General features: G+C 40.4%; 6 protein-coding genes across 7 annotated transcripts; 4 read left to right on the forward strand and 2 right to left on the reverse strand.

The window, feature by feature from the left end:
* Nucleotides 1–3,995: 3,995 nt before the first annotated feature.
* ndrg1a (N-myc downstream regulated 1a) lies at nucleotides 3,996–17,341 on the forward strand. 2 transcript variants are annotated; one of them, XM_020631665.3, is made up of 16 exons: nucleotides 3,996–4,154; nucleotides 7,795–7,868; nucleotides 8,386–8,421; nucleotides 10,795–10,900; nucleotides 11,674–11,794; nucleotides 12,096–12,158; nucleotides 12,259–12,319; nucleotides 13,053–13,139; nucleotides 13,292–13,348; nucleotides 13,471–13,574; nucleotides 13,737–13,793; nucleotides 13,899–13,950; nucleotides 14,656–14,703; nucleotides 15,136–15,171; nucleotides 15,471–15,522; nucleotides 15,883–17,341. In XM_020631665.3, the coding sequence occupies exons 2-16, from the start codon at nucleotides 7,812–7,814 to the stop codon at nucleotides 16,110–16,112; spliced, it is 1,167 nt and encodes a 388-aa protein (XP_020487321.1). In that variant the 5' UTR covers nucleotides 3,996–4,154; nucleotides 7,795–7,811; the 3' UTR covers nucleotides 16,113–17,341. The 2 variants fall into 2 exon arrangements, with proteins under 2 accessions (XP_020487321.1, XP_065803952.1); XM_065947880.1 differs by lacking the exons at nucleotides 3,996–4,154; nucleotides 7,795–7,868; nucleotides 8,386–8,421 and adding an exon at nucleotides 10,110–10,267.
* On the reverse strand, nucleotides 17,339–24,237 carry ccn4a (cellular communication network factor 4a). The gene is made up of 5 exons (XM_020631666.3): nucleotides 23,929–24,237; nucleotides 21,100–21,388; nucleotides 20,090–20,344; nucleotides 18,189–18,382; nucleotides 17,339–18,090 (listed from the first exon to the last, which is right to left on the reverse strand). Exons 1-5 carry the CDS (start codon nucleotides 23,974–23,976, stop codon nucleotides 17,791–17,793), a joined length of 1,086 nt encoding a protein of 361 aa, XP_020487322.1. The 5' UTR covers nucleotides 23,977–24,237; the 3' UTR covers nucleotides 17,339–17,790.
* Nucleotides 24,238–38,728: 14,491 nt separating this feature from the next.
* sla1a (Src like adaptor 1a) lies at nucleotides 38,729–43,007 on the forward strand. The gene is made up of 8 exons (XM_020631582.3): nucleotides 38,729–38,887; nucleotides 39,338–39,434; nucleotides 39,813–39,912; nucleotides 40,090–40,176; nucleotides 40,447–40,550; nucleotides 41,283–41,414; nucleotides 41,790–41,919; nucleotides 42,205–43,007. Exons 2-8 carry the CDS (start codon nucleotides 39,353–39,355, stop codon nucleotides 42,404–42,406), a joined length of 837 nt encoding a protein of 278 aa, XP_020487238.2. The 5' UTR covers nucleotides 38,729–38,887; nucleotides 39,338–39,352; the 3' UTR covers nucleotides 42,407–43,007.
* A 10,302-nt stretch (nucleotides 43,008–53,309) lies between these two features.
* Nucleotides 53,310–55,158, forward strand: abitram (actin binding transcription modulator). Its single transcript, XM_020631694.3, has 6 exons — nucleotides 53,310–53,500; nucleotides 53,623–53,674; nucleotides 54,037–54,166; nucleotides 54,249–54,325; nucleotides 54,408–54,477; nucleotides 54,692–55,158. Exons 1-6 carry the CDS (start codon nucleotides 53,419–53,421, stop codon nucleotides 54,827–54,829), a joined length of 549 nt encoding a protein of 182 aa, XP_020487350.2. The 5' UTR covers nucleotides 53,310–53,418; the 3' UTR covers nucleotides 54,830–55,158.
* ctnnal1 (catenin (cadherin-associated protein), alpha-like 1) lies at nucleotides 55,146–106,695 on the reverse strand. Its single transcript, XM_020631693.3, has 19 exons — nucleotides 106,288–106,695; nucleotides 75,347–75,536; nucleotides 69,746–69,945; nucleotides 68,816–68,935; nucleotides 67,282–67,371; nucleotides 66,917–67,087; nucleotides 65,865–66,065; nucleotides 64,789–64,875; nucleotides 64,353–64,511; nucleotides 64,145–64,237; nucleotides 62,184–62,334; nucleotides 61,234–61,271; nucleotides 61,096–61,146; nucleotides 60,006–60,160; nucleotides 59,650–59,698; nucleotides 59,035–59,091; nucleotides 57,780–57,899; nucleotides 57,123–57,206; nucleotides 55,146–56,748 (listed from the first exon to the last, which is right to left on the reverse strand). The coding sequence occupies exons 1-19, from the start codon at nucleotides 106,381–106,383 to the stop codon at nucleotides 56,578–56,580; spliced, it is 2,283 nt and encodes a 760-aa protein (XP_020487349.1). The 5' UTR covers nucleotides 106,384–106,695; the 3' UTR covers nucleotides 55,146–56,577.
* Nucleotides 106,696–114,147: 7,452 nt separating this feature from the next.
* Nucleotides 114,148–143,329, forward strand: elp2 (elongator acetyltransferase complex subunit 2). Its single transcript, XM_020631566.3, has 22 exons — nucleotides 114,148–114,305; nucleotides 114,425–114,503; nucleotides 115,774–115,844; nucleotides 115,938–116,082; nucleotides 117,522–117,599; nucleotides 117,930–117,994; nucleotides 118,118–118,184; nucleotides 122,321–122,467; nucleotides 122,815–122,910; nucleotides 123,941–124,041; nucleotides 129,717–129,848; nucleotides 130,296–130,445; nucleotides 131,369–131,560; nucleotides 131,786–131,855; nucleotides 131,999–132,094; nucleotides 133,793–133,850; nucleotides 135,749–135,821; nucleotides 136,727–136,919; nucleotides 140,526–140,647; nucleotides 140,811–140,953; nucleotides 141,661–141,774; nucleotides 142,635–143,329. Exons 1-22 carry the CDS (start codon nucleotides 114,174–114,176, stop codon nucleotides 142,828–142,830), a joined length of 2,520 nt encoding a protein of 839 aa, XP_020487222.2. The 5' UTR covers nucleotides 114,148–114,173; the 3' UTR covers nucleotides 142,831–143,329.
* The last annotated feature ends 850 nt before the right edge of the window (nucleotides 143,330–144,179 follow it).

Consider the following 144,179-nt stretch of genomic DNA (forward strand, 5'->3'; position numbering starts at 1 on the left):
GCTTTTGTAACCTTCAGAAAAAAACAGACTAACAGTTTAAACCCTGTTTTTAGTAGTCTATGTTTGCTAACCAGCTGCTACAGTACAGCTTCATGTTTGACAGACAGAGTCGTATTTAATAACCAACAAAAGTGGGCCAAAATCTTGTAATAATTTATACGATAGCAAACAGGTGACATGGAAAAGTCACTTTTCAACTTTGGGTACTTTTGCCAAAAGTTTTCAAAGAGTTACAGCTGAGGTCAGTATTGAGGTTGTTGTGCTGCTTATTCAAAATGTAATTCAGGCAAACCTTCCTGCATAGGCCACATATTTAAGTCACTGGACATCTCTTGTACTACGTGAGCTCAGACACATTTCATGTCATGTGTGTCTGAATCACGACTTCGTGTTAAAACGTGTTGCATCACTGTGGTTGATGAATCCACCTCAGAGGAATGCCACACACAAACTTAGGGATGGGCATGTGTAATGAATGAAGGTCAAACAGGCAGCCAATAATCATGTTGTATATAATTAAAATACATTTGTTGAACGAGATTGAGAAGCCAGTCAGTAGGACAGATGGGTCAACTTCAGAGCTTCATATTCTGTGTTTTATTAACTGTTGTTTGAGCAGCAGAGCAGCCTGGCCATGAACTTACAGATTAAACACATTTCAACTGGATGACCCCTGACTGGTATACAGCAGAGACATGATAAAGAGGGCAGCAGATCGTTTCACCTCGTGCTATAACTGGATGTACCTGTAGTTAAGGGTACATAGGGTGCATTACACTGTATTGGTGGAACAGGTGGACAGAGAACAAGAGGGACTAAATGAGAGAACGTATTCCTCTGCGATGTTTGTTGGAATTTTCGATAATGAAATGTTATACAGTATGTTTCTTTTTGATCTTTTTGTTTGAGGCCGACTTCACACCTACTCATACTGGACTGTTTAATGATTTAATTCCCTTTTCTTGATCACAAGCTTGCGGAATAACTGCAAATAATACAATAACAAGAACTGAAATGGAAAGGCCAATAGTGTAGTCTTCTAGCAGAATGCAAATCAGTCATGAGCTCTGCTGTGCATTTGTTATCTGTTCTCCTTTATGTAAGGTATTTTGCATAATTGAAATACATTTGTGAGGAGCAGAACATGCTTTTTTTTAAATCTGCCATATGAATATCAAATGCTAAGACGGAAATAATGCTATGACTATGTCAGCCTTTTAATAAAAAAGACTTGTTATCAAAGACTATTATGTGTATAAGAAAGACCTTTTTAGATGTTCATAAATTGCATCTGCAATGTAGTGCTTGTTGCTGAGTCAGATAGTTGTAAAGTCACATATTGGGAGTATAAATGCTACATTTTCTGTGGATTATTGTTCATGCAGTCAACTGAGGCAATCAATCCCTCAGTGCAAGCTATAACACTACTGAGAAAGCTGAAGCCTAATCCAGTTATGTTATCAGAGCATGGTTTAGCAACCTGTCTGCGCACCTAAAAACCAAACTGATCCGATTGATTCAGACTGCATGTAAAATGATGGGAGGTAAACATACAACCCTGAAGACTATTGTTAAACAGGTTACTTTAAGACAAGCCAATAACTGTATGTTCTACATACAGAGCATGAGCGGCTGCCCTCTGGTAAGAGGTTCACAGTTCAAGGCAGGATAGGCACTGGACTATGATTTCTCTTTGTGTTTTTGCACTGGGTTTTAAGAACCTGATGTTGTCTATCTTTTTAGACATTTTCTGACAGTATTTATTAATGTCCATGTTAAATGTGACTGATGCTGAATGTTGTCTTGTTATGGCTGCAGCATGATTGAGGAGCCCACGATAAATCTCTCACATTGTAGGACTACAAAGTACATTTTGATCTTGATCTTGAATGCATCACAAACTTGTACCTGAAAAAAGTGATCTTAAGCAGCCCTGGCTTTTACTTTGCTCTACTGAATTTATATGGACTTATTCTGACTCCTATAAATAACACTGAATGTCTGAGTCAGTTGAAACAATGTTGAGCATATCCCTGTCAATATATTTTGCACTGATTTATTCTCACTGATTTATGATTTTAGAGGTTTGTAGTGTTGTTTCACAGCAAGTTTACAATACAAGGAGACGGTAACCGCAACCTGAAATAGCCAGTTCTTCTTTCAGATTCTGTAAATTTGCTGAGCTGCGCCCAAAAGACACAGAGAGCTGGCAACTACTGCATTTAGGTTCTATAGTTCCCGCATGCTCTGCATTTTGCCAAGTTTCATTTGTTTTTTATGAGCTTGCTGATAGACTCGTGGCAAAACGACACCAACAATCTAACTTCTTTGGCAGAGTGAAAAAAGCTTTATTGGTAGTTGCTATAAAGTTTTAGGTAATGTATTGCTGAAGAGACTTAATTATTAAGAAGTAATCTTCAAAGAGGGCAAAGTGCTTAGGGACCTGAGGATCTCCTGCTCTGAATGCTTTTTAAAAGTCTGCCAGCAACCCTGCAATCAGCCAGGTGAAAGTCCAACCGTTTTATCAAGAATTGAGATATCTATGTCTCACATGTACTGAACTAAATCTTCCACTGTTGGCAGCCTCTCGAATGCAATCTTTGTTTCACAGTGATATCTGGATGTGTATGGATCTCTCACACATGGCTGTACTGCATGCGTTGTCTTTGATAACAGCCAGAGCTGTAAGAATATTTGTTGTAGCCTTCTGTCCATCAGTGTTGCTCCCCATGTGACCGACCTGAAATTAGCATAGTGGTTATATTTTTCTCCTCCAATGCGCCTATTGTCTGATGTGTTCCTATTGAGGGCCTCACATTACAAGCCCACAGTGCGCCTATTGTGTCTTAACAAGGACCTTTCACACACTCATGGCCAATACTAGCACTTATTGGCAGATCCACTGTGTAGCAGTCAGACTCTTGCAGGTGTGGTAGTTTTCCATGGACACTCACGCTGATAAGAGAGTGAAAGAAATACAGTAGATCTGGAATTAAAATGCTTAGAAGATACTGACGCCTTCATTTACACTAACTCGGATTACTCAAAAGTAGAAGAAAAAAAAAGCAGTTTAGAAAGTGTCAAACTAAAAAGAGACCATTCAACAGAGGTAGTGTCCTGATTAGATATCTATTAGAAGTCACTTGTACAGAGGATTTAGACAGATAACATGTCTCACATGCTTTCTTCCAAGGCAACATCTGTACAGCAAACTGCCTTTGCTGTGGTATTGATTATTGCATCTCTGGGACAAGCTGACTGTGATAAGACAATAGAAGTGGGCTATCAAGGAACAGCGGGGTGATCCGAAGAGAGGGAAGGGCTTCCCTTTGTACACACTAATCTCCTCTTGGCCTCAAATCAAGGTTGAGGGCCCGGCTGCATTCCTAGACCATCGGCTGCAAACAGTCACACATCTTTAGAAAGTCAACTGTGTGGGCAGCATGGGACTTTCATGTAAGGTGAATTATAGTTTACAATAGATAGGCCTATGAGTAATGAAAGTCAAACAGCTTATCAAAGATTCCTCTCCACACCCATCACTTCATAATGTAGAGCAGGAGTTCTGTCACACTAAAGTAATTACCACACAAAGGGTCACACTAGAAGCCATGCAAAGGGCTGTTACAAAGTTTGATACGCATTATTTCTAGCTTTATTGTTTAGTCAGCAGACAAAAAAGAGCTACCACAGCCGAAGCACTACGCTGTTCTATAGAAAAGGAAAGTAAAAGGTGATCCTTAAAAGAGCATTGAAGTGCTTTAAAAAAGACATGGAAGTCAAGAAGCAGGTTGGTATATACTTGCTTTAACCCATGAGGAGCTGTCATCAGCTTCCTCAATCCTCATCATGCAACCTCTGGAAAGAGTCGATCTGTGTTATCACTCCGCCACAGCTGCTGTTGCCCAATAGAGAGAGCGGTGGGGAAAGTGGGCCGGGCCGCACCCCCCCCCCCCCCCCCCACACACACACACACCCCTCCGCAGCCTTTATAAAATTCCCTCATACATCCGCCTTGCGTCGCACGTTATAAACAAAGCAACGCTTCTGACACTGCTACAAATAGTGCTGTTTGGAAAGAAAGAGAAAGAGAAAGTTTTGTGGACCTTTTTTGGGGAGTGTTCATATCAAGACAATCAGAAATAAAACAAAAGGTAGGTTTCTGCTTTGACTTCCAACTTTATTGTTTAATAAAACACTGGTTGCGTACTTTTCAGGTTTTAGTCAATTTGTCTGAACACGTTGGTGTTCTGTTTGGCTGTACAACACTTTTTCAATACAGCATGGAGAGACAGGTTTTTTTTTTTTTCAACCACAAATATAAGAAAAGACCCAACTCACAAATCAAAACGTGTCGATTGCAGAATGGTTTTTTTTATTCTATTGTTGTGCATACAAAGTGGCGATAAACCTGCGTTATTACATGTGCAGGTGCTGTTTTGCAGGGCCTGTCATTGTGTTTGAGAGTATTCATTACATTTCATAATAGTAGTAGCATGTAAACAGGTTGAGTTACCTGATCTTATCAACATGCTTTCACACGTGTAACAGGCTGTAAGCACTCACGTACACACACAAGCTCAGGCGAGACAGGAAGCTTTCATGAACGTGTTTTCAACCATTTTAAACAAAACTTTATTGTAAAAAGATTCAAACGTCCTCTATTGCTTGCTTTAAAACTGCAACATGCCCTGTATTCCAGCTTTGTTATCGAATGTTTAATCAAATTAAGTGATACATGAGGATCCTTCATACAATGAGCAGCAGCAGCTGCTTGAACTAGTGATGTTTATCAGTGTTGATCCCCTCAAAACCGCCCTGATGCTCCCATTAGTCACTTTACTGCAGCACCCTCATTTTGATATCTTTTACAATCTCAAAATGTAGGTCTTTGTCAGCTTAGTACAGCAGGCCTGCTGCTGCGCTGATATTTCAGAACCAGGGATTTGACAGATTAAGTGAGTTCCCAAAGATTAGGGAAGCAATCATTGTTTCTGCAGATGGACGCTTGTGGATTTAAAACTATATGAAGGCAATGCAGGAAGGATGTCCAGGCCATGATTCTCCCTTAAAATTAAGACCAACTGCCCAAATCGAATCAGTCCATATGTTTTCTCTCTTTCAGCAGGAAGAGTTTGAGCTCTCAGGATATTTTGTAACTTGTATATTCCGGCTTAAAGTAGCATTTTGTATATCAGGATTTATTTCAGAAAAAAAGTAGACCTGTGTTGTTGTTTTTTCATTAATTGCTCAGACCAAATTATCTGGCTGTGGAGTGGAAACATAAGAATCTGCTGTTTAGGAAGCAACACTAAAACCTAATCATGAGAAACGTGTTTTTGTCTATTCTTAACAGAGTATTGGCAGCGTAATATAGCCATCTTAAGGCTTTGCTTACTGTGTTCGTGCATGCCATATTTTACTACAAAGTATAGAGTTTGTATTCTGATTTCAGAACACACATTTCACATACTCCCTCTGTTTCCTGTCCATGATTGCATAACACATTCTCACTTCTGCCGGGCTTCAGTGAGTTAGATTTATTCTTGACAGCATGACACACACACACGCACAAACACACACAAACACACACACACACAGTTTCAATAGGGAATAAGCACAGGAACTGGTTTGACTTGGTTAAAGACAACATGTGACTGTTGCCAATGACACCCAGCCAGTTTGGAGCACAGCCAGTTTAAAGAAAGCCCCCTGCTGCAGCAGCAACAGAAAATCCCTGTGAGAAAAAGATGGTTTCTATACTGATTAGAGATCTCAAGATCAGCCGTCAATGTTGTGCTTTACCTCTGTGCAATGCCTGTCAGCACCTGTGTGTCCGATCAGACATAACACTGCTCGTTTGCACTTACTGACATTGTTCCCTTTTTTCTAGATCCTTGCTTGTGTTGTTCTTACTCTCTGATGTACGTCGCTTTGGATAAAAGCATCTGCTAAGTGAATTGTAGAATTGTAGAAAAAGACGCACCACAAAAACATCACCTCACCTTTTGTTTACATTTTGAATTTAGCATGTTTTTCCCGTGCTGATCTTACAGGATTCTACATCTGCAGAAATAGTTTAGCAGCAGGTTGCAAGAAAAGTCAATAAAGCAGCTCTCTTCTCTCTTTGCGTGGGATTGTGATCTTCTGGGGTTAAACTATCAAACACCCCCCCCCCCCCCCCCCTTCCTCCCCTCCCCCCCATACTCTTGGCCAGGTGAAACATTAGCTCAGCAGGTCAACCAGTTGGAGGCACACATCGGGTAAACAGCAGGTGACCTAGTTGTCCCGTCCAGGCGCTCCCCCTCTGCTGCCAGCATGCTAACAGGCTAACAGGTGGCAACAGGAACAGTCTGCAGTCTTGTTTATCAGCTAATAAGCTGATAAACTGCTTTTTGTAGCTGTGTTTGCAAAGAGACTGTAAAATAGGCTTAGCGGATTCCCCCACCATGTTGATGCATAAACTAATTTTTCCCACTTCCTTGTCTGAAAAGTTGCTTCATTTTTAAAGAATGTGTGAGCTTCTCTGTCATTTCTCTGGAATCTCGGCGGGGGCTGATGTCTTGCCCTTCTTGACAAAGCTCCCGCAGTGTGATGGCGGCCATGTTTTTGGACGCCTCAGCAGAAAAATGAACCTGTTGTTTGATACTCCTCTTCCTCTGTCCTATTGTGAGGTCCGGCTGGCTCCAGTCCGGCCTCTGTTCTTCCAAGTCAGAGGAAAATGTGTGTACATGTGTGTTTGAGTGTGGGTCCAGGGCGTTTGTTTTTTTTTCTCTCTCTTTTTTTGCAGGAAGATCGTCATGTAGGAGTTTGAAATGTAATGAATCACGTCCTCTTAAAGACCACCTTGCTCCAAAAACCACAGTTCATTCCTGTAGGTCGATGTTGATGTTGCTTTTTTTAAGACAAACAAAAAGACAAATAGTGCACAAACAGATGGATAAAGTCTGGAAGGAGTAAACACAGCGTCTGCAACCAAGCAGAAACCAAGACAAACAGAGCAAAGAGACAGAATACAGAGGGAGAAAACAAGCAGAGGCATGAAAAGAGGCTGGGTTGTATCGATGGGAACCAGAGTGTCTGTTGCTTCCTGTGTCTGGGTCAGTGAAGGCTGGCTCTCAGGAGCCACCGGTGCCAGTGCACAAAGAGCCCTCTAAACTGGCTTATTGAATTTGCATGCAGAGCTGCAGCCTCAAACACAAGATCATGATCGCCTTGCTTGTCTTCTCACCCCCTTCTTTTTAATTCTCCCTGCCTCATTTTACACTCTGTTTCTCTCCCTCTCTTCTTTCTCATGTATCTTCTCAGTCATGTTTGCTTTTCTTAAAATATGTACATTCCCAATCCCAATTCCCCTCCCAGTTACCAGGGAGGGGCTGCTTTTATTTTCGATAATAAACTCGGGTAGTTCGTGAGACTTTCTCTCAGAGTGTCTCTATTGTAGGCGGTTCAGGTGTGGCCCCATTATGTGGTCGCATGTTAGAGCAGGTCCAGTCCCTGTGTGTGCATGTGCCTATACAGTTAGGTGTGTGTACAGGAGTGTGTTCAGGTCTGTAGTTCAGGTCTCTTTTGATGGACTTTGTGTCGATAAGACACTCACCCACCCCAAAGCTCAAACAATCTGTCATTTTATTATCTGTCTGTCTATAGCTCGCCAAACCCTGCCACACCTTAAATGAAATCCTTGTTCACTTCAAATAGCACCATAGCACATTTTCTGTTATATCATTTCAAGCATGATTTATTTTAAAAGTCCTGTCACGCAATAACGTTGCTGTTCTCTCTGACCTCCAGCATCTACAGCTCTTGAAATGGACGACATCCAGGTTATTGAGTCCAAACCCCTGCTGGTCGATAAGGAACTGCCGGTATGTTTCCTGGTCTGATCCAAGTCAAATAGTGTTTGGAAGTAGTTGTAACAGATATGCTTTGACATGCTGAAATATTGTATCGCTCAGCTCTGTGGGATTTATTCCTGACAAGCTGCTTGTGCGGTTATTAAGTTCATTCACAGTTTATTGAGAGTTTTGCACAGAAGAACCATGATGACATATAAACATACACGTGTACTACATGCCAAAAGATTACAAGTGTTTTCCAATCTTTTTAACATTCTCTAACGCTACAAATTGATGGTTTCTGTACAGCACAACCTATAAGGGCAATCTTTGTTGTATTGGCCTCACCCAGTAACACAGAGTTCTGCAAAGAAAGCTGCTAAATCACTGAACATTAGTCCTTATTATCTAGCATTATAGTCCTACTACCGAGGTCATATACATAGGAGAATATGTTCAGTCACTGGATGACATAATCAGGATATTAGATTATTGCATGTTTCATTGTAATTACATTGGTTTGATATTTTCTGTTGTTTCCTTGTAGGGTCTGAGAGAGGCCGTGCAGCAGCTCGTCGTCAAGGTATGTTCACAGACAAAGAAATAAAACAATTAGAAAAATGTCTTAAAGTTGTAAACAAAGCTTTGTTATGAATTAATTGAGTAATGTGACGTGTTAGCCTATTCTTAAGTCTTTTAGTCGTATACCATCTAGTGGTATATAAGAATAAATAACTCAAATGAACACAGTTGTTACGGTTAGCTTTCATTGCTTTGATATTATTAGGACTGAAATCAAATTGGACCTCCTCTACTGTATCTCAGTCCGCTACAGAATGAGTAGATTACGTAGCTAATGTGCACACACTTGTACATAAACAAACACATCCTGGTTGGTATGAGGGTGCTGCTGAGTCTGGGGGCCTGTCAGCACCTTGGACAGCATCCAGTCTCTCGCAGTCCAGTTTTTAAAGGTACACACCATCGTCTTAAAGGTGCAGTGTCAACATGTAGTTCATAATCTCAGCCATTTTTCAGTAAATGCATTGACCTTTTCCTCAAACGTAACACTCTACGTCAAAGTGTGTGACGTCTGTTCAGATCTTTCATCATGTTGACTCAGTCTCATCAAAGAGCTAAAAATGCCCTTAAAGCTCTGCTGACTTAATTTGGTGTCACGCTGCCAAGTAAGATGACCTGAGGGATCCTGGATAAGTGTCAGACATCTCTATTACACTTTAGTTTACAACAAATAGAGCCATAGGATTGCATGAGGGTGATACAATTGAAACAAATCGCTCTTCCACCTTTGAGTTGAATACATGCATAGACAGGCATTGGGAGTAGGACGTGTGCAAGTCAGCACACACACACACACACACACACACACACACAGATACACAACACATGTCTGACTGCAGGATTACGAGGCAGAGGATGGACATAGTGAGAGGAATCCTTGGTTGTTTATGTTTACATAACGTCGAGTCAATAGGTTAGAAGCACTCTTGGACGTTCCCATAGTCCAAACCAGTTGCAGCCAGAACTGGTTTAAAAACTATCTGACATGTAAAATCCCAAATTTTAGGCCACCATTGAGCAGATGTTTGCTTGTTTTGACTCAATCAGAACTCAAACAGTTTTTTCAAAGTGATTTTGAAATGAATGGTTGTATAGAAGCATAGGCACACTATCATAGCAATGATCATACATATTCAGTGTAAATATACATAGAGGGAATATTTTGGAAACATGAAGTGTATGTTAATTCATATTCATTTGACTTGAAATGTACTCTCATCAGGACATATTCCACATAAAAAATACTATACTCGTGAAATTCTGGCCTATAGTTAAATTGTAAACAACCATTATAAAAAATGATTTTCATTATTATCGAGAGTTTATTAGAAATACATATTCTTTCTGTTTCACTTCAGGTTATATAGGTTATAGGTCAAAGAAATCAGTTCATAAAACTTTTCCTGGATTGTATTTTTTTTCAGCTTAATTGACTTTGTTTTGCTCTTTAGCCTTGGACAACACAATATTACTGAATAATAATAGCAGCGCATTTATTCATCCTGTTTTCCTATTGGTGACTACTCAGTTGCCAATGGCCCTCTGTCTGACATTGACTGATCCAATTTAGGGATCGCTTCATCTAGAGTTAGCTTGTTTTGACCAGCCTGCAAGGCACCATGGGAGGCCAGGGGCTTAAGCCAACTGGTAAGCAGTGGGGGTATAAAACTGAGCGTTCCGAGCGGAGCTCAACAATTTCTGAGGCTTACCAACATTTGGATTTATAGCTCAGGGAGCCACTGCCTAAACACTTTTTTGAGTGGCGAGCGGCGTCAAACTCACCTCCTGCAAACATGGTTCTAGAGGATTCTGATGTGGAAATGATTGTTACTGAGATTGAAGTCAGCGTGAGTAGACTGAAGACTTTGTTTGCACATTTGGTCTGAGACATTTTCCGAGGATTTGTTGGTTTGTTCTCCTTGTTAGCCATAAGATTGTCGAACAGGTGAAGACACTGGATAGGCTAAAGCTTCATATTCATAAAGTTTGTTTCTTATTGGAGGAAATTGTGAGCACATGTTAAGAAGTGGACAATCCTTAAAGTGCTTTGGCTTGTTTTAAGTTCTTTTGGAGAAAAAAACATCGAATGAATAAAGGTCAAAATTTGAATGGCATTAAGAGGATTTCTACAATTGGATTAGGGAGTAATGAAACATTTTGGTTAATTCCTCAACTCCTCAACATTGCAATGTTTTTGAATTGCAATGTTAAGTAGATGTATGTAGGTCTTTGGAAACAGTCTTTTGTTATAGCTTCAAAGTGACATACTTACTTTAGTTTAAAAACAGAATTCATCAATATGTTTACTTAGAATTTTGGTTCAAAAAAGTTTCCCACATTTGATACTTAGTTTGGTTTGTTTTTGCTTTGATAGGAGCACGACGTGGAGACTCCTCATGGAAGAATCCATTGTACAATGAAGGGCATGCCCAAGGGTGACAGACCAGTGATCCTCACCTACCACGATGTTGGACTGAACCGTAAGCCTGCCTCATGATTTAGCTCTACATTGGTGAAACATCTACTGATGTCGCTAGAGGGTTAAGTGTTTTGTATTATAGTATCATGCCACTTAACAAATATCCCCAAGAGAACTTTATATAAAGTCCACTAGTTTACTGTATTCATTTAAAAGTAAGTATATTGCATTAAAGAAGTAGTTATGTATTGTTGGTCTTCAAGGAGTTTGATCAGACCTTTTGATAATATATTGAAACAACTTTAGATCAGAATTTAAATAAAACTGAAAAAAACAGTTTCTTCTAAGAAGTCATGCTATTGTCAAAGCCATCAGTTCATTTATCAGAACATTGATTGATTGTTCGAAGATCATTCTTTTTTAGTGTGCTATTCAGCCCAGTTATAAGTTAGAGCTACTGTTAAGAATTGAAAGTCACAGCAAGTGAGATTTAGGAGGGCCAAACGGAATTAAAAGGTGTTCAGAGTTCAAATTGATTTATTAAAACAACAACTTAGATCTCCTCTAGAAGGGAACAGATGCATTTCTGACCTTTGATTACTAGTTTCACAACTCTGATATAGATAATGTGAATGCTCTACTCTTTTCACTTATTCTTTTTTAAATCCTGCTTTTTAAAAATAGTTGATAATTACAGCAGTAGAAGTCTTCTGAGCTAAATGATGACCCACTGCACCTACAAAAACAAAGCCTGTGAGACTCACTCAGGTTACTTTAAGTCAATCCTAAATATCTGCCAAGAATCCCTTATCCACCTCCACCTTCCTTTGCCAGACAAAACCTGCTGGAACACGCTCTTCAACCATGAGGACATGTCCGAGATCATGCAGCATTTTGCCGTGTGTCACGTTGATGCTCCCGGGCAGCATGAGGGAGCCAACACCTTTTCCACTGGGTGAGCCAGACATGCACAAACACCCACACACACAAACACACTTAAATGTATGTCAGGCTGTCTGTGACCATTGACTGGACAGGTAGATCAGTGCGGATGTTCTTAAGGTGACCTAATTGGACAAGTGTGCTGTCTTTATCTCCTTCAGCCTAATCTCTGTGCTTTGATGGCTGAACTCTTTAACTGATCATGATATGGAAACAGATAGTGAATAAGGAGCAATAAATCCAGCTAATAAATATTGCACTTTGTTATTAAATTGTAAAATCAAAGTTTGAACAACGTGTGCTTTGTTTCCTAGATATGAGTACCCGTCCATGGACCAGGTTTCAGAGACCCTCCCATCTGTGTTGAAGCACTTTGGGTAAGTTGAGCTGCAGTTTTTACTCTGACTTTTACACACTTAAATCAAAGATATTTTCTAACCTGTTGTTCTAACAGTCGTTATTTATTTCCGACCACAGGCTGAAGAGTGTTATTGGAATGGGCATTGGAGCCGGGGCCTACATTCTGACCAGATTTGCCGTGAGTCTCCCCTCCTTTCCTCTCACTCAGGATTAATAATTATGAGAGTTTTAATCATTTAAGGATTACCAGAAGTGTTTCTTCTTATTGCTGATTTTGGCAATGAAACGCAGCTTATTGCTCGAGCCTGCTGAGCCACAAAAAGTCTCAGGAATGTTCCAGATCAGCTCAACACTAACACTGTGCGCTGTAGGATGTCTCACACTATTGACACAAGGCTGACAGAGATACAACTTTTAACTCCTCGCTGCAGCTCTCTCTATAGTTTAACGAATAAAAAACATTTGACAAGGAAAACTATGTGAATTAAGACATGTTTCCTAGAGCCTTTGTAAGCATAAATAACAATATGTTACATACAGGTAACACAGAATATGACAGAAAATCAGATTCCTACAGGACTTGAATGGGAAAAAAATCATCTTCATTAACATTAAAACTACAGTGAGTAGTTTTTAGCTGACTAATAATAATAATAATAAATAATTCCCGAAAATGTTGCCGCGGGGAAGGTGTCAGATGTAGAGATCACATCTGAATGCTGCTAAAACAGCCTTTTTAAAAAAAAAAAATCTCCACTGAAACGATTTTCTATAAGTGATACATCTGGCTGTTTAAAGAAAGTTTTTTGTTTCATTAATTTAACATAAACAGGACAAAATCAGTAAAGATATTTGCTTATTATTCTAAAAGTGGCATTGTGCTTTAAAATGTTCTTGATTTGTGTGTTTAGCTGGACTACCCGAACATGGTTGAGGGACTCTTGCTCATCAACATCAACCCGTGTGCTGAGGGATGGATGGACTGGGCTGCACACAAGGTAACACACACATTAATGGTTTGAAAATACACAGTTTCACAAATGTACCCTTTAAACATAGGCAGTCACTTGACCAGAAGCAAACTTAGAACTGTGGCAGATCTAACTAACAGACTAAAGTTAAACATTTTTTTTTGTACATCTCTTTCCAGATCAGCGGATGGACTCATGCCATGCCGGACATGCTCATCAGCCACCTCTTTGGAAAGGTGCAGATTCAAATTATCTTTCTTTTCTCACTGGTAGTGCACGTTTAGCATGTTGCTAAACTAGCTTTTATTGGTGTTTAGTGCTCAATGAGTTACACAGATTTTGTTTTTGGTTACCACAGGAGGAGATCCACAACAATCCAGACCTGATCGGAACATTCCGCCATCACATCCTCAACGACATGAACCAATTTAACCTGCATCTCTTCGTCAAGGCCTACGAAAGGTAAACATTTGGTCAACATTTTCTTTTACATGTAAGAGTCTTTAGGGCTAAATTCACTACTTAATGTACAACCAAACATGCCACTGGTTTTACAATCTTTACAATGTAATAAAAAAAATCTGAATCTGTTTAAAATTGTTCATAACATTTCTCTTTCTGCAGTCGAAGGGATCTGGAAATTGAGAGGCCGGTCCCTGGAAGTAATGTCAGAACCCTCAAGTAAGTTGTCATTAGCAACAATGAAATATCAACAAAACTCTTAATATAAAATGTGATATACTTATATGTCAGGCTGCTTTGTAATTTAGTGTTTCTCTTATCCAGGTGCCCATCTCTGCTGGTGGTTGGCGACAATTCTCCTGCTGTGGAGGCTGTGGTGAGTTCAGACGCAGTATTCACACACAGACATAGTAAACAAGCCTTTAATGCTAATCATAACACTTCCCTTCTCTACCGGGCTAACATGTACTTAACATGTTTCCCATTAACTACAGTCAACCATTTAAGCCAAAAAGAGACGCAAGATTTAAGCGCTTAAGGACAACTGTTGAACATGACTGACGCAAGAACAAGTGATGTAGAAAAGGTTTAATATGCGACTGCCATTAGATCAGAGAGGTGCTGCAAATCCCCCAGCAAATCTGTTACAGTGTGTTAGCCTTATAAGCCATAGCCAGGATTGATAAGCTATTCAGTAAACAATATATATTTTTGAATTCAATTTGATAATACGGTTAGATATTTGAAATACATTTTAGTTATAGCTAACTTACAATTCAGCCTCCAAAAAATGAACATCAAAAACAGAAACAAAGAGAATAATGTTTAATAAAAAAATGTACAATGAATAATCTATTTTAAGAAATAATGGCATTAAGAGGATGTCCAGCAAAAAGGACAAATAACCTCCCATCCCCTATCTATCCCTTCTTACAATTAGTTTTCTTTAGATCTGAAACTCTTGGAAAGTTAGTGTTTGAAGTTGCATAAGGCTGAAAAATAAATGTGAGTCCAGTTTGAATCAATAATATAAGTTTCAATGTACAATTTCTTTGCTGAAAATTCTCATGTGTACCCACAGGTTGAGTGCAACACCAAGCTGGACCCAACAAAGACCACCCTCCTGAAGGTAAAGGCCTGTTGCTCTCCACCGCTGCCCAATATCCTCATACTGATTATAATAGCCTTCATGGAAAGATATCTGCTGATAAGATTCCAGTGAGTCAGCAATTACCTGGTGACATATTAACCAGCTGTTTGAAAAGCTGAATGTGTCCGTGCGTACGCATGCTACCTCTGCAATCTGCTGCAGCTGACCTACTTTCTTATTTTACCTGTGGCAACCGTTTATGATCCACAACTGAAAACAAGTCGCTTTTAGTGCTAAAAAGGGCGTCATTCATTGGGGGCTAAATGTTCAAGATCCGGAGGAACACTAATTGAAGGTTGCAGGGACCAGGTGTTCAAATGGGATGTGTTAAGTTTAATGGCGCGTCTCCAGTAAATGTATAAGCACTACCATGCTAAACACTAATGGTGTTTTTTCTTCTGCTCTTTCCAGATGGCTGACTGTGGAGGCATGCCCCAGATTGACCAGGTGTGTACATCTGTGTTTGTGTGACAGAAACAGAAAAATCTCGACACCTGGGTAATCGGGTGGATGCCATAAGACGGTTGCACTTAAGAGCATTAGCAAATAGCAGACATGAACCGTAGTTGTCAGGTTGTAATCCTCTGCCTCGTGCAGCACCTGCTCACAGCAGCTGTCATACCTCAGAGCCTGAGCAATAATCTGCAGGATGACCAATCGAGTCTGTCAGTGTTATGTAAACAAGTGTGATAATTAGTGACAGGAGGACTGATTATCACCTTCTTTTTTGTCTTTCTTCTCTGCAGCCTGCAAAACTGACAGAAGCTTTCAAGTACTTCATCCAGGGCATGGGATACAGTAAGTACTCAAGACATGCAGCATTTCACATTGAAAGCACGCACTTAACAGGAACGTTGTGGTGACATATTGAAAATATGGCAATTTTTAGAAATAATTGTCCTTAAAAAATTCTAGTTTGATGAGTGTTTATTGTTTTAAAAAAAAGAGTTTTCTGCCACCTTGTGGTGAAATAAAGAAGTTTGGCCTCAAGTTCCTTTCAGTAGTCGTTGATAAATGACTCGTGCGCACTACATACTCACAGGACGAGAGCAGCTAACATCATCACACAAAGTTTCACACAGGAACTTGAAGGTGTTATAACATTACTAATTCATCTCCGTGTGTTTTAACTAAATCCTCTTCCTCCTCTCCCCTCAGTGCCCTCAGCCAGCATGACCCGCCTGGTCCGCTCCCGCACCGCCTCAGGCTCCAGCGTCACCTCCTTCGATGGCAACCGCTCGCGCTCACACACCAACGAGGGCAGGCGCAGCCGCAGCCACACAGCCGACAACCAGCGCGCTCGCTCCCACACAGAAGGCTCCATGGATGGCTCGGGCAATAGCAACGTGGACCAAGCCGTGCCCAAGTCCACCGAAGTGTCCTGCTAAGTGAAACCTCAAATCTCCAGACGTCCCGAAAAAAACCCCTGTCCAGGTCCCTTTCGGTTTGTGCTGCGCTGCCTCTAACTGACACACAGACACACACGTTCCTATGCACACACACTCACCGATGTAGAGGGGGCACTAAAAATAGCAAACCTGGGATTGTAAAAATGCATGTGGACACTCACCTGCAGACTTTGTAGTGCAGCTGAAACGCCCCATTTGTCTTTCTAAGGGACTCAAACACATCTCTGATAGGAAATGTTGCCACTGAGCTCCTTGGTCAGACGAGTATGTAGTTAGGGGCAACGCAGCGTCTGGGAACACAGAAGCAGAGAATGTCAGAGAAAGCTGTGGCTATCTCTCATAATCTCATATACCGTACTTCAAAAAAAAAAAAAAAAAAAAAATTAATTTCCATTTCTGTGTTCCCTCATCCTGTTTTCATCCATTTTGACCACATTGACACAGCTTTCTCAAAACGTACCTGACTGTAAATGACTGTTTTCTGTTCTTACTGTAATTTTTTTTGATCATTTACTCTTCCCTTTTCCATGTTTGAGGTTTTGTTGTTTGTGCTTAGGAGCAGATTTGTAGATGTGGAGAGGATGGGGAGGCACTTAGATAAATAAAACTGGCAGTTTGCCTTGTAACTTTGAAAATGAAGGGACAGACTTCATGTGTGTCATTCATACACAGCAAATAAACTTGTATTTTTTACAAATGTCTGTTATCCAAAACATTCCCTGTAATTTTAACAGTTTCCTGTCTGCGGTCTTTTCAGGAATCTGGTGTTAACTTTTTTATTACATTCCAATGAGACTGTGTGCTTTGTTTGTAAATCAAAACGCAGCCTGGATCACAAATTCAAAATCTTTTATATCTTATGCTTTATTAATGGATCATGGCTTCAGACAAAACTTTTTTTATGAGGATTTCTATGCAATCAAGCTCATAGGAACAAAGATGTGCCATGGATTTGTTCACTGTAGATGTGGTTGTGGGTCTTTGGGTGAGCGATGTGATGGCTCCACATGTTAACATGAGGCTAGCTGTAGAACTTACCTTACACCTTCTGCTCCTGTATTGTACTTGCACTACAGCAACGCTTTACTTTAAAGAACAGCTGCTTTGTAAAGATGCTATTCAAAACAGTGTAATGCTGTAGAAAAGCATTACAATGACATAACAGTTTGTATTTATTATAAAAATAATAAAAAAAAACTTGTAACTGATCTTCCCTCATCGTGTCTTTATTGCATATTTAAACACGTGGGCATAAAATAAGCCTTTGTCTTTTGCATTTTGGTCCATTTCTTCCTTTGAAAACATACAAATAAGAACAAATGATGGCATTTAAAGTAAAATATATACAGAAAGAATAAGCATCTACCTGTATGTTAAAGACAGACAATGTTTGGCAGAAATATTATTACAAATCAAAAAGCTCCATAAATAAGTTAAGCCTTCAATATTTCACACTCTTACATTTTTTGTGCAAAACAGTTCTTAAAATATTTAGCAATTTAGTATATTTACACATTTTCCAATAGGAAAAAAAAAAGACAATAAGAAAATCCCTTATACTTCAACACACACAACACAAATACAAAACACTGCAAAGCACAAATAGGTCAGGTTTGGTGTGGATGCTCCCGAAGGCAGAGAGCATGACTGACACCTGTTAGTTCATGACTTCTGGGTAACCATAGTAACTCTCCAGCTCTGCAAAGATGTCGTTGGGGTTTTTGCAGCTGAGGTTGCAGAAGCAGGCCTGGACCCACAACATCTTCCAGGTGAACCCAGACCCGTTAGGACACTCAAAGTCTACGTCGATGGTTTTGGACTTGTAGGGGATGCAACAGCGCTCATCGGTGCAGACGCCGCAGTATTTGGGCCGGTACTGCTTCTTGCTGGTGCAGCCAGAGATGGTGAGGTTTGAGGGCTGGTCTTCCCTGTAGATGTTTAGACATTTTTTCCCCGGCTGATGGAGGAAAGTAGAAAGAAGAATGTAAATCCTGTGAATATTTTTAATTTAAGAGGTAGTATGTTTTTTTTTTGATGATTAAATGGAATGCTTACCTTAATGTGTTTGGTGATGTCAACCTCACAGGGCCGTAGGTTGCAGAGGCGAGACTCTTTGATGAGCTCACATTGGTCATTGGCGTTAGAGATCCTCATGGACAGACCACGGCCACACGTCTTTGAACAGGGGCTCCATGAGGTAGTCTGGGTAATGCAGTTCTTGTGCCAGCTCCTGGTTTCAGCTGGGGGAGCTGGATCAACACAGAGGTGGGAGGTCAATAGATAACGTTAATCCAACTGATACAATATAGATTTAATTCAAAAATAGAACTAATGCAGAAAGTTAACTGACAATTAAAAATAGAAACCTTATAAGGCTTATATCTACACAACCACTCCTTATGCTATAACTCCTTTTAGTAAAGGAAGAAAGTGTACCCTTAACCGACACTGTTTTATAACATTTCCTTTTAGGACAAGGTAAATTAATCCAATTAATGATAATAATGCGATCAATGTCCTCTATGCCCTTTTTAACATTTTAATTGGGGACCAGCTGGGGACATTTCCTACAAACGTATACATGCAAAGTCTCTGTGTGTAATCTTAATCTTTAAATTGTGTTTGAGCTGTAATCTGGAACTGATTAGCACCATTACACAACACAGAGAGATCTTCTTTCCCACTTTTCCCTTTTCAACACTGCTGCACTAAAGGAACGGAAACTGGACATAAACCAGAAACAGTGTGAGGAATTCCACAAGAAAAGGATCGGTCTGTCCCTGCACACACACACACACACACACACACACACACACACACACACACACACACACACACACACACACACACACACACACACACACACACACACACACACACACACACACACACACACACACACACACACACACACACACACACACCCCAAACCTCATGATCCTCCAGAACTACAAGCTGTCCTCTCACATCTCCAGACTTCTGATTGCCAAATCCACACACAGTTGCAACAGCAGCAGTCTACTTAGGTCAAATCCTAACCAACCACATTTGAAAACTATTCATGAGTTCTTTCTACTACAAAATACAGAATTGTAAACTCGCCCTTTTTTCTGATAGGATATAAATAAAGTAAAACTTGACCTTGGAGGGTATTAATGTAAAGACTTTTCATTCACTGGACTCTTAAAACATTTCTTTACATGTACAATGTGGTCAACTGTTCAAAATAATTTGTTCATCTGAATTTATTCATGAAGACAACTAAAGAATACCATACAAGAGGGAGTGCTGCTATACTGAATATTAGCACATCTGTGATTCTGACAGAGGGAATAGTAAGAAGATAAATGCAGCTGCTAATATTAAGTATAACAGCACTACATCAAGTGTGACAGTTTGAAAAGCTGTATATATTGGTAAACAGTAATTAGCAGTAACTAATATATTTATTTTCAATTTGATCCTTGTCTTAGCCCCAACATCACAACTTGTTTGACAACTTAACTGGATCTGGATGTTTTCCAAGCAAAGCATGTTCTTACAGTTTTTGAACTTTGTGTGACTTCATGAACAGCTGCTTTGTATTTCATACATTTAAGGTTAGGTTTCCATTTATTGCAAAACAAGTGAAATAAGAGCTTGCTGATAGTTGCTGTGTGATTGATCAATCTAGACAAACGCCATTTGCTGTAATATTAATTTCAACGGTATTTGGAAAAACTGGCTAAAGACTAGGCTTTCTCAGAAATATGTCCTAGTTTATTAAAAACTAACATGTTTTGCTCTTTCAATACTTCATGCATTCCCTTTGATTTGGCTTTCCTGATGTTCTCAGACTTAACCAGGGTTGGGAGGAAATAAGGGGATTTGTTAGTGCTATTGGGAAATTGAAAAAATGCATCCTCTAAAAGCAAAATAATATATAATGTATATACATTACATGCAAAACATCTTACCCTCTACTGCGTGCCGCGGCGCTGTCTTACGCCCTCTTTTGGATTCATCACAGATCCATTGCTCACAACACTGCCCTCGGACTTTGACCCTGCGCGGGTTTTGGCACCACACCCGCGGAGGCTGGGACTCTGTGCACAGAGGGACACAGCCGATGGCACCGTTCACACACACACATTGATATTTACAGCTGGGACTGAAGCTCTGCCCATTACGATAAATCACCCCATCATGCTCGCAGCCGGTTCCCACCATATCTGACAGAGGGGAACGACAAGAGGGCACATGTTATAGAGATCTGCAAGGAAAACTGCAAACACTTAGAAATGATAGTAATGGGTTTCCTAGGGATCAACTTGACTGAACCAGAAAACAAGAAGAACGCTGTGAATGACAAAAACAGGTTTAACACAGTGCATTGTACAGTATAAGTTTTGTCCCCGAACTTGTACTTTTTCACATTTTAAAGAATTTTAAACAAACCAGAATTTGTAATACTTATTCTGGCTTTTGACTTTATAACTACCAAAAAGGAGAAGTCTCAACTGCATATATCAGTTGGATAAACAAGTGCAGAAGCTTGCACCAAATCTAATAATGCAATAAATCAAACCTTTTTACATTTGTATTTGTAAATACATTTTGAATTTTAAAACAAATACTGTCTGTTGTGTAACATGTGTGATTTTTGAAACTGCATGAAGGGACAATGTTGTGCTAAAATGTCCCCTGTATCTATGGTATGTAAGACTTTATCAGAATATAACTTATTATCTGTCCACTAGAAGTTTGATATTATTACCCACAAATAAGTTGAATTCAGGCTTTTTATGTCAAAAAATGTGTTAATTAGGAAGCACTGTACACTGTTCTGTTCTGGTCCATGTCACTGTGGTGTGTTGCTTTAACTGAACAGTGGTGCAATGATGCCGACTATGAAGATAAAGAAACAAATAAAAACATGTCCCTGATGTATGAAAGCTGTTGTTTGTTTCAGTAGAGTGACACTTACATGCACACACTCCTTTTTCGTACCTAGGCTTGTCCGAGCTGTAGTCACAGTACAGTCCCTTGTGGTAGTCACAGGTGTCAGCCTCGTTGCACACCTCCCCCACCTGCCGGGCGCAGGCCTTACAACAGTCGCAGCCGTCCATGAGGAGGCTGATGCCCGGCGGACAGGCTGGGGTGACCTCAGGACACTCGCAGGGCCACTTGCAGTACTGCGTCCGGTTGAAGAGGTCGGCAACTTGGGTAGTGACTGCTGTGGTGGGTGGCATGGCAGTGGAATTCTGGGAGTAGGCCTGAGGAAAGGAAGAAATGCAGGACAAATTAAAGCTAAATAAAACCCCTAAGCTGTTTAGTGCATCACATTTGTAGCTTTTTTTTTTTTTACTCAACTTTTGGAACCTTTACTACATTGACAATACAACACAAGTCACAAATTCAGAGGCTTTAGGCTTTAGCCAACTTTTATGAAATGAAAGATATTTGAGCCCCTGAAGTGAGGCAATGTTGCTGTTGTTCTTCTTTTTACCCTAATCCTGAATTATTTCATATCCAGCATTCTTTGCAAACCTGGTGTGACAAACCTCTTCTATGCTTGCCTGGGTAAAATACACGGCAGGAGCAAACATCCAGTCCTGCTGTGCAATAAATTAAACACAGAGTATAAAAGAATGAAACACCCGGTGAGTTAATCCTATTAAATCAATAACATCTTGTATGTGTTGAACACTCTGAAAGTGTTCCATCATCATGTTTATAATCTGAACATAACTGACTGTGCTGAACAGTTACAAAATCCTGCCAATGAAAGTTAATCATCACCTCCCTCCCTCTCTCTGTGTTTGACTCTCACAAGCTGCTCTGTAAAAAAACTCGACACTTTGTCAAAGCAGATGTTCTCACTGAAACAGGCCACATGAGCCACATTAACAGCCGAGCACTCGGAAGTTAGTTTTGGACAGAAGATGCACGAGTCCCAACAGAGGACATTTTTCTGACAACAAATACCCCTTTTTATATTTGGAATTAATTTTTGCTTGTTTTGAGAGCGGAATGTTCCTGAGACATTTCCAGAAGATGATTGTTGTTATTCAATGTGGGAGGCATTAAAATTAGATGTTTTTTTTGTCTGCAACAAATCCTATTGGAAAGCTACGTATCCCAAATAGTTTTAAACAAAATGTACATTTCTATTTATCTCAAATTAAATAAAGATGAAATCATGAAGGCTCATGAAAAAGACAAAATAAAGCTGTATAAAGACTTAATGTCCCTCATAAATACCAGACTGTTAAAAGGAAGGCATTATTAAATGTTCACATCTGTCTGTAAACTCAGAAATCAAAACACTATGTTACAAACAACAGAGGGCTACACGTAAAACACATACACACTTCATCTGTATTTAATTGAGAGGAAACATGCTTAATCATCTTATTCAAGCCGTATGTACCCTTGAGTTATTTCTCTGCACTTCAGTGGCTTTAAGGCTGTATTAATAGCTACCGCAGTGTTTAGAGATAAAGTAGATGAACTGAGCCATTCTCCAGTTAGTTTAGCACACAGCTATATCGGGCTAATTTACAGAGAAGAACATAATGCTGGTCAAATTCAGCAGGATTTTATTTTGAAAGGATTTCATCATCGTGAGGGAATAGCAGAGCACTCAATGGATTACAGAAACAGAGGGGACCTACCTTGAGCAAGACTACAAGAAGAGCAGGACCCTCAGATATTTTGTGACACATCGGTGCAATAACTTCATTTCCTGCATTACCTGCAGCTACATGTCATTTTTTGGTGAGGGTTAATAAAAATAAAATACAATAACACACTTTCTCAGAAATGTCCCTCCAAAAGCAAGTGTTGTTTAACTAATGCAGCTATAAATAAGTATATAACATGTTCAAACAATTAAGGCTATGTTTGTGATATGGTGCATAGCATTACATTGTGTTTTAAAAATGATTATAATATCAATATCACATATCGACACCATTCAGAGGCATTGTTTTAGTATGTTTTAACATTTATAACATTAATTACCTTACAACTTGTTAAATAACTTAAGAGGGGGGAATGTAGGCTATAACTGTTTATTTACTTATTTTGTAATAAACTATACAATCAATTTTACCATAACCATTTTTTTCCCCACACAGGCATCAAATTTCCAAAAGCTAATCCACACACCGATAGACAGGGCAAGGAAACATTGGAAATAGATGATACTCTGTTGAAAAACATTATTGAAGCTGTTCATAAAAGCTATGTCTTAGAGGGCCGCTAGGTGGCACTAAAATGCAACAAAAGGTTGAAAGTGATGCTGAAGTGATGCGGCTGCCAGCATCTCACGCTGAGGGATGATTAATGACAAAAAAGACTTCTGTCTGAGACTTTAAGAGAGGATGATGGGGTTCAGGCCAGTTTCTCTAACCGTACAGTAACAATGGAAATCGTATAATACGACAACAGGAAGAAAAAGACTATTGAATCAGGGAATCATAATCTGGGGGCCATTACAAAGTATATCTAGGAGAAAAAAAAAAGTTATTAAAGCAAGAGTTGGGGCAAAGTAAAATCCTAGGTCTAGGCCTACTGTATAATAACAATTATATATCCTATAGCCTAGTCAAAGGGAAAATACAAATAATCCAAAAGCATTCTGGAAAGTTCTTCTAATCCCCATATGACGTTTATAGCAACTTTAGCCATTTACAAATAACAGGACACATAAATACTTTCACTGTCACTGTTGCTCTCCTTCCTGAAAGTGAGCTACAGCTTGCGCTTTGATTTTTGCTGCATTCAAAGTCAAATCAATCCTCCGTCCCACCTGTTGAATCCCGGCGGCAGTGAGAATCCACAACAGGAGCCAACTCATCACTGGTGTGAAAGTGCAAATGCATTGAATCCGGAATGAGTCCCGCGTTAAACGCTCGCCACGCAGCTCCCCGCAGGTGTGTTACATCCTCCTCGTGCCCTTTCTGTCATCTTGATCTCCTCCACCACCTCTGTCTGGGTCCGGACCGCGGCTGACAGCCTGTTAAAGAGTCCCGACTGACGTAAGGTCTGTAAGGACGAGCCCCGCATACTTCTGAGTGTGCGAGGGGACGGTTCTTTCTCTTTCCTTTTGCTCCACTTTCACCCGATCCTCCTCCTTCTCCTCCCCGGAGAGCCCCGGTGGCTGGGGCGTGTCTGCAAACCCGGAGACATTCAAGGCCACGAAGAGGTCCCTGTGACACGTGACTGACTGTCGTTTAAGTCAAGATTATATTGTATTTTGTATCTTAAAACAGTAAGCACATGCACTCATATGCATTTGAGTGAAAGTGATACAGTCCACACATGTAAAAATGTAAGAAAAAGGCAAAAATCAGGCGTCCAAGGAGTGGATTATTGTAGGCTAATCACTACATCTTGATTTAAACAGATACAGTTGGTATGGAACATAGTGGCAGATATGGTGAGACATCAAGACAGCATTTCAGGCAGATGATGACACATGAAAATGATCCCCATATCCCAAGACTCAAATCCAAGACAGGATGTAAACGTGGAATTGTTAAATTCAAGTGGCTTTTTTCTATAATATTTCTTGATGTCAAATTTGCCATAAAATAATTTTTCATGCAGTTAAAGAAACATGAGCGTTTGAGTGTTCATGCAGGTAAATATGAGCAAAAACTGTATTCGTTTTACACTGTTTGAAAATGTGCACATATTTAGATAATTGCGGACAGATGCATTCAGTTGTCTGTCAGTTGAGTTATTCCTCACTAATGCCTGATCTAAAACTAGACCACTTTATGTATAAACTCTTAATCTTTCTGCAGCTCATTTCTTGCATATTGCTTAATGGTTCATTTGGGAGTTTTAAACTCCAGTCAAGCCCCAAAGAGTCTCTAATGCGTCATTTTACTGTCATCTCATCGCATCACACCACATCTGATCCTATAGTTTTCTTTGCACACTTTAAGGCCATATGATTCCTACAAAATGACCAAAACTTCAGCTGCTCCAAGAATGATCTCAACCGCACTCAAATTCTTGAAACGAACATTTGCTTTTTAAAGGAGTGAACCGATATAGAGTGCAGGTTGTCTACCTCCTACCTACAGAATCTATTTGACACTGGAGCTGTGTCTGGCACACAGATGTTAAGTTTAAATCAATGATGTCATCTATCTCACAGTCTGCTACTTTGCTTTCCTTTCATTTTTCCTGGAAATCTGATTGTTTGTCCTTGAGATGACACAGGCAGCGGCCAGGAGAATTCCACTGTATGCTGCTACTCAACCATACGGAAAATGTCTTTTAGTGCAGATATATGGGACTTCTCCTGTCACTGATGAAAATATCACTGGAAATAACTCTGTGAGGATTAGACGCTGCAGGCGACTGAAAGAGAGAGAGAGGGGGGAGTGATAGATGAGAAATGAGCACTCTGTAAAGGAACAAGGTGCCCCAGGTCTGAACCCCTATTATTTACAGGCTGAGCTCTTATCCCTGTCAAAGAGCTGTCAGCCGCAGAGCTGATCTGAGATCTGAGCAGAGCTTCTCTCACTGTGTGACCGGGATGACCCCTACGCTGCACAATGTAGCTTCTCTCTCTGCTCCTGTTGCTTTCTTCCTATCGCTAATCTCTGTCAATTCCATATTTATCAACCTGAGTTCAGGTCAGATCATTGGTGTATTCATTACCTTTTCAATCCATGTTAATTAATATGTGCTGTCTGGAGTGGAGTATCTTTTCTTTGGTTCTTTGTCATGTTGTATTCCCAGTTATTCCTTAAATCTTCAAGTGTTCTTAGTGTAATGGTTTTACAATTTCCCCATCTGGAAACATAAAGCATATTTTCCTGTTTTTTTGTTTTTTGTTTTCTTTAGTGATTTTGCATTTAAAATTGTATTTAAAGCTCATGTGAGGAGTTTTGAGCTGGTTATGAAACAAGCTATTATGAAGGTGTTTTATTGAAGCAGTTTTAACTTTCATCATGGTGACCTGACGGGTCACTCAGCATTAAGAATCGCAACAAAATGCAGAGCATCATTAAATTGTGTGGCAAAATGACAGGTTTGTCCCTGTCTGACCTTACTTATTTGTATAAAGTAAAAAGTTTGAAGAAGGCCCAGATCATTGTCATCCTTTGTCCAAGAAGTTTAAGTTGCTGCTGTCAGGCTACAGATTCAGTCTGCTAGCATGTAGGACAAAGAGACTGAGGAACTCATTTGTCCCTGCTGCCGCCGCCTTTTTAAATGACTAATCGTGTTGCTTTTTTTCACCTGGTTTTTATCTATTGTATTTATTTATTTGTTCTTATGTTCTATGTTGATTGCTGGCTGTATGAGTGTATTTTTTTAGTCTCTTTCTTTCTCTCCTTAATCATTTACAGCATATTTACTTGTCACACCAAAGGCCTTGCCATCTTCTGAAACAACACAGAGACAGGAAAGAGAAGTTTTAAACCACACATGGTATCATTAATGCTCAAGTCAGCATCTGTCCTCCATTTTCTGGTCTGCTACCAGCAGGTCTGTTAACTGCAGAGCTTTACATCGACCAACAATACGCATCATTAGGTGACGTCAATCAAAGCGGAGCTGTGGCCAGCTCGCCTGCGTTCCTCATGTGTCTGTTGTGGTTCATTTGGCAGAAATATGTCGTCATGAAAGCCAGGTCTGAGGCGGATATTGCTTTGTTCTCAAATGCAGAGGATGTGTAATTCTTCAGCTGTCCTGCATTCAGGAGTTTTGATTTAGTTTTGTCTTATAGTCATTTCACATACTGGAGAATACGTTGATCTTTTTCTTACCAAAGGTTAGATGAGAGGATACTCGTCTAAGATCTGGTGCAAAATATGATGCTAAAGCTATAGGCAATGACTTTAGCTTAGCATAAAGACAAGACTCAACAACCTGAAAGTTCACAACTGTACAATGTAGTTAATAACACAGAATGTTTTGTTGTTTAAGCTGTAGTTAGGAATTAGGTTTATATAGTTGCTGCTCATGTTCTATACATGTGTAAGTTGTGTTTTCCGACTAAAGTGAATCTCAAAATTACAACCTAGAAGTTATCCCAGCATGAACTGGGTTGAGAGCTGGACTTATTTCACCCACCATTTCTATAAATGATGAGCTAAAGGAGAATGAAGGAGCCCTGAATGCACTCCAGGTATAACATTATGATAGATGGCCTGATTACTGGGGCCGACCATTTATGACTCGTGTCTTGCATCGCTGGTCAAACTGAAAATCCCCTCATTAAAATCCCCTCAACTCACACAGAAGCCTTGAAGTCAAAGCGTGTTTTGGAAATCTTTGAGCTTCAAAGTCAAGTGGAGTCGGTAATCCTCCTCAGAATGGGAGAATACATTTACAACACCTTGAGGCAACCAAAAACTGCTGAGGTGATACATTAAAAAAGAGAGATCCTTGACAGCACACTGTAAGTGTGGGAAAATCTTCTGAACATCACACATCACCGCTTTACAGTCCTTTAATAGACGGCGCTAAACAGCAGTGTGTGTTTTCTCTGCAGCTTGAAATAGCTCAACGATCATTCTTCCAGCAGAAACATACTGACTGCACAGTTAGAGAGTAGTTTGAAAGTTAAGTGCAGTAATTAGCTAAAATGACTACAATGTGTATTTGAATAGCAAGAATAATTAAAACAGACACGCACATCTCTAAGTGGCTGCTGGATACAAAAAAACAAATCGGTAAAAAGAAGCTAAAAGAACCCTCAGACTGGGAAAGAGCACGGTTACTCAATACGTTACTTGTTAATACATCCTTTTAACGGGAGCTCCTTCGTGTGCAGATCTTTTTAAGTTCTATTTACTGACATCTGATTGGAATAGCTTTACATTTTTGAAAAGTTCTATTTTTGTTTTCCTGCAAACAGTAAAATGACCAGACTATTACCATACTCGTGTCTGTATGGTTAACATGAACAGTTAGCCTAGCTTAGCATACACTGAAAACAAAGTGACAGTTACAAGACTACAGATTTTCCAAATTTCAGTCCGTATGCTAAGCTAAGCTAACGGCTGGCCTTTACTATAGGTTAAAAACCTTCTCATCTTATTTTTTAACAAGGAAGTATATTATCATGTTTCCCTAAATGTTAAACGATTCCCTTGAACTTCATTGAATTTGAAGCCATACAGTAAGTCTCGTTTGTTTTGCATATCTGTGTGTGCGACAGAGGATGGGCATGGCAGGCTGTGCTCAGACCAGTCCAGTAATTATACTGTCTTTATATAGCTGTGGTTTAAGACTCATGGACTGAGCAAAACATCTGCTGGGCTCCATAGATAGAATAATCTTACATGAACTCAAAGAACTTTAAGAGACTCGTCATGTTGATTGTTGTGTTGTAGACATTACACTGTACACTTCTGAATACTGTATCAGTGAAGGATTAAAAACCTATAGCCTAACACTGAAGACCTGAAAAGGCCAACAGTTTATATAAACAGCTAAAACAAGGCCACACTCAGCTTGAAAGATAATTATAATGGATCATTTATTATTCCTTTAATAGATTGCATCACTTTATAAATAGTTCCACTCTTTTAGATACTCAGAGTTCTTGAGATGTTTATATAAAAACCAAGTCTCCATGTTTGCTAAGTGAAGAATCCCAACACAGCATGCAAACATTAAGAAAGCCAAGGCCCAGCCAAATAAAACTTTTATTTCAGTTTCAGGTCCAATGCTGTTGGCATTACCTTGGATAATAGCTTGAAAAGAGTTGCATTTTACAAATACCCACTGAATTAGTGAATGTGCAGTTGCATGCAGAAGTTTGCACAAGCATGTTCAAATTCCAGAGCTAAAAGCTACGTAGTAATTTACTTTTGATTAAAATGATTGTAACCAGGGGCTGTTAAGTACGATCGTTATTCTTTCTGAACTGTTTATTTAAACTGGCTGGCCCAGCAGGCCTATTATTAACTTTAGTTGTTTTCCTATCACAGACCTTCTTAATATTTTAACCATTTTGACAACCCAACCCAATGGCGGCAGATTTATCAAAATAATACAGTTTAATTAAAAGTACACTATACGGAAACAATACCTAATAATATTAACCTGCTAACACAACAATGTAGGCAAAAGGTAATTGCAGCCCGAGCCAAGCAGAATTTTGTCTGTACCTCGCGCTAAATTCCTCAGTGCAAATTTTTCTTTCAATCATTCTCCAGTAAAACCAATAGTAAAGACAATGACCCAAGAGGACAAAGGGCTTACAGAAGGTATAGGTTTTCCAACAGGATGTATTTTTAAGAAATATTTCATGGTCACGCTTGGTTTCACTTCAAAATTTCAACACCTGTTCAGATTTTGCTTTGAGTTAGGTAACTAAAGCTGAAATCCTCAGCGCACATCAGCCATGACCTGGGTTTTGAGTCCAGGCTCAAGCACGCCTCATGAAGGGTTTTCACATTCTGGTAGTGTAGTGCCTGAAGATATACACAAAGAATTATGTTTCCCACTACACACATGAAGGTAATGGTGGAGCATTAAGGGGCAGCTGTAACAGAGCCTCAAACACACTGTGCATGCATTGAGCTGCTTTGTTCATTTGTTTGGCTTTTGGCTGATGAGAGGTGACATGAAGACAAAGCCGGGGTTTTAAGATGCTGTGAGATCCCACACTGCTCTCCAGATCAAAACTTCCAACAAAAGCTGTCATTTGGAGCGTCCAAGTGTGGGTCAACAATAAGCAGCTCTGTGAGGTGTATACATTACAGCTCAGTATGGCTTTGGCTTTATTTCAACCCAAACACTGGCTCAAGTTCCTTTTAGCTTGTGTAGACAATGAATTGTGCGTTTCAAAAACACAAATGTTGTGCTGTTTTTGGATGTCTTGGTTATATTCTTGCTGATTTGTTAAGGTCCTTTCTTCACTGCATGAGCCCAGCCCAGTTTAGGAATTCCTCATCTTAGTATGTTTATCCAGGCTGATCCACTATCTCTTAAGGCCTGGCCTCAGGATATCAGATTTTTAAAAAGCCGACATTTACAGCAAAGAATTGCTCCAAGGTGAAATCTGACATCTCTCACACACCATAGAGATCAAGACTCTGCTAAAGCTTTTCAACATCTGTTTATCAAAATCTTTCTGGATCCTGGGCGCATCAAATGACTGAAAGGGGCTGAAGGACTCTGATGCACTCTCAGTTATGAACGCAGCAAGATCCGCTTATCTCCTTAGTATTTAAGGACTCTGTCATTGTTATCCTCTGATACCATCAAGTCAGTGATTGGACATTTCCCAAATATCCAAGTTTATGGCTAAGCAAATATGGATTTAAGAAGCACAAGTCTAATTTTGACAAGCTTTAACGGTGGAAAGAACCAGATGCACATGTAAAAATAAGAGGTTAAAGATTGTGATCAGTGTGATGGGTCCAGGTTGCTTCATCTGCTTCATCTGTCAAGAAGTTCAGGAGGTTTGGGAGAATGTTGGAACCGCTATAGCTGTACAGATTTCCTTTAAGTGATTTGAAGCCGTAAATAGGATTTAGAGCTGAGCACATCCCTGGAGAACCCACCACAGAAGAAAACCGCACTTAAACCGTCTGTCTGGTTTATGCAATCACAACTTCAAACCTGCAGAGACGGGTTGAAAGTGAGAGGGCATGACAGAGCTGCCTGAAATGCCTTACACGATCTCCATAGAAGACTGAAAAGCTGTCAGCAATCATGCCTGATAGCTGCAGTTTTTTTTCCTTTGACCTTTGCTGCACTGTGAAGTCTGTAATGGGAGTAAATGAGGGCCAATTACACAGTGGGATGAAACACAGCCTGCACAGTGGATGTCTCTTCAGTAGCATCTGCACTTAACCATGAAATGTTTTCCTGCACAGATAGCAGTTAATAGCAGGACACCAAGTCAGCTCAGTGCACGTGGCTGCTGACAGGTAAAATAGGGCCTCAAGTGCTTCCTGTTTTATCTGCACAGATTGTTCCAGTAAGGGAGAAAGTCTCTGCTACTTAAAACTCTTAATGGTTTGTTTAAGATCAACCTTAAAAACAAGGATTAAATGAGTTTTCGAGGCATCCCCTTGGAGATTCATTTGGCTTCTTGGGAGATAAGGATGAGAGTACACCACTTTTCAAAAATCAGCTTCTCATGGACTGTAATGAAGGAACGTGAGCGATGCCTTGAATTCAAATGGTGAATTCCAAAGTTAAAAACATCAGACAGGAATGTAAAGAACGATAGAAATGGCAGGAATCACGTTACACTGACTGTGATGGCTCTATTTGAGGAGGGGGCAGCAGGAAGCATTTGCTCCCTTGTAGAAACAGAAAGTGAGTATTGTTTTGCTTTATAATCTTTTGTTTAATGAGTTGGACAACAGACAAAGCTTCAGTGATTTTGGTAAAAAGATGAAAAGCAAGATAACTAAGTTTTTAGTTTTCTAATGAAGTTATGGAAAGCATTAGCTTGGTGTTAGCATCAGCAGAAAGTCAAAAAGTCACCTTGACGTCAACTTAAAGGCTCATAGTTCAAGCTAGGCTAATCATAAGAAAAAAGTCAAAATTAGAGCATAAAAGAAAGTGTACCACTACCAACTGCAGAATTAGACATGAAACATATAGTCTACAAACTAACTAGGGTATGCGCAAAGGTTCCCTTACATTAGCCAACTTAAGCTAACAGTCATAAACTTGACCAAGTAAGACTGTAGCAGCAAACCATCTCAGTATGTTGAACTGAATGACGTGGTTTCTTTATTATCACCCCTGCTTTTTATTTGTAAGATAAATATTGTGCTATTCTTCCTTTCAAAAGTTTAAAAGCCTCTTTTTTTCAAATCCATAAAATATGATTTTTTTTGACTGTTCAGTTGTGCTCACAAAGGCTTAAATGTACCCAAACTAAGAACGATATTTGGCAAATTAAGCACCTTTTGAATCCTGCCAGCTATATGCCTGGAATCATTTCATTGCATTTTAATGTGTTCTGTCTCACTTCAAACACACCAGTGTGCGTAATATTGAGCAGTTTTATCCACAGACATCCTGCAGAAATGACAGGGACTATATATCATCTTGAGCCGGAAAGCTCAGACAGCCACGGTTTCACAGCAAATGGACCGTAAATTTAAGACCTGTTGGCAATTTATTTTCACAGTTCCGTTGTGGATTGTTTCTCAGAAAAGTAATAAAACAAATGATCTGCCTGGAGTGCAAGAAAGAGCTGAATGATTTAGACAACAAGCTAGTGTTTCCTTCATTATGTAACCTTCACTTGCATTTACTTTCCCCACATCAAAAGCAAGTCATGTCCCGGTTAAATTCTGTAAAATGGTTCGGCCCCATACTCACTTTTACTGAGTAAGATATCTGTGGATGTCAAACATTTTTGTTAAGCTAAAAAATAACATATGGCTGTGGCACTTATTATTTTCTTTCCCCAAAAAATACAATCTTCTGTCAAGTGAAGTTGGCTTAAATGCATTCTACAGGACATTATCTGCTCATGCTGGTGAGTTATTACTTTCCACACAGTAATACATCACTCATTACATGTTTCTAGTGAGCGAACCCATGCTTACACTGAAGCTGACACCAGCATTTAAGTCTTTATGTGATCTGGTTTTTGGGGCTTTCTTTTTGGGATTAACATGTCTTAAAACAGCAGTTTGCCTGCATGTTTGCATGCTGGGGGTGGATGTACTTTCACAGGTGCACAGTGAAAACACAAATCATAAAAATAGCTCTCTGGTCTGTAATGACGGGGTAATAGATGATGACGCAGCGATAAAGGGTTAACTCCCATCTGGACTGCTGAAGAGAGCGAGTGCGTCCACTATGCAGACTCTCATTATGGGCTTGGCAGGGCTGGCTGGCAGGGTAACTGATAGTTACCCTGCTCTGGAAGTGAAGGCTTGCATTTTCCCCCATGCGTGCATGTGGAAGCATGCATGCAAATATAGAGGTGGAGGGCGGGGCTGCTAGAATACAAAGGTGGGCCTCATGGAATCACTGATAACAGTTCTAGTTGATTTGGGGACAATAAATGACCACAGTAAACACTCCCATAGAAATTGCTTTGTCAGAAATACAACTGACGAGTAAATGGTGCATGTGAGCAGCACAAACATATTGTTTTAATATAAATGATTGTTATTAGCTTTAGCATTGATCACTGTAGCAAATTTAAAACAAATATAATGCCAGTATGAGCATTAAATGTGTCACAGCAAAAGTGGGAATACGAGGTTTGCATTAGCATACTACTAGCTACTTTTAGAAAGTTAATTAAGGACTGAAAATTAATTAAAGGACTACTTCTGAGAAGTTTTTTTTTGTGTGCAATTACATTAATTGTAGGCCAGAACATGAAATAAGAAGGAAGAGTGGCGTCACGGTCTCTGTGTTAGCTTTTCTTCATGCGAGTTATTTGGCCAAGAGGCTGCAGCCACAGATCTTTTAAATACCTCCACACTACCAAGTGCCATCATCACATGGCTCTCTGCTGGCTTTCTTAATGATGATCGCGGTTCACTGTAATGTTAGTGAAGTCATTCTTGTGAGTAATATTTTCCTATACAAAGCTGAGGAAAAAATGCAACAAGTTCAGGTCTTATTATTGTTGCAGCCTGGAATAATGCTGCGGGTCTGGAAAAAGGTTTTCGGGTCGGAAAAGTTACTGTTTTTGTTGATCCGCTGAGGAACTTTACTTGCCACACAAACTTAACTATAATGATGCAGTGGTTTGCAATCACATGCTAACATTTCTTCATCCATTTTGATCTAATTATGCTCTAAATTGCCAAAATGATGCTGCTGAGGTGTGCTTGGGGGAAAAGAACGTGATGTCATGACATATTTCTAATAACAAAATAAGCACAGAAATAAAACACTGCTGTAGACATTCATGTGAGGATTATTCAGAGGGACATTTGCAAAAGCTCAGAGGATAGCATTAGTGGATGTAAAAAGCAGTGAGGCCTGATGATTTGTGCAGATAGTTCCATGGATAAGACGCTCCAGATGCCTGAATGTCCCACAAACAGTGACCAAGATACATTAATGATTATAGGCCAACTGCTGCAGGATTCAAGGTCCTTTTATTTAAGGCTTTTTTGGCTCAGAGTCTGTGGACAGATCTGTGGCTAAAAATGCTGCAGATGCATACATGTGCACGCCCCGTTCCTTTCAATCCTGTGTTTTCGGGTCCAGTTGGTCAGCCTTGCATCTACATTTAGATGGACGCTCAAGAGAACATAAAGACCACATAAGGACTAACTACGGTGTCCGAGTATGCAGAATGTGTATTGTTTTTAGGAAAAGAGGAATAAAGCTTTAATCTCACATCAGCTTTCACTCCCTGCCTGGAAGCCTTAAAGCCACATGAGAATGTCTTGATTTAGACATGTAGACAAAATAAATTATGATGGGGATTCCTAACAGTCAGTCATTTTGTAATTTTAGTCACTTCTCCTTGAAATGTTCAAACCCATGCAGCCTCCTACACACCAGCCACTGACAGCTGGTAAGCAACCGCAGGCAGAGAGCAACTATCTTTGCCAGAGGCAGAGAAAGCGTGTGTTGCCCAGAAAAAAGTGCTTACAAATCATCGAAAATCTTCAAAGGTGGGGCTTAACTTCCCCAACATGTTACAAACCTCAAAGTGACATCAATCATGGAGCTTTCTTCAGCAGGTATCCATGTGAGGAAAGTTTCTGACAGCTAAATTCCAGCTTTGCCGGAGAAACACCTGCAGCACGTCTTTTTTTTTTTTTTTTTTTTTTTAGCCTTTTGTGTCCTGACTGTTTGTTGAAATGGACTCATATCTTTAAAGTAGGTGGTTGAATTCATAGTTTTACAAGTAGTGATAATGGTGTGGCAGCTTTACACCCACTTCCTTCTCTTCCCTAAACTATACCCTTTAAGATATTATGCATGCAATTTGCCAAATAAACACCTGTCTGATCCAATTTTAGGCCAACCTTAAAGACTTGCCATCCTGATGTAACAAAGAGACCATTGAGCTGGGAGGCCAGCAGAGACAGCCACACTGTTTGACTTTCACCTGTTTTCTGTTATGATAGTGACTCATTCAAAGACACACGTGGCCCGGGCACTGTCAGTGACAAGAGCCAGGGACCAAAAAGAAAGAAAATGGAAAGAAAAAAGCTGAACAGTCGAGGAAGAAAGTGTTCCAAAGGCGAAGTAACCACCCTGTACAACTAAATACCGGATAGTCATAACCTATTGTGTCATATAATGGTGAATCCAGAACTGTAAACTTTGTATTTTGTTTACATGTTCTTTGCCTCTTTTTAATCCTTGTTTCTGTTTGATTTTTTTAATGCAGCGGTAAACCCTTATACATGACATTATAGGGAATAACTGTTTTAAGGTGGGAGTCCAATCCCCCCCCCCCAAACCCCCCCCCCCCCCAAAAAAAACAAAAAAACAAACAAACCGCAGTGTAACTTTTTCTTACTGCTGCCATGACCACCCTCAAATTAAAAATACCACCAAACAGTTTAAAAGACCACAAAAGGCTTTTCTGCTGTACTGAAAAAAGGTTTGGGCTGTGACCTTTTCTTCAAAGAATTAAAGTATAAAATCTACATTTCAACCTTCTAAAATATGAAGGTAAAACTGGCTGTGAGGACATTGCAAAATCTATTTGTGCAAGTGCTTGTTTCACCGTCACCACAAAAGCTATGTGTGTGACCATAACTTGCCATATTTATTTTCATCTAAAGCTGCTGAAGACTTCCTTCCTTCTCAGCAGCCACAACAGTTTTAGAGTCCTGGCATCTGACACCACCAGCCTCCACCCACAGCACCATAGCAGCAGAAAAACTGTTCAGTGTAAGCCTGCAACTAAACTTCACATTGGTTCAGCCGTAATGTGACAATGGTCCCTGTGCGCTTCCTTAAAGGACTATTTATCTCTAAGAAGTGACGTCTTCTCTCCTCACACAGAGCAGCACGCAGGCTAAATGTTTTCTGACTCCAACTAATGCTAAGATTTCAAAAGCAGATGTTCAAAGGTTTCAAAATGAAACACATATTAATCTACTGTAGTTTTAAAACTCTCGAAGGTAAGTTTACAAAGAGGCTGACGTTTTGCTCGTTTGGTTTATTGAACCACAGTTCTGTGTTCAGAAGGACAGGTGAAAGGGGTCAGGAGCAGCCTCATGTAGAATTTAATGTGGAATAAAATGAGCCTCAAGTTGTCTTGAGAAAAAATAAATTCAGGCAGAAGTGAGGGCAATATTCTTATGTATCCAAGGAACTGAGGCTTTAGGTATACCCAAATCTATCATTATACAAGTGTTGCACTTGATCAGTGGTAAATCTCTGTGTTAGTTTTGTAAATAAAAAATGTGTGTTTAAATAAACAATGATTTACAGGGCACAGGACGGTGACAAATATTTTAAAAGGTAAATACATCTCCAGTGTAACCCAAAATATATCAGCACAAAACACTTGTTTTAAATAGGCAGCAGTTTGTAACAAATCTACTACCATTGGTGGCTCTATGAAATGCTTTTTATAATTAAAATGGAACAGATTTGCTTTAAATCTGAGCTCAGTTATTCCCTAAAGGTTGGGACACCAATTTTGACATCGCTGGATTAGCATTACATACAGTCTGGTTGTGACTGTATAATAAAATGGACAGTGCTTCTCTCTCCTTGTGCTGTACTTAATTGAAGGTATCTGTGTAGGTTCTCGGTTGCAGGTAATGGTTATTTGGTCAAACTTGGTTCACCCTAAAGACAAAAAACCCAGGCATAAACAAAGCAATTTAGATTATTCAAAATGCAAAGGACATCCCTTTAATGACAGAAAAGTTCATGTTAGTACGAATTTTCATGAAATTCATTCATCTTGGTAACTTCGTGAAATGTATTATTCAAGTCTGCCTACCACCTGTTAACACTCCTACCTTTAGGTGTCTGAAGCTGTAACCTTATATGGGCGAAGCACCTAAGTAGTAGCAGATCTATATATGGAGAGGAGCCAACTATATGTTGTCAGCAACTGTTTGCTAGACAGAGAGTCTACATCTGATACGTATACAAATCAGTGTCATGTCATCTTTATTGTTTTATGGTGATGCACCCAAATAGAAAGGAATTTGTGGGTTGCACCTTTTTGACAGAATATAAGCAGCACTGTGAACACTGTTCCTTTGTCAGCACTTTGTCAGTCAAGTGATTTGGAAGCATGCTTGTTTGATGAAGTTGTCTGACCTCGGCCGATTAAATGGTGTTATAATCTCCAGTCTGTTTCACGATTTCTTCATTGGATTTATACATTAGAAACAAACCCCACCTAACAGTTCACATCCTGTTCAGAGGTGTTACTGAAGCCATCTATGTTAATGTTGAACAACCCTCCCTTAAAAGAGATGGTGGCATGAGACACCATCTTTCACCCAATGCTGTTTTTGAATTCTCTGTCAAACCATGTGAACATAATGACTCTTGGATGACTAAGATGGTTAAACGACTACAGGTGGAACTAGGTTGACAGCTTAGCTAATGACTCCCATTTGACCATCTTGATCATCAGCATGCTAGTGATCCACAGAGACTTAATATATGTCTGCTGTCAGTTTCGAACTGAAGAAGTTTTGTGAAGGAGAGGTGAAATGTCTTCAAAACATTGAACCAAGTCCAGTCACCTTTTGGTTCAAGCATTTAATAACTTAGTTTAAAATAGATTATATTACCCTCGACGGCTGCAGAAGTATTGCACTAGTCTGGTGTTGTAATTTGTAGCCAAGAAATGCACAGAAGTGTTGAACCGCAGAACTGATCTGATCTATCATGTCTGTTTGTTTTAATGTCAGGAAGAGTTACGAATGAAATAATTAAAACAAATCTATGACCATAACACAAAATGTTTAAAAACGGTCAAAGAACTGAAACTGCATGTTTGAGTGTTAAAAACATCACCAGTCTCAATCTGGAGTAGATAACACTCATACATATAAATATAACCATCCAACTATAAATGCATACAGTTCATAGGAAATGTGAAGTCTTTTTCCACATTTCTACATCTTCATGCTATTCAATGAGCTTCTATTTTCTATTTTCTATTCTGCTTAGACAGAAATATCACTTAAATTCTGTCCTCAAACCACAGCAGTCACAGTCTCTGTGCCCCACTAAACATGAAAGCTGGCAAAGTGCACACTTCCTCCTGTGCACCAAAAACAACTTTGCAGGATATGTAACACAAGTCAAAACAGTTCCAATAAATCAGGGGTTTTTGTCACTTCTTATTTTTATTGTCTTCGTCGAACTAACCAATTCTGTTGTGCACAACTACTTTAAACGAGAGTTTGAATTTGAGTCTTATTACTTGAACAACAATGATGTATTTTGTTGCTGAATATTTGAGTCAAGTTACTGACAACTAGGGGCCATTTTTATTGAAATCCTTCCCATACCTTCCAGAGCAACAAACATTGGTAATACTTAAGTCATGAGCAACCAGTTAGACAAAACATATACACATAGACTAATGAGCACTGGTCTTTCATGATGTGCTGTATGTTTGTCTCTCACAGCACTAACTCTGGCCCTCTTCCTCATTTCATCACAGGAAGTGAGTGTGAAGTCAGAAGCAGCCACACTTAGTGACAGGTCATTGTGCTGTAAAGTCTTGTCAACATGGTACTTCTCTAGTATACCATTCTCCGCTGACGCTGCCATGCCCTGTTGGGATCATCGTCTGTCTCTCAACATCTGATTCCATCCCAGCAGGAGAGCTACGAGCCCTACAGGTTGGTGTCTGTATTTAATCAACAGCTTCTACTACCATGCTAATAGTTTCTGTTCTTTCTCTATCCACTGGATACTGTTATGCAACTTAGAAATATACACAACTACACAGGATGTGTTGAAATACATGTCTTTTTAAAATCAATCATAAAGTACATGTTGTAACCTGACATTGCAATTTTGGACAACTATTTTGCAATTCTAATCATCAGAGTCATTGTTAGCTGCCAGTAAACAGGGAAATGGAAAATTGAGGTTGATAGCATCTTGTCTCAGCTTACCATATAGCAGAGGGCTGATGACATTCAATGATCATTAGCTTCTAGGAAGTTACAGATGTAGATGCGAAGGAGCAGTTAAGTGCTGTATAAAAAAAAGTTGAGATTTTAAGATGGAAATTGTGGATGGTGGAAATTGGAAGACTTGAGGATTACATTCACCTGTGACTTTAGGCTGGAGTCCGATCCATGTGGAGGATGGGGAATCTGATGCGAGGTGCGAGGATCAGTGAGAAGGCTGATACAGGAACCACTGAACGCTCTCTAAAAGGTAAGATCGCCCTACGATTTTACTTTGACATGATATGTTTACATTTGAAGTTGGAAATTCAAATTGATCCCTATTGCTTTAAGAGTAACAGCAGCCAGGCATATTGAAAACTTCACAATTTTCTACCGATAACAATTTGCATCATCCCTGCACACGACACTGAGGCACGAAGTGTTTGCCAGAAATGATATGTTAAAATATGCAGCTTTCTTAAAAGCCCCAGGGTATCAGAGGTATCAGATTATACCAAAGTAAACTCAAAGAGTTCATTAGCAAATGTCTGAGGTTTGGTCCTTTGTTGTTTTCTTTTTAAATTATTGATGTATGTTTAACTGTTAAGCGATGTTAAACTAATCCTGAAAATAATCCTCTCGGCAGAGTCTGACGGAGACATAGTGGTGGTGCTCCAGGACTACCCGACTCCTGAAATCAGCGAGCCAATCTACAGGATCGGGGAGAAGCTCAAAGTCGTCGCTCAGTATGTCTACTTTGTTTTTCATTCTTGATTTCAAAACATTGGAGGGATCTAAGTTGACTGTGACTGTGAGGAAGTGAATTGTCTCTTTGTAACTTCACACTCTTAATGTGCAGTTTAGAGAAGTGGTCACACAAAAGGTCAGTTGTTGATTCCTCTTTGCCTCTGTTTGGTGATCAGGGATGTGTACTGGTGGAGAGTGTGCTCTCTGCAAACAGGAAAGGAGAACTACATACCAAACAGCCATGTGGCAAAAGTGTTCCATGGGTATGTAAAACAACACTCATTATCTTATCTAGGATCGGTCTACTTTCTCTGAATGGAGCAATAACAGCCAAAATGATCCATTTCCACGACCAAACCATGATCTCTCTCTGTCTTGAAAGCTGTAACTTGAGATGTCAGTAACACAAGATGTTAGCTTTTTGTGTTGATTTTTGTATTTTTTAGATTTAACAGAATATAATTCTGAATATGAATGCTACGCTTTAAGATGCAGTTGATATCTAATATTATTGGATGTTTTTGTCATATCAGGTGGCTGTTTGAAGGCATAGAGAGGCAGAAGGCTGAAGAGCTGCTTTGTCTCCCTGGGAACAGAGTTGGCTCGTTCCTGTTGCGGGAGAGCACCAAGGAGAGAGGTGAGGACATTTCATTACTGCAGTGTCTGCAATTATCTCTAGAAGCTTGGCTGGAGTCCGTCTTTCTTTAAAGCATGCTTTTTTTTAAATGTTCTTTAAAGTATGTAAATTTGTGCCAAGATGAGATCAGGATCACACAACGGGGTTCAAGAAGAGTGAAAGAGAAAGTTAAAAGAAAGATTTGCCCTTAAATCAAGCCTAACCAAAATACATGTTATAGTAAAGGATTCTAAAAGAAAACAAGACGAAAGGAATTCAGGATTTTGAATATTTTTGCATCAAAAGCACTTGAATTATCACATTGGACACAATCAATTGATTAACGTCTTCCTACATTGTTATTTCTGGTAGCAGTCTTCAAATTCATGTTATTCGCATTTTGTCACACTACATGTTTTCTGACAAAAAAAGAGAGAAAAAAAAAAATCCCCACAAACAACAACCACAAAACAGGCTGAAGCAATTCTTAGAGATTCCTCCAACGCAGATAAAGAAGGTGATTGGAGTTTTTTCAAAATATTAAAATTTTTTCTTTCTTCATGACACATAAATTACCAAGTATGAAAAAGAAGGACATCATGTTTCAGGGTAAACATGAATGTGTCTTCTACTTTTCCTTTGCACCAACATTTCCACTTTGAGTGGATCAACACTAATTAATTTATTTTTTAGGTTTACTGTATGATTCAAATCGTGTTAATTTCATAGCAAACATGTGTGTAATATCCTCAGGTCTGTATTCGCTGGCAGTAAAGCACAGGACCGTAAAGCACTATCGTATCTTCAGACTGGACAACAGCTGGTACTACATCTCCCCTCGCCTCACTTTCCAGTGCCTGGAAGACCTGGTCAACCACTACTCTGGTAATTGAACGCATAAAACACTTGAACACAAACTTGAAAGAAAAACTAAATACTGTCATTGTCTTATTATAGACATTTTTCTTATCACTCTTCGGCTATTTCAATATTTCCTGCTCTGACAGAACACTTTTAGAACAGAACAGGAAATGAGATAAAAACATGCAAGCTTGATAATGACCACTGGTGCATGCACAGTCAGAAAAAAATACATCGTTATTCACCCGACTCTACTAGTGTGGTTTGTGTGTGTACCTGAGAAAATGAGAGCAAACATGATTAATGCAAATTATGCAACAAAACATCTGTTCTGTTTGTTGGCCATTTGTGATCAGTAATTGACTTTCCGATCTTTTTTTTATTTATTTTATTTTGCAGATTTTGCAGATGGTCTGTGTTGTGCATTAACCTCCCCATGTCTGTCAGCCACCATCCCTTCATTGGATACATCTAATGGAGCACCACCTGTTGTCATGAGACGCAACTTTGACTGGAAGAAAGTAGATAGGTATGACAGAGGTGCAAGCACCACAGTGTGTAACTGGATTTATGTGAAAGCAAAGAATCCAACTCAGACATTTGAAAAATAAGATAAAAGAAAGTAATAATTTTAATCTAATGGCAAAATGTTGCCCTTTATTTCAAGTGGCTAGTTCATCAATTAATTCCTATTTTTTAAATACAGACACTGAAGCCGTGTCTGTATTTAATCAGTGGTGGAAGCGAAAAAAGATAATTTATAATATTAAGATGCTAAAATCTAATTATTTTTCTGGGTTTCCTCCTCTAACAGGAGTCAGCTGGTCAGCACGGAAAGCTGCAGTGACAACATAGTGAGCTACGGAGTCAGGAACAGCATCGCTGCGTACCTGTCCTTCTCTGAGAGTCAGAATCCTTCACGGACGAAAGCAAACAGCAGGAAGAAAAAGAGCAAATCTGTTTATGCACTCCCTGACAGTGGCCTCGGGAACATTGACTATGATGATGACTTCTAGAGGTGACAGTGGGCGTTTAAAGACTGGAATATCTTTAAGTGAAGAGCAGCATCAACAGAGTCCCTTGTGTTGGCAATGGGCTGCACCAAACAGACTTTTGTTTTCAGCATCCCAATCACCTAATCATGTTTTAGCTTACATGAGCACTTTGATGTACTTTAGCAAAAATGCAAATTGTATTATCACTTACACAATGACTCAGCAGATAAGATTATATGGAGCTGAAGTGTACAATGTTGCAGTTGTGTCATGATGTGTTTTCTGCACCAGAGACAGATTTTTTGATAGCATGACATTCAAATTAAACTTCAATGTTATGGGTATTTTGGGTAATATTATTGTGCATAAGAGTATTAAGAGCTTTCAAACTATTGTCCTGTGTTCTTAATAAATATTATATGATAAATGGTTATATTTTGACCCCCACTTAGATATGCTTTAACTTGTGTTTTTTGTGGGGCCTCCTTGACTGTTTTTTAACCATATTAGCTTCATATGCTAAAAATGTTAGCAATGTTCAAAACTCTCTCTTCTTTGAGCTCTTACTAGCTCTGTTGGGATTCCTGAAGAAAAAATAAATGCTACACTATTTTACTAGCTAGTCGCTGGTTATCAGTTTGATGCTTGGGTTTTCTTTTCAAACTGCTGTGTCTAGACATTACATATTGCTGGAAGTGAACTAAAACCCTGAAAGTTAATAGTTAAAAAAATGCCTAAACACCCCAAAGAGCTCATGGGAAATGCAAAGTATAGGGTGATTGGTTTGATGGGGTTAGGGTTATTATCCATTTTACAATACACTTATTGGACCCACTGTTTATCTGATAACACCTGAAAATTTTCAGCCGGGAAAGGTAAAATTTTGAAAAGAAAAAGATAATTCACAAAAATCTTGGAAAAGCAAATAAAATAGCCTTCGTTATACCATTATCTATTTTCCTTTATGTTCAATAAAAAAATAGAATAAAATAAATAACACTTGTGCAGGACGTTTGTCCAAGTATTTCTGATTCAATAGTCATGATCTGTCTTTGTGATTTGTCTTGCACAAATGCCAGAAATTCTAAGCATTTGGGAACCTTGTGTGATTGCTGACATTAATCCAGGATTTAAAGCATTCGTGACTTCAATGCTCCAATGCCAAAGTTCTGATGGTTCCTTGATACAAAATTTCCTCGCAAACCTCCGGCCAAACTGTTGTTATTTGTTGAACTTCCTTTGCTGAGCTGAGGCTAGACCTGCCAGTTTATCTGTCTCTCTAATCTCACATGTTTACCATACGACAGGCAGACCGTCGACAATAAAAAACAGCACATCTTGAATAAAGGCATGCAAACAAACAGTTATTTAGTCTGTGACGGAAAAACTTCACACCAAACTTTCCTCTCACATTTTTATGTTTTTGCTTGAGCAATTTCCCTTCTGTGCACAAGACATTGCCTCAACAATATCAACCACTAAGCCCAGAGACTGTCTGTGTGAAAATATAGACTAAATAAAGAGAGCAGCATGTGTTGTTATCTATAGCTTCCTGCTACCTCTTGTGTATCTGAGTCAGAGAGTAATGGGAGAAATATAGCATATGTCCAAGATAGAAGGAGTGACGCGCAGAGTCAGTCAGTGAAGGAAAGGTGGAACTAAATACATGCATTCATTTTAAACGTTTGAAGTTTTAAACTGTGGTTGTCAACATGCAGGTTTTGGCCACATACAAGTAGTTGATTCTAAGTGGTCCCTGAAGGTTGTCTGTGAAGGCATTTTAACAAACATCTTGAACATGCTACACAAATATAAGTTCTTTTTTCAATTCTAACTCTAATATTTGCTTTTTAGTTTGATATGCTCGGCAGTTTTATTATTTCAGGCTACTAAGAATATTCAAATTTAAACAGTCTAAGAAGGGGAAACCACCAAGTTCACATGACTTTAGACAATCACAAGTTATCATCATCGGTGGATGTGAAAACTAAAAGGTTCTCTGTTCACTTCATGGAAAAAGTACAGAAAAGTGGAAGTTAAAGTGCATCTTCAAAGTTTGCAACTCTGCAGATCTTATTTAGTCGTACTCATTAAATCTATGAGCAAATCGTGTGGGCCTGTGTGTGTGTGTTTGTGTGTGTGTGTATGTGTGCCTTGTTAAGACGAGGTCAGCACTTTGTTCTCAAACACAGGATCAAATGCTTGTGTGTGTGTCCTGTTTTTAAAGTCTAATAAAACACATGAAAGTCACTTTTTTTTTTTTAGGGAAATAGGCAAACAGTGTGTGTACGTGTGTGGTGTTGGTCGGAACAATCAGTAATGCAGGCTCACACACATCTGGTGGCCCCATGCTGCACCATGTTGAGACTGCTGTCCAGTCAGCATTAGTCACTCTCACATCAGGCTGCCTCTCCAGACTTTGTGGAACAGTCTACTAAATAGACCAATGGAGGATCGTGCTCAGAGAGACTTTTTATGTTGATTCATGAGCTTTACTCAGATGTGAGTTTTTATCTAGGGTGAAGCCCAGTGTGCAGTTTAAAAGTTCAATGGAAAATGAGATTTCAAATCACAAATAGTCATAAGACATGACAGCTTTTGACATTCCCACCCTCACGATGATGATGGAGGAAAATGGCTGTCATGTTAATATGGTCAACTGTGATTTTAATAAATCGATTTCACTGAAACAATGTGATGAATCAATATAATGTCACTGCTTCCTCAACCTGAACAGCGAACAGGATGGATATTTGGCCATATGTTAAGGTAAACCAACATATCTGACAACCTATTAGCCAACTTCCAACAGCTAGTGTTAGCATTCAACCACATACTAGCTAACATAACAATTTGATAGTGTCACGTGATATGAAAGGTGTAAAAGTTCTCAGTATGTTAGTAAAACTTACAACTGGTTGTTAGAAATATATACAAGCTAACAGTTGTTAATACAACTTGTAGTTATATCAACTTTTAGCTAGAATAGCTAACAACTGTTAGCTTGTATAAAGCTGATACCTAACACCCTATTTTTGTTGGAAGCCTGTACTGTTGAATATGAATCTAAGCTTGGAGGTGGCTGAATAGGTCAGCAGTTTTCAGTAGCTGATGATTTAAGTATGTTGATGTCATACAACATATATTTGTTATTATGCATGCCCTGTTTTCTACTACTCATTGTCTCTTCAGATGCTGATCATTCGAGAAGAGGTCAAATGCTAATAATGCTCTGTGGTTAATTAATCTGCAATCTGGAACACAGCAGTATGACATTTTATAAGCCTCTGAACTTCCCACTCCCCGCTCTGATAAGACGTGAGGGGAAACTGATCGCTGAGATAATGGTAAATGGCAACATTATGGAAGATCTCTAATATATATTCAAAGAAATAGACGTTACTCTCCCTCTGATCAGTTCATCTGTTTTACATCACAGAACTTTCAACGTAGAACAACTGAAGTTCTCTGAAGTTGTGTAAGCCTTTACCGTAATACCAGTGCAGAAGGGAAAGACAATACTGTGTTGCCCTGCCAATCATCACACATCTGTGTGTGTCCATGTTGGAAACAAAGGCCCTTAGAAGGATGAATAGTGGAAGAACTACAGCTCAAGCTTAAAGGAAAAACAGTCACTTCTGTGCAGAGCATGTTGTCTTATGAGACCCCCGGGTTTGATATGACTTTATGAACAGACAGAAGGGATCCTAGGTTTAGTCCCTTGTTCTCCATTTGAATTATGTTTGATGTTTCAGTCGATGTACGCACCAAGCAAAACACTTTAACAAAGCACTTTGTTTTTTTTTCCCCCATGAATGAAAACAAAAAGACGAAGAGGAGTCTCTATCTGTAGAAATGGGATCAAGGCACGAGAGAAAAGGGGGATAAGTGAGGGAAATGAATAGATGGAGAGAGATTCCTCTTCCTCCAGCCTGTTTTCTGTTAATCAGGTTCTTCTAATCTCACCACATCCTCCACTCTCCCCCTGAGCCCCAGCTGTCCAAACCTCTGACTTCACCAGTTCTGCACTCATGAGCAGCAAAAACAAAATCCAGTTAAATATTTGCTTTGCTCACTAACAAAACGCATTCTGCACTCTCCTCTCTTTTTAACTAAAGAGGGTCATTTTCTTTTCAATGACTATGTCTTTTAAATATGAAACTTTACTTTTTTTTAAGGGTTTTTGGACAAGATGTTATGTCTGAATTGTTCTGCTTTCAGGAAATATTTAGTTCCAGTTCATTTCCTGTAGCAAACGTCTCACAGTTAGCTGTTGTCATCCATCCTTTATCTATTTTGCTTTTCTGGCTAAGGGTTGCGGGGGCTGGAGCTGATCCCGGCTGTCAGTGGGTGAGAGGCGTTGTACACCCAGGACTGTTCCCCAGTCAATCACAGGGCTGACATATAGAGACAGACAAACCAGACACACTCACATTTACACCTACAGAGAATTTCAGAGTCACCCATTTACCTAATGGGCATGTCTTTGGACGGTGGGAGGAAGCCAGAGTACTCGGAGAGAACACACGCATGCACGAGGAGAACATGTAAACTTCAGACAAAAAGGCCCTGTCCAATAAGGAGTCAAAACAGGAACCTTCTTGCTATGAGGCAACAGCGCTAACCACTGCATCACCGCGCAGCACTAGTTTTTGTCGTTCTGGGCTGCATTTGAAACACAAAGTGTCGTTTCCATTCTAATTTTAGCTGAAACCACTTCCATACAGAAAATAATGTAAGTTACAGTGGATTTCTACAGTATATTTCTCTTGCCCCTAGAAGGATATATATATGGTCGCTGCAGGGTGAAAGATCATTGCGAAAGCATTTGACGGAGAAAAAAAGCAACTGTCCACAATATGGTGATGGTAAAATGACCCTGGGAAAATCAACAAAGGGAGAGCAACCTCCTCTGATGAACACAGCCTCAGAAAAAGCACATGAGAACATGTCAGTTAGTGTTGTTGAACCAAGAGGCTCAGCCAAAGCATACAACCATGTCCAAGGCTGTGCAGGGAACTACAGGAAAACAAACAAAAACCAAAACTCTACAAAAAAAAAAAAAAAAAGGCTCCAAATCCAACTGTGTGCATCTTTGCCAGAGAATGGAGTCTTCTGATGTGACCGGCCAGGAATCTGCGCTCTCATTCCTTAAAACACTTCTCTCTTGTTGTCCCTTTAAATGTTGTTTTTCTTGTTCTGTGGTGAATAAATGAGCAAGTATGGAGAATGGACCTTCTGTATTTTCACTCATGTAACACTGGATTGGAAAGTGCATGCAATAACTTTTACTCTGCTTGTAACCACTTTTTTTTATAAGCTGCTTTTAAGTGAACTTTTTGAGCCGTTCTGGGTTTATTCCACAGAAAGTGAACTAACAATGTAATACATCCAGAAACATTTTAACACCATCATGACATACAGAGAAGCCTGTTTGAACGGGCATAAACACAAGAGAACTGTTTAGTTTTTTTAAGAAACAGGCGGTCAGACAGAGGCATAAATGAGGCTTTCAAGGAAGGTATTTGAAGAAAAGCAGGAACAAGTTGGCTCCCCTGTCAGCAGCCCTGTTAGCCCTCAAAGCATCCTGCTGTTACAAGTAAACCCAAAGAGGAGGAGAGTTCCTCTTTGAGAACACTTTGTTTTCAATGAGGAGACTTCCAAGCACTTTGCCACGTGGCCTCTCACAAATAATTAACACGAGCAACGTGCAGGCCCTTTCTCATTAGAAATTAAAATGTTGGTAAACCTAAATAAGCCCAGTTGGTGACTTAACATGTAGACATATATCCCTTTTAAAGTCTCGTAAAAAAAGGTCTTGTTAAACTTTATTGCTTTGGCAGGCGAAAGCATGTGGTAAGAATGCAGAGCCTTTTAATTCCTGTAAATAGTTCCTCGTGTGTGCATGTGGATTCAGTGTCGTACCTGGCAGCGTGCACACTCTTTCCATCCCCTCCAGCCCCCGTGGGACTCTCTCTCTCGCTCTCTCTCTCTCTCTCTCTCTCTCTCTCGGTAGGATGACGAGTTGGAGGATGAATGAGGAACAGGTCAAACTGTAGGAAAATAAATGGATGTGTCACCTAGATGGAGAATCATAGCATATTGATTGATGTAACCTGCTGAAAATATTTGAAACATTCTTTGTAAGAAAGGACTTTGAATTGATTTTAAAGAAGATACAGGTTGCATTTAGGAAGTACAAAATGAAAGCAGTGATCTTAAATGGCCGATGCATTTGTAACAAACAGTCTAAGACCACTTCCTCTTGAGTTCACACTTCAGAGCTCAAAGTTTAAAAAAAAAAACATACGTGTCCTACTTCAAACCATGTGATGTTTACATACCAACTTTAAGGAACTAACACTGAACTACATTTTAATACACAGTAACTGTATCATTAAAGGTATAGTTTGACATTTTGACAGACAAATAAAGCAAAAAGTTCAAGTGGAAAAAAATTATCTTTAGGTTTAAATACATCTGTCTTGTTGCCATGCAAACACTAGATCCATCAGAAACAGGAGCAGAGCAAAGTGAAACGTAATATATTATATTTTCTATTATTTAAAGCACAACTTTAGGTTTCTGTCCATTTTACAACCCTCTGTGGATAAAGAAGGTCCATTTATAGTTTCATTATAACTATATTTTTGCTGTTGTTTTCTCTCTCTTTGTAAATCTTTTCTGTGGTACATGTGTAAGTAGTATTTTCTGAAAAAAATCATAATTTTTATATTCATATCATGTATTTTAAATGACTATTGTTCAACTGTGAAAAAGCTATATCTGCAGGATGCTTTTTGTCGTGAGGTGTCAACCTCCCCTGCAGCAGATTATGAAAGCCTTATAAAATAACTATATGGAAATAACCCGTCTTCTCTCTGAGGGGCTTGATTACTTCTGAAGGTCATATAGAGGCATCAATATTCATTTCAGTGTGTTCCATTATCAGATAAGAACTCTTCACAGGAACTTTAGGAAGTTACTTCTTTATGTATTGCTACCACTGTAGAGGGTGTGTGCACCACTTGTAGAAAACAGTCTTGTGCTGAAGTGTGTTTCAAATAAAGTTACAGATCATAAATTTGAATGATCGAGTAGCACATCTCAGAGTGTCAGACCTCGCTGTCTTTGGAGAGCAGCCAGATAAAACAGAGCAGCTCTGACATGACTGACTGCAGCTTTGGCCGCTGATCACCGCAGATAAAGCTAATAACAACTTGATGTGGGGCCAGTTTATTTGAGTGATGCCGCCACTCTGAAGACATGAAACTTTTGCCGCAGATTCAGAGCAACAGTCAGGAACTGAAACTCCCAGATTTTCCATCTTAACCTTTTCAATGGAAAGTGAAATTATGCAACCTGTGACATAAGTTTCAATCAGTCCACTGTGACATTTTGAATGCTTTCACTTAAACCAAATCATTTTTCTGTGAGAACATTATACACCCCCCACCCTGATCTTCACCCTGAAATACCTAGGTCCACTTTCTTTTAATCTCACTGCACATACCATTGAATCAGGAAGGTTTAAATGTGCATTTTGGCAGCATATGACTCAATCTGATTCGGTTGAATGGCAAAAGCAGGTGTGTCTTTTCCTCTATGCTTTCCAGGAAAAGACAGGCAGGATCTCTAGCTGCAGCCAATTCTCTCGATATTTTCCTCAACATTTTTTTGAATGATGAGACTCTGAGGGCGAGCCTGGCCACAATGCAATTCCCCTCCTAATAAAGTGCTGAAAGCGTTACTGATAGCTCGTCTGCATGAAGCACTTAGCAAAAGAAATGCTCCCTTGAAATAATTCACTCCACATGCATCAAAAACAGATACCACTCAGACAAGTATGTGTCACAAAGGAGGAAATCTGTTACTTTCTGCCCTAACATGTAAGCCACGCAGGCATCATAGAGCTATTCACTTCCCTTATCAGGCTCTTTTCTGGCAACAGAGAGACGTCGAGAACATACTTCCATGAGGAGGAAAAGACTGCTGGAGCCAAACAGCAGACAAGAGAAGAAGAAGAGCTGCTCGCTGTAGTAGTAGCTGACGTGGAGCTACTGCCACACACACACACACACACACACACACACACACACACACACACACACACACACACACACACACACACACACACACACACACACACACACACACACACACACACACACACACACACACACACACACACACACACACACACACAGGTCTGTGCAGCTGGAGACACTCGAGATGCCTCAGCAAACGGACCTTTTTCAATCCGACAATATCAGTAAAGAGACAGGAATGTACACAGATTGACGGATACAAATAAGTCTACGAGCAGACTGATAAACACAGATGCACACACATTATAAACACTTGTGCAAATACCAACATCTAGGGGGGGTCACCTGATGTGATGTCAAACAGGAACCTTTCAATGAGAGATTGCCAATTCAATGGCCTTTTCCCAATGTGACAAAGGCTGCAAGGATTAATTGATCAAAAGAAAATGAAGGTCGACTATTATCTACTGATTCTCAATTAAGATCAAATGGTCAGTTTAGAGTTTTTCAAACGTGCTGATTCTAGGTTCTTAAATGTTAGGAGCTCTGTGAGGTCTGACAAAAAAAACCCAACAATTCACAAACTCAAAAATGTAACTTTAAGCTTTTTTTCCCACTATTTTGTTCATAGTTATGCGTTAAGGTAATCCGTTTATTGTGTATATAACCAACAGTTTAAGCTGCAATGAAAATAATAAGTAGTTACAGCCGTATATGTGACCTTCTTAATGAAAGAAATCCTGACTTTTGGAATTAAGCATCTTCACTCCAGTTGAACAGCAACAGATTTTGGTTTGGGGGGGGGGGGGAAATCCCAGGTAAAGCTGCTGAATCATATGATTTGAGTCGTGTCCACCTGCCCTGATGAAAGCCTGTATGGCTGAAACATGCATGTTTTTATGAGTGTGTAGCCCTGGTGAAATGAAGGCTTTTTATCTACTATCCCTCAGACCTCTTCAACAACTTCTAATTTGGATCTCCACACTGAAGAGCACCAGAGGGACACATTGTTTTCAACGTTTTAAAAACATTTTTCCACACCCATGCAGCACTCTTATGCATCTGCTCTTTGACAGAATTGTTTGTTGCAAAGTGCCTGATCCTTTGTGTCCACTGTTTCCACAATGGTTTTATGTTTCATCTCTGAATTAATTGCAGACCGCGGCCTACCACAGACAGAGGAGTAATGGAAACTCAGTGAGCGGGATCTTGACAGCAAAACTTTCCAAGTCCTGGTGGTGGTGAATAAATTCATGGAAGACTCCTTGTGCCCCCAAAAGTCAGCAGAGCCGCTCTCTCTCACTCCCTTTTTTTTTTCTCTGCTATGTAACCAAGATGAAGTCATTATTAGTTAATCTTCCTCGTGTGGATACCAATCCCTTTAAACGCTCCCTCTGCATTGTCCACATTGTTGAAGTAGCACATGGAGCCAGACATGTTCGGTATGTGGTCGGTCTGGGTCAGAAGGGGGCAACATGCCAGATCTTGGGAGGGGACAAATCTTTCATTCTTGCATCATCCACCCCCCCCCCCCCCGACAGACATCTTCATTACCTAATCCTGCGGGATGCAGACTCTTCACACTGATATCTATCTGCCATCTGTGAGAGTCATTAGAGCCAACAAGGGGAAATAATGATACAGCGGTCAATGTGTGGAAATTTAAACAGATGATCACATGCTACTACTCCACTAGCTGTATCTTGGAGGCAGAGATTGTATTTTAAAGTTATATAAAGTGCTAATCATAGACACTGAGACCTACGACGATGTAGTGAACTCTAGTTGTTAGCAGTAGCCTGACATCTAGTGGGAGATGTGTCAAATGATTCTTACATACGTGCAGGACGTAACACTGAACTAATTACAGTTGAAGTAATACATCAACATGATCCTGCAAGGGAGCCTAAAGCAGTGGTTCTCAACTGGTGGGTCAGGACCCAAAAGTGGGACACAGAGCCATTTCTAGTGGGTCGTGAATGCATGCCAGAACAAAAAGTGTCAGGAAGTTTATGAAGCACGTTCGTTTCATTCCATTCATTTGTTCTGTCCATATTTTCATTAAATTTATCTGATTGGTTGAAAAATATCAGAAAACTGGGTCGCTATTTACACATGTATTAAATGAGTTAGCTGTCCTTGTAAAGCTTTATTTGTTCAATGTGTGTGAGTTTCATCAAAGTTATTTGGACAAGAATTATAACATGGGCCACAATATTGTGTGTTACTTGGCAAAAACTATTTTTTTTAAATGCATTAAATGTCATTATGGGACAATATGACATGTGGTGAAATAAATGAACAGGGTCTTTAAGGCCCCTGAGGGGTATTTATCTGCCCTGCTCTGCTGTCAATGCAGGAGAAGCCGGGGGGGAAATAGTTGAGACAGAGACTATGATTTATTTATCATAACAAATATACACACAGCCCTTTCATTTTTTAAAAGCACAGGAAGCATTGTTTTGGAAATAAACAATGCTGACATTAAGCCTACTCAAAGTCAACCTTGCTTTGATAGACTTGTACAGTCTTCCATTGTCCACACGGCTACTGTATTTAAATCATAGACTGATTTAAATACAACTGAGGAGGTTTGCGCGGAAGATTATTAATTAATAAACTATGGTGGTCGAGATCAGCTGTAAGGTTAGTTAAATTAGTTTTCCAACTTCTTTTGGACAGAAGTCTGCTTCTTCTCCTTTGCATATCCTGCAATAATCGAAAAACAATGACACATTTTGTTGTTCTTCTGTTAAAAACAATACTTTGATGTACTTTAGTCATCTGAAGTGTCAAACTCACCTTTTCAACCCCAAAAGAAGCCAAAGGGACACGGAACCAAGTCGCTCTTGAAACTTTCGGACTCGTTAGTTGGACGGACCGCCCTGTGTCACGTCATTTACTGTCCGTCAAATAAAGTAGCGAACAGGCGTCAATGCTGCTCTGATTAAGTCCCTTTTCTAACCTTTATTTGAAGTGCTTTTGATGGAGGACGCGGAGGAGAAAGACACGGAAGTAAAGGCGCCTTCAGTTGTTGACCGATATTACACACGATGGTACAGAGCAGGTAAACGTCTGAAACATGAGACCTCGGAATAGAAATCTCTAAATGTGTTTATTATATAACAACACAGCGCATGAAAGATCACGGTTATTAAAATACTTTTATTAATATTTTTTTTAATTTAGATTTGAAGGGGAAATCGTGTGAGGACCACTGCATCTTACAGCATTCAAACAGGTAAGGTTCATAGTACAGATTGAACACCAGGTGGGGATAATAATGAACATTAGGACGGAGGCGACCACGAGTACAGACTCTGATTTAAAAAAACAAAATAAAAATGAATTGCAGACTTTTTTGTGAAGTTTTATGCTGCTTGTTGTTGAAAGATATTTCAGAAAAAATGGACCAAAAATAAATGTATAACTAAGCTGCACAGAAATATGACTTCAGTGGCCTGATGAACATATAACTTCATTTTTGTTTTTCTATTTTGGTCACTCAGAATAATTCTCTTTATGTGAAGTACTAGACTTCCTGTTAGAATCAGCTTTTACCTGTAATCCACATTCAGTGTGTGTGACATTTGTTTTCTGTAGATTATGTGTTGTCACATTAGCAGACACTCATCCGATCCTTCAGGATGGCCGGACAATCAAAAGCATCAACTACCAGATCAGTAATGGCTGCAGTCGATTAAAAAATAAAGTGTCTGGAAAATCCAAGCGGGTAAATAAATCTCCATCTTTCTATGTGCACTTTTCCCCTTTCTTACATCATACATTCATAACTAGTTTTTTTTCCATTATAGGGGGGGCAGTTTCTCACGGATTTTGCACCTCTGTGCAGGATAACATGCACAGATGAAACTGAATATACAATCTACAGGTGAGAGAAAAGCTGATTTTCTTGGTGGATATTCAACATGTTGTGTTTCAATCAGTCGCATTAATCTTTTACCTTTTTATAGCTGCATCCGAGGCCGTCTTCTAGAGGTCAATGAGAATATTTTAGAAACACCGTCTCTCCTGCTGGAAAAGGTTAATAATGTTTTTTTTTTATTTTTTTTTTATCAATACCATGTTGTTTTTATTCCCACCTTGAATTCTCTTTCATACGTCTATTCATGTAAGATATCAGGTTGTTTATGACTACAAGATGTTTACACTGTTCTGTATGTACCACATGATGCAGCAGCGTGTCGTATCAAAATCATTCTATTGATCTAAAAGTAATCTTGTTTTATCTGAACAGCCATCCACTGATGGATACATCGCCGTCATCCTGCCAAAGTTTGAGGAGAGCAAGAGCATCACAGAAAACCTCCTGAGCAGGGAGCAGTTCGAGAGCCTCGTCTCCAAACGTACTGTTGCCCAATCCCAGCCCTCTTGACTGAGTTCTTACCCTGTCGACGTTTCCTGAGAGGATATCTCATCCTTCCCCTCTGACCGGGTTGGACGAAGAAAGGATTTTCTCCAGTTAAGTGACAGTGAGGTAACTTCAGAGACTGTTGCATTAAATGCACCTCAAGCCTATTACATTGTTTTTTTTAATCATTATCAAAACTTTTGGGAGTTCTTAATTTATTGTTTGGTTTTCCCAGTTTGAAAAGAGGAAAGCATGAAAAAACTACTTTAATGTCCGTTGATCCACTCATCTCATTGTCAGTAATTATTTTTCTACAATGTCAATAAACACAAACAACGACTTAAGAAAAAATATTGTTTATTTTTTACGTCTCAGTTTTACTAACCTTTTTCAATTGTCAAAAGAATAGATGGTCCAAAACTATATCTGACTATATCTATCTTCACATCTGAGCTCCCCCTACAATTCCCAGCATCCTTAGCTGCTCTCACACTGTACAAAGCTTAATGCATCTTATTCATTTCAGTCATTATCACAACCTCCCCTAGTACCAAAGTCATAACCTTAAGATACAATAGTTGTATATATTTATATATCTCTGCTTCAAGTACCATATTATACATGTATAGCATTTAACACAACGAGGCAGCTTCATCATGATAGTCTTCATAACAAGTACACTTCAAGGCTCTGTTCGACTCCGGTGCCACTTCAGTATCTTATCTCATTTCTTTTATGGGAGAAAAACATACTACACAGAATATGATTAAATAATACCCAGGACTGTATAAACTAAGATACTGACATCCCAAAATCTAAATCATAATCTGACTTTTAGGAGAAAGCAGGCCCAAATAAAAACAAGTCTCCAGTTATTTACACTGGAGGTTTAAGAGCTTTTTATGTCAAAGTAGTAGCAAGCTGAAGATCAGAGCGTCTTCATGAGAACAATCATATTTGGCATTAAACTGGGATTTTTGCACTTTGTTACAAACATGGCACTATGGACAATGGACATTATTCACGTGATGTGTTTGACTTTTGAAATACTTATTTATCCAAGTAAGATGCTGACTACAATGCCAGAGATCAACACACAGAATGCACTATTATGACTAATAATACGGAACACGTTAACATTACAAAACTATGACACATCGATCATAAGAGACTCAAACACCAGGGACTGGTGATAGCATCATGCAGGGTGGGTTCTCAGCATATTCACTGTTTGTTTTTTTTCCCCCGTTTGGCTTACATGTGCGACACGTTTACAGTACACCACGAAGCATAGAGGCACATAGTGAACACAGATGTATGGCTGAGCATCAAGAAGAGCTTTCCTGATTTCTGATAAGTTTCTCGAATCAAAGTCCAGGGAAAAGATAAAAGTGACTCTAAAATCAGGTTTACCCCAGGCCCCCCCCCCTCACACTCTTCAGAGAGGCTCAATGCAAATGGTGACGCCATAGTGTTGGCTGATTGTCTCCATCTGGTGGATTGGAGTGGAACTGATACTACAGTTAAAAATCTACCCCAGGGACAAACTGCTCCTGAGCACAGAAAGCTTGGATCTGTAAACTTTAAGATCCATACTTAACAGTAAATACTAACTCTTACTGACCCTGGAAACTATCCCACGTCAGGTGGGTGCATGAGGATGAGGGGAATAATAAAAGTATATTCTGGGTTACACGTCCAGAAAGGTGAGATTGGCTATGTGCTGCTCCAAGGGGAGGCCAGACGACAAAAGAGGAGACCATTCCCCTGGATTATTTGCTCTCCAGGATGTTGAGGCCGGCCATGTGCTGCTCCAGGGATTTGACACCGAAACCATTGCTGTTCTTGTTATTGAGAGCTCCGTCTTCTTTGACGGGCGTGGAAGCATCCTGCCTCTCTCTCCAGTCCTGAGGGGAACCCAGGCTGCTCCTCTCTGACTTGTACTGTAGACGGACAAAAGCAATCTAGGATTAATGGACAGAAAAAAAAGTGTTCCTCTTTTGACATCATTGAACTCCACTGTCACTTATTTAAAGATGTAAGTTAGAAGGTGGAAGATGAAACAACATTTCAAGTTGCCATGATGAACATTTTTTTTATCAACACTGAAACATATGATTACCAAGATTAACTCTGCATCTCCCATCAACTCTAAAGAGGTGTTTTTGCATCTTTTCACTGTAACATATCTATGTATTAGTTTCTGCTGCACCTGCTTTCAGTCTTAAAAAAGACCATGTTGAGCATCAACCACCAGACAAACAAAGTTAGCGATTAGCTTGTGAAAATATAAAAGAGCAAGACCCTGTTCAATCACCTTTCTGTTGAGCTTGTTACAAACCGGGAGGAGGGCGAGGACGACCGTCAAGATACTCCTGGTCGTCTGAATGGATGAGTCCACCTTGACGCATAGAAAGGAAATGACAAAAAAAAAAGGAGATTAAAGAGGGTAGGATGAGTAAAGCTTTGAGTAAGAATGCACAAACATGCAAACACATCGAGCTAGCAGCCTTCCAATATCACACTCTCATCATCCCCATCTACACAGCATTTAATATATAACAACATTTCTTGATCTGCTGTAGCATCCCCCCTACAGGCACATTTTCATGAGATTTAAGACAAAGGGATGGGAGCGAACTAATATCAGAGGAAATGTTTTTCTGTCACGTCTGTCTTTAGATTCAAGGTGAGCTAATCCCTGCTCTAATGTTCATGTATCCTCACACAGTCATTTATCTGACATCCTGTGTTCCATAATGGTGTTACTCGCAGATCAAAGATCACATCTTAGGCAGCTAGGGAATTATGTTCGGTGTTAGATATGTAGTTTTGATGTGGCTCAAGCCAACCTTTCAAAATGTACAAAAAAGGATCTTCTGTACATTCAATGTGAAGCGGTTCCAACAAACAAGGAAAGAAAAGTGTAAATACAAACATAACACACAAAGAGACACGAGCGTAGTGTGGGTACCTTCTGGAAGGTGGCAGTCTTGCCCTGCACAGGGGTCTTTGCCCCCATCTGCAGCTGTTGGCACAAAGCCACCAGTTTGTCTATCTCTGTCACCACCGCAGACTTCTCCTCGTCAACCAGCTGGAACAGAAAGACGAAAAGTGGATAAGCTTTCACAACAGCAGAGACACTTAAAGGAGTATTAAAGAGGGAGACAAATACTGACATGATTGATATCCTGGAGTTACAACAGTTTTTTGTTTTTTTTTAAAACAAATCAAGCATCAAAAGGAGAAAAAACAAGAGGATGAAATAAATCAAATTTAAGGGTTATTTGATATAATCCTTAAACAACAGCCAGGTCATGATCTACAGTTTAAGTCTGTTACCAAGCTGAGCTAATCCCTAAATCTCAGTCACGGGGGCTGTCAATCTACTTCAGCAACATGCCACCAGTGACCCAAAAAACAAAGAGGGACTCCATTAGCAGCTTTTTTTGTTGAATGTAATTAATCAGAAAGTGTGCGGCCAGTTGAGGAGCTGGGTTATGAATGACTCCCCAACCCTCCTCCTCCACACACTCACAACATACACACCTACCAGACACACCTACACACCTACACACGCAGCGCTGACAAATGGTGGTCGTTAATGGCTGTCAAAGAGAGCCTTTTAATTAAACTTTGAAAAACCTGAGGACGAAGTTAGTGGAGGGCAAGAAGAGTAGGGCATGGAGGTTTGTTTTTGTTTTGTTTCTATGTTTGGATCACAGCTCAGAGAGGACAAATAAGAAGATGGTGAAAGTGTTTGACAGGATTAATTTCCTGCTCTCGCTTCATGATTTATAAGGCCGGCCTGGCAGCGTGGGGGCATGTCAGGATGGGTGATATGGGTGTGTGTGTATGACAGGCGTATCATAGGTTGGGGCACAGGTGTCACTATGTGTGTGTATGAATACAAAAGGGGAGCAGCTCAACCTGTGCAAAAACAATGAAGAGGGTTTTTTATTTCTGTTCGCGTTTCTTCATCTTACTTTAATCTGTATCGAATGAAGATATTTCTTGATTTTTAATCTCTACAAAGTTTCAATCTTCAATCCGGTGGGTGTAATAAATGTCTTTCTCTTAGTGCTTCATGTGCAAAAACATTTAAAATGGCAAAGTAGGAACATTGTGATTTATGATTCATCCTTAAACTCTGTGTGTGTGTGTGTGTGTGTGTGTGTGCATGCGCATGTGTGTGTTTTCAAGAGAGATTTATTGCTCTTAGTATTCACCTGAGTGGAGAAAGTGCGGAGAGAAGAGCACAGCTGGAGCCCCTCCTCAGAGAGAACCTGAAGAGTGAGTCAGAAAAAAAAGACACATTTTTACACAAACAAAAGCAAAATCACAATTCCTCTACCTTCCACCAGGAAGAGGTTCCATAGCAAGGTCAAAGCAGGATCAGTAAATAAAGTTCTAAACCTTATTTTGTCTTGGCTCTCCTTTTCTTTATGCTTCCCCTCTCCTTCCACTATCATTCCTCTTCCTCTCTTATCTTCCTCAGCTGAATACTAACCCAGCTGCAATAAATCCCGGCTGACATTTTGGACCCTGATTCTACAAATACTGTGCATCACCGGCAATGATCCTAATTCAATAAGATACACTTCTGCCACGCAACCTCGTTTGTAAGCACTTAATGTCCAAAGTGGCAGCACTGTCCTATCAGAGCTGTGAGGTGTGAAAGTCAATAAAGGATCACTGGCATTTTCCCATTGATCCACCATGCCCAGTGTTGTATTCAGCTGAATGGAACAACAGATGTATTCATTTGCATCTTCGATAAATCAGGAAGAAGACCGAACAGGAGGTGGAGAAAAGGAGAGATTAGTGGATTTGAACGCACGTACCTCAGCTTGATGAAAAAGATCCAGTGTTGTTTTCAGCAGCCCCTCCCCTCTGGGGAATCAATATGGGAACACAGAAAACGAGGACAATGAGAGATGGATGAGCACCAAGACACATCCACAGTCATTTACAATCAGTGTTACTTAGAAGAACCGCAACGATTTTACTGTCAGTATGAGTCATGTACTCTTCAAGGGCCTCAAAATATGTTTGGTAAGTACCAATAGGGCCTCTAAGGAGATGCATGTGCAAGTTTAAGAGGCTTTAAAGTGCTGAGCTCTGGAATGCATGTGACAGGCTGCAGATATGTGATCGAAGCACGAGTGTGTTTTTGCAGTGTGCGCTGCTGTTGGGTTACCTGGTGAACAGGTGCATGTTGTAAGCCATGCTGGCCAGGCTCTGGCTCTGTCGGACGATCTCGTGCTCCTGCTCCTCCCACTTCTCCACCTCTGTGTCCACATCAGACGACAGAAGACGCAGCTCCAGGCCCAGCTTGGCCATGCTCGTCTGCTCCTGCACAAACACACATGCAAAAAAAAGTTGATCTACGAGAAAAAGGTTGAATGTTATGGTGTCAAGATGACATGTACGCAGTAAAATGAAAACTATGTTGCATCGACTAAACTGAGTTATCGATATACAATAGAGGATCGGACAGGTTTTGTTCATTAGCTTTACTTTAGGTCCATCCCTTTTTTATTTGAAGTATACCTCCTGGTCATATGACTGATAGATATGTTGTTTCTTTATTTCGAGTTCTGTTGGAAATAAAAAAGGATAACAGCAACCTGACTGAAGTAACAGCTGCTTAAAATGATCTAAAGGAAAGACAGGATAAAGACAGAGGATAAAGTATATCATGCAATTAAAAAGGTAGTCATTGTGTTGAGAGTTGTTTTCAATCTAAATGCATTTGATTTGTTTGCTACAAATTAAAAACAAAAAAAACAAACCCAAAGGGGCTCGCAAGCGGAAAAGTTAAGCGCTTGGAATTTTTTCAATACAGCCTACATTTACCCCAACTTTGTTATTTCTTAAAATGAGCTAATTCACATGCAGCAAACATACCCGTCTGCTACGATGTACGGCCTAGCTTCATTCCCTGAACTCCTTTCAGTTCCTCATTAGAGGAGCTGAGTCGACAAACATCTCAGACGGCTTATATACTTACTACAGACAATTACCTCATACAACCCCACTTCAAAAATATCGAACTATCCCTTTAACACTCTGAGAAGTTCCTTATCAGCATAATTCTGCTTCCTGTCGCGGTGGAGCTGTGACTCCAGCAGAATTGCTGCCTTTTTACCATTCAAAAACCATCAATTCTTCAGACGAGGTGACACAGAAATCTCCAAAAGATGAATGCACTGCTGTCAGAACAGCTGGCACCAGATGTGGCATGATGCATTGTTCTGAAAGGCACAGGGGTTTATGGCGTGTACTACCTCTGCATCCAACTTGACAGCCTTGGCAGTCTTCAGGTTAGCCGACAGTTTCTGTGGGAAAAGAGAGCGGCATTCATCAGATTAATCCGATCATTTAGTCACAGTAATATTCATGAGGACGGATGCTGTGATACTCACCCCAGGTCTGGGAAGTGACAAATATGGTCGTTTGTCTCCTAAAGGGAGAGAGGGATTGTGATGACATGAACACAAGGTCACAAGGATAAAAGCACAACATGACACTTTGTTTTTTTTCTATTCAAACTGCTGCACCAATATCAACAATGTATCAAGAAAATGAGGGTGGCAGCCATGTTGATTGAGTAATTATGGTAATGACATCGTTTTGCTTTTATCACCGTGCACCCTTGACACATTTTCATCATTTTCAAAAACACAAACAGCTTGATTCCCTTTAGTCTCCTACAAGAAATAAACTCTACGGCCATGTTCATAGACGGATATAATAACAGCAAATCTCAATCTTAGATCTCAATCTTTGTTTTTACATTTTATCACAGCACTTTTTCCTTCATGGGAATATAAATGTGTGACGGACGGGATTCTTTCACCTCACTGGGCTGCACTTCAAAAATATTTACTGCATTTTATTTGCAAGTCACAAAGTTGAGGGCAAACCCATCTCAGCAATCTGCAAAAACACATTTCGCCTGTCTCTGAGATTGCTCAGACTGACAGTCTGTGAGAGGACTTGCAGCCCATGTTCCCTGATCAAAAAATAAAAATGTTGACTAGATGCAAATCATTACTGTCTGTTCATGATATTTACTGCACACTTCAGGTGAATGGTGCAATGTGAAAAAGAGAGAGGGAGGCAAACGCATAGTTCCCTTTTCAAAACACTCCCTCCATCTGCATGCCTAACTGTAAAAAGCCATGTGCATGCTGCTTCTTTTTCCTTGACTTTTGTTAACTGTACTGAAGTTTATGTTTTTTTTTAAGAGAGAGAATTCAATTCTTTCAGGCTGAAATACCTTTAACAGCATTTTTACACCTGCAGTCACTTCTGCTTCTGTTCCTCCTGTACTAATGCACACAGGTATCTGTTCACTGAGCTAAAAACACACCTCGTCTGCCTTCAAACACATCATTGATCTCCCTCAGCAGCAGGGCCATGTCACAGAGCTGCGACTCCCAGGCCTCGCAGAACACCTCCAGGTTCTCCTTAGCGATCTTACTGGACGGGTGCAGAGCCAGAGTCTGGGCCGCAGAGATGATCTGAGCAAGAGTGAGGAAAACATGGCACTTAAGGAAAGTCATGTTTTTTAAAAAGTTGATCTGTAACTACTGAAATGCTTTGAAAGAACAACATGATGTGGAATAATAGTCCAGAACTCAGAGGGTACACTTCCTAACACTTAATTTAAGTACAAGACTGAAAGCTGTCACCCATTTCAAACTGACTTTATACAGACAATAACACTAGCAGTAAGAAACCCTAAGTTATTCATTCATCTTCTGTTAATGTTTCCACATGGTTCAAGCTTGGTAAGCCTGTTTCATTTCTGAAAGCATTCTACCATTTCTCTAGGCTTTAATAACACTTGAGACTTTAATCAACATTAGCACAGCCAGACAGTAAAACAGCTTTCAGCTCTCTGAAGGGTCCAAATCACTTGATCTACAGTTACACTCATTACATCTGCAAGTGTTGTAATCGTTACTGTCCCCTACATAAACTATTCTGAACAAATCCACAGTTGTACAAAGGAGATTTCTAGAGAGGATTTTAAATTCCCTCTCAGGCTTAACGTGCTTAGTGTCCCATCAATAGTGAACCAAGGAAGTGATACAGCCAGCGATAACTGTGGGTAGACAGACTTTACTCCCATGGGGACTGGGTCATAGAACTTGTTAGGACGGCCTCATGTGAGTAACTTTTCTGTGGTGGGACAACGGCCTGTGAAAATGATAAAAATACCAGATCCTTGTTTCTAAAGATACATACTAATGGTAAATGGACTAGAGCTTGTATATAGCTTTTCTACTCTTACGACTAATCAAAGTGATTACTGCACATCCTGATCAACATTCAGTATCAATATCTCTGTCGAACTACTGTAGTCATGGTTACAGCTTGTTAAAATCTGTGAACATGTTCAGACACAGTCATAAGAAATGCATTTTCAATCAGGATGACTCGACACATAAAGCACTCAGCCTTCAAGACGTTAAGATAAAAATGACATCATAACGACATTCAGGGTAATAAGAACAGTTCAGCGTCACTGGAGCATGGTTCACTATATTAGTCTGAAACACATGTAACAGTCAAGTTTAGTTTCCTTTTTAGATTTCTAACCGCTTAAAAAAATCACACTAACATACGTGTAGCCATACTTACACAAACACACACCACAACAAACACACACTCCTCCTCTCCAGTGTACTATTTAATAGCCAATTACCCTCCGGGCCACCCCACTATTCGTTTGTGCAGACTCAGAGACATATCCCCAGCACCAACCCCCACGCCGCAGCGTTATTGATTGGCTGATCTTTGACCTTAGGAGCGGAGTCATTACTGCAGAGTCATGCGGGGACTGACATTAGCGCCGCAGGATCAGGACGCTCTACATCGCTGGGTAATTATTGGCATGGGCGATTTCCAAGCGCAAACATAATTAGACGTGGGAGACGAGGCGGAAATCATGCCTTCGGCCTTCCTGGATGGACGGCAGGTGTAGGAGGTGGACAGAGGACACATGAGCTAATTTGTCTTTTCTCTCAGCTATTCTGTATGCAGTGGTGGTTTTAGCTAACTTTGGAGGCCCCAGGTTAAGAAGACAAGAGGCCCTTCCAAGAGGTAAGGAAGGAGAGGCCAAGTAACCCGGAATGGGCGGAGGACAGAGAAAGGAACGGGGAAGTTGACAATCTGAGAGAGACCTGTGTGACTTTTCTCCATGCATTGAATGGAATGAATTGCATTTCAGGTTGAATTAAAGCAAAACTGTGGCCTGTTTTCAGCCATTTACACATACAGTACATTCAATGGGGTATGACATTTAAGTAAGAAGGTTAAAGTTACCTGTGGACCAATAACATGGAAGGTCTCCTCAGCGTGTATGCAGGTGATCTCCAGAGGCTCAGACCCTGACACATGGCACAGCAGCCGACACGTCTGGAATCAGGAAGGAAGAATGATTAACTCTGGCTGCTCCTGAGTTTTCAACATGAGGAAATTAATACATTAAATTCTTTATTAAATATATAAAACGTGAACCAGACCAGCTTACCTCCACCAGCTGCTCCTTCTGCTCGGTGAGCTTGCGTGAATACTCCGCCACCGTCTCAAGGTTCCCCTCAGCGCCTGCAGCTTTGAGAGCCCGGAGAGGCAACTGCTCCCCGTGTACTTTCAGCAAGTCTGTTGCACGACCCACCGCAACCTTATGGAGCTGGAGGAGGAAACAAAGATTAGATTGGAGAATAAAAAAGAGGAGGGATTGAAGGAGGCTAGAGAAAACACAAGTGAAGGAAGGATGAGTGAGAGGCATGAAAGAGTGAGGGTTTTGAGGAAGAAGAGCAAGAGGTGACATTGTTGAGGTGACAGAGACAGCAGGTAAGCTGAGGAGTGATGTGTCAAAGAGACCCAGAATTCCAGGAAGACTTTCATGTCTCTCTGTAACTGAGAAAAATCTTTCAGGCTCAGAGCTCAGACAGACTGCACCTCACCTCACGTCTGAGGTCATTGACGCTCTGGCAGGTCTTCAGGATGGACACCTCCATGTCCTCTGTGGCCTCTTTGGCGTGGACAGACTGCTGCTCCAGAGAGACAGAGGAAGGAAGAGAAGAATAAAACATGAGGCCAGACCCAGTGTGCAACAGGACCCACACACCAACCTGCAGTGTCACATAGAGGAGTAGGACAATTCATCTGAAAAAAGAAATGAAGTCAGGGTCTAGGGTTTTGTAAAATGAGACTTCAAACTTGTGATTTCATGAAGAAATATATTTCATACTTCTTGAGTTCATTCAGGGGAAAAAATACAAATTCAGCTTCACCTGACACATTACAGATATAAAAAAAAAAGACAAATTGGATGTGGGCAGAACACCCAAAATGAAATACATTTAAAAACAAGTTTATTTTCTGTTCTTTTTTCTCAAGTGACCTTGAATTGCAAAGACAAGATGAAGCACAACCATACAACGGCATTCCAAACACACTGAAAAACATATTTACAATGAAAACTGCAATTCAATAACGGCTTGTGTTTTTATAAATTTGTTTGTTACAGAGGCAGGAGTTATGGAAACTCTGCTGAAAGGCTACAAGACGGTTAAAGAGATGGTTATTCAGGCAGGCCATTAAGCGCTGCTGCTCCAGTGAGGAGCAGAAAGTGTGAATAGAAAGAGAGCAGACAATGTGAACGACTGGGAGAGCTGGAGAGAGAGTCTTAATAGAAATGAGTGCGTCTCTGAGCTTCTTTCAGCCAGGCAGGTGTTACTTTTAATTTGAACATTTGGAAAATTTTGTTAATAACTTTGCCAACTGAAGACCTAAAAGCCTCCCGTGGACAGATGTTGCAAATTAGCATTTTGCTGTAAAGACTAAGATCTTGGACTTGTGCATGGTTAAATGTTACAGCACTAATGTTACTGAATAACCATGTCAAAAAAAAAAAGTTCACACACATTTATTCCTCTTCCTTTGTTTTGCATCTTATTTTTATACGCCTCTTACCACTCTCATATGCTACCACATGGTTTTATGAATATTCCTGTAGGTGTGTGTTCAGCCAACATACCGCCTCGACCCAGACGTGCACCAACTGCTGGGTGTCCTGGCGCGTCAGCTGGCACAGACCGAGGATGGCCTGCCGCTGCTCGTGGCTGGTGTAAGCCGAGTCAGTGAAGTCTTCCGTCCGCTCCACCAGCGCCTCCAGCTGGCTGCCCATGCTCTGGGGCGGAAAGGAGTACAAGTTCTCCCGCAGACACTCCACGCTGGACTGCAGGAGGAGAAGGAGATGTCAGTTGAAGGAGCATTTGAAGGATTGATGAAGAGAGAAGGGAGAAGATTAAACACACTTTAAAGTTTTACTAGCCAACGCTCTGAGGGGAAAAGTACATAATTTACAACCTCATTAACACTGGGCCCTTGACTTCATCATTAAATAACAAGAATTATGGGATACGGGTTTAGCCTGACAGTCACCTCAGGCCATCAAAAGGTGCACGATTCATTCTGAGTACACAAACATAAAAAGCTGAAAAAACATAAAAATTAATGCTTCATTCCTCTTTTATCATTCTCTTTACTCTTATTGACAAAATTCTGCTTCAAAGAAAAAAACCCTAATGGTCTTAGCTTTTGTGTCCTCACATTGCAGGTTTACTTTAACTTACCGTCTAAGCCATTCAAACTTACCAAGCCATTTATCAAAAGCAATAACCCTCTCTGCGCCCTTTCATTAAGACACTTTCTTCTTCTTTTCTCTCAACGTAAAGACCTTTTCCATTTATTTCATTTCATTTCTCTCTATTGACAGGACATGAGGAGAGAGGATTAGTCATAGTGGTGTAGGTCTTGTGGAGATTCACATAACTGTGTGACATAAATTACAAAGTAGAAAGGTCTCGTCTCCTGTGTTGATTCTCTGATCTCAATTTGAGGTTGTATACAAAGCCACAAATGGATCGGGATTTGAAGATTTGAGCTTTAAACCCTTGGTCTTTAAAAAAAAGAAAAAGATGATGGATGCTTAACTTTATAGGCAAACACGTGTCAGATAAGCATCTTTAACCTTAAGCCTTTCATTTGATTATAGATACTGAGTCTGTCTCTGATTTGTGACCCTACCTTGAAGTCCTTGATGCCGTTGTAGATGCTGGCAGGAAGGATTTTGTTCTCCCCGCAGCTCCGTGCCTCGGTGACGATCTCAATGACCTGCTCCAGGGCGCAGCGCATTCGGTGGAACACGGCGTCTTTGTTGATCCGCGCCGACTCGCAATCCGGGTGCCTCAGGCAAGTCTGTGGAAGTAATTTAATGTGAAATGTCAAAGCTTGTGGCCTCCTCAACCTGTATCCTTCAGCATGTTTTAGACCTCAATGATTCGCCCTACTTTGTTTGCCTTTTCTTGTCACGTGTTACTTTGACTTTGGAGACGCCTTGAAAAGGTTCTCCCCTTGCCCAGAGGTCCTGTATTTGTGTGCCAGTAGTTTACCTTAGAGGCTGTGAGGAGCATCATGGTGCATTTCTCCAGCACTGCTCTGGCTGCTGCCATCCGCGCTTTCTTCTTCTCATCCTTTAAGTCCTGCAACACAAACACACACACACACACACACACACAGCAGATGGGCAATGGGTGGCTTTACTCCAGTTCCAACTTCTAAGAACTTTTTAGCTGTCCAAGGGACACGAGGAAAACTAAAATATGCAACAAATCTCTTTCATGCTGCTATGAAAGGACACACAAATGTAACACAGATTCCTCTCTAAGGTTACATACACATGATTCTCCCTGGGTTAACGGTCATGTAACAAAAAAAAAGTGCCAATAGAATAGCAAAGATTATAAAATATATATGATCTGCTGCCTCCCCCTTCAATTCTTCCCGATTTAAATAGATGAACTGGAATTAGGTATATGCAGGATTTAGAGAAAGCAGCTGAATCAACTCTTCTCAGACGTAGATTGCAAAGCCGACGTGATTATCTGTCATTATTTTTTGTCTCTCCGCTCATCTGGCTTCAATAGATGCAGATGATCTCCTGAAAGGGCTGTGCGCTTGTGCATGTGTGTGCATAGGAGTACATGAGTGGGAGCTGATATGAACAAAAAAACAAAAAAACAAAAAAAACAAAAATAGGCTGGTAAATGAGGAGGTAGAGAATTAGCAGCAATGACCAAAATATGAGAGACATGATGTGTGTCAAAACACGAGCCCTGAGGAAACCAAAAAAAAAGGAAGAAAGAAGGCTGGTCGATCCGCTCGCCCTGTCAAGATATCGCAGCCGTTTGCATTTTACTGTACATCAGCTTCTGCAGGGAAAGCGCTTTAGTTGCCGAGGCTGAATGTTCGCATCAGAGTGGGATTAGCAGCCGTTGACAGAACAAAGTTAGAATCCCTAAGCTGGACTGTTTTTTTTTCCTTTCTGAAGCTTTGAGCTAAAGTTTTGTTTTGCAAATTTGCAAGAGTAAAGCTGATATGCTGCAGAGAGCTGCACTATAAGCACAGGTCAGTCAATATTAAGGCTGAATTATGATGTTAAGAGATGAGCAGAATGAGTCATGACTCGTTTGTACACCTCTTTTTTTAAGCTAAGACGTGGGTTAGAAAAGTTTACCAGATACAGAAAGCAATGAGAACGGTGCAAAAACAGGAGAAGCCTGAAGTTTTACTTCGTTGTCTGATTTTTTTTTGAGGGGGGGGGAAGTGTAAATATTTGATGCTTGCATTATTGATTTGTTCTCAACGTGTCTTCACATACACAGTGTAAATACTGTAAGTTTCACAGTCTAATTCCAACACCTGTCTGCTCATCCAGAAAAATCACAGCTTGTTCTGTGATTATATCAACAGGAGTGAACACAATGTGCTCAGAGTTGCAAAACTGAAAGACAAATGACTTCCCTCTTATAACAACCTGCAGAGTTTATACAAAGTTAAACCACATTTACATCTTACTTATTGACAGGGGATTTACAGTGTGCTAATGCTTTTGAGTAAAGCAGAGTTTCTTCCCATGCTACTCACGTTCTGTCTGTCTCCGGTGAGGTGGGCAAACTCCACCATCTCGTTGCCAAACTGACTGAAAATCTGCACAAATTCCTGGAAGGTGCTGACTCTTTCCAGATGGTCGAGTGTAACCAGAACCTGAGGAGAGAAAAGATCAGAGAAGTGTGTGAACTACGACATATGGTTCATGTTCTTCAAGCTCTACTATTTCTTATCCGGCAGGACATCATCAAGAAGTGCAAAAAAACCAAAAAAAACATGTTCATATCCGGAACAGAAAATCCTTACATTACGACAGAACCAAGAAAAAAGGTGATTGGACTTGTGATGTGTGATATGATATACAATATTTCAGAGCGACTATCTTACATTGCTGCCAAAATCTCCCTTTTGTACTTACAAGAGCTCAATGTGGTGTCATTATGTCAGTGATGTGCTCAAATTAAAACAGCAGTTTGAGTATATTTCTAACATACACTAGTTCAAAGCAGTCTATGTATCTCCTTATTTAGCAGACTGCTAGCTGGCAGCACGAACACAGCAGCTTTTATCCACAGAGACAAAGAGCAGGAAGAGATGTAATTGTGTTTGCCAGTAATAGAGAACAGTGGGCTGTCCACTGTCGGTCCAAGAGAGGCTAAGCAGTCGTGATTAGCCTCCCTGTTTCCATTCTTGGCTTGGTCTACATCCATATCACGCTTCCTGGTTGAGAGCATAGCAAGGTACGACACACAGAGACAGCCTCCTACTCTGGTTTTTTATGTGCTTGCTAAATATACTGCTTCCCTTCAATTACCTCAAGAGAACCCTTTCAGAGAGCCAGGGCCTTATCTATTAGGGAATAAAGACTCAGGATGGATTTTTGTGTGTGTGAATGAAAAAGAGAACAGGTAAAAAGAAGCGTGTTCATATCCTTATAGGCTGGTGTCTTACATTCTCGCGTCTCACCTTGTTGCGTGACGTGATAATCTGTTTAATGACGATGCGGTCAGCTAACACCAGGACTTTAGTGACCGAGGAGAGCAGCAGGCGGGCAGCCTTCACCATGCCTGTCCTATCACTGAACACCGTGACACGTGCGTCTGACGGCGATGGTGACTGCGATGGCAGGGCTGAGCTGACATCTGTCAGCTGGGCTATGGCATCACCTGGAAGAGGAGAGAGGAGGGTCATTCTTACTGGCTGATTTTGAAGATAAATGATGTGAGGGATGTAAAGTGAAGAACAGCGATGCAACAATACCACTTTTTTTTCCCCCTCCTGTTTCAGATTACGGAACCCATATAAGTGCTCTCATTTCACAAAATGTTAAATCGGCTTGAGGCTTCCACGCTGTGTGGAACTCACCGAGATCAAACCCAAACTTCAAACGGGACAATTACAAAATCATTTATTGGAGACACTCACACATGGCACTTTCTAGGCTTGAGCATATTTGAATTTAATTGATCCAGACAGTTTATAAAATGGTGACATTATAATAAATCAACCTCAGTTCAATTGTAACCATTTATTAGGCTATGTTGGATGTATGCCTGGCCAAGTCTTTAAGCAGACAATGATGGATTACCTTTATGATTTTTTTAAAATAGAACAGAAATTTAAGAAGTCTAATTTTAATAATATTGTACACCTCGGCCATAGAAGAAAGCAGAAAGCACAACACATGTTGGTCTCACTTTATCAAGACGGAAAAGAGACTTTAGAAGTCTGACAGTTATCTACAGTTTTGGATAAGTGCCAGACAGGCAACCTGCGGGTGTTGAGAAGTGAAGCTGATGTGGAAGTTCTAAAAATCTGCAGTTGCTCGAGTGTGTGCTTCAGGCTTGCTGCAGAAACACTGGAAGTCTCACACACACACACACACACACACACACACACACACACACACACACACACACACACACACACACACACACACACACACACACACACACACACACACACACACACACACACACACACACACACACACACACACAGAGAGAGAGAGAGAGAGAAAAAAAGACTTTGGAAGCCCCCTGCAGTTACCAATGGGTGATGTCACTCAGGCTTCATCCTTTTACATTTTTTCAGTCTATGTTTTTTTTTCCCTATTGAGTAACAAACCCAGAACATGAATGAGAGTTTCAGTATCACATCATGGCTAGGAGGACCCTGTGAAGAGCAGGAGGATATGATTGAGCAGACATTTAATCAACCAGGCAAACAATTTTTCTTCTAAAAAGGGCCTGATCACATTATAAGACCTAAAGGTTATTTTTTGCCTTCTGACACTTGTATCTGAACACAGATGAAAATATTGAAAAAGACAGAGTGGATGATGGATGATCCATTGATGATTTTCTGAATGCCCTCTAACTTAGAGGGCATTCAATTCATCAGTTCAGTGTTTTTTTTTTTTATTACTTAGAGGCTCTATGTAAGAAAAAAAACTCAATTGCATGTGTTCCCCACCTCTTAGAAAACATCTTGTGCCTGACAGGATGCAACACAACAGTACTATATTCAGCACAGTTGTACGTCAGCTGTGGCATCCTAACCCAAATACTGCTGGCATACTTCCTGGATGATTTCAACCATTTTAAGGGGTAGAGAACTGAACCCATCAGGAAATACAGAGTCCAATTTCCTCTTTTCAGACCTGCTGATAGTAGCCCCAAAATGTGAAGAATACAGGGTTTAAAGCTGACAACTTGTCACCAAAATTGGAACCATTGGAGAGCAAACTGTCTAGGGTTTAGAGTATGTGGATCTAGGAGAGAGATCTCAGAGAAAAAAAAAAGAAACTCAGAGTGGAGGGAGAAGGGGTAGATAGCTCACTCTCTATCTGGCCCTGCAGCTTGGCTTTCTATTTGGTTTGGCTGGTCCTTTAAAAGAAGCAGCACTGACAAACTGATTGCATCCGACAGGCTGCTTTTCAGAGCCAGTCCTGCTCACCAGTTCAAACATCTAGGCCTGGCTCAAAAAAAACCCAAAAAAACACTGCTCCAACTCCTCAATGCAACAAGGGTAAAAATACAGAAGGAGTCAACACTAGCTGCTGAATTTAAGGAAACAGATTTTGTGTGGACTGCATTATTGAGCAAACTAGTCATATATACTTAAAAATCTTTGTATTTTCCATTTCATGCAGAAAGCACTTTTGTTCCATCATAGATAATCATATGTCAGATACAGTGGATCCAGCTTGTCAGGGTATTATTAATTTATTATTCATAAGTTAAGACTTGAAGGATCCTTGATGTGTTGATGCAGCGCTTGCAGGCAGTCAGTCAATCTTGTCATGACTCAGTCGTTGGCAATGTCTGTCTTTCTCTCTTAAGGATTGGCATCAAATCTGGTATAGACTCCATCTTCCTTTCAGGGAAGACATTTCTTTGTGATTACACATTCAAAACTGTTTTACAATCCGCTTCAGCTTTACCTTTTAAGTGCTAATTAACGTTCTCACAATGCAAAACCATGAGGATTGCTAAGCATCATCCTTACTACACATTCGCGTGATAGCATTTAGCTCAAAGCACTGAGAAGAACAGTAACACTAACAGTAAAGCACACGTGTTTCTATATCACATATAAACCATTCATGACTACCACCAGTATGTTTTATTGTTGAGTTTGTCTTCTGCTTCTTTTTTAAAGGTTTTATTTTGGGGCTTTATGTCTTATTTAGAGATAGGACAGTGGATAGAGTTGGAAATTGGGGAGACAGAGTTGGTTACGACATGCGGGAAAGGAGCCACAGGTCGGATTTGAAACTTGAAGGACTATAGCCTCTGTACACGGGGCGCACTAGCCAAAAGGCTACCGGTGCCCCGTCTTGTGCTTCTTCAATTTAGTCGTCGTATGTCACTGAAAACACCTAGCACATGCCAATGAGCATTAGATGGCATCACTCGGATGTGCTTATCAGCTGAGCTTGGCAAAGAAAACATGTGTCCAACAACTTCTCCAGCTGTTTTTAAATACCCTCTCTGGATGTGAAAGTAGAGATGGTTGAAGACATTACCGAAGCATACACACTTTTAATGCTATGCGTGCATATGAAGCAGTAGAGGACCCTGACTGCAAATGTGTATTTAAAGTGCTCACGCCTCATAACAATGCCCAATCTTGTGCCAGTCCGTGGTTCTTTACTGGCGTGAACGAGCAATGATTGAGCATGAATCTTCTGTTCACTGACATCAGTTGGATGGACCTCCTGTGTCACTTAAAGCTATGTAACTGCAAACCTACTGAATCATTAATATGAAACAATGGCTTCTAAATGCACCCATTTTAATTTGTCTCACATTTTTGCTTTTAATTTTCCTTTATTTCAAATTTACAAACAGAACCGTGACCCCAAGGCAGAGGTACAAACCAAACCCTGACCACTGTGAACTGTTTTGCCCCTAGTGTCGGATCCAAGTTGGAGCCGTTTGTTGGATTACTGAAGTTGTTTCCTCCGGTCTAGATCCTTGCTTGTGTTGTACTCAACCCCCAGATGTATGTAAAAAAATTCTGTGCTGCACTTTGGGGTTATTTTAACCCTAACTTCCACATGATCTTGGATTCTTCTCCGGGAGAAAGAGGAGGTGAGATGGCAGCACAGAAACGTGAGAATGGGATTAATTCAAAGTGACAGAGACAGAGATCCAGCACAAATTGCCTTCACTGACCTGCCTCATTGGATCTCTCAAATGTTCCGATGATGGGTAGCATCTAATTAAACTAGTGCTTTCAGCCTGCCTTTATTTCATTCATTAAAGCACACAAGGCTGAAGTCTGCCTGATTAAAACTCTCCCTGCAGCTTTGAGTTACACAGAAATGTCAATTCTTCACTAACTAGCCCCTCTTTCTCCTGGAGACGTGAGATTCCAAAAAGTCTCTTTCTCATCCTGGAATAGGACTTCATCAGATCTTATTAAATATTCTGGGACAAAAAAAAAACCATTATTCTTTTTTAATCAGGGAACAGTTGTAAAGTGTCTGTCAAGAGAAGTGCAATAGAAAACTGTTAAAACACCTGCCTGAGAGCAAAGAGAGAAACTGAATAAATTAGTGACAGTGGGCAACACACATCCAGACATTCGCACGCAAACACACACACACACACACACACACACACACACACACACTGAGTGGCCCTACCTTAGCACAAACACATTTTGTCATCAGTTGTTATCCTCCACCCACCAGCACTCTTTGTCTGAGTTTTAGCCATCTTTACAAATCAGCGCTTCATGCAGATTAAACGCTTTGCTTCACACGCAGGTTCCCTCCAAACATAAACCTTTTATCAAGCCGTTGTGTCTAAATTCTTATCCAGTGAGATATTGCTTCCTGTATGCTCTGTAGAAGGCTAAATGAGGTGCTTGCTTTGCCTGATAACTAAGTTTGCAGGTATAAAAAGGAGTGTTTCACCCAGGAAAGTGACGACAAATATCCGAAGAAAGGCTGGTAAGATACTTCAGATGTACAGGAAGATCGAGGTTGACATGTTGACTTCTGACAGCATTTAAACTTCAAAATGTTACAAGAAATCACAGAGGGGGGAAAAATAAAACGTCTGACAAAACTGTCACCTTGGCTTTTCTCACTTTCAATAAAAGCTGACAGTCCCTGCAAGAGTGATGCACACATTCTTGTTTCCTCACTCTGCTTGTCACAATTTCTAACCCTCCTACAACCCTCTGTGCTGCCGTCTCTCACTGTCGTCTACTGTGTTACACTTGATATATCCACTATCCACACATCCATCCGAACAGATTCTTTTTTTTCAGACTCGCGAGCCTCTTTCAGCACACATTGGGTGAGCTTCAAACAACACCATGGCATTGACTGTCTATCTCCACACCTGAATGTTTTAAAGATGGAGGAAACCTTCAGAAATTCAGTCATGGAGATAAAAAAAACAAACTAAAAAAACAGCCAGTAGATTCAATAGTTGAACAAAAAAAAAAAAAAAGTGGAGGTCCTGACCTCAAGCTGAGAAATATTTCTCAATGGAACACAGAAGCAATTTATGTGGCAGTGAATATATCAGCAGAACTACGGCTTAAATCTCTCCAGCAGCCCGATGCAGAAAGTCTCCAGCAGCCTCCTATCACAATCTATTATGCTGGGCTTTCCAAGCGAGCACGGACACATTCATTCTTTCCTTCTACACAGCACCCTTGGGTGATGAAGCACTTTTTTTTAAAGCCTTACCTTCCAGCCTAATAACAACAATGTCTTTAGAAAACTCTGGAGGTCCTCTGCTTTAATATCTTCTGACAGCCTGAGTGTTCAGACAAAATCGAAATCTGCTCAAATTTTCTAACACTGTGAAGCCTGAAGGTGAGGTTTGAGGTTTTATTAAAGTGTCACAGTTTGACATAAATAAACACAACCTTTTTAATTTTATTGAAGTAAGATCATGTATCAGCTATAACGCCTTGGGAAGGAACAAACTTCAATAACTTTACAACATCAGTCTCCACCTATCAGATAGCAGAAGACGCACAGTGTTGCATCTACGTGCAGCAGTTCCATGAAAAGAAAAATACATGAGAAGGACTGACCTGCTCGACGGGCCTCAAAGCAGGCTTGACCCATCTCATCCTTCAACTCCTGGTTCTCAGTGGCGATGGCCTCCCCGACGGTGACAAAGCGTCCCACAGCTACACTCACAGCCTGGCCCACTCGGTGAATAGCTGCCAGTGTGCGCTCGGACTTCTTTGGCTTGTCTTTATGGTTGATCAGAGTGGTGATCTGAAGGAATGAATGGAGAGGAGGAAAAAATCATTAGGAGGAAGCAGCAACACATTTCTTCCAAAACTGTCAAAACCTGTTTCATGTCTGAACGTGTTTCATGTTTTACTGCACGCCAGTGTTACGATGCAAGTCTGCAAACAATCCTGAAACTAAAAAGTTGATATAGTGGTCTTCACTACAGTAATTACCTAATACAGGACCTCAACTTTTGGTTCTTTTAGTTTTGGGTTACTCTCGGTTACAACGATTAAAAATAAAGAAATAAATAAAAGCAACAGATTTACATTTAATCAGCAGTCATCAGAGAATGTTTTCTTTTGTTTTTACGACCTGAGAGATGTTTGAAGAGGTCAAAAAGCTCCAGCAACACTTAAAGTATTAATCAATCTTTATGTGTATAACGCTAATTCGTAACAAATGTTATCTCGAGACACTTTACAAAAAGCAGATTAAAGACCTTACTCATTGTTATATTACAAAGACCCAACGTTAATCCATCATGAGCTCAGCACTCAGCAACATTTAGACTGACGCGATACGGCTTGTGGGCTTTATCAGGGTCATCAAGAAACACATTGCAAACAACAAGATAAACAATCATATACATCCACGTATATATACTGTATATCAGCCAATGATGCACCTGTACACACCCACATCATATACACTGCTATAGCTAGTTATTAAAAGCTACTTTGAGGCACATTCATTTTTTGTCGATCTCGGTAAACGCTGTGGAAAGAGTAAAATTTAATCTCTTTGATAGATTTCATTCTGATGTCTTTTGACAGTCAAATGTATCACTCAGCGTGAATCACAACTGTGAAAATAAAAGAGGCTTTTCCAGCAGCAAGGCGTAAATCCCATTAAAATGTCTGTATAGAAATAGTTAACCAGGCTGTTGATGGTTCTGTTTTTTCTGTTGTTTTTCAGTCATATAAAATGTACAAGTGTTGAATTTGATGATCTGTTTTAAAACGAGATCCAAAAAATGAAGCAAAATGACTTGTACATCAGTAACGGCATGCAGTGCATGTTCTACAACACCTTTGATAAGGGAGCATGTTGAGTCTGCAGCACACACTCCCTTTGCTTATCAGGAGAGTAGCTACAATTGGAGATAACATTTTGGAAAACAGCATGTGGGAGCCTGCTATGTGTGTCAGGAGGAGAGAATGCAAGGCACGCACGCACACGCACAAAGCAACACACACACGCGCACGCATGCACACTCACAAACCAACACACACACACACACAAACTTGGAGAATGGGCCCACAAATGTACCCAAGAATCTCCCAAATCCCCAGCTCAGTGTTTAATAAAGGAACACCTACAAGCCAAGCAGATGGTCCAGTAGATGCACATGTGTCTTCTGTGACATATACAAGACCCCAGGGTGCACCCAAACACTCACACACAGAACTCAGGTGGGGGCACTCAGTGGTAATTGAGGATATCAATTATGAATAGGTAAAGCCAATTATCATCAATTATTAATTTATTATTGATACTTTCTCCAGCTGTTATCATTGTATATGCATATGTGTGTGCGTGTGTGTGTGTGTGTGTATCTGTCAGGCATTTGGGTCAGAGGGTGGTGGGTGGCGATTTTAATTGGTCCACAGCTGCAGGTGGTCTGAGCGGGGAAACTTTGACAGTGAAGTCTTTGTGGGCTGCAGAGCTCATGCTGCTTTCTGCTGAGCTCAGACGGCTGTTTGAACGAGCAGAATCGTGACAGAGGAATGTATCACTGCACAACTTTGTCAGCATATCCCTAAATCATCCCTCAGGTGGCATGGGAAAAATGTGTGCCCAAACATGATATCGATGTTTTTGTCATCTAAGGCCTTGGCTTGATTTGTAATTAAAACAAAAATAAAAGTTGGCTTGGGTGATTATCTGCCAAGTGACTGTTTGATTTATTAATACCTTTTGTTCTAAATTCAGCCCAACAGTGGATGTGACCACCAAAGAAAGCCTTCTGTGATTCTTCTTCTGAAGACATTTTCTTGATAAGTTGTTTGCTGCATCAGTAAACAGTAAAAAGTTGTGCTCAAAACTTTGGGAAAAAGGGGATTCTTTAAATATCTGTTTTTATAGCCAACAGTCCTACCCTCTAAATTGAAGTCCAACCATAAAAACACCACAGATTTTCTGATTGCACTAAAACCCTCAATTATTGTCATTTAAGAAAATGTCAGTTAAGTCCCTTACAATGCTGAATGGGCAATGACAGTGGGAATGGTGTTTATGGTACAATAACTAAATACCATATATACGTATATGCAGTACAGCCTTTATAATAGTGATATCTTTTAGGGTAAACTCACGAGTGATTCATATTTAAGGACGTGCATCGGGGTGCTGGTGGCACAGTGGATAGTGCGTGCGCCTCATGTATGGAGGCTTTAGTCGTCCAAGCGGGCGGCTCAGGTGTGAATCTCCTTTCCCATATGTCATTCCCTACTCTCTCTCCCTGATTTCTATCCACTATCCATCTCTCCATTAAAGGCACAAAAAGCCCAAAATAAATCTTTAAGAGGACGTGCATCAATCAGATGCAACATTTCATCTCACTTGTATCTGAAATATCAAACCGTTATTCCGAGGTCTCTGCTGGCATTATGAGTCCAAAAACACAGTTGTAGTTACCGCTGGTGACCACAGGAGACCATGATGACAACAAAATAAAGATCTTCTATGATTAAGTAGTCAGTGATTACTTGACTTTTATAATGGGTTCTGCTTTAAACTTGCCAATTATTCTTATTATCAATTAATTTGATTAAATTTGCTGATTTAACATTAATAATCACCCATGTCAGAAAACAGTGAAGTGCTGTAAAAGTACGAAATAAAAATGAAATAACTCAAACTTGACTTGACAAAAGGGGAACTATAATGCTACAACAAATGGTTCAGGACTCTGAATTCCACAATAACAAATGTGTCTGAGTCAAAAAAAAACCTCTTGAGCTGCTGCCCTGTATCACGTATGACGTGACCCATATCAACTCTTCACATCGTACTTCAAATACAGCCATTTGACAGTTTCATCATCGAGTCTCATAGTTTTGACCAAATGACTGAAACAGGTATCACTATGCACAGCAGACTTGTTTCTTGGTGAATGCTGTCTTGTAGTCTGGTCATTTTGAAGAAATGACAAAAAGATGAGCAATCTGCAAACGTAAAAAAGCATCGTCCTGACCGTCTCAGATTCTCCCTTTCTTTTTCTTTTTTTTTTTTTTTAAAGATGCCCTTCTTTGCTGTTCATCTGTTGTTTTTTTCTTTTTCACCATTATTCTGTAGCAGGATCCTGGCCCACAGAGGGCTGTAACAGCATTTCTTTTGTTCAGTCACTATATGCATCATCTTTTATCTCAGTATTAAAGCTTCCTCTCCTGGGAGCTCTGTGTTTTTCAATGACTCATCCACACAAAGCAGGCTACTCCGTGGAGAGCACAAAACTGGCTGGACGTTACGCAGCCTAACAGAGGGAATTAGGACAACGTGACACATGATTCAGGCCTACGTCACAAAATAGACTTGTTGTCCAATGTCTGGTGCCATTCATGTTACACAACAGACCTGATAAACACTTCTGGGACTTAAAGTTAAGGTCCTTGGGCTCTGCAGTTTTTTCCCAGGATTTTCTAAAAGGGCTTTTTGTTTGTGATGTACAAGCTGAAACGTTTTTAAAGCATGCATGCAGGGAAAGACCTGATTGTTTTCCCAGCGCGCCTGCAGCAAATGGTGACACTCGTCAACTCTGGCACTCATCCAGAAACCAGTGTTTAAGGAGGTGGGTGAGGGCAAGAGGAACTCGGCCTCTGAGTGTGTGCATGTGTGCAGGTAAACAAACACAAGCGCCTTTCAAGAAGAACTGTGAGGCTCACCGAGAAAGAGAGCAGAGAGGAACAGAAAGTGACAGAAAAAGAGATTGAGGGGCAGACAGAGCCAAACCAAAACAAGGTCAACAAATCTTCCTGTGTGAAAAAGCCTTCTCCACACTGCGGCAGATGAAGTAAGTTTAACAAGTTTAACACAGTGTGTGTGAAAGACAAACACAAAGTGAAAAAGTCTCTATGTGAATAACAACAGAGGGACTGGAGAGAGAGAAAGAGAGAGAGAGAGAGAGAGAGAGAGAGAGAGAGAGAGAGAGAGAGAGAGAGAGAGAGAGATTGAGAGAGGAGAGAGTACACTCTGCCTGGGATTTCCTCCATTAGGGATTTCTAGGTGGGGACATTACTGGGCCGTGCAAACAGGAACAGAACAGGGAGGAGAGAATAATATTGATACAGTGCCATCGCAGAAGAGAGGCCACGGTGTTTGTGAGTGTAGAAGAGGAACTTCACAGTTTCATGGACAGAATTTAGAACTTGTTTCTTGTTGGGCTGAAACTTGTGATGATTTTCCTTTGTTGAAAATTGTGCGGATACATTTTAAGTCTATAGAGTTTTAAACAGCTTGTCAAAATCTCTCTGAACTTAAAGTTGTGTCTTTAATTTGCCCCTTTTGCAAACTGTTCTAAACAAAAGACTCATGTAATATCCAAGAGCAGGACAGAAGCTGGATAAAGACACTTTTTAACATTTTGCCTGAAAAAATCACAAAACTATCAACATATTGGCCTGTTAAAATGCTTTTGATTGATTCATTGATTATTAACATAAGTTCTGGTTCTAGGTATCAAGTGATGTTTACATTGTTATCTATAAAATCTGTGTCAATTAAGAACATGAGTTAAACTGATCCAGAGTTTTCCAAAACCAGGCAAAAATCATTAGATATTATCGGCTTGCCGATGATATTAGCATTTCAAGTGATTATCGGTATCGGCTACTTTTATGATAGATATGCGCCAATATTACTGGACTTATTCACCAGTCAAAAAGCATTTAATTTGAGCTTCATTGTTTTACATTAGCAGTTCTCTTTCACCAGCAGAGTGTGCTATATGGATTACAACAAGTATCATCACTCTACAGATCATCAAGCAAGACTACAAATGAACTGACATGAAATGCCAGCTTTCAAACATGTTGATGATCTGTTCATTGAAAACATTTCCACAGAAACATCTACAGTATTGAGGTCCAGGATGCAGCTTCTTTCCCTACAGACAGCTGCTTAGTCATTAAAGCCGCCATCAGTCCTGAAGGTTAGGAGTGCACTGCATGTTTCACTCATTGGTTATCTCTCTTCTCATTGCATTCTTCATCTGTTTCACACACGCCCTCCTCTCCGCTCTATGCCGCTGTGCTCTGCTGCACTCCATCAGTGTCTGAATGCCAATGAGCCCTGCCAACAGAGCCGCATCCGGCCCAGAGCCTCCAAACCCCACCAATGGATTTACACGATAAGAAATCTGTGAAATAAGCACTAATGTTGTTTTAGCAGCAAAGTTAGACCTCCAACTGATTTGTGTATCGACTGGGTTAGCTGAACTCTTCCATGACCCATACAAAAACTTAACTCCTTCCTGGTTAGTTTGTCTCTGCTGTTGTTCCAGCCTGTATACAAAAGAGTTTTTTGATCCATTTTATTCTTTTGAAAAACAGAGATTTTTTTTTTTAAACTCTCTGACATCGCTGATTTGGGGGAAAAAAAAAAAAAAAAGATATCTGATTTACTGTATTACTCAGAGGTCATCCCCCTTGCATACAAAAGTGTAAATGGGCAGGGGCCATGATATTTTGCGAACACCTTTCTTCACTAATTGCAGTCAAGGAATGCTTTGTTCTGCTGTTATTCTTCAAAAAATGTTTTTTAAACCTTCTTCTGTTGCCCTGATTTCTAATTGTATCACTTTTATTTGTTGGTTTTCCATACTGTACTGAATACACGATTCAATCCACGCGTTTTATTCTGTTTATTTATGTAAGCTTATCAAAATGTCCATTCATTGTTAACGTTGTCATCTATAGTTCCCTTAGCACTCTGAGCAACTGTTCTTGTATGAGAACATGTACATTGTATGAGGCACTATAGAAATCAAGGTTTTTCAGGGCTTGAATGACTCATGGTTACTACCCACACAGTTGTGTGTATGCTCTCTCTGCCTCACTCTAACATTAACACAGCAGCCGTCTGTCCATCCCCTCCTTGTTACTCACCCCTGCTACAAAACCAGTCAAATCCCTGCCATCCTCCTCTCATCTTTTTTTTTTGTAGTAATAATTAGGAAGACGATTACAGGGCCATAAAAACGACACCAAAAGCTCACCCGCAGCAACACAATACACAAAAAACAGAGCCCACCCATTGGTTAACAGGAAATCTACACCAACACCTCAAGGACACAGTGACTGAGAATAAATCAGAGCGTAACAAAAGCTGGAAACATTTGTGGCTGCTTCCCATGGATACTCACTGGGCTTCAAAGATTGACTGTGCTTGGAGAGAGTTTGGAGTTATGGAGTCATCCCTTTTCCCTGCTTAGTTGTTTTACTGTCCTCTGTCCTGAGTATCGGATTGTGCAGTTGTAAAGTTGTGTGGATAAATGGTTGTGTTAGACAAAGAAAAGGCCAGTTTGGTCTAAAAGAGATAAATTCGAAGCCTCTTTTCAGATGGTGTATTGGAGTGCATGAAATCCTACCCAAAACAGCAGAGAGATAATAGTGATTTTGAGCAGCCCATCCTGGTGCACAGCAAGGTTTTCATTGAACCCACATTGTAGCCATTCATCACAACTAGTGTCTGTTGTTAGGTGTTATATAGGGCTGCTTGTGTTATATATTTCTGTTTCTTTAAAGTCTTATTCAGACTTCTGGCGATAGGAACGACTCAAAAAAAATAACTTTTTTTTTCTTCGCCTAAAGCCAAAAGAATTGCTGTAAAGCTGAGATTAGAAACAGAATCCATGCAAAGCAATAAAATCTCTTTCAGACATAAGATGTGAAGGATTTCAAGATGTCTAAATGAGGGGGTGAAAAGCAAAGAAAAAAACACTATCAGTCTATCTTTAGTGACAGCACAGCGGGAAGTAATTGGACGGTAGTTTTTGCAAAGTTTTAAACGAGGAGGAGAGAAACAAAACAAGAAATTCATCGACTTGTTTTCTTTCTATCAGAAGAAACTAGCTGCTTTTTTTTGCCTGTTAATATGAAAGAGAAAATTGTGTTATTTTTGGTAGCCTCCTATTTCTGTACACCTCGGATTGGCACTCTCATTACAATAAGACGTCTACAGCATATGGACCACTTATTTTAAATAAACAGGAAAAATAATACTTCCAGGTCTCATTTCAGCCCATTACAGCACAAAGGGATCATTGTTGCGGGGACAACAGCACCCAAAGGAACACTGAATGTTTGTCTTCTCTTGGAGGTGTACACACAGGAATCTGAACTGTGAGTTTCTGTTCTCTGTGCTCTTTATTGATGCAAGGAGAGACTGGCTGTATGTTCACTGGGGACATCAAGTAAAGAAAAAAAAAAAAACATAAGAGGAATGGGATGAAAGTCGGAGGGAACATGCACTTTAATGGGGGAGCAGGTTCCTTCCAAATTGGCTACAAGCAGACGGGGGTTTCGATGCTACGCTGATCCAAAGCCAGTCTGTAGAGGCAATGCGAGGAAATAAAAAAGAGATGAGGGAGAGAGGATACAGACGGACAAGGAGAGGTGAAGGTAGTAAGAGAATGAAGAGTAGGATGTGTCACATCTATAACACATTTCTTCTTTCCTCACTATAGCATCATTCTTTTCTTTCAAAAATCCCTGTCTTCACCTTCATCCATCTCTCCTCTAGCAGTCTTTTCTGTGTCGTGATTCAAGTCTGTCCCCTGAGCAACACTGCAGTGGTGGAGTACAGTGTGTTACAACACTAGCAGCTTGTGATTTTTAAGCCTATACCCCTTTGGGGTATACTGTAAAAAGCATGTGCATAGAAGAAAAGCAGAAAGCAGAATAATAGAGCTGCTGCACTGTCTCAGTCTTTCACTAATACTCATAAATCAAAAAACATATGACCTTTCATGAAATCATTTATCTTTAGGGGCAAATTTGAAGTTGACAAAGCACAGGTTCTTGACAAATTGGTGCACACGAATATGGATAGTTTTCTGGACACAGAGTTGTGCTCCAGTCTGCCATTACTGAACAAAAACATCAGTAAAACTTACTGGGCTTGTTTCCAATTTACATCCATATCAAGCAATGATGAGAGATACTGTCATCAAGTATATGCAGAGCTGCCAAAAGCCAAAACTCCAAAGAGTAAGAGAGGAAGGTGATGGGAGCACAATGCAATGTTTCAGGTAGACTTTTGTTTCACTAGAACCACAAGGCAGAAGTTTTATTTAGCAGAAGGGCTGAACAGTACTACATCCATATGTAGTCGTGACTGGTCAGCCATTCTTTAGGAATGTAAGACATAATGTACCTGCAAAGACATTTCCCACACAAACACACACACACACACACACACACACTAGTGTTAGAGCTACCACGAAGAGAACCCATGTCATCCCAATGATTGTTGTCATGAATAAGTAGACATCACACAAAAGGTTTCAGCATGCTAAATCTTTTCCTAAGACATCTGAAGTTGGTCCCAAACTAGCGATAGCAGCCACTAGGCAGCCACATTTCAATATGAACAGGTGCAATAAACATTGCAAATGATAGCCTGGATTACAATAAATAGAGAAAATATTTAATCAAATTTCCCCATGTATTCACACGTAGCTTGTCAGATGAAGACCTAGCTAGCATAAAGGGAGAAAGTGTGGTTGAATAGGACCTTGTGGTGCAAATAAACAGCACCTCTGCTATTTGGAGTTATTTTGGATTCAGGAGAATCAACTTGATATACACACGTGTAATGTTTGAAATATGAACAGAAGAAAGAAAGACACTGCATGTTTTAGCATATCAACACTTAAATCCACATGGCAATACTGAAGAAAGCTATTGCACATTTAAGGTTTTTCTCACATCACACAGACCTACTTTAAACCTCACTTTTGAGTGAAGCCAACTTCACTAACAATCTCTTTCTACACAGAGATATCGAGCTGAAACTTCCCTGAGTTAAAGATAGAGAGTGCAGTGATTTGGCAGAGGTATCTGTAGTCCTTTAGGGTGATTGAACACAGATGGTTTTATCCAGCATGAAAGATAATTCCAGGAAAAAGATCAGTGTGTGCCTATACCAGCACAAGATGACAGGGATAACACCAGCTGATTGCCTAAGACAGAAGCGGAGGGTGGAGAAGAAGGGCACAAAGGAGGTGATGGAGGACGGAAGACACACAGGCCAGCAGTGTAGCCAACAAATTGATTAGCCTTCTTGTTGTTGTGCTCAAAGGAAAAATGACTCTGTGATTATGAGTCTGCAAGAGTTTCTTTATTACACTTTATCTGAAGCTTGATGAGAATGAAGGTTTAATATTTCAGATATCTTGACAATCATATTTATCACATCAATAGTTTAACAATCATACTTTGCAATGGATTCTAAAAAGATTATCTTAACAACAAAGTGGAGCATGTAGCCGATAAAGAGCTAGAAAATAAACTATCCAGATGTAGGATCTTAGTTAATATTGGCCTTCAGGGACGCCGCCACCAGCTAGCCCATTGGTTATGTTGTGCATGCCATGTAGGGAGGCTATAGTCCTCGCCACAGCGCCCGTGGGTTCGAATCAGACCTCTGCCCCTTTGCAGCTCCACCCGGTAAATTTAAGTTGGACTTCAATTTACCAGGTGCCAGATGAAATATTACTGAATGCCAAAGTTGCTCTGCATATCTGGCAGATGTTTGTAGTCATTTTAAAAGATGGTCAAATTACAATAACATGGACACAATCTAAAAAGATACCGAGTTATCCTACTATTAGAAAATCCTGCTAATTTATTTAGTATACCTCAAGACTGTGTAGGCATGACTGATCTAGTTTTGTTCATGTAGTGTAACAATCAGTGTGGTCAGTATAAGTCCGGGTGAGAAGAGGATACCGAAGCCCTGCAATTTAAAATAATCATTTCAATTGGTACATTTTTGGGGCATTAAAAACCCTTTGGGGACTATATGATAGTAAGTGATTAACTGACACATTAGCTTAAATCTCTGTCTGTATTTTCAAAGACTTAAATGCAATGCTAAATGACATTGTCTATCTCCTTAGATCGTTAGTTATGACGTTGCTACCAAAATAAATATCATCAATGGCCCAAACATAATTCCCATTGCAGGAAATAAAGGATAGCCCTGTGACTCTGAGGACTAGTTCATGGAATTGATTGCTTTGTTTTTGTGACTAATAAACAAGCATAACCATCCCCAATTCACAACATACGGTAAACATAAAGGGTGAGAAAGAAAGCTGGTAGCATGTGACAAAGTTTACAGATCTGAAAACGAGCACATGACGCAAACCTCAGCCCATTCTCATGTGTTCCAACAGTCGTACGCAGCCAGCGAGACAGACAGGCAGGCGGACACTGATGGAGGTCGACACCGAGAGTCGGTCGAGGTTTACGGAGGCTCGCAGACACAGAGACAAAGGCTGACAGTTAGAAAGGACGACCTGAACTGCACAGAGGCAAGCAGCTGAATGAGTATGGAGTTTTTATCAGATGGTATTCCATCTGAGTTGTGTGAGAAAAGGGCACAGTTTGGCCTTCAAGCTTTGGCTCAGCAATCACAGCTGACATTTGAATATGTGGACAGGCAGACTGAAACCACAGCAAACATCGGGTAGAAGGTACGAGCAGAGGAATATTAACTAGTTGTACAACTCCTCAGGAAGGAAAATGACCAATACTACAGTATTTAACGGCATACAAATGGTGTGTTAACGATGAAGCGTAGAGGCCTTTTACTACAGTCCTGCATAAACTACAACATCAACTGCTCATGCTGATTTAGTCTGTCAACTTATTCTTTAGCAAATAAACTTCTGCTCAGGTTATAATCACAAGTATTTGACGCGGGTCATATAGGCAGAGAAATATTTTCAAAAAGACAAACTTTGCTCCATTTCCTTCTTTTCCAAAGGTAATAGTTCTTACTTTGGATTTTCTCAAGTAAGTGGCATGATGAAATATGTAACCACTCTCACTGTTACAATAACAATTGTGCCTCCACTTGCATGCTGCACAGAAAAATGGCCACATACACACATTGCTGTCAGCAGATACAGTGCTGGGGCCCTGGGCTCAAATCCAAAAACATCATGCCAAGCCAGTGCTGCGAGGCAATACATTATGTACAGTGAGTGCAATTTCACTGTCAACATTATTAAGTGAATAGTTTCTGTTAATATATTGTTACAGAACCTCTTACTCCAGACTTTTTTTTAGGAAGGAGATTGTTCTATGTATATGTTGTAGCAGTATAATCTGTGGGTGTCTGCCTTCATATATGGAAAATATGGTCATATGACTCAAACCATGCTCCTCATTTCTTTGGCCAAGACAGCATGTATCAGTTCTTTAGTGCAAGAGTAGAGAAAAGACATCCACGGAAACAAGCATGCACGCACGCTCACACAACTTGAAGTCAACAGAGCACAATACAGCTTTTCATTCCTTTTTGCTCACGTAATTCTCCGGATAGTAGGCTGAAGGGAGGGGGGGAGACTCAGACACAGACAAAGGGAAAGTCAGGGGGAGGGGGTCAGCCAAGGAGAGGAGTGATGTGCCCTGAACACAACATGACCGTTGGGTCGAACTCCCTCTGGCAGTCTGAACAGTTCACATGCCCCTTCTCCAGTATACCTGGGGAAGCATCTAGGAATATAACTGTGCCGGTCAGCATCAGATGCAGAGTTTCCTGAGGCGCTGGCACACCTGGGCCCGCATTCAGAGAATTTCACATTTTTTTCACTCTTTGCCTTAACATCCACTTTTTAAAGTGAGTTGTCTTCTTTGACACAAGCACACTGACTGACACATCTCCTTTATGGTTTGTCTCAGATACACTGCCAGGATATGAATTATGTCTAAACCTGAAGGCGTTACAACTCTTTCTTTTTCTTATATCATATTCCTATGGTTTCCATTGAAGATGTGTCTCTGAAACAATATCTTATTGAAACGTGCGTACAGCAAGCGGCTCTTAAAGTGCAAAAAACACTATATGGATGGTGTTGACCAATTCTTCCATTTTTCAAACAGCTTATTTTTCTGTTTAAGAAAGTCTCTGCTTTTCGATGACTTGCATGGATTATTATTCAATTCAATTCAATTCAAGAAACTTTATTTGTCCCCGGGGGGCAATTCAAAGGCACACAGAACAGTAAATTAACAACAAGTGCAAGTAAACGAAACATTTTAACCTAAATATAAAGTGTCAATTTAAATACAACTTAAAGCTTAAACTTTACTTAAAAATACAAAATATAAAAGAGTAGATATAAGTGGACAGTGATCGGACTAACAGATGTAAACAGATGTAACCAGAACTATGTGCAATAAACGAGAAATAAATATATATACAGAGCTATGTGCAAGTTAATAAGGTGCATGGTGAATAATGGAACAACAGAACTAATATATACAATATAACTGTAAAGGTAAAAAGTGATATCCTAATATTGGTGTATATTTATAGAGAGGGAGGGAGATAGATTGTAGTTGGGCGAGCTAACAGAGAGAGAGAGAGAGACTCACTGCATGCTCTATTGATGAGCCTGTCTTAACAGAAACAGTCTGTGCTTTTAATAAAATATATGGCCGATCAGAGTAGGCTGGAACTTTCAGCACGATCTTGCACTTTTTCTGTGTTTTTTAAAGAATTTATCAGTCACAATAGGAGAAGTTTTTACAGCTGTGAAATCAGACGTGACTCTCAGCGAAAGCAGCGTCAGTCACTGTGGATGAGATCGATGAAGGAAAGATTTTAATCCTTGGGAAGTTGCCTGACTTTTACTTGATTAAAGTCGAGCCCCTGTCCTGCACTTGTCACACCCATGGTCCGTTAACAGATCCCTCTGTCCTCCTGCTTCTGGACAAAGTAATATGACGTGCTTGGTAGCGTGTTAGTTCAACAAGCAGAGCTGAATCCAGAATCCTGAGTTATGCAGGGTGGCATGAAGTAAAACATGTTTCATTAACAGTCACGATTTTTGCCGAGAACTGAAATTTTAGCTTCTTTCTCTTTTTTTCATGTTCAATGGAAAAAAACTCAATTTTCATCTCAACTGTCATATGTGTTCTTTGTACAGTTAATCTCTGCAGGTGAACGTGACTTATCCCATTAGAGCTGAGGTGGCATCTAACCCCATGAGTAGTCAACGGAAATGTTTGCTCCAGGCTCTTCGTATGACTCACAGCACGACAACTTGTCAAAAACTATACTCATTCTCTGCTTTCCCGGCTTTTGTCGCACCACAGCGAGTCCTGCTGCAGTGTGCATCATCACTTTTTTTTGTGATTGTAGGAATTCATGCTTGGCCAGATTAGCTGACTCACCAAGGAGCCCATTGAATAACAAGAAAAAAATGCAGGTATTTTTACTGAGCAAAGCATTTAAACCCAATTTAATTATGAGTATCACAATCACATTATATTTAGCTCTGAGAGTCAGCTATGACTTCTTCCAAAGCAGGCACCTATATAGGATTTATTCAAATAGAATGGGATGGATGGATGGATGGATGGATGCTTTGTTGATCCTGAGGGAAATTCAGGCATCCGATAGCAGATGACAAGACATGTGCTTAGTGACTGTTTGCAGAGTGTTTTTTGCCTTTAATTTAAAATCACTTTTAACATAACTGGGAAAATAGTCCAATATGTTAAAGCTAGGAACTTCCCTTATATTTACCCTTTGAAAAAGCCTACTAAAGTACAACTTTAAGATAGGGAATATATTTCATAACGCTAAGGAAAAACAAAAGTTGCATGTCTTGCTTACAAATATTTTGAATCTGTTTTGTCTACTTAGCGGGTTCAATGTTACTGCAATCTGATGGGCAATTGGCTCAGCCTGCTTACGAGTATGCACAGTTGCAAAGACAAAACAGAAGAGATTGCACGGTTGGCACAGAGCAGACAAAACAATCAACTCGGCTCATATTTTCCAAGGGACCATTCGCTGTCAAATAAACGACAGATATAAACCCACTTATTGCCTGCTTTTACAGCTTGGCATCGATCCTTGGTGCTCTGCCACGGTTCAAGTGTATGTAGCCTCTCTGAAAACCTCTCAAACGAGATGGATGGAAACGGGGCCCAGGGTTTTCCAGATAACATATTTGTGATTGTTTCACATGAAGAGAAGTCATCTCCATGACTTTGGCAGCAGAACAGATCACCATTCATGTGCCATCGCCGCGTTAGTGTTTCCAGTCAGGAAGTCAAAGCTGAAAGGACAGCAGAACAGGTTTGTGGGTTACCTGGTACTCCATCATGGCTCTCTGAAAATGATGGGAAATCTATCAAGTCTCAAGCGTGCCTGGGGAGGGTGCTGAGCAGAGAGATCTCAGGAGTTACTTTGAGCTGTTTGTGGTTTAGCATATGACAAGCTTAATTAAATCAGTCTGTATTTTTACAGTACTTCTCATTATTCACTAATCCACTGCTTTATTCCCCTGTAAATCAAAGCTAGAATAGATGTATCATTCATTGGAGAGAAAAACCCATTATGGGCCCCCGGTGACTGTGTTGTTGTTGTTGTTGTTGTTGTTGTTGTTTGTTGCACTGCCAGAAACACATAATCTACAATGTAATCAGTCAGGCTGATATGAGGTGCAGGAAGCCCAGAGGAACCAGAAGCAGCTGATAAGAGTGGATGATAAACCTGGGGAGAAAAACAGACGGACAGCTGTGGTGGAGAGATAGGAGGGAGGATGGCAGAGAGGGTGGACAGCTAAGACCTGGCCAAGATACACAGGAAACAAAGCAAAAAGGAGTCTTTGCCAGCTCACTACAGTATGTACCTTTTTGAAGAAACTGCTTTCTTTCATTGAGGTTTGAACCTGTGAAAGACGAGACAGTGATGAGGCAGCATGAGTTAGAGTGACCCCTGATTTAATGGGCCTTGCTGAGGGGGCTAGACAAACACAACATGGCCATGGATCAATTTTTTGCTCTCTTAACCACCATTCAAGGTTAACTAAGGTGGGAAAGGGAGCAGAGGCAATCGATCTCCAGCCTTTGCAGAGAAACAGACCATGATGCAAACTAGTGCTGTGGTTCACAAACCTTGTACGCCTCTAAAAGCCTTTACAGTCACTGCTTGTAGAAAAGTAAATAAACAAATCTGATTATATACTAATTTAATGTCTATATTAGATTACACACTACAAAAAGGGGACTTCATGGGGGGGGGGGGGGGGGGGGGGTTGAAAGGCTACGTCTTATCAGAAGACCCGGACTATCTCTTGCAGCTGTGCCCGCAGAAATCAGACGTGACAGTTGAAGTACCCCATCTATATATGAAACCATCTCCAACCATGATTGAGTTACTTAAATGATAGCTCCACATCTTTGGTAAATACATGCTGCTACTTTTTTGTCTAGTCAGAAAAGAAGCAGAAACTTCACTAGCAGTAGTTTAGCATAAGGACTGCAAACAAGGGAACATAGCTACCCTAGCTCTGTCCAAAATAGGGATGGTCATTACAGTAATTTCCATGTTGGACTACTCTCATTACCTTGAGCTCAGTAGTATGAACGAGACCCCCAAACTTCATTTGGCCACTGCAGTCAACTTCTCAACTGAACAAAAGCACAGCGCTCCCATTTTCACCCTTCAATATAAAATTTCCGCTGACGCCATATTTCAGTTTTCAGTGAAACTGAAATTCAAAAAGCTTTCTGCTACCATATGACAAATAAAAAACTTGCAATAACTTGTGACTCTGTGGAGGGAGCCATCCACTGGTCTTCAGTAACAGACACTATGTTCTCTTTGAGCTGTATGCATATGTGGTTAAGCATCCCTTAATGTGCACAGTCTGGTAGAAATCAAAACTTTCTATAAATCAAACCGATTAGAAATAATGTTGACATGAGAAATGTGCTGTTGGTTGGCCGTTTTTAAAACTTTGGACGAAGCAGACTTTTCGTTTAGTTACAGACTTTGTGCTAGGCTAACCCTAATATTCTGAAAGTGGTTCAAAAACTGAAATAGCTACCTTTCACATCTTTGAAATTAGCATGGCACATTTGAGATTTTGGTGAAGCATTGTGGTAAAGCTCAAAAGCTCTTGCTCAACGTTGACATTTGTGGGTGAAAGGGATCTTTTCTGCTCTTGTTTTGCGTAACAAAAGCCTAACAGAGATTTTGCTGTCTGTTAAATTGAAAAATAATTCCAGAAATCGAACATGCTTCCCTTGGCGTTTCATTAGTGTAACCCAAGCCTTCACGCTTAGGATGGGCTCAGCTTTTTCCTCCCAGTGTGTGTAGCTGCTGATATTAATGATGCACCTAGAATGGTGCTCTGAATGGTAGTGCAAACTTTTCCATTAAAGGGTGTTACTAATTAATCAGTGTTAGTGAATATCCTGAACATGCATCTTCTTGCCTGTCTCAAACAGATGTTGATACTGTGTTAAGATTTAAAACCAAAATCCTTACAAACAGGCAGACAGCAAATCTAGTCAAGGGGAAATGACATTGATCCAAGAGGGTGTAGAAAAAGATGAGCAAAGAAAAGACTGAAAGCATACTCTTTTTTTTCAACCTGGACCTCACCATCTTTACATGGATCTATTAGTCATCAAACAGAAACCAAGACAACCAGCCTGGCAGCATACACATCTTTGAACCAATTTTTTATTTTATTTTTTCAAAGAAAATTGAAGATGTAATATCAAAGCCACCTCTAGCCCAAGCAGCAGGGCAATGCAAATGAGTTCCCACCCATTTGGAAATGTTCCCCATATGCAGTTCCACATTTCTTCAGGAAACACTTGGCTCTTTGTTCTCGGGAAAAACCAGGTTACTTCATAGAGACATCCCTTCATACTTTTGCCAAGGCATCAATCTTTAACAAGGAAACGGCAGTTGTTTAATTTGGCAAGGTAAAGTAACAAAGAAGCAAACCACAGGAGAAAAACATTGAGACATTACATATTACATCTCAATGTGAGGTCTCAATTCTTCACATCAGATTCATCTGCTGGCAACATTCAGGGGAAAGTTGTATAACTTCCAAACAGGGCGCCTCATCAGAAAGTCTTTGCCTGGATTGTGAAGCAATATTTCATATTCCTCTTTTGAACTAAGTGATATAATATTCATATATTTGTATTTATGCAAGCGGTCAAGGAGAAAAGTGGAAAAGAAAAGAAAAACATTTCAGGCAAGGTTTTATCTGCAGACTGAGGCTGTTCTTGATGCACATAAACAGACCAAAATTTGCAGTTAATGAATAATTTCACCCCAACACTGGATCAAAGGTGGATGGTTTTCTGTTCTGCTTAAAGGTCCAAAAAGTCAACCATGAAAACAAGTACATCCTAAGAGTTTGAAAAGTTTATCTCACCATGTGAAACTTCACACCATTAAATTAAACAAGTAAAAAATTATCTGCTGGGCAGCCAGGAGAGATGAATGAGTATCTTTGTAAAAATCAAAAGAGGTTGTTTATTTCTGTTTTGCCTGTTTTTGTTTATTTTCCATTGCTTTAATTGTCATGTCTATGTGCACATTTTTGTTTTGTACTTGTTCACCTTATCACAATAAAATAAAAAATACAAAAAAAAAATACAAAAATTAAAAACCAAAGAGGTGAAATTGCAAATCGATGCAATCGGAGAGCTTTCACCACATCCGTCCTCACCAAACACGAATCTGAACATCATTTATATACCTTTACTGCCTCGCCTAAGCAGGTTTACTTCTGACATTAAAGTATTCTAAATATTTCATGTTGAATTTTTTAACCTCATAAAGTAAAACAAAGCCACCCCCCCCCCCCCCCCCCAGAAGACACCCAAGGAGAAACATAGCTCTTGCAAAGCTCTGTGTCAAATAAAAAATCTAAAGCTTGACTGGGAACACGGCACATGATTTAGGTCCTTTCAACTGACAATTTAAATCATCAGCACCAACAGCTTAGTTTGTTAAACAGGCCGTACAAAGTATTATCCTGAGAGTTCAATATTAAAAGTTAGCTTAGTCCCAGTGTCGTCAGACCAGACTGCCGGGATGCAGCAGCCATTGCTCACACAGCTCTTATCCCAGTGTCACTCTCTTTGATACAGCATAGCACGAAGACGACAGCCTGCTTCCACAACCCTGAGGGTACGAACGCAACAACCGAGACACTGGCGAGTCGCCCCCCTCAGGTCGTCATCACACTGAGCCGTGTTTAATGACCGGCTAATTACACAAAGTCCTCAACAGGATAATCCCAACTGCTCGCCAAGTCAGCCTGGAAAACATTCCATCAGTCATCATGATGGGTAATTACAAGAAATGGACAAATAATAGTGTGCAGTGAACAGTGTGTGAAAGTGGCTTAACCAGGCTCTGCGACAGCCTCCCACAGGCAGCGATAGCATGTTCTGTAGAACTGAACAGAAGGACTGCAGTGGCTGCTGGGAGGATGCTGACCTAACACACCTGACACACAGGGGCAGGCTTGTCTAAAAAAGAAATTATAATAATGTTTTTCTTGAGGAAAAAAGCCAAGTGACTAAGAAAATTGGGTTTTTTTTGTCTAGCTTTCCCTTTGAGGCACAAATCAAATAAAAACACAAGCGTCCAATATGAGAACAATAATTCTAGTAATCGTCCTCCATGATTCTTGCCCTCACAGGTTCAGAATATTTGATTTATTTTAAGATAAAAGGAAGGAGATGGGAAGATAAGATGTCAGGTGGGGGAGAAAGTCAACAGCAAACCAACCTCAGAGAGAGAGAGAGAGAGAGAGAGAGATGAATCCTCACCCAGAAGAAGAAAAAAAAAATATATTTCCAAGAATGTGGTTTTGAAGGTTGACATCTGAGAAGAAAAGGACTTTAAAAAGTGAATGACTCCATTAATAAATCAATAAGGTGTGTCAAACCAAACATCAACACTTTCAATGCAGACAGATACTGGCTGAGCAGGATGATTCATTGATGAGGAAGCGAGACACAGTTCAAGCCCTTGAAAGGAACTAACTCGTACATACCAGTCAGTATACAGTGCGGGAAGGTCTCAACCTCAGAGGCACTGACCTCAGACCTTAGCGTGATGCTCGCTCAAAGAATTACGTGGGACACAATGTCAGGCTGCCCTCACACCATACACATTGTAGGTGCTCGAAATCTGAAACCAGTAAAGGAATGCAGCCCCCCTTACTTCAGACGGATAATGGCCTGTGTTGTGACATACAGACTCTCTCACACACGCTTTCACTACGTCACATATTTGTCGTTCAAGTAGAACTCTGTTTGAACCCTAAAAACCATCAACTTGAACCAATACCAGGAACCTTTAAACACAGGCAGGGATCCAGACCAAACGGGAAAATAAAGAAACACCCAAACAAAATACTTGTCTAACCTCAATCAGGAAGTCTCACATTGGAACACGGGTGAAGTTTTCAATTTCATTAGAGACTCAAAGAGTCCTTCAAATAACAGACACGCTTGAATGTCCAGAACAACCGCAACCGTATTTATAGAAGGTTAGTGACTTTTACTTATTTATAGAGATGTGTGCGTGTGTGTACACGTGTGTGTTAGAACAACCACACTGGGATGTGTTTTACCGGCTTGCTGGCCCCCAAGCCGTCACCCACAGGCTCCAGTCACCCCAGAGCAGAGAGACAAATTGAGAAAAGCCACCCTGTACTGATAGGGCTTGATACCCCGTGTTTTCAGGATATCGACCAGAGACAGGAATCACACAGTTTGAAAGATGGCCTGAAAAGATTAAAAACAAACTTTGTCAAAGTCTGTTTTTTCTAATTCTTCAAAAGCCAATATGAATAAATGTCCACATATTATTTGGGGCAGGTGTATTTTTTATTTTTTTTAGGCCAACTCAGAATTTAGTTGACTTCAAAAAACATTCCTCCTAAAGATATGTGACAATCCAACAAAGGATAGTGCAGTTCCCATCATCTGGATCACTCTCAGGTATTCCATGTGAAAGAAAAGGACAGCTAAATCTGGCTCAGCGGGTTACATGCTGTTCCCGTTACTGTTCTTTAGAATAGATGCAAGGCCGACGATTACTTCTCAGTTTACAGCACGGAGAAAAAAGAAAAAACAGGTAAAAGGTCCCTTGAGAAATGCTAAGACTGGACTTCTCAGCTCTTAGCACTACCTTTGCCCATAGGCTTGGTTTTCAGCAGACTGCCAAATTAATGAGGTGATACAGGGACACAGTTTTCTCAGGGGAGATTGGGATAAAACGTGTAAAAACAGGGGGCTAAGTGGAGAGAGAGATTGCGAGAACAAGGCTCAAGTCAGGGTGTGAAAGAGCACGAGAGTTACGTGTGTGACAGGAAAACCGAATCAAGAAATTGGGCAGAGCAACACAGGTAGGTCGGAAGGCATACAAACAAGGTGCTATAGCATCTCACATACTGATATTTCCTCACACTAACAAGCTGAACCCTGCTTTCGTGGACTTTATGGCCTCAAACTTGAAGTGATTCTGACGTACAAGGTTTAAAATTTAAACCTAAAAGTGCATTTTCCAGCAAAATATATCTGTCAATGGTTTTTTTTAATATTATAGAAAGATTTAATTTACATATGTTATTCAATTGGAAGAAGGTTGGGGTGACATAGGAACTTCAAATATTTGAAATTTCGGACTATTTGGAATTAGAAATAGATAAGAAAACGTTTGGTATTCTGTGTTCCTGGTGTCCTTCACACTCTCTTTGTTCTGTCATGTCAAACTTCATCTTTTTAAAAGAACTCATTATCGAGAGGGGAGAAGTTCAAAGACTGTTGAAGAAAGCAATTAACACATACAAGCTACAGACTGAAGGATTCCTCTGAGGTACAGTCAGCGGCGTTGCTGCTGGAGAGGCCGAGAAGAATAAACATGATGAATCTGGAAGTCAGATATTTTAGTTTTGCAAGACCTAAAGATAGAAATCATTACACACAAAAACTTAAGAGCCTATAGAACACTTCCATTTAAAGCAACAAAAAAAAAAAGGTATAAACTAGGGATCGGCCATGATTTTGCAAATATTCCAATAGTCATTAATTGTAAAGTGTGTGCCTACCAAGACATGCGGTAATCAGACCAATTTAGTTTTTTTTAACCAGGCTGTAAACATGTTACTTTCTGCAGTAAAAACAGGCGTTTTGAATGGGTGTGTATGTGACTTCTGGTGCTTCTGCAGCCAGACTTCCACATTGGTTTTATTTTTTAACCCCGGTGGTTTCCCCTTGATATTAAAAAGTAAAACAGATTATTTCTCAGGTTAAATGAGCATGATTAGCCGATTCATGGCAATTTCCATTATGTGTTAGCATCAAGCTAATAGGCAAAGATATACATCACGGTCCATCTGTCACTGGCGATCAAGGTTTTCAAAATGTTCAATACTTTGATACTCTTCAATACTATATGCTTTAAAAGATATATAGAAACAAATTCAACCAAAAGCTGCTGCGAGTGAGAGAGAGAGAGAGAGAGAGAGAGAGAGAGAGAGGAGGTGAGCAAATACCATTTTTGCCAAATTGGTGCGCAGAAGTACACCAGAATACAAGTATTATTGGGTTTGATGCTCTTTAGGGGTCCTATGTTATCCCAGAAAACGTTTTTTTTCTCTTGTTAATGTTACTTTTTTCATTTATGAATCAGGGATGCCATGACAGTCCAGTTGGAGTTAAGAAGTTATGCTCATGAAACTGATTTATAAAGTATCACATAGCGCAGAGATTCTCAAAGTGTTAAGTGCATCTCCCTCGGGGGGTGAGGGGGAGTTGAAGGGGGGGAACAGAGGGAGAAACATGAGGAGAAGATACTGCCTGACCTGAAATGCAACTGAGGTCCTTTAAAGGTTTAAAACCCCCTGGAGCCAGAATGTCACAATTTAGAAGAAAATTCATACTTCTTTGAGTTATACTGAGTGAAAGAAGACTACAGAGACATGATACTATTCATTTTTCTACTATTTTTAGATTCTGTGTTCCCCTGCGAATATCTTTATCTCTGAAGTATGTCGCAAATAAATGTCTATAAATACACTCAAAAAAAAAAAATCCATCTCAATTTAGAACTAGCCTGAGAAGCTTCATGTTTGAAGTTATCTTCACAGAAATATGCAAACATGTGGCTCATAGCTTATCTGGTATCCTTGTAATGAAGCCAATTTGCCCAATGTGAACAGTGACAGGCAAAAGAACAGGACTCAACCTGTTTATGTAGCTCAGAGTCACTGCTAGCAACATTATACCTGCTTCCTCTTATAGTTACAGCATCATCTCATACTCATACGATTATTAATAGGCTTGGCTATTCTTTTTGTAGTAGAGTAAAATTGGGTAGTAAGGGGGTCAGAGTCGTCTGAGAAGGTGCTCATGGTGTTAAGACTTATAAAACAATCTCTGAACCAATCAGCTACTGTTTGGTGAAGATATAGGCGGGGCAACTGTCAACTTTTTGGATGTGATCAGCTGCTTACCCACATGTCATTCCTAACTGTTTCATCCCTGTTTCTGACTCTGCCCACTGTCCTATCAATAAAGGCATAAAAGCCCAAAGAAATAATAAAAAAAAAAAAAACACTTCCACTGTAGCCAAAGAACAGTGATGAATAATTTCCAGCCAAGAGTTCCGGTTCCCTACCCTGCTCATTGTTTTACAGTTCGACTAGCAGCTAGACAAGCAAGAACTGGACTGGAGGTTAGTGGAAAAGTAAATTGATAGCTGCACTGTCAAGCAGAGTTTTGTGTGTGTGTGTGTGTGTGTGTGTGTGTGTGTGTGTGTGTGTGTGTGTGTGTGTGTGTGTGTGTGTGTGTATATATATATATATATATATATCTCAATAGACGCAATAGACAAGTAACAGGATTTCATTAGTCAATTGCTTTCCGTCTGTTTCTTTTCACAGTTTGTTTTCCCTGCATACGACCAGTGCTGGCTAAAAACAGAATCTGTTTATAGAGATAAGAAATAGAGTGAATAAGTTCTAGTGGGGTTTTTTTTCAGTGAGGAGAATACAGTATATTGAGAATGATATCATGGTAACATGTTACTACAGTCATTATATCTTTTAAAACTCTCTCTTAACTCTCAATGTTTCCTGCCTTCACCAGTACTCCTAGAGCTTCAAGCCCAATACTTGATATTGTCAACAACTGTCCTAAGTCAATGTTGTGTTCCAAGGGCTGGAATAATCAGTCCTCGGAGCCAAGAAACCGCCAACAGACAGGGATACAAACAGTTGCCTGCCAAATGCTGATCTGTTTACCTCTGGTTGTCCGGGCAGCAGACAATATAGATACGTTGTCTGATATCACTGGTAATACATGACAGGACGTGTGGGAGGGTACATGTCTGCAACATTACAGAAAGCAGGCTATCTTTCAACGCTGTTTCGTCCTGACACCTCATGTTACTGTCCATCTTTACATCTCTGTTAGAAGGACGCCAGATAGAAAAGTAATACTCTCAATCTCTTGTAAATCCAGCTTTATTTGTTGTTTATCTTATCATGTCAATATGCCATTTATGATGGCATGTCTATTCAAATCTGACCCATCTTCCCAAGCAGTGGGTGGGAAGTTGTTGTTCACAGATGGCCTCTGTGTGACTGCAGAGTAATTCATGTCAATAACTATGTCCTTGCCTGTGCGTCTAGGCGTGAGTTCATGCATCTGTTTCGATCTGCAGGGTGCTTCCAGTGAGGCCGGACAACTGAAAACACCATGCTACATTAGGCACCACATCCCCGCTGATAGAGATCTCTTCTTGAGTGCTCACACTTATGAGACATCTCATTACTAACCATCATAAACTAAGAATAAACTGTAAACACAGGCTGGTATTTGGCTGGACAGTAACTTGATACTGAACAAAAATGATAAGCCCCTAATAGCATTTCCAGGCCTGAGGGGAGCCTTTGCATTTATATACTGAGCATAGTTAAAACCCATTTAAACACTTGCTTGAACTCCCTGACGTTAATTGTTTTCTTAACTATTTCTTTAGAAGAAATCACAGCGAACCCTGGACAATTTAAAACCTTGCAAACCAAAAACCACAAGAGGACAGTTCTTCCTGGAGAAGAGATGCCTAAAATTGCTTTCAATTTTCAGTGGCCACACAATAATGCCACTTTGAGGCTGCCTTGATAATGGGGAGGATGTTTAATCAATAAATTATCAACCTCGCAGCTTCAGTTATAGATCTATGTCGAAGGCAGAGGCTTTCTCCTCGAGTAATTAAAATTGGCTATCGCTATTAGCTGTTCAGATAGCTTTAACAGGAGAGGGTGAGATAGCTTTTTTCACCATTAAGTTAACAGCGCTGTTCTTTCTTATCCCTTTGGGCTGGGTTATTTGGAGGTTTCAGGGACAGTCCCACACATAAAACAAGAAATACACAGCTTTCTTATCTGGAAGCATATCAGTAGGGAAGATGTCATTGACCCACAGCATGCGAGACAGATCCCTTTATCGGCACTTAAAGAGAACAGCGAATTGCAAGGACTCCCTTGATAGCGATAGTGAGGGGAGTGTAGGAGGGAGGACAAGGGGGGAAACACCGGTCATATAGCCTGGCATATGTGTGTTTATATTTATATGTGAGTGCTAGAGAAATATGGATGGAAGGCTTTGGTGAGAGGGTAATCACGAAAAACTGACAGAGATAGCTGCCCAATGCAAAAACTGTTCTAGAAAACACAGCATTTAGAGGAATTACATCTCATTTCAGTTTGATGACACAGGGTTGCCGACTGTCTGTGTGTATACTACCACCAGGCAGGAATATAGCCGCAGATCCTAATTTACACAACGATAATGTGAGTCAGGCTCACTGTGATTCATATCTTTGATGCGTGAACCTGAAGGGATCTGCTGAACAAAACACTTAACCACACGCTCTAACAGTCTCAACCTCTAGCGCCCGTTACACACATGCACTGCGCTCCTGAAAACGACCTGACATTTCCCAAGGGGCTAAAGCAAATGCACAATTTGGTTGGCCCAGACTTAGAACACACTTCCAACCTGCCAGCCCCCACAGTACTTAGTGAAGTGTGACTATGCATCGTTATCCACTGGTGCATTCGTATTGAGGATACATCCTTATTTATTATTGACCTCAATACAAAACCAGCTAACAAGCTAGTTTTTAGGTAAGGATTGCTTGCTTTATTTTTCATCATTTTCGAAGGCAGTGATGTTGATAACATTTCAAGGGAGTGAGAACTCTGGACCAATGGGTGGTGATTTGAATGGGTCCCTTATTCAAACTATTGGTCCTTGACAAAACAATAACTATCTAAAAACAGTGCAAGTCTCATGTTTTGCCTATATTGTTGAAAAAAATGATTGTGCACTTTATAGAATGATAAAATAATGCAGATTTTAACATAATAAGGGCATTCCATTTTTGACTTGAAGGCCATTTAGATTTATATGCGAAATGTGTAACGAGCAAAACACTGCTAAGGTTTCCATCCCTTTCGAAACAAACTGACTAGCTGGCTAAAAAGAAATTCACAAATGCTGTTTCACTTTGAAGCTCTGTGAAAGGCCCATAAAATGCAATCCTTGACAAATCCCTCTTTACTTGCTGGTTAAAATCTTTCACCTGGTTGTATGATTTAGTTAAAAATCACACACAGTGACAAGGAACTACAAGAAAGTATTGGTTGTCATCGGGAAATTATTTGATGTCCAGTCTTCCAACAACACGGCATAGAAATCTCTGATAAACATGCGTCTTCTGGATCAAATATGAGAGTCCTATAGGCTGATATAGGAGTTAAAAAGTAACTAATATTTTAAGCTTTCTATTGTTCAGCCAAATCGAAATCAACTGCCTGCATACTGAGTTGCGTAAAACATGATAATATTTATACTGGCCAGTTTTGAAAATCTTCTACTGATGATGGTAAAATTGCAGCCTCCTGGGTTTGGTCAGACCTGCAGTGGAAATGTGTTATCAGACTCATTGTTTTGTCAAGGCCTCAAAAAGGGTGAAGGCTGATAACGTGACAAGTCATGGTGGCAACACACAGAGAACAGAAAAATGCAGGCGATGACGTGTGAAACCTCAAACCCCATAACACAGATTCATTATGGTTCTGTCTTCCATGGGCAAACATTTACGCATACCAAAGTACACAAAGACAAACAAACCACAGTGGAGCCCCCCTCCCTTTCATTAATACACAGTAAAGGATATTTTGGCTCAATCCCAGGAGAATGGTATATATTTTTCTGAGTGTGTATATGTGGATACAAAAGCTTGTGTGGCACTGTAATCCTCATGTGGGTTCACCTTCATGCCAAGGGCTCATTCGTCTTGATTATCATCACACAGCTGAAGGAGGCAGATCTGTTAGGGCTGCCTCTCTGTTTGGGTATAAAAAAAAATCAACTTCACATCCTGTACGTTTGTCTTGTCAAGCCATTACAGGAGCATGAACATTGAGAGGTAAATATAGTACATTCATTGAACTCCATTTCTAATATTTCCAGAAAGAGGGATGAATGTTTGACTTGTGGCAGTCGTGCTTACAGAGCTGTTTAGCGGGGAGAGTGTTTATGGTGTGTATTTGTCAGCATTTTGTTTAATGGAGAATTTATGTGACAAATGCTAATGGTCTGAGCAAATCACGTCCTCAAAGCTGCCACTGTGCTTTTGTTTGAGTAATAAATATGCCAATTCAATCCAGTTCGTCTGCAAATCGAACATTGTAGAGATTTTTTTTACCCACATTTCTTTTTTTTAACACATCAGAGAGCAAAAACTGCAAGCACCACAGAACCTCTGGAAGCATAACAAAGTTGACGCTTACAAACTTGGACAGAAAACGGATTTTCCAGGCCCAATTATAGTTGAAAATCTTTTAAGAAAGTGCAGGCTTAGCCCTGCAGAAGAAATGATGAAGCCCACATAGCTTTGTAATCACAAGGCCAGCGTGTCACAAGTGCTTAAATGTTCACGTATCTGATCAAAGTCTTGGTTATTACTCCCTCGCCCTTGTTCGCTCCCACACATCTTTACCTCAAAACAACACCCCTACGTTTTGTCAGCAAGAGGACCACCATGTCCGGGCTGGTGTGTTTTTATAGGAGCACACCCCAATTTAAAAAAAAACAAGGAACTAAACTGTTATTTCTCTAATCACCACTTCAAAACAAGAATCAAATCTCAAGGAAAAAGCAGCTGGATTATCACTAATTGCTTTCCAGCTGGCTACATAACACATCACAGGTAGGAAAACAGGCAACAGCAAGGGTGCCCATTCATTTAGTTTCCCTCCTCTCTGTGTGACGCCCATTACATTTTTGACCACCGCCAGAGCAATTCATTACCCTCACTATGCTCAAGTCCATTGGTATGGAGATGGCTGTAGAAGAAAAAGCTGGAGACACGGGACGTGGTGAATTCGTAGCAGAGGTGAGTGATTCAGTTAAATTTCCTCAGAGCTCCCTCATGTTTAGTGAATGGTGGAAATTATCGGAGAGATACGGCGTAAAAAACCATCCAGGTGGGCCCCATTATGAAACACATTCAGATGTAATCTAAATTGCTAAATCTCTGATTTAGTGCATACTGCATATACAAGAACTCAAGTAGACAGGTGAACATACAATCATGAAAGGAAAAGAGGTGGGTGGGAATGTGTAAATGTGGTGTGTGTGTGTGTGTACGTAGTGCAAAGCTGGGAGACTCCCAGGCCTATAATTAAACTCTGGTGGGAGTGACGCTGATAACAGAGGCCTGAGGAAATCAACCTCATAGTGAAGAGAGGAGAGGAGAGGTAAAAGAAGAGGATACTGGTGCACCACATGATTCGTTATTACCTCATCAAACCAAGCTTTCCGTACTAACACTGCTTTTTCATTTCCTCCTTGATAGTTATCTAATGACCCCACCATGTCACATGCGCATGCATTCACATAAACACACACACTGAGGCACAAAGCTCCTTTCAAAGTAAAGCCGCACAGCACAGGCCACACAGTCCGTGCACTCACTCTGGTTTAATAATAATAATAATTCAATTATAACCCATGTTACTCAATACTGATTCTGGGAACTGTGGCATAAGCCCCTTAACTGAGTTATCTTGCTCACATTAAGGCGATAATTGGAGTGCCAGAGCCTGCTGGAACATCAGTCTTGACCACTGAATGAAGACAGATTTCTTATGGATATTTGATGCTGTCCTCATGCCCCAGGTACGCTTACACAGCAGGTGAAGGTAACAGCATTCCCTAGTTAAATCCCATTTCCACCACTAAACCACCTCCAGGCTAAATACTTATGGTATCAGCTTTTATGTTATCCAATGTGTGCACCCTTTTTTTTTAACCAAGTGTACGGGGTCTAATGAAAACAACAACAATGTACCTTATAGTTTGTATACAGGCACGCACACACACACACACACACACACACTAACATTTAAATCGTTTTGCCTCCGTTACTACTCTGTAATTTAACTACCACCAATGCAACAAGAACGACCATGCTCCCTTATTACGCCTCAGTGACACACACATACTCGAGGTGTAATGGAGGCGTAACAGTAACCTGTCTTGAACAGGCAATGTTAAAGGGAATGAAGATAATCCTGTATTGATCCACTAGAGAGAAAATTCAGGTTGAATGGTGTTTTCTTTTTGTGTAACGGACCAACTATCCCAAATATATTGACTGTGCTATCATGCGAGTTGAAGAACACCAGCAAATATTCTGATTTAAAAAAGCTAAATCCACAACATTTTGCACATTTGCTTAGTTTTTGTTTGAAACAAACGAAATGATAAATGCTGATCCTGAAACATGTTGTCCGCATACTTGCAGTATTAAGTGATGATTCTTCACATGTGTAACCATCGTGCACAAAAAAAAAATAGTCGCCTCAAACTATAGAGGTAAGCACTGACCGAGTTGATGCCCTTCCCCAATCGATGACATCACAACAGCACTGACAAACAAAAAGACATTGAAAATAGAGATAGCCCGGCTTGCAAATGTTGTTTCTTTCAGCAATGCAGTGCTCTGTTGCTATGGGGACATGCCTCACACTGAGAAAAAAAAAAGAAAAAGAAAGTTAGAAGAGATTGTCCTTGAGGCCCACTATTCAAACTGTGGACGTCAATATGCTGAAAGCTGTTTCAGTGTACAGCACACTCTTCTATACTATAGACTGGAGCTCAGCCAGTGTTTTCTCAACAGACAAGAGTGCACCATAAGTTTGCTGCAGCGTGAATACTATTAAGATAACGCAGCAGAGTGCAGCAGATTGACTCAATGCTTTTTTTAATCACAATATCACAGCAGTGCTTATTACAGTAACGGCTGTTTGCGTCGCAGGTATAACCTTGAGTGGATTTACCCCTTCATTCTCAACCAAACTTTCTTTCCACGCTTTCCAGAATGTCTGAAAATTCACAACAACCACACACAAAAAAGCAGCCTTCATTGAAAGCACATCCCCTGAAAGATGTACTTCTCTAATGGCAACCCAATAGCCATTCAGAGCATGGTGACCTTATATCTTTCAAATGAGCTGGGACAATGGGAGGGAGGAGGCTGCCTTTCAGAGCACACGGGGAGAAGAACTGTCTCTTTCACATCCTCTATCTCTTTTTTGGAAACACCACAGCATTTACAAGTCCCATTATCCCCTGCAAAGAAAGGGGACGTTCGCATTTATAAGACTGGTGGTGACCATCCATTCTCCTTTTCCCGGAGATGCAGCCCACCTCCTATACTGACATGCTTAGAACTTCAGTGGGGGGAAGAAAAAAAAATGTCAGGTAAAAAGCAGGACCTTCTTGAACTGAATCATCTGTGTTTGTTTTTCCAATGAATCAGCCTAAAACGACATTATTGTTGAGAGAGAGAAAAACAGCTTTTGTGGATACAATAGGATGATTAATTAACTCAATGACCTAAACTCCATGCTTGTAAAGCTACTGTTTCTAGTACTCCAGAGAGGAGTTGTCGAAGGAGTGCAGTGGCCTTAAGTGGGTCTTTCATCTTCTGTTTATTGAAAAACAAAACACGTGCCTGGAAGTGGCCCGATTAGAGAAGTGGAAGTCACACACACACTCACAACTTCTGGGAAACTTTGCTGTCCCTCTTCAGCAGCATTTTCTCACAGTGGAGTGTGTGAGGACTTTCGGGAGGATTTCCAGCAAAAAAATAGGGATTAAAAAAATAAAAAATAATAATATGTTTTTTGGATGGCTGGTCATTGGTTTGATTGCTCCATTTCCTTGGCAACTTCCCCATTTGCGGTCTGACCTGTTATATAATTCTGTATCCTGCAGCTTCTGCCTAACAACAACTAAATATCTGCTTTTTTGTGTCACTTTTGTGCTTGTCTCAGGAGATACAAGTATATTTAATAATCTGAGAAGTTGGGTGCAACTTGTAAAAAAGTCCCCTTGGTGGCATGCTGCAGCCTAAAAACCACGTTTAATTTCAACGACGGCAGTAGTTTCAATGAATAACTTGGATTAAACACAGCACGCAGAGGAAACATGCAGTCTCAGGTGAACGGGAGAAAGTTAGCCCCCTGCTTCCGAACACGCCTGTTGTGAGGCGAAACTACGTATTTAAAGTACAATGTGGACAGAAATAACAATGAAACGCATTGTTTTGCGTGAAATAAAGTACTCACCTGCGATACTAAAGGAATAAGCGTCTGCTCCACCGAGCGAGTCTTGATTTCCAGCCCGGAATCAAAGTTACTGTTGCCGCACGGAGATGAAGCCATTCCCGCCGAGCTCTCTCTCTCTCTCCCTCTCTCTCTCTCTCTCTTTCTCCCTGCCTGGCCGAAAACACAATACACGGAGTTCACCACGAGCCCCCTTTTCTTTGGCTGTCTCCCGGCTGCAAACTGGGTGTCAGCAGACTTGCAGTTTCACACCGGGGGTTTTTCACTTGGTCGTTATCGGGTGGCTCTCCACACACAGCACGCTGTTTCAGTCCACTCCGGCTCGGTGGTGGTGCCGCTGCGCCCGCTAATGTCCATGTAGTTTACTCAACAGCGGCTGGGAGCGGACTGCAGCACACCACTGTGGGCAACCACACTCACACGCGCACCACAGCACGCACACACCTTTAGTAGACTACCTTCTGGTTTATGCAGCTCAAGGCGTCCCAGAGTGCTACTCGGTATTTTTTTTGTACCACAGATTAGACTTTATTATTCAGACAAGGCCTACTTTGATTTTAATCCTGCACTCAGTAAGAACAGTTACACTATTTAAAGCATTTCAATCCAAAGTGTCCCACCTGGATTTCTTCTGGCCATAGCATGCAAAAGAAGGGAGACTTACATTTTTAAATGAATCATCAATTCATGCACATTTCAGAGGGTCTCATTTGTCAGACTTTAACATTTGAAACATTCACAATGTAGCCTTCCACTTTTTTTCCACAGATTCTAGAGGTTTTTATATAGTCCTAACAGAGTTTCACGATATAAAACATTTATAATCCATCCAGACTTTAGAGTGATGCTTTCCTCGCTGCACAGCTCTGGTTTGATCCCTGAGACAAAGAATCCCACATTATCCCCTGGAGTCTGAGAATCCCTTATCATCCTCTCCAAATACACACCAGACATGCCAATCAAATGCTGCTGCACTGACTCAGCCACATGGGACAGCTGCTCTGACTGGAATACAGCTCTGTTGGAAACTTTAGCTTTTGTCTGTCTGGAGAAAGCTTTGAATCTTATGTAACCAGGAGTCTGCAGGTTTAACCTAAGGACCCTTTTAAGGTTGCTTCTGGGTTCCTAAGTGTTTCTTAAAGATTTCCTGTGAGCTGGTTTTGGTTGGAATATATGTGAGCTGTGAGTGGTGGACAAAGGTGTGTTTGTTTACTTTTTCATTCTGTGCATGCAGAAGGAGGTGATGCATAAGTCACACATGGACACAATTCTCCACTTTTCATTAACCAGGCTGACATTAAGCATCCCTCATAAATCCCAAAGCTCATTTCTCAAAAGAGATAACAAGATGAGAATCAAAATTAAAAAGAAAAAACGTTTCAATTCTGAAACCAAAACATCAGCAGTAAAGCCCTTTGAGACTACATTCAGATTTGCAAACAGGTTTATTTTTCTCAAGATGATACGAGAAGTGACTTAATGGATGAGTTGATGAGTAGACTACTCTGATTGGACGACACATTCCATGAGTGCTGATAAAGAGTAACAACAGCACCGGGACTTTTCGCTATACGAGAATCACTCTGCCATATGTTCTGAATATAGTTGATAAACAATACAGCTCCAGCTCCAGAAATATACTTGTGTTGGCAAAGCAAAAATGAAAGATGAAATAAACTAAAATAACAATCTGTTGTTGCTTTTTACTGTAGAACTAAAATGCATGCTGCGTGTTAAACTGGATAAACGCTTAAGGTTATTTTGTCATCCTGAATATCTGCATGGCTGCGACCTGCGACTCACAGTCATGCTGATATTCAATATACCACTCCTTCTTGTGTGAGATTGTTTCACTGACTCAGATTTATTCATTTAGATTATTTTTTCTAGATATAATGATTCTGGTGTAGGATTTATAGTCCACCATCCCCTGTCCTGTGAGGTCAGTAAGTGTATCATCAGTGATATACATGTCGTACATAGCAGAGGATCTTTAAGTCTCTTGATTACCTCAAAAAATGGGTGAAAAAGTGTTTTCCAAGCATTACATCGCTCCTCTTCTTATTTTGTGACCCAGTGGCTGCATTAGGCTTCAAAATACTTAACAGCCATCTGGATCTGAGCCTGACCAAACTATTGCCAAATACTTTGTATCCTCAAGTGGCTCCGGTAGCTATTTCTAACTTTTCATGTGCAGCGGCTGGATGACAAGTGGTGAGCGACTCTTGATATTACAAACACAGCAGATGGCTGAGAGCAGATAGGCAGATAGACTTTTAAGCACTGCATGTGGCACTGTTAGCGAGGGCTTTCTCTACAGCTGCTTTATCATCAACTATGGTGGCTGGCTAGCTACTCCGTCAGCAGTGAAGACAATGGCCTGTGTGTGTGTGTGTGTGTGTGCGTGTGTGTGTGTGTGTGTGTGTGTGTGTGTGTGTGTGTGTGTGTGTGTGTGTGTGTGTGTGTGTGTTGTGTGTGTGTAAATCTGTCAACCATTCCTATTCCCTGCCAGTATTTATTTAAAACCCCAGAGCTACGCTTTAGTTTAACCCTCCCTGTTTACATACACACACACACACACACACACACACACACTCACACACACACACACACACACACACACACACACACACACACACACACACACACACACGCACACACACACACACACACACACACACACATAGACACACTGCTTCATTATGAAGGCATGCAAGCAGTTTGGCTGGTATGTGCGAACAGGATTGTGTTCCTCTTTGATGAATAGCTCTATACTATAACTAGATAATATCTGCCTGTTTTTGTTAAGCTGCCCTGAAGCTTTCTTTTAGCGATAAGACGATGATAACACGCAAACACTCTGGCTACTTGCACCGTGCTATATCAACTTATGTGGGCTTCAAGGATTCTGGTCATAGACGATAACTTTAAGAGGAAAATGAGATATATGTAACAATTTGTAACATTTCAGTGGAAATAGTTTAGTTATCATCCAGACGAATAGCATCAAATTCATAGGCCCAAAGAATCCCCATGGCTTGAATATTCTAATTTAGTTTGTCAGTACTCTTAGCTGCTTGTTTTCCAAAACAGCATCTAATTTGTGCTGAAATATGCTATGTTTACTCCTCTGCCTCTAATCTCTTTCAGGCACATTGCATTTTGAAAAGTTGCCTGAAAACCAATGCATGCAGTGAGTCCCTGTTCTGTATTCTCATCTACAAAGTCCAAGGGTATTACTCATTAAAGAAAAAGATGCTTATGCGTGGCGTGATTGTGTTGCTAGCAGCTGCTTCTGTCTCTTTCCATGCTTTAGAAGTGCTGACTTCTCTCCTCTCTCTCTCTCTCTCTCTCTCTCTCTCTCACGATCATTCTTTCTGTCCGTGCAGCTCCCGGGACAGGAACTGCTGAGCCTAAAAAGATAGTGATTTTGCACACTGCAAAATGTAAAATGAATGCACTCAGTCATATTCCCCAGTTGGTTATGTAGATTGAAATTTTAAGATTCATAGACGGGGGTTGTGGTGGAATATTAAATAACTTTTTTTCTCTGATTGTTAAAGGAACATGTCTATCTTTAATAAAAACGTCAAATATACTTTCTTGATTTTTGCTCTCCTCATCCATAGCTTTATGTCTTTATTTACTTTTAACACAACCATTCGATGTCCTTGACTGACTTAAACTTGTACATCAAACTGAGAGGCCTCTGTTTCTTAGAAGAGGTCAACTGCAGGTTAGCTGTCCTGGTTGAATATTTTCTGGACTGTTTTTACTGGCTGACCCTGAATAGTTTTACAGTAAAACCTTGAAGAGTTGTTTGAAAGGTTAAATCAGTTTAATCCTGACTGGCTTTACAGGTGTTTATGTTAATATGGGCTCGAGTCAGGAGAAATGAAGCAGCTGCAGTGCAAAAAAAATGATACAAGAATGAGAAAAAAACCCCATTCATTTCAATATGTTCAAATAAAAGGAAAACACAACAGCAGTGCTAACAAGGAGCAGGTCATCTGTCACTTACCGCTCTCCTTCTGCCAAACAGACACCCTCAGGGACCAGGCTAATTTAATTACCTGTAAACAAAACCAGGCAGCAGCAAAGTGCCATGTGGACACTCATCCCAGTAATCTTGGCATTTTTTCACATCTCTGTTTCTGTTGTTACATAATCACAGACACCTTTGCATATGCTCATTATCATTCAGTTTCCATCCAGCGCTGCTTTGTCCGAACGCTGCCTCATCTGTCAGAGAAGCAGGCTCTGCAGTTTGAAATAAAAGCAAATGCAAAAAAAAACAAACAAAAAAAAAAGAATATGTGGAGATATGAAGCATGAATGGACACAGTATGCATGAGCTGGACATGCTTTACGTGTTTACTCCCAAATATTGTAATGCATGCAAAAGAAATGAATGCATATAGACAACATATAAAAAGCGTATTTAATTAAAATTGAAGTTTTAAAATGGTACATGGAGTTGAGCTTCTATAACACTTTTCTTGACTTCTCACTACTCATAAAGCTTTAACACTGCAGATCACACCTACCCATTCACACACCGATGGCAGAGGCGGCTTTGTAAAGTGACCATCACAGGTAAGTAACCCCATTCACAAGAAGCAGCGGGAGCAACTTGGGGTTAAGTGTCTTGCCCATGACACAACGGACATGTGGCTGCAGGAGCTGGGATCGAACCCCGGACATTCCAGTTGAGATAAGACCGACTCTACCACAGCGGTCCCCTGCTATAAAAAAGTTTGATATTTGATGTCTAAGGATGACTGTTCTTATCCAATCTAAGATGAAGTCCCACAAAGAAATGTTCAAAAAGTCAGTGTGGAAATCCACTATTTGTAATCACCTAAGGAGTAGATATGATTTGAATCAACTAAAAGACAATAGTCATTTTAATTGATATGATGTGATGTAATTGCTCAGACAAAGATTTTAAAAAGGAAATTAAAGGATCATGTCGATACATTTATGTCTATGGATACAGAACCTTCAAACCTTTAAACCACATAATGTTGGAGAATTATTTTCTGTACTTATGTTTGTATACCTGCGTGCAATACCATTCAGCAAGATGAATCAAGGTCATTGTAGTCTTTTAGTCATTTACTGGATGATCAGTACACACAGTGAACTTTTGCAAAAATACAGTTTTACCTGAGATCCTGAAGTCATTACATGCACTCAACTCCAGTGTTAACTGAGGCCTGTTTATCAGACGGTGTGAGAAGGAATTATGTGAGGAAGACACTTTTTGCATCTTAAGATTGTGTTTAGTAATAAGAGATAAACAGAAGAACATTTTTCTATCATCACTCTGAAATATAAAGTCCATTCTAGTCCTTTAGGTCCTGGGACACATTGTTGAGGTATTCCATGGTTCATATTGATGAATACAATTATTAACACTAACATATTGAAGGGTATTTTTGCTACTATCAAGCCTACCACCTTCTGCATTCATAAATGTTTGGAACTTTCAGTTGTTAGATTATGATCCATTTATAGATGAAGTATTAGATTTACAGATTTGATGTTCAGGATGTTACTTTTTGTTCACTTTCTTATAAACAGAAACAAATGAATATATATGTTATTATGATGTTATAATGTCACACTTTATGAACTAACAATGTGAGCTTCATGTCATGATTTTGTGTGAATAATGTGATACAATCTATTCATATGAGCATTTCTTTTAATGACTAAATGAGTCAGACATTTATAAGGAAAAGCAGCTTTATGTGGGCTTAATTTCCTCAAAACAGATACAAAAATAGTTTCCAAGTATTTAAACTATGTAGACATGTAAATAATTTGACTTCCCCGCCATAAATTCATAAATTAATGAGCAGGAACCTGATATTCCATCTGTTGAGGACTGTAGCTGTAAAATGAGTTAAATTACATGGATACACCACTTGCATAAAAAGACATACTCTTACACATTTTTGTGTAACATCTTTCCTAAATAAAACTCCCCTGGCTTTGTCTCTCCTACAATTACATTATTGATTTAAACTAATGCTGCGTGGTGTAAGCAGGTACAAAGGAGGATGGATGCATCCTCCTTTGCGAGGCACAACAAAGATAATAGAGATGTTCTTTCAGGCGCAGCTGTTTGGCGACATCCCATCTAATGCCAGGCTGCCGCTCCTGAAATAAGAGCAAAAGATGCATGGGTAACCTTAACTGAGAAGTCGTCACACCCTGCCAAGTCTGTCTGAATTCTGTCCCCTTCATACTGACAAAGGAGGGACAACAATAGCAAGATGATCACAATCTATTTTCTGCTCAAGTGTCTGTGACAGGCTGTTTTTGTCTTGGTCACACACATTCACAACAAGTCAGCACAGTGAGGGGCAGGCCAATAAAGCCCCAGACGCCCTCCTTCACCCCTTCTCACTTCCTCATATTATTTGGCCCTGTCCCAGGCTGTATTTGCTACGTTGTCATCTATCATATCGTCTCAAGGGTTCACAGATGCCATCACATTCTTCCTCCTGATCATGTCAAGTGTTTGCCTGGAAACTCTTTGTGACAAAAGTGTCTCCTCAACCTTTCACAAACCAAAAGGCCCTGGGGCTTTTTTTTTTTTTTTTCAACAAGCAGGGCTGTCTGGCTGGCAGCTAGCTCAGCTGTGACCAGTCACCCTCAATCACCCTTGTCAAGGAGATAATCCACCCTGACGCAGCGGTGGGTGTACGCTGTGGCATGTTGATGGAGTACTTTTGAATTATTGCAAAATGTATTGAGCTATTGGGTTCATATAACATATAATTGATCTGGTTCTTCTAGGCACAAAAAATTAAATATTTTCTTTCTTTAAATGTGCTTGTTTGATGTTAAACTCTCTAAAACGCATAAATAAACTTGTATGTAAACTGTATTTCCTGTTTCTGTAGTGTTAAGTACATGGTTGAGTTGTGTTCAATGTTGTTTGTTGACACTAGACATATACACCATGTTTGCTGGATAAAACCTTCTGCCAAATAAAAATGTTACAATCCTAAATACGACATCTGCAGATCCCGACTTTTTAGGTGGACCAGCTTGGGCCCTGACTTGTGAGGGGTGAATGTTTGTGCAGATACACTTGAATCGAGAGCATTTATTAACCCTTTCTATCTCCAATCATCAAATCTATTTGAACTTCTTTCATAGTATCTAAATCGAGTTTCTAAAAGAGGTTTCAGTGTATATTTCTGCAGTGTTACTTAGTGGCAACACATGGCCTACATCTTCTAAGTTTATTTCTATATGGAATAAAAAAGAGAATATGTGTTCCATGTCACAATTTAAAGAACTGCCAAAAGGAAATCAACCACATTGAAATACAAACAATGCAATGTGCATCCTGTTGCAACACAGCCCAAATAGTTTTAAACATTAGTCCTGTCATCCAATCACCCCTCAGGCACCCCTAAGTACCCACACTACTGAATCCTGTTATCTCCCTGGTAGAAGGGAACACCTTATTGTTGTCCTGTCACTTTGTTTCACTGAACAATCTGTAATAGTTAAATGATCTGCACTCATTAGAAAGGAAATGGCCTTTTATGGACACATGAGCAGATAGCCTGAATGGATTCAGTGATTGTCTGACTCCCTCTAGTGGACATTACTTAGTAGTGCATTCCTGTGGTTAAAAGATAAAAAAAGCTTTGGTAATTGCCTTTTACCGACATTTACCGACAAAACTTTAAATCAAACTGTAACACACCTGAGTAGGATTTCATTTGGGTACATATTTTCTTAAACATGACGTCAAATCAAATAGTTAAACATTTGACTGTTTAAAGTGGATCTTTTTGTCAGCACGGGGCAGGTTTGGCCACGGCCATATTTACAGCAACACCACGACTACATCATCCAAGATGGCGGCGCCCGTGATCGAAACATGCCATGTAGCTTGTTCTGCAAACAGGACACCAAAAGTGGTTTCTTGGAGTCGCGGAGGGACCATTGCCTTTGGGACATGTAACTCCGTGGCACTGTACGACCCCCAGGTAGTAAACTGTGTTTTATATTGACTGTAAAGTTAGCTGCCGGTCGTCACTGCTGACGGTAGAATAACTCAAAGTCTGCTCGTCTCCTCAGTAAACACGATGTTTGTTTTTCACTCCAGGAGAGAAGAGTTGTGGATTTGCTGAATGGACACACAGGCAGAGTGAATACGGTCCAGTGGGTTCACAGAGAGGACTGTGGTGAGTGAAGAGAGGGAGGAACCCGGTGGACCTGTCAAACACCTTGTTGATGTTGTTGTTGTTGTTGTTGTTGTTGTCGCCGCTGTTTCTGCTGCTGTTGCTGCTGCTGTTGCTGCTGTTTCTGCTGCTGTTGTTGTTGTTGTTGTTGTTGTTGTTGTTGTTGCTGTTGCTGTTGCTGCTGCTGCTGCTGCTGCTGCTGCTGTTGTTGTTGTTGTTGTTCTTGTTGTTGTTCTTGTTGTTGTTCTTGTTGTTGTTGTTGTCTCACACATTTCACAGTCACCACCATAACACATACACGTTTCAGTGGCATCATTTACTGTAAAAGAAGAGAGATGCAATATCAAAACTTACACAAACTTGGTAGATGGAACTTGAATCAACCCACCAGTGTTAGTAGCTGATCTTAAACTCGTCGTCTTTAAAGTGGCTTTAAACCATGTTGTGTGTTTTGTAGTTCTTCTCCTAGTTCTTCATTTGACGTCATGTAAAAATGAAGCTTTCTGATCATCTTTCTGTCTGTGGCCATGTAGGAAAAGCTCACTAAAGCTCAAACTACTCTTTATCGGGTGGACCGTGGTGGCTAAAATAAGGATCCACGTCATTTTCCTGAATCCTATATTGAGACTGTTGAAGAATTGACTAAGACTTGACTCCACACAATAAGACTCGGTTGACATCAGATGGCTTATGTTGATGAAAGTTTATACATCAGATGAATACTCGTGAGGAGACATGATTCAACATCACACTTCTGTACTCGTGTCTTGCTCAATCACATCTGCCGAACTTCTCGAAAGGCATCGCATATATCCCAAAAAGACATTATCATTCTCAGGGTCACATTGACCCACCTAGACTAAACTGTGACGTCCATAACACTGGAGCAGACAACAAGTCTACCAAACATCCTTACAGATATCAGGAAGAACAGCTGACACTCTCTAAGCTGTCCTTAGTGTTCTAATAACAACTGAACTGTGTCCGGTCTGACTGACATTAGAGAACAGTGAATAACCCTAATTACATCTGTACATTATAATCTAAATAACTACAGCAATTCCACCACAGAGACTATATCATGAAATATATACATTATGGTCAAAAGAGGAATATGGCCACCACAACATTAAACTCACTCATGTGATTGTTTAACATCACATTCAAACCACGGTTGTTATTATGAGTCTATAAACACAGAATTAGACCATGTAAATCCAGCTCTGATAGCCATTTAGTGGATCTGTATTTCACTGTGTTTTTGTTGCTGCAGCTCCAGAGCGTCATCTCGTCTCAGGAGGCTCTGACAATCTGATCATCGTCTGGGAGGCACAAAATGAGAAGGTAAGACACCTGTTTCATCTGACAGTGTTTGTGACTCAATATTTCCGAAATCTTCTTAACGACATCTTCTAAACAGTAATCTTCTGTTTCCAGTATATCCAGTCTGTGTCCTGTAAGGGCCATACTGGTCCTGTTTGTGCTGTGGATGCCATCTACACCGGGGACTCAAAGATCCTGGTGGCCTCCACAGCATCCGACTCCACTGTCAGACTGTGGCTCTGCAATGAAACCAAAGATGGTAAGAGACTCACGACCTCACATGGAAGTCAAATCCATGATAAGACAATATGCTATTGTTGCTATAATAACATTGTTCATAATAAATGAGGATGATTCTACAGGGATGTAATACTTGATACCAAAACTCCAGATTTTCTGACTTGAAATGTTGACCCACAAGACTTAAATGATCAGAAAGTGTTTCTAGACTATATCTGGGCATGCTGCCCGGGTATGTTTTCACCAGCCTAAGTATATTTTCAAATCTGTATACGATGGCAATCAACCCCCCATATTGTGTCCAATATGGTTCTTTTGTTTATAATTTGTTTAATTATGTTTATTTTTTTTAAATCAGTGCCAAAGGCAGCCTGGGTTCATTTCATCATCAGGGGTTCTTTGCTCATCTTGTCCCTAATTTAAGGTTATTGTCATTATTCTGGATGAAATCCTGGTATCATGGTGCATTGCATTTTTTCTGCATGTTAAACCATACAAAAAGCACACTGCCATATTTCATAAAAAGGTTTTTTTTCTTTTCCCCAGGCACTAACATTAACTGCCCCCTAGTGGTGGTCAGAGGGTATTGCTATTTTTTACACACAACATGATCACCTGACTCACCTCTGTAAAACGTATTTGTTAGTTTCCTTTTTAATAAGATTTTGTCACATTTTGTTAGTTTGGAAATCAACCAAAATGTAAACAACATGTTCTTAAAGTTATGGTAAAAAATTAAATAACACATGATCGGTTTGGACAGAAATTACATTTCCTACTGGTCTCTCATTGCAAAGTTGACAGAATAACACCAGCTGTATTCATTTTAATATTCATTTTATTTCTTCACATAATTGAAAATCAGTGTATTTCTAAGTGTCAACTATCTACAGTCCTTTTTTTTTTTTTTTTTATAAAGCTGTCTAATAACAGCTTCACTGTGTGGAAAGTTTCTGTCCACATCAGTGCAGATGAACAATGATGCTGCTTGACAGTCAGGAAAAGTGTGTGTGTGTGTGTGTGTGTGTGTGTGTGTGTGTGTGTGTGTGTGTGTGTGTGTGTGTGTGTGTGTGTGTGTGTGTGTGTGTGTGTGTGTGTGTGTGTGTGTGTGTGTGTGTGTGTGTGTGTGTGTGTGTGTGTGTGTGTGTGTGTGTGTGTGTGTGTGTGTGTGTGGAGACTGGGCACAACCTGGGGATGTATTCCAAGATAAAAATAAAATCAGTGTTATTTTGGAGCTTGTATGCAGATTGTGTCAGCGTGAAAGACTCTCGGCCTCCGTGAATAACTGGAGGCTGAGAGTCACACAGGATCAGTGAATAGAAAAATTTGACATGCAACTGAGGTCAAACAAAAACCACAAATCACATTAAACTGAATACAGCCAACATTGTGCTTTGAATGTGTAGTAGTATTATGAGAGCATCAAGGTTTAATTCCGTGTGTGTGTGTTTTTCTCAGTCGAGTGCCTCCATACCTTGTCATTTGGCGGCCGTTTCATGATGGATGTCTCTCTGGCGCTGTTGCCTGGCAGCAGAGGTAAGCCTAAGCTTGTTCCTACATCAAAGTAATTTAAGTTTTGTGCCACACACACTTGCACACACAGATATTATTTCCTCTCATGTCATCCATCTCCATTTGCATCTCTCCTTCGGTGCCTGTAATCGGATGTCATATTAAAAACACAGCCTGCGTTTGAAGTGTTTCATGTCATTTAGCCATTTCGGCTCACATGCCATTTGTCTGTTTGATCTGTTCTTCATCTTTCTCTTCATGCTTCTAAACCTACATATGAGTGTTTGATACTTACTGTGTGTGTGTGTGCGTACTTTCTTTACTGTGCAAGAACCTGACTTTCTTTTCTTGCAGTTCCCATACTGGCCTGTGGGGGCGATGACTCTCGGTTGCATCTATATGTGGAGTCCAGTGGACAGGTAGGCTCAGATTGATTCTTTGTCAGGGGAAACTTGCTCATGTATTCTGTGCCAGCTCTTTCATTTTGTCATTCTAATATCTGATAGTAACATTAGATCTTCTTTAAACTTGCTCCACAACAGCTCCAGAAAGTCATGTCGCTGCAAGGACATGAAGACTGGGTGCGAGGCGTGGCATGGGCGTCCCAAGGTGAGTGCTGCTTTTGCACTATTAGTATGTTTGAAGGTCTAACTTGACTTAAAGATAGGTGTACTCTAAAATGTTGGCAGGATGCTATTAGCAAATCAAAATCCTTATCCAGAAATCGGTATGAAAATTTACTAAAATATCCGATATAGAAATATTTAAATCTTGCTTTTGGGAAGCCATGGTGTTCTTGTATAGAGATGAATATTAAAGATATATTCTGTTCTACAACCAGCCTCCAATAGAAAACCAGCGTCTTCTTCAGCCCCATCTTCAGTGATGACACAATGTATGTGTAGATCCATTGTTTGTTAGATGCCATTAAGCGTTATTTAATCAGTATAAGAGCAACAGTTACTTCTATCTTCTAACAATCAACTCTGGCTTGAAGTCAGAATTCTGTAGTTTTTTTTTTTTTTACCTCTATGACCTTATTTAGTTTGGCAACCAACATAAAGTTCATGATATTGAGATACACTAATGGGAGCTTCGGAGTCCAGAGGTTTTTGAGAATAAGTGAAAAAGTTCTTATACAGTACTATAACTACTATAGTATCTAAATCTATAATATCTATACTATACATGGACTATACTGTACACATGTTTTCAAGCTGAGCTGATCATATCCTGGTCATTTGAAAGTTGATGTACATGCTTGTTTTTAGACAAGGGTCTGAGCTTGTGGTTTTCATTTATCATGAAAAAGTGAGGTAACATATGATCAGCTGAATTCTGTGAGTAACAATTCAAAGCACAGCAAGGCAAGTTTATTTATAGAACACACTACAGCAACAAGGCAAGTCAATGTGCTTCAACAACTGGGACAAACAACTGATTCTTTTTTTAGCTTAGAAAGGCAAAAGACCAATTTCTCTTGTAAGATCAAAAGAAAATAGAAAAAAATCTGAATTTTAAACGTTATGTCCAGATGTTTTCAACCACTTATTCGAAAGTCCAACTTCTCTAACTAGTGTTCTATTCACGGGATTGTGTTGGCACATGGCAAAGCATGGATCCAATCCAAGTGCTACTAATTGTGTAACCCTCTTGGAGAGCACTTCATTACGCACTGTTCTGACTGTGTAAAAAGCCATTTCATCTCCTCTACCAGCCCTCTCCACCAGTGTCTCCGTCCCACTCACAGTCTATGACCCACTTGATGCTGCCAAGCTGCGAGCCAGCAAAGAGACGGAGAGAGACGTTTGTCAGTATGAAATATGTCCAGAGGAAGGACAAAAACACAGCAGATAAATCAATCCGTCTGTTCTTTTGTTCCTGGCCCGTCGGCGTCCTGATTAACAGGTGGTCGTTGTCTAACATTCTGCACACTGCGTCATGATGATTACATCAGTGATCAAAGTGGCTGATCCCTCCACACGCACGACAGGGATATTGTCTGTGTGCTTCAGCCTTGTTGATCAGCCAGACTTCTGCATAAGTCGAACAATATTTGTTGTTTCTAACATTTAGTGATATTTTAGGATGCTTTGAAATATCTTCTGGATTCTTTTTTTTTTTTAATCTTACTTGTGTTGTGCTATTTTCAGACTTTGGGTTTAATAGACTCTGACACAAAGAGGAGACAAAGGTGTGAGCATTCATGCTACGTCTTCACAAAACTGCCTTATTTCTTCAATTATCTCCTTTCTTCATTTATTCTCCAACATTGTCTCCAAAAGGCAGAGTTATGCAATTTAGGCACCAAGTTCATGACATTCAGAGATGTGATGTCATAACTACTACAGGCAAATCTAATTGAATATTTAGTTATGCTTTCTTGAGCAGAAGTGGAGCTTTGTACCTGTCATATTTCACTCATTCACCACAATGCCAGGTGTAACAACAGCTAATGTCACTGTGCATGAAAGCCAGCCGAGCTGAACCTAGCCATGCTTCTAATGTGTGTTTTCATATTCAACTGTGGGCTCATTGCTGCTGATGTATTATAACATGCTTAACACTTTTCTTATAGACAAGTTATACATTTGTTTGTAACGCACTCCACATTTGAATCAATTCTCAAAGTGCCACAGAGTAAAAACTGGAGTCTCTCTGCACATGATTAAGCCTCTTCGTCTTCATACTCTAACTGGGCCACGACAATAAAACGACAAAGATAATTATCGCGATATGACTTTTCTCAGCCTTTTCCACCACCGTGCACTGGGCTCATGATTGTGAAAAATGACTCTCTTCAAGTATAGTTTGTCATGTTCCAACAATAAAGAAGGTTAAGCCACAATGAACCATCTGGTTTCTTCAACTTTCACTCAGGAGCAAAATATTTGAGTCATATCGCCCAGCCCTAACTGTAATGATGGACAATCAGACATATCTTACACACAGGAGGCTAGAAAAGCGAGCTCCTATATATGCTAAGGCTATGAGATAGAGGGAATATTGTGGAGTTAGGGCCTGATCATCATTTTACAACTTTCCATGGTCAGGCTCTTTTAAATGAAAGAATGATCAAATTCAGCTCCTTACCTTCAAACAATGTTTTTTTTATTTTTTTTAAATGTATTGAATAAAGAAAAAACAGTTTCTAAATGCGTTATAAGTACAAGTCCTGTTTCATGTATTTACGGTAGTCACAAGTGTCAACCACTTTGTTCCCCAAAATGAATCTGACAGAGTCATTTAGGTCAATAGAATAAATGTTGTCAGATTTCAGCAAGTAGCAAAACAAATCATGATCACCGTAATCATTACAGCATTAAAATTCAACACATTGACTCCAATAATGGCCTGTTTCCTACGTCCCCACAGCTCTCAGGAGGGTTTAGGTGGCATCATTATTGTGTCTGTTTGTCTTGGCAGGGGCAAAACTGGGCTCGTAGCCGCTGGACTCAACCTGAAAACATAATGTGACAGCCAGGAGCACTCAGACCGCGGCATGGGTTTCGTTTTATACCTGTCTGTTTATATATTTAGACTGTACTCCCGCTGTGTTACTGCCCGGGTGACCATCTGCAGCATTTATCTACAATGCCTTGATATCTCCTCTAACCAATAATTGGAGGAAAAAAAAAAAAAAGATGAATATTCAGATGAGTGTCTAGATTCTAGTTCTGGTCTGTGAGCGATATCATATTCATGTTGTTTTAAATGCAATTTAAACATATTTGACAATAACAAGCACATTGTTTTAAAGGTGTGTCTTTGGTCTTTTGCCTTCATTTGGATAGGACTGAGGATAGAGTAGGAAACGAGGGAGAGAGTGGAGGATGACATGGCGGAAAGAGTCACAAGTTGGACTTGAACCTGCCTGTTGAAGCACTTTAGCTTCTGTACATGGGACGTGACAAAACCGCTCGGCCATCAGTGCCCTGATAACAAGCCAAGTAGACAAACATGCATCCATACATTTTATTAACTTTATTTATCGTGGGTGACCAATCATTTGGAGTTGTTTTCTAAAGAACAACTCTGTTAGCTGGAGATTACAACGCTGGTGAAATTGAATTCATTTCTGTTTGAGATCTCATTATCTAGAGATAAAAATAAAATAAAAAAACACTTGTTTTCACGTGATATCCAAGTGGAAACACCGGTGTTGAAGAAATGTAGCTATTATGGTACAAAAAACTTCCTCCATCCTGATCCAGTTTGATTCTATAAAGGATTAGAGGTGTGTATAATTAGGGGCACGGCTGATCTGACTGACAGGCGAGTGCTTTGTAGCTGTTTGCCTGCCTCAGCTCCACATCTTTGCCTGTTGCTAGGGCGACCCAAAGTTAATTTTGAGATGGTATTTCCTCTTCAGAAACCAATGGGTGACGTCACTGAGACTAAAACCATGTTGAACTTTAACGGAATAATCAAGAAAACAGAACAATAACCAGATCAAGACAGGCTAATCTGCCTCTGCTTACAAATATGAGGTTATTTAGGCCTATGTTTATATTTGTAATGTGATTTTGCAACTCTTGGGTTGGGAGATCTCCAGTAAACAACGTGAAATTGTGTGTCATCACGGGAAAATCCAGTAAATAAGCTGTTTGGATGCATGTCTGCTTAGGGATTGCAGGATGATAACTAATACAAAAGCAGCTTTGATAAAGTGATTGATGAAGGTAGTTGATAGAGGATGCCTTTGAGTCATCAGATTGTTCAGCTTCTCTCTCTGTTTCGTTCAGGTCGGGAGCTGTTATTAGCCAGCTGTTCACAGGACTGTCTCATCAGAGTGTGGAGGCTGTGCGCCAAGTCTGGGACAGACGCCCACGCAGAGGACGATCACACCATCATCAAAATGAAAGAGGACGTTTTTGAAGTGAAGGAGGGAGGTGAGCGGGCCGCGCTTTAATTCTAAAAAGGCCTGCTAATTAATCAGTTGGAGAGACACACTTTTTCATACTTTAATTGCACATGGTGGTCACAGACCTCCATAAAGTGTGTCCGTTTGTTTATCTTTTAAGGTTGTAACTTGTACATAATTGATTTTTTTATCACTTGTAGTTGCTTGCCAAAACAAATGAACATTTCTTAGCTGCTCAGTAAATTATATATATATATATATATATATATATATATATATATATATATATAAATAAATTATATTAAAATGTTGTTCAAAGCATCAAACTGTTTTTGATAACCGTCTTCAACTGGTCTCCTTTTCTCCCTGCTACAGATGTGCCCTCTGTGTTTGCTGTGTCTCTTGAAACGGTTTTGGCAGGTCATGAGAACCGGGTTTATGGAGTCCATTGGCAGCCTCCTTTCTACAAAGGTACCTTGATTTCAAAACCTGGACACTGAATGGAATCCTTGTTTTTGATCATTAGGTTCCAAATCAAAACTGTTTCTTTTAAACCTTTTAGTTTCTACAGCCTGTGAAAATGAATGGGTCGTCTTTCATCCTTAGCTGAGATTCACTGTTTCTCTCACTTTGTCTTACGGTGCACTTGTTTTCAAAAGGCAGCACGAGAAGACGCTAACGATGTCGAAGAAAAAGCAACGGGTGTGAGAGGCTTAATTAGTACTCGAGAGATAGCAGATGGATAAAATGGCTCATTCTAAACCCAGCCCAGCTTTTGTGTTCATCACACATTGTTATGTTTAGACTCTTAAAGTAAGTCAAGATTAACAGTTCCACACTAAATATGCAGAGTTTAGACTCTCAGTAGTTTCAATTTGTATCAATGGGATGAGCTCACTTTTTTTCCAACTTTATTTTTCATCTTTTCAGACAACATTTCATTACCATAAGAGTTGATGATTATTATTTAGTATAAAATGAAATTATCCAGCCTTATAAATGTATATAATCCCACAATAAATGCAGTTATAGTAAAACCTATTCATCTGCAGCTTCCTGGTTTTAGGAGACATGTCAACCCATTCATACCGGCTTGTGATTGGCCCGTCTTGTCTATCTAAACTTGTAAACACACTACTGTGTGTGTCAATGTTGTTGTATTTTACTAACTCTAATAACCACCATCTTTGCAATGCAGCATAACAATGAGTAGTACAGGACCTAATGGTAAGTGGTTGTACAGTTGAATTTGTTGTGGTCTGCGAGATGATTAAAAAAGTAGGGAACAATACATTTCTGCTTGTTTTATATATTCGATATTGCATAGTTTGACCTCTACAGACATTACACTATCTTAATTGAATCAAGGTGTGAAGACACAAATCAGTAGAAGTTGAAAACCACTGGCCTGCTAACAATTGGTCGTTGTCTGTTCATCATTTTTGTCTTTGTCTGCTGCACCTGTATGGGTTATTTATTGTCTCTCTGTCTCCCCCTGCAGGTGGTGAGCTGCAACAACCACTCAGTCTGCTCTCTGCCTCCATGGACAAAACCATGATCCTGTGGGCTCCTGAGGATGGATCTGGAGTCTGGGTGGAGCAGGTGAGTGTTGACTTGAATATGAGTGGAGTGTATGCAGACACAGAGCCTCTTCACAAACATCCACACACATGGTATCAATCATCCTCTGAAAGGGGAAACAGTTTCTTTTTTGAGCACACATAACCCACACACACCAATTTTTACCCTCTCCATTCCTGCTGGCTTTCCTTTGAGCTGCTCTTGACATGATCCGGAGCTTGAGCCCTCCTCTAGTATTCTCTCTCCTGCTGTCAGTGCCCCTGCGTCGGTTTCCACTCTCCCTGACATTGAGGTGTCAGGAATAGAAGTGATGGACAGTGATGAAGAGCCGCTGAGCCCGGCGCACCACTGTGAGTTTAGACAAGCTGAGGTTGTGTCCCCCCGCGCCCCCCCCCCCCCCATCTTCCACGCTATCACTCATTCACACAGACCCCCCCCCCTTTTTTTTTTTTACAGCCCATTCCCCCACACATCCTACAGGGGATGGGGTGGCTGGTGGAAGACATGTCATAGCCTCTGCCTGCACCGCCTTTCTCCTTATAATTCTTTTCCTCAGTGATCTATCTCTCCCTCTCCCTCTCACTCCCCACTCCCCACTCCTCTTTTCTGTCATTTTGTGTCCTCCACCTCCTCCTTTTTTCAACACTCGCCTCCTTTTTTCCTCTTCTCCTGTCTCGTCTCCCTCCCTTACATTCTCTCTCCTCCTCCAACTCCTCTCTCTCAGCTCCCAACAGCTGTTGTTATGCCAGAATGGGGCTAATTTTAAACACAAGTGTGGAAGGCAAAGAAAGAGCAGTTCTCTGCCCATCTGCCCCACAGCTCTTTAGAAACAAAACAGAAAACACGTCTGGCTAATTCTCAGGTGGTTTAGGAGTACCTCGGATTAACTTTCTTACGTACCCTGCAGCAACACATGCGCAGAGCTGCAGACACAAACTCCAAACAGGCAGGCTCGCAAAGACAAAATGTGCCCACAAACACTCACATTCCACTGCTCACAGACGGCTAATGTCAATATGCCGCGCACCTTCAATGTGATCACAGTGGTGAGACAGATTCCACACTGGATCAGTTACATTTTTGCACCTTTGATCTCGTCATTTACATCCACAGCGTCGAGCAGCAGAGACCAAAGCAAGGAGCAACCATGAAAGTGTTGATTCTCCTCTTACAAAGGGACGATGATTAATGCCTGAAGCCAGCGCAGATGTCACCTTTTTCTACTTTTTAGACAAAAGGTGGTCAGTGGGAAAGAAAAGCAGAGTTTGAAATCTAGTCTGGTTTCCCTCTGCAGCCCAGGCTTTTCGTCTTCATCCAAATATGAAAGTAAACCCCCCTACCTGAAATAACCTTCTTGTTGAAAGCTTATGTATAAAGCAAGAGTCTTCTTTCATTTCTTCCCTTTTCTTTTTCTATTCCATCTGACCTTTTCCTTTTCAAAGGCAAAAGCCAAACCCTTTGAGCTGGCAGCTTCCCTGCCTACAAAGGAACTTTAACCTAAGAACATTAACACAGTTGCACATGTGCAAAAAAGAACTTGTGTATTTACATGATGTTCCCAACTTTAAAAGTTAAACTGAATTAAAAGCCTTTGGGCCTTTTTTGAATGTTTTGCATGATCAGAACAAGTCTCACGAAGGCTTTTTTACAGGGACGCTGAAGTTTTTGGCAGAGCACGTCCTGCATCGCTAAATGACCAGCCATGTGTGTCTTAATTAGCCAATTTTTTTTTTTTTTACAAAGAGGTGCTCCACTTCTTCACGCTGATTAGAGTAATTGGTGAGATTTAAGGGAGAGTGTGGTTAGCAGTGGGGTGGCCGGGGCTCACCGCTGCGTAAAGCACATCTTACTAACGAGACACGCTGGTAATTAACATCTCAGACTGACCACAGCGGGCCACTATAAAGCCTGGAGGGGAATGTCGGTTTGTGTGTTTCTGAGATAACCCTATTTTCAGACCTCAGCTTGTGTACTGTCCTTAAGTTACATTTGACCTGATGGTCACAGAAAAAAATCGACTTCAAAACAAAACAATTGAAACACCACCCTTGTGTTCAGGGTCGCTGGAGGTGTGCTACAGCTACCTGTGCAAAAACAGCAGACCCTGTCCTTTGCTCCCCTTCAGGCCAGGCGTGCCGCTCTGCCTGCTTAGACGCTGCCTCGCCCACTCGTGCACAATTGTTGGCAGACTTTATGTTCTTGTTGATTGATCCTAGGGGAAAAAAATGAATATAAAATCTGTTCTTGATCAAAATGTTCAACTTGAAGGACAATTGTCTGCTTGACGCTGTGTCGTGAAAGCCAATCAGCGTTTAGTTTTCCCGACGTCTGGAATGTATCCAAACAATTGATGAGACGTCCTTCAACAAACAGGCGTTTATAAAAATGTGTTTTCATGTCCTCTTAGGGGCAGACGGACAGAGCTTGCATTTTTAATTTGTATAATTCAACATCATGATGCTGTTTGTTTGGAAAATTTAGGACCTGTTAATTACAAGTGCAGCACAAGAAAATCCGGTTTTATTTTGGGTCCACGCTGACTATTTACAGTTAAACTGAGAAAGATGAATGGACGCCACTCTGGGGAATGTAATGAACCAAGAAGTGGAGACAATTATTCTGGCCAGGATTGTTAAATGTTACATCACAAAACACACCCATGTGCAGTAAAGGGATCAGCAAAGAAATAATAGGCTCAGGTTTTCCCACAGGCGTGGCAAAAAATGGATGCAAAATAGAAGCTCCTCACGTTCATTTCAACAATGAATGAATCAGTTGAGACTGTTACGCAGAATGTGAAATGCATCACAAACCACCACAGCGAATCATCTTCGCTTTGAGATAAACTTTAGCCTCTTTCAGCTCATTGTTTTGGAAAATAAAAAACCTTTACCACGTTCTCGTTTGGAAGTGATGATATGTCTTTCTTTCCCTGAATATTGTTTCCCAGTTTCCTCACACTTTCTGGACAAAACAGTTGACAAATGAGCAGGTTCTAGTTAGTTCATTCAGCTCTCATCAGCCCTCTTCTCTCCTTCCAAGAATGATATATACCTCCCCTTCTGTGCTGCCCTTGTTTGATTCCTCCCCCACGTCCCCGCCGGCCAGCGATAAGGCACGTCGTTCATCCGCATTGTTCCCCCTCTCGTAAACAAGACAGACGACGGCTTTTTCGCCTCTGTGAGTTTTTGCATGATTTACGGCCGGCTCTTATGTGCAGAATTTAAAAATTAATCTGCTTAATGTTGCATCTCGGTCTCTTTCAATCTCACTATCTATGTTTCTAGCTGACCGTCTCCTTGTCCTCACTGCCTGTCTCTCTCTCTCTCTGTCTCTCTGTCTCTCTCTCTCTCTCTCTCTCTCTCTCTCTTCCTGTATGGCTGCAGGAGTGTGCCATTCAAAGGGAAGGCATGCCTTTATGGTCGTCATTAGTTCCGCTGTGTTTCAGCCTGCAGATAGACATTATTGTGAAGGTCATTGACGACCAACACAAGCTAAAAAGGCCCCATAACTGAGGGCACCACTTTACTGCAGAATACAGGAGACACAAGATGGACATGATATAAATAGATTTTTGTAGCCTTTCAACTTGTTTGTTTGAGACGTAATTGATGCATGCACATTGGTTTGTGTATTTCCTCTGCAGAGGGATAAACCTGCTATCACTCTCTCTGCCTATGAAACGATAACAGGCTAAGCTGTACATTTTCCAGATTTGAATCATTCCACTGTGAATTTAGCACTTCTCATACTTCCTGTACTCCACATTATTTAAGGCACAAGCTAATTAAAGATGGAGAAGATATTATATGGCTGTGTGTCTGATGGGTGATGCTGCTGTGGGTGTGTTGCTCTCTCTCTTGGGTGTGTTCTGCTGTTATCGATTCAAATAGATCTCCCCTCTGGGCACAGTTTACCTGCAAGGCCTTGGGGTTCCATTAAGCTTTTAATTGTTAGATTTACTCTCAGCAGGGAGATGTCGGCCTGGTCAAAAGACTACCTACAGAGTCCTTGAGTTTCTCCTGACTGGTTAAGAGTGACAGTAGAGGCTCTTGTGGATAACAACACAAGATTTCATTGAGGACTTTATTGGACATCAAGTGGCAGCAAATCAGAAAAAAGGACCAAAAAACAACAACACCTGACTCGTGATGCATCTCTGTGTGATCAGGCCTTCAAACTGTGTAGCATTATTTCATGTCATTTAAGAGCGAGGATCAATCATATGCATCGATGTCAAACAGTGAAAGAATTCATCGATGACTCCAGCTCTTATGCAGGGAACTTGTTTTTGTCTTTTACAAACCAGTAACAACTGGAAATATTCCCAGCTCAGGGTTGGGAGCACTCCCATCACTTAAACAAGCCCTCCTGTTCATTGAGAGTGTTTTCATTTCCTTCTTGTTTCAAGTTATTTCTGTCTGGTGCCATAATCCTGCACTGAATCCTCCTGGTTATATAAGCAGAACAGGATGTGATATGAATGTTTCTTACTGTATTTTAGCATGTAATTTCTGTTCTCTATGGATATTAATGTCAGTTAAAATATGAATGGAGATTATAATTCAGTGTTTACATTTTTAGAATTAATTAGAAGCTTTTGATTTGGCATTCAGGCGGATTTTTGTTCATATTTTGGATTTAATCCTCCACTTTCCCGCCTACACGCCTGTTCATGGTTAACACACTTGTTTGCCTCTTTCCTTTCTCTCTCTGCTTTGAAAAATAAAAAACACCCTAATGAGAGTGACCTTAAAGGAATTTGATTAAATTCATTTTTACTGGTCAGTTTAACTGGTTACTGCATTTAAATCAAACTGTTTTTTTTCCTGCTCCAGGTAGTCATTTGAATCCACAGAAGTCAATACAGATTGTCTTTGATGCACAAAAAGCAACATGTCTGAGATAAGATAGGAGTTCAGAATCATGGAACAGTTTCCAAGGCTGTGTTATGTTTATTGTAAACATTCGATTGATTTTCAGACCCCTGTCTTCATCCCTCACTGTCTGGATGATCTATGAACGTGGTTCAGGGGTCACCGACTCTCACCCCAATCCAATTCATGTAAATCCTTCTGTGTTCTCCAGCGTAGACATTTTTCATAATTATTTGTTTATTTGCAATGCTGAGCCAAGATTACTCTCATTTTGCAATAGACAAATGTCTTTTGTCAGGAAAAAATCACAACACAGTTAATTCAGCTATAATAAGTCCCATTTTATATCATTTCTCGTCTCACTTGTCAGCTTAATTTGCTGTTTTTCCCCCCTTCCATCCTCCGACATGGGAGCTGTTAGTTAAAGTCTTTGAGTGAGACTGGTAAAAGAATTGAGAAGAATTTGTTCCCCTCACACTTCATTTCTATAAATGTATGTTTTCAGTCTGTAGATTTAAATCCAGATGTTTGTAACATGTATTTACTATGTTTCTGCTTATCATACAGGATGAAAGGAATCTCTCATAATTAGCTGTTTTTATTTAAGCATCCCACTGTACTCCCCCCCCCCCCCCCCCCCCCATGTTTCAGCTGATGCAGAATGATGTGTCCACTTTGTACCTTTGTCTAGAGCAAGTCAACGACTCTGACCCAGAAACCAAACGCTCTTCACCCTCCTGATGTCAGAGGAAACAAGTGAATTCTTTCTCACCTCTAATGATCACCCCCTCAGCATGTTTTCTTATCATTTCACACCAGGTGCGTGTTGGCGAGGTTGGTGGGAACACTCTGGGCTTCTACGGCTGCCAGTTGAGTCCGGATGGCTCCATGATTGTGGCTCACGCTTTTCATGGAGCGCTGCATCTCTGGTGCAAAGACCAGGACAAGGAGGTAAGAGTCACAGCCTCAGTTACACTTCCAAAACCAGACTTTTAGGGGTTACCACTTCAGTACCACTTTGCTGTGAACAGGAATTCACACTACATATTCTGTAGACAGGGGACACCGAAATCCACAAAAACGGTAATTTCCTCAGTAAATATTCGATTGAATAATTTGGCAGCTATTTGGAGAAATATTTTATCAGGACAAAATCCTTCAGTTCTATACAACCTTATGTCTACATCCTCTTCTATGACAGTACAGGGATTCAGCAATTCAAGAGCAACTGTATTTCAGAACTTGATGCAATCCTTCACCCTCGGTCCAGTCCGATAACTTTTGAACAACAAGAGGCAAAAGCAGGTTCAGGTTTCTCATTTCCCGTGGCAGGGGAATTCAGATAATGTAACTGAAGTTGAAAGTTATGAACTGACCATCACACTGCCGTCTGTCCAGGGAGAGTGGAGGCCCGGGGTTGTGATCTCCGGTCACTTTAATGCAGTCCAGGACCTGAGCTGGGATCCTGAGGGCCAGTTCATCCTGAGCGTGGGCTCGGATCAGACATCCAGACTCTTCACTCCGTGGAGGAAACACGATTCAAAACAGGTGAGATATGCTGCGGCTGGAACAAAGTGCAGCCTCAGTTTTGACGGTGTTTGTTGAATATTTTATGTGTTTGGTTTGGAACAAGAGTCAGTAACTGAAAGCTTGTCCGTTTGGCTGATTCAGTGGACACCTGAAAAAATGAATCACACTGATGTAAATGTTCTCTAAATCTCACACAGTCATCAGCATGCTTACATTAGGTCATGTGTTTGTCTCTCTCTTTTTATCATGTAGCAATGGTTTCTTAGCATGCTGTTCTTCTTGTATCACTGTTCAGATGTTTGAACCTTTGTGGGAGAGAAGAAGGCTGTACCTAATATATTTTTTACTGGCTGCATTTAGCTGAAATACGCTCTGTCTGGGGTTTAATATTTTAGTAAGGTACTTAATAATTAATTGACAGCTACATACAAGTTATGTAGTGGGGATTATTTAGTTGTAAGAAAAGGGATCCGTACATTAGGTGCAGGGATTTATGGATCAGCCCCTGCAGGACTGCAGAACACTTTTCTTTTTGATTTCTCCTCAGTTTTATACGTATTTGATTGTTTAAAGAGCAGAAACATATTGGGTGGGAACATAATCAAGATGGCCGACTTCATTACATTATTCAAGATGCCTGTTTGGAATATTGCCATCGTGCTGGTGCCAGTGGAAGTCCAGTCGCTGTGGATGAGCCCTCATGAGAACACTTTGCATCTAAAGCTGGAAATCTTCCACTTGGACTGGAGGTTTTAATGTTGCACTTGGCCAGGTTTCAGACAATGAGATGTAACGCCAAGAAAACCAGTTCAGTGACATCAGAGGTCTATTTAAACGCTGGCACTCTCCCTCGGCAACAACAAGCAGCTGGTTGGAATCCCAGTGATCAAATCTCCATCTTTATAATATCCTGCTATGTCTTTTTTTTCCCCCTCCTGCAGGCGACCTGGCATGAAATCTCACGGCCTCAGATCCACGGATACGACATGCAGTGTCTGGCGATGGTGGGAAGGTTTCAGTTTGTGTCTGGAGCCGACGAGAAGGTGCTGCGAGTGTTTCAGGCACCTCGAAACTTTGTGGAGAACTTCGCTAACATCTCCGGGACCTCCAGGGAAAAGCTGTTGACATCGAGTGTGAGTTCCAAAATACTTCACCCACTGTTATTTCTTATTCCATGTGTGGAAAGAAACAAGGGATTAAAATCCATGACCTTTGGAATAATATGTTTGCCCTCTGTCCTGCAAGCAGAACTCACACACACACACTTTCTTTTTATTTTCTCTTTTCCTTCTTTTTCCAAACATAGATGTGCTCAGTTGTTATCAAAGGGTTATTTATTTTTGTATGCTTATTGCCAGGACTGTGCCAACATACCAGAAGGAGCCAGCACACCTGCCTTGGGTCTGTCCAACAAGGCTGTATTTCAAGGTAAATTCTTGCTCAGCTGTTTAAGGTTTAAGCCCAATAATGTCTGATTATCAATATGTTATTAGTTCCTTAAATTAATTTGAGAGGTTTATTCAAATATTTAGATAAATATACGTAAACAGGAATGTTTTTTGAAACCGCAGGTGATCTCGTCCCGAAAACCAACAAAGAAGGGGAGAAATTCAGCAGCGTGTCAGATCAGTACCAGGAGTCTTACTTCCACCCGCTCATCATGACTGGTAACCTTCAACAACAATACTTTCCTTACTTCACAAATATAAAATGCTCAATCCTAAAAATGTGGAGTCAGCTGTGTAAACCCCTCATGCAATTTAAACCCCCTGTTGAAAAAAAAAAAAAAAAGTAGTCTAAATGAATCTCTGCCTCCTCGACAGTTGGAAAGCTTGACTCATTTGCCTGATTCCAATTCACTCAGCAGCCTCGGTGCACATTCATGAGTTCCCGTCTGCTTGTCGCTGAGTGTTCTTACAAGAGACAATGATATGCCGCCAGACGGACAGTTAGTTATTACCGCTCTCGACATGCTCTACACCCACAGTGCCTGAGGTCTGCTGGAGAGCGATGGTGTTACAGGAGGGAAGGGTGGTGGGCGATAGTCAGAGGAGGGAGAAGAGGTGTCAGGAAGCAGAGAAGTGAGCAGAAGGAGAAAGACCAGAAGCTTGGAGGCTTGCTTTATGAGGCATAACATTTAGAGAAAAATCTGGAACGTAAGCTAAGATTGATGGGTTTTGTTGCCTGAGTGTAGTGTTGAGTTAACCTGAGAAGAGGCCATAGAGGTACACAAAGAAGAAACCGGAAAATGAGGGAAAGTAATTGTAGGAAATTTTCCAGATGGAAAATGGATGCCAGTCAAATTAATAAAACTTAGCATAGAGCTTTGAAAGTTCGGAGCTTGAGGGCGTCAAGGGCTGTCATCAGCATGATTGAAGCCACTCCTTAATCTGCAATGCTAATTAGAAAGCAGGCTTATGTGATTGCAAAGTTTAAGTATCAATGACCCCGGGCTATGTAGGGAGCAGCCAAGTGTGGAGACTGTTCTTAACAATGCATTTTCACTTATTTGATTGGCTTACATGCAGGCGGGAAGACAAATGGATAATTAAGAAAACCTATAAGCTGATGACCAATAAGAGACACAAGAGGAGTGTAGCTCACAAATACACACAGCACAAAGATAGTGTTGGCTTGGAAGGAATCTGCAGTGTAAGGGAAAAGATTGTAATAGATTTGAAGCCCATTAAAGCCAGCAACCATCAAGAATCAGAGATTGAAGCTGAAGTTGTTTGAAAATAACTATTTTGTTCACTCTTTTCCGTCTCTCCTAATGGCAATTACCATCTTTCTTAATGTTAACTTCTGTAGCTGTACCGGTGAGCAATAATAGGATTTGAAAGAGGAGAATGATAATAGCCACTTGGTTGTAATTTCATTAAAGCTCCTGTTAGGAACTTTGGGTTGGTTTAGGTTTTGGTGCCCCCTGTGGCCAAAGTTGTTTGTCTCATTTCTTTGCTGATTCATGTGTATGTGTATGTAGTGTTTTTTTAACAACATATCTCATGCTGGTTTCTTTTAGAAGTCAAATGTATCACTCAGAGAGAGTCTTTGAAAAGTAGAAAAAGAGGATGTATCTGCACTGTACCGTAACTCACTTAGTCTGACACCTGACCCCTTCCAGTGTTTACAATCATTAGAAATCACTCTGAGAAATAAACTATATTCATGTTGATGCTCTCATCATATAGAGGTTCATGTCTAACACACCCATCACAGGGGCTTTAAGGGAGTGGCAGACTGTTTGGTTTTGTGGGGCCATGATCTGTTTAATCATTCTAATACAAAGTTATAAAGGATTTTGAAGTTAGTGGTCAACTGTTTGTGTGTGTATTTGTGTTTCGCCTGTGATGGGTTTTTTGTAGAGCCCCCACCAGAGGATCATCTTCTCCAGAACACACTCTGGCCCGAGGTCCAGAAACTGTGAGTATCTAACTGTTTCTTTTTGTTTAAGTTTCCTCCTGTACAAAGAAATCCAATAGGTTTGTCCATTTTGCACACTCCCTGTCCTTATTTCAAAGACTTCCTGTCCTCATTTTACACACTCCCTGTCCTCATTTTAAAAACCTTCTGTCCTCATTTTACACACTTCCTGTCCTCATTTTACACACTTCTTGTCCTCATTTTAAAGACTTTCTGTCCTCATTTTACACACTTTCTGTCCTCATTTTACACACTTCCTGTCCTCATTTTACACACTTCCTGTCCTCATTTTAAAGACTTTCTGTCCTCATTTTACACACTTCCTGTCCTCATTTTACACACTTCCTGTCCTCATTTTAAAGACTTTCTGTCCTCATTTTACACACTTCCTGTCCTCATTTTACACACTTCTTGTCCTCATTTTAAAGACTTCCTGTCCTCATTTTACACACTTCCTGTCCTCATTTTAAAGACTTTCTGTCCTCATTTTACACACTTCCTGTCCTTATTTTACACACTTCCTGTCCTCATTTTAAAGACTTTCTGTCCTCATTTTACACACTTCCTGTCCTCATTTTAAAAACCTTCTGTCCTCATTTTACACACTTCCTGTCCTCATTTTATACACTTCCTGTCCTCATTTTACACACTCCCTGTCCTCATTTTAAAGACTTTCTGTCCTCATTTTACACACTTCCTGTCCTCATTTTACACACTTCCTGTCCTCATTTTAAAGACTTTCTGTCCTCATTTTACACACTTCCTGTCCTCATTTTACACACTTCCTGTCCTCATTTTAAAGACTTTCTGTCCTCATTTTACACACTTCCTGTCCTCATTTTAAAAACCTTCTGTCCTCATTTTACACACTTCCTGTCCTCATTTTATACACTTCCTGTCCTCATTTTACACACTCCCTGTCCTCATTTTAAAGACTTTCTGTCCTCATTTTACACACTTCCTGTCCTCATTTTAAAAACCTCCTGTCCTCATTTTACACACTTCCTGTCCTCATTTTAAAGACTTTCTGTCCTCATTTTACACACTTTCTCTCCTCATTTTACACACTTCCTGTCCCATTTTGACACACTTCCTGTCACCATAAAGATGTCAGTTTCTATATTTCTATAACTCAGATGGAGGGAAAAAAGATGGACCGCCCCAAAGTCTTTAGTTTAGTTTAGTCTCCCTCCCTGTATTCATCAGCCAATCATAATCTAGCTATCTGCCCTCCTATGAGCCATTAGTACAGGCTGAATATATTGCCTCCATTTGTGGCCAATGTTAAATCCATTTACTTGTCAATCGGCCATAAACATGACGTATGGCATTGTGTGTTTGAAAAGCATTTTTCTGCCTCCATTTGGCTCCATTCCCCCTTTGAATCATTTAGTGCATAATAGAAACATTAAAATGAGTAAGTGGCAAAATTATTTTTGTGGCAGAAATGATACTCTGAGTGTCGTAGCCAAATGGCTGCAGCGTTTGAAAGCTTCCTGGTCAGGGAGGAATTTCTCGCAGGCTGTGATTTTTCTTCTCTGACTCGTTTTTTAAAATTTTTTTTACGTATAACCAGGTGATATTTGGCGAGCTAAAAGTAATTAAGCTGTGAGTGATTAGCGGGAGTGTCATCATTGTTTATCTCTGTCAGCGGGAGATGGACCAGCCATCACAGATCAGTATTTTAATTTCACACTCTGTCTGCTTATTTACCTGGAAGCTTGTCGAGGTGTCACTTTGGAAAAACAGAATACTTCATTTACTGGAGCACTGTCTCTGTCGCTGTCCTCCTTCCTTCACAAGTCTGTCTCTCAGCTGTCTTCTCTCCTTCCACATATTCAGCACGGCTGTTATCTTGAATCGCCATGACTCATCTCTGTACGATTGTTCTCCTCCAGGTATGGCCACGGCTTCGAGATGTTCTGCCTCGCTTCAGACAGCTGCAAGACGGTGGTGGCCTCTGCATGCAAGGTCAGTTTGTTAAAACCTAAAACCCCCCCCTAAACAAAGGGCATTAGCAGGCTGCATGACCATTTACTCTTCATCTACATATTGTCCACATCAACGTCAGGACTCCTCTTATCTGTGATATATTGTCATCCTGTCTCTTTAATAGAATTATTGAATCACTGGTGCCAAATATCAATATTTAATCAAAACAAAACCAGCGCTCTAAACAGATTTAACCCACACATACGTATGACTCATTGTGTCACTTCTCCATGACTCCTCTCCTTAGTTAAAAACACAAATGAGGGTAACATGAACAAAAGTAAATTAGGTAATGCAGAATTTGACAGCAAGAGGAAAGATGAAGAAACAACAGAAAAAAGTAAGACAGCAGTGAAAAGATGTATGAAGCATGATAAGAGGTGAAACTGATGCAGTATGGATCCTGTGCTTGACCTTCTCAGGAATATTTTACTTTCTTCAGTTGATCAGATATTGTGATGTATCATTTTATGATCCTCTTGGAATATATATTCTTGCTTTTTCTCTTAATCGTGACATTAACGTTATAGTGGGCCTCAAGTGAATCCTGTGATTCCCAGCTCTATTGAGCCAATTGATAAAAGAAAAAGTATGATCTATGCACCCCTTTTCTTCCTCACCTAAATTCTCATCCAGTTCTATTCCCCTTTTCTCTCTTCTCTTCATCTCCTGCTGCTTTGTTCTTTGCTGCGTTATTCCTCTGAATCATGTTCCACTTTATTTCCTGTTAAAGCAACCCTAATCTCTCAACCAACCTGTCTATAGTCAAGTATTTAAGATGGCATTCTACAGCACATGTTTAACATTGATTTAAAGATTCTCTAGAGATGTCGTACTGTGCAATTATTATCTGCAAGTGATCTCATCTAAACCCTTCTCTCCAGGCATCTAAAGCAGAGCATGCCGCCATTCTGCTGTGGAGTACAGCAACGTGGCGTCAGCTGCAGATGCTGCCTTGCCACACCCTCACCGTCACACAGATGGCGTTCTCCCCCGACGCACGACTCCTAATCGCCGTTTCCCGCGATCGCACGTGGTCTTTATGGAGACGGGACCTGCCCACACCTAATAGTCCAGGTAAGAGAAGGAGGAGGGGTTGTCACTATTGAGGCGGGGCCACCTTAAAGGATTGTGTTTTTAGTTTCACACTGCAGGCTGATGTCACAGTCCTTCATGAGGGAATGTGACAAAAAGTGAGCTAAATTAGAAATAGGTTTGACTGAATTTCAAGACAATATGTGAGCCTTACTGGCAGGTTGCACGTCATCGATTTGGTCCAAATCAAGCTGGCCTGTTATGAAGGTCTCCCCTAATGAATACTAAAAACAGCCAAGCATGTTGATGCAGTGACTGAAACTATTCTGACAAAAGCTCATAAAAGAGCTTATTTGTTTGATACAAATATGAGCACACTTTCTCTGAATATGAGCCACAATTTCAATTGCTGTCTTTCTTTCTTTCCCACTGAATAAAAGAACGATCATATTTACTTCATGTAATCCTTTGGAAGGCAGGCGCAGTAAAGCTTTATTATCATTTTGAGAACAATGCACAAAACGATAGATGTCTTCCTCTGGACGATTTTATCCTCTTTGATTGAAGGAGGGCTTTTTCCGAAGTAACACTAGGTTACCTTCGCTCATCAAATCTTTGCGTGCAATCAAATCATGTCAGGATCAGGGCGAGGAAGAAATCTATCAGTGCTTTAAACACATTTCTACAATTCAGCAGCCATTGTTAGTTGACTTAGGATTTTGGTCTGGTGCCACATGTCCAATGTGTCCTTGGGCAAGACACTTAACCCCAAGTTGCTCCCGCTGCTTTGTCAGCGGTGTATGAATGGGATTATTTACTTTTGATGGCCAATTTACATATAACCTCTGCCGTCAGTGTGTGAATGGATAAGTGTAACGTTTCCATAAAACGCTTGGAGTAGTCAAAAGACTAAACGCGATACAAGCTCAACTCCATTTACCATTTGGTGGTCTCAGGCTCCTGGGACACATCCACTAAATACAACCTTTTGTTATTTTGATATATTGTGAACACAAGTGTAAAGGCTTCCTCTCTATCACTCGTTTTTTTGTTATGCTTTAACCTTGACCTCTTTCAGACTCTTCTTAGTGCTGCTGACATTAACGGTTAGAGGAACATTTGTTTCTGGAAGGTCACTACTGTCAGTATGGTCCCGGTGATGATAAAGTGATGATAAAGTGACGAGAAATCATTTCAGGACCTCAGTTCTAAATTCTCATGTTGAAGTAAGCTCGATGTATACATGGCAGCCTCTTTTATGTTAGCCTGCTTGCATCCGGTTTGAACATTTTGTAGCCTGTTATAACATCCTCGTACACCACCAGATGAAGCTGGTTATGTTTTCAGATGATTTTCATCTTTATTGTCTATGCTTGTCAATGTGGTCAATTTATCCTTAGTATATAATTTCTCCTTAGTATATAATTTCTCCGTAAGCCTTTTAAGCAGTAGACTTTCTTTTTTTATACTCAGGTTCAGTCATGTCCTGACAATTATCAGGTTTAAAGGTCACATATTATACTCCTTTTAAACAAGTTTAAATAAGTCTCAGAGATACCTAGAACATGTCTGTGAAGTTTCTTGCCAAAAATCCAGTTCCTGTATTTTAGCATGCCTATTCACCCCTCTATTCCAGTCCTGCTCAGAACAGGATGTATCTGTGTCTCTGTAGCTTTAAAAGCAAATGAGCCACATCCCCTCTGGAAGGGGATGTGGCTTGGGCTTACTTGCAACATGCCTTATTGTTTACCGTAGGAAGACAGACTCAGAGGGCAGAACAAACACCTTGGTGTGGGAGGATCACCCACCTGGGGGAGGGGTTACTGCCTTTTGTGATGTCATAAAGGGATAATCTCCAAACAGCCTGTTTGAGTACACATTTTCTGAAAGGTGGAGCAGGCAAAAGATGGAGAGGATGGACTTTTTTCATAATTGAGGGGGTTTTTAGACAGACTAGGGACACATATTAGTGTTAGAACAGCATGGTAAAGTCTGTTTTTTTGCATAATATGCAACCTTTAACCAATCCTTTTTTATTTGAACATTTACAACTGTTGGTATTGTACCATATGAGTTGAGGATTTTTGTGAAAACAACAATGAAAACAACATGTGCTTATTACTAATTTGTAAATTCACACTTTTTTTTTGTTCTCTGAAATGCACTCTATGGATATTTTTACAGTGTAATTCTTAAAGGTCATCCAGTGGGCATAGATCAGGTTTTGATTAGCACTGATATGATATCAGTGTTGTCCTGAGTCAGTAGAGAAAATAAAAAGTGGAACCTTTGGATCCCCGCCCTGTGTTCCCCTCCTAAGGGGCCTCAGTTGTTGTAAACAAGCGCATGCTCCTGCAGAGTTTGTTTATATCAGAGAACCTGAGCACCTTGACTCAGACAAATAACCTGATCCTGCATCCAAGGTGAGCGGAACACGACATTTAAGCCCAGAGGATTATCTTCGCCCAGCGCTCGGTTATGCATCTCGTGGCGCTTTTGGCAGCTCAGGGTGGCCTTAAATGACTCTGACAGCGTTTAACCAGCCCTGCTCTCTCCTGTGTGAATGTATGTGGACTGCACACAGGCAGGGGGGGATGTGTGTGTGGAGCAGAGGAGGGGAGGGATTGACAGGGGGGGTCCCGTCTGTTCTGGTTGGCTGCTGAATCATTCAAGGTGATTGTGAAGAACACACACACACACACACACACACACACACACACACACACACACACACACAGTCTAACAGGCCAGACCAGAGAAGGTTAAATGAAGTCGAAGCTGACCAAACAAACTCACATCCTCCATCCTCACCTTTTTGTGTCTCATTGTTCTCTCACCTGTTTTGTCCTCCATGCTTCCTCCTCATCCACCTGCCCACTCTTCCTCTCTCGCTCCCTAACAGCTTCATTAAGGAGACACTGTCCTCCTCCGCTCCCTTTTTTGCAACTATCCTTTCTGTGTAGTTTCTTGATCTATTTTGCTCGTTGCGTCTTCCTTGTTTTGTTTACTTTGTCCCTCCTTTGTTTCCATCCCTGTCTGGTCTAAAAGCTCCTCCCACGTCCTCAAAAGAGAGTGCTAATGGAGGGACGTGGAAAATAAATGTGTATCACAAACAACACACACTCAGATTTGTGTTTGTAGATAGATAGTGTGTTGTGAGCAACACTGACACGACATGGTGGTTAACTCAGACTCGAGTGGCTTCACTGTGGTTTTACAGCCGTGTGTACATGCCAGCTCGGTTATTTGTGTGCGTGTGCGTGTGCGTGTGTGTGTGTGTCTTAAAGTGCAGACAGGCGGCTGCTAGTAGCATACAAACAAGCTCTCTGGGGAAAACCAATCTGGGCTCTGAAATGACTTGGGCCGGGGAAATAAACAGCAGCAGGTCATAAAGCAAAGCTGAGTGAAATGGAGGGGCTGGGATGAGGCGTGTCATCTTGTTTGCTTGTTTACACGTTGCTCAAGACAATTTTTGTGATGCGTGAATCTCGACATGCTGATGGCATGCAACGATTATGGTCCACAGCTCATGTCATCCAAAAATGAAGTGTCAGCGTTTTTTGTAAATAAATGTTAACACAATATATGTTGTGCAGGGATTGTTGATAGCTATTACATAAATACTGTTTTGGTTTTTTTTCTGTGCAGAGCTGCAGTTCTCGCTGCACACACACGCAGGGAAGGACTCGTCCATACACACCCGAATCATCTGGTCATGTGACTGGAGCGCAGACAGCAAATTCTTTGTGACATCGAGCCGAGACAAGAAGGTTAGAAGTTTTTCGATGTTGCGTAAATTCTCCCATAATAAAATGAATTCCACATTTCCAAGTATAATAAACAGAAAGTAGAGACTTTGCTTTAAAGGATGAATTCTTTTTCATAGTTATCATTCTCTACTTTTTTTTTCCTTTTCTGTGTTTGTGTGTGTAGGTGATAGTGTGGGGTCCGTGCAGACTGGAGGACTCTGGAGACTCTGCGCCTCCTCCTGAGATTAAAGCCAGTTCTTCCATCCTGGATGTGGGAGATTCTGCTACAGCTGTGGCTTTCTGTCCTTTACTCTGCTCTGATAAGAGGTACACACACAAACGCGAAACCCTTTTCTTAAATGTTTGTATTAAGGTCGCTTTTATGCACAACTTGAACCATCAGCCCTATTCAGAGGGCCTGTTCAAGGCGCGATATTTACGCCCCGGTGACGTCTCACCTTCAATACAAATGTTACAGAAGTGTAGTGTGGGGGACCAAGTCGTTCCCACTTCTGTACGGCCATCAGAGGTAGTAAACGATGTATTACAGGGGATAAGACTGCAGAGCCAGCAGGGGAGAACAGAACTGTGTGTGTGTATGTCTTTAAGTCTGTGTGTATGTGGAGCCTCTGCTGTTTCATTACACAACTAACTAATTCCCGTAACGCAATGTGAAATCACATGATGGGACACCAATATTAAGCTGTTGCAGAATTGATATGAAAATACAAGAACATTATGATGGTGGAGCTTCATTATGCCGCTGTTGGAGAATAGAAAGGGCTATCGGTATATTAATACTTAATGTATTTACAGTATGTATTAACATATTTTATAAGCTTGACTTCAAAATCAATTGCTTATCGCTTTAAGTATGTAGGTTCTGGAACTACCTGTGAAAGTGTCTCAGATTTGTAGAGATATAAAAGTATGGACTTTTGTACAGTTAGCTAAGAGCATCAGAAAATAAAGGTAGTCAGTCGTGTTAGCCTTCATTTAACACAAACGTGTGTTTGTTTTGTTGCCCTCCACAGCTACCTGCTCGCAGTGGGTCTAGAGAGCGGCAGGATCTTGTTGTACAGATGGAGTCCTGCTCAGGAGCCTGCTGGTGGACACGACTGGAGCAGATGTGGAGAAACAGATGGATCGTATCCTTCAAAAACACACACACACACACAAACACACACTTTGAAAGGTTTCCGGTGGCCACTGGCAGACAGTGTGTCATGGTTACATCAACATGGCTTCAGTTTGATGGCAGGTGAGAGACAAAGCTTTCCGTTCCCTGTTATAGAACAAGGTAGCAGGCTGTTTGATTCAGATGTCTGCATTCCTTTGAACGATCAGGAGGCAGGGTGGACAGGTAGACTTGTGTGTGCTTCTGTGTGTGTTGTATCTAAAATAGGCGTGTTACTTTCTAGGCTCTACAGACGATGGGTGTGTAGAAAATCGTTTTTTTTTGTGGTCTTGACTGGGAGAGCTTTTGCTCCTCGGACTTCAGTGCTGCTCATACTTTTGCCAGTTCAACAGCTTTTGAAATCAAGTCATTAAGATATTCTATATGCTTTATTATTATATTTAAACCTCTCTGCTGTATGTGGATCAAATAACTGTATGATCAGATAGTTTTGTGAAGCATATAGTATGTCAAGTGTATTCATATGGCACATTTCAAGAGCAGACATCACAGAGTCCTTCACAATAAAAGATGGAAAAGGAAAAATGGAGAAATGCAAAAAAAAAAAAGGCTTTAATACTGTAGAGTGCTGGGGGAAAAACTGTTTAACAAAGGCAAATCTCAACAAATGCGTCTTCAATAGTTCTTTTTTTAAAATGTCCACAGTTCTCAGTTCAAGTGAGAGAACCTTCCAAAGTTTAGGAGCGACAATCACTAAGGCACAGTCTCTTTGACTTTTGCATGTATAGTTGGTATCTGGATTTAATCAGTTTTTTTCAGTCACCCAGAATGGTATCTGTTTTTTTGCCTTCATCACACATCCTTTGTCAGACAAAGCCACTCTCTGGCAGTAAAGAGGCTCCGCTGGAGGCCCCGTGCTGGCCGAGTAGGTCGAGAGAACAACAGGAAGGACGGACAGGCTGAGGGAGAGAGTGAAACCGAGGAGGAGAGCTCCTGGCTCCAACTCGCCAGTGCCAGCTCCGACCACTCTGTCAAAATCTTCAACATCAACCGACGGGCTCTTTAGCACCACCAACACTGACACTATTATGTCTCTCTGACACCGAGAGACACTTGGACTGAGGGCCACAGGCCGCACTGTGCCACAGAGGCCACAGCTGCTCGCTGGCAAGCCATCCCCTCTCTGTGACAGCCGGTTAAGTCGTGGGTCAGTCTAAGGCCAGACCCACAGCACTCGAGCCCTGCAGTCTGTGTGAGCGCAGCTGAACCGATGTGAAGGGTGGAGGAAAGATCCTGAAAACACCACGACCCCAGGGAGGGGCTCTGCTCAGACACTTCAGAGTGTTTTAGTTTCTGAGAAGACAACACTGCTGGACATCTCTACACATCACACATTCCCACTGGATTTCCACGTATCATCGTCTCACTATAAACACGGACAGATGCTCGTTCGTAATTAGTCTGTTTGTTATCATCACACAATTCTCTCTGGTTGTTTGGGAATGTCGAGATGTTTTATTTGTTTTTGTTTTATTAAAAATCATTAAATGTTTGTATATCCCAAATGTTCTAAATGAGGCTCATTCATTTATATTTTAGAATTCCAGATGTTTACAAAGTTTAACCTGTTTCTGTATGACAATCATACAGACTCTTGTATCTCACAGAACAACAGCATTTGATCAGATTGAACATAAAGGTAGTATATTTTGTTTATATGAAATGTATTTCCCCTCTCAGGATGACATAATGGAGGTGGAGATAACTAGAAAACCGTGGTGTTATGTTCTAACGGTAGGTGCTGGACAGTCATAAACATGTACAGACAGAGACACCTCTTCCTATATATCCTACTCAAAACAATATTTTCACATGTGAAGACTTTGATTAAGAGCCAGCTTTCACCAAACTCAAACTGGAAACAGTCCCTCTTGTTGGGGTCGAGCATACCGAGCCGTACGGTCAGCTGTTGTCGGCGGCGGCGATGAAGGGGAAGGGCAGGGTGGTGTCAGCGTCGCTGTATATCCTTGCTCCAATTACTTCAAAACTTCTCCTGGCTTGGACCAGAAGTCATCTTTTCCAAATATTGTTGATGATTGCTGACGTTTGTGGAGGGCTCAGCTTTGTAGCAGACTTGAATCGATTCCCAAATAGCATCTAGATGCAAATTAGTGTGTTGAGATTGTTTCCTTTAAAATTCATAATCCTCGTCATTTTCAACTTTGTCTCATGTCTTAAGTGTTGTTTAAGTATCCAAACACATTTAACTTTATTTATCATCTTTCTTCCCCATTTGGAAACAGCAGGCATCTGTACATGTTGAGCTTTTATGCGTGAGTTTATGTGGAGAGAGAAAACAGAAACATTGGTATCTTTCATTACAGGCAGGACTTCAAACATTGCGGAGGAGTAAGA

This window comes from Labrus bergylta, chromosome 19 (assembly GCF_963930695.1).
Source record: "Labrus bergylta chromosome 19, fLabBer1.1, whole genome shotgun sequence".
NCBI classification, from domain to species: domain Eukaryota; kingdom Metazoa; phylum Chordata; class Actinopteri; order Labriformes; family Labridae; genus Labrus; species Labrus bergylta.

Bases quoted from the DNA above. Each gene is read 5' to 3' on its own strand.
- ndrg1a (XM_020631665.3), top strand. From the start codon at position 7,812: ATGGACGACATCCAGGTTATTGAGTCCAAACCCCTGCTGGTCGATAAG. The intron at 15,172-15,470 runs GTGTGTACATCT...TCTTCTCTGCAG, and splicing joins GCATGCCCCAGATTGACCAG to CCTGCAAAACTGACAGAAGC. The intron at 15,523-15,882 runs GTAAGTACTCAA...CTCTCCCCTCAG, and splicing joins CATCCAGGGCATGGGATACA to TGCCCTCAGCCAGCATGACC.
- ccn4a (XM_020631666.3), bottom strand. From the start codon at position 23,976: ATGAGTTGGCTCCTGTTGTGGATTCTCACTGCCGCCGGGATTCAACAG. The intron at 21,389-23,928 runs GTGGGACGGAGG...TCCTTTCCTCAG, and splicing joins CTGCCGCCGGGATTCAACAG to GCCTACTCCCAGAATTCCAC. The intron at 20,345-21,099 runs GTAAGTGTCACT...CCCCTCTGTCAG, and splicing joins CGAAAAAGGAGTGTGTGCAT to ATATGGTGGGAACCGGCTGC.
- sla1a (XM_020631582.3), top strand. From the start codon at position 39,353: ATGTGGAGGATGGGGAATCTGATGCGAGGTGCGAGGATCAGTGAGAAG. The intron at 39,913-40,089 runs GTATGTCTACTT...TTTGGTGATCAG, and splicing joins AAGCTCAAAGTCGTCGCTCA to GGATGTGTACTGGTGGAGAG. The intron at 41,920-42,204 runs GTATGACAGAGG...CTCCTCTAACAG, and splicing joins GACTGGAAGAAAGTAGATAG to GAGTCAGCTGGTCAGCACGG.
- abitram (XM_020631694.3), top strand. From the start codon at position 53,419: ATGGAGGACGCGGAGGAGAAAGACACGGAAGTAAAGGCGCCTTCAGTT. The intron at 53,675-54,036 runs GTAAGGTTCATA...TGTTTTCTGTAG, and splicing joins ATCTTACAGCATTCAAACAG to ATTATGTGTTGTCACATTAG. The intron at 54,167-54,248 runs GTAAATAAATCT...TTTCCATTATAG, and splicing joins TGTCTGGAAAATCCAAGCGG to GGGGGGCAGTTTCTCACGGA.
- ctnnal1 (XM_020631693.3), bottom strand. From the start codon at position 106,383: ATGGCTTCATCTCCGTGCGGCAACAGTAACTTTGATTCCGGGCTGGAA. The intron at 64,876-65,864 runs GTATGTTGGCTG...TCTCTGGAGCAG, and splicing joins TGCACGTCTGGGTCGAGGCG to CAGTCTGTCCACGCCAAAGA. The intron at 56,749-57,122 runs GTGATTGAACAG...GTCCGTCTACAG, and splicing joins GTAACAAGCTCAACAGAAAG to TACAAGTCAGAGAGGAGCAG.
- elp2 (XM_020631566.3), top strand. From the start codon at position 114,174: ATGGCGGCGCCCGTGATCGAAACATGCCATGTAGCTTGTTCTGCAAAC. The intron at 114,504-115,773 runs GTGAGTGAAGAG...TTGTTGCTGCAG, and splicing joins GGTTCACAGAGAGGACTGTG to CTCCAGAGCGTCATCTCGTC. The intron at 131,856-131,998 runs GTAAATTCTTGC...TTGAAACCGCAG, and splicing joins CAACAAGGCTGTATTTCAAG to GTGATCTCGTCCCGAAAACC.